The 139,075-nt window shown below is 36.1% G+C and overlaps 17 protein-coding genes and 1 pseudogene across 22 annotated transcripts; 7 read left to right on the forward strand and 11 right to left on the reverse strand.

Annotated features, from left to right (window-relative positions):
• Window positions 1-1,536: 1,536 nt before the first annotated feature.
• LOC125223842 (histone H3-lysine(4) N-trimethyltransferase ATX1-like) lies at window positions 1,537-10,421 on the forward strand. The gene is made up of 25 exons (XM_048127137.2): window positions 1,537-2,368; window positions 2,461-2,512; window positions 2,666-2,740; window positions 2,842-3,064; window positions 3,579-3,702; window positions 3,806-3,910; window positions 4,388-4,593; window positions 4,830-4,922; window positions 5,022-5,119; window positions 5,448-5,603; window positions 5,824-5,955; window positions 6,186-6,233; window positions 6,501-6,615; window positions 6,731-6,796; window positions 6,883-6,944; window positions 7,172-7,228; window positions 7,409-7,477; window positions 7,573-7,777; window positions 8,116-8,391; window positions 8,550-8,611; window positions 8,688-8,765; window positions 9,081-9,176; window positions 9,252-9,355; window positions 9,425-9,571; window positions 10,141-10,421. The coding sequence occupies exons 1-24, from the start codon at window positions 1,782-1,784 to the stop codon at window positions 9,564-9,566; spliced, it is 3,231 nt and encodes a 1,076-aa protein (XP_047983094.2). The 5' UTR covers window positions 1,537-1,781; the 3' UTR covers window positions 9,567-9,571; window positions 10,141-10,421.
• Window positions 10,422-14,106: 3,685 nt separating this feature from the next.
• On the forward strand, window positions 14,107-16,792 carry LOC125219414 (structural maintenance of chromosomes-like protein, putative (DUF3531)). Its single transcript, XM_048121388.2, has 9 exons — window positions 14,107-14,276; window positions 14,479-14,820; window positions 14,907-14,994; window positions 15,246-15,331; window positions 15,718-15,796; window positions 15,888-15,947; window positions 16,180-16,301; window positions 16,398-16,469; window positions 16,573-16,792. Exons 2-9 carry the CDS (start codon window positions 14,498-14,500, stop codon window positions 16,673-16,675), a joined length of 933 nt encoding a protein of 310 aa, XP_047977345.1. The 5' UTR covers window positions 14,107-14,276; window positions 14,479-14,497; the 3' UTR covers window positions 16,676-16,792.
• A 584-nt stretch (window positions 16,793-17,376) lies between these two features.
• On the forward strand, window positions 17,377-20,065 carry Z-ISO (15-cis-zeta-carotene isomerase). Its single transcript, XM_048126798.2, has 4 exons — window positions 17,377-17,942; window positions 18,404-18,550; window positions 18,642-18,851; window positions 19,555-20,065. The coding sequence occupies exons 1-4, from the start codon at window positions 17,535-17,537 to the stop codon at window positions 19,888-19,890; spliced, it is 1,101 nt and encodes a 366-aa protein (XP_047982755.2). The 5' UTR covers window positions 17,377-17,534; the 3' UTR covers window positions 19,891-20,065.
• On the reverse strand, window positions 20,002-23,200 carry LOC125223591 (Transmembrane amino acid transporter family protein). Its single transcript, XM_048126797.2, has 3 exons — window positions 23,004-23,200; window positions 20,803-21,404; window positions 20,002-20,718 (listed from the first exon to the last, which is right to left on the reverse strand). Exons 1-3 carry the CDS (start codon window positions 23,131-23,133, stop codon window positions 20,179-20,181), a joined length of 1,272 nt encoding a protein of 423 aa, XP_047982754.1. The 5' UTR covers window positions 23,134-23,200; the 3' UTR covers window positions 20,002-20,178.
• Window positions 23,201-24,690: 1,490 nt separating this feature from the next.
• LOC125222535 (uncharacterized) lies at window positions 24,691-32,700 on the forward strand. The gene is made up of 10 exons (XM_048125203.2): window positions 24,691-25,152; window positions 26,415-26,568; window positions 27,165-27,487; window positions 28,078-28,159; window positions 28,239-28,521; window positions 28,728-28,786; window positions 29,415-29,504; window positions 30,430-30,527; window positions 30,672-32,111; window positions 32,386-32,700. Exons 1-9 carry the CDS (start codon window positions 24,749-24,751, stop codon window positions 31,912-31,914), a joined length of 2,736 nt encoding a protein of 911 aa, XP_047981160.2. The 5' UTR covers window positions 24,691-24,748; the 3' UTR covers window positions 31,915-32,111; window positions 32,386-32,700.
• A 795-nt stretch (window positions 32,701-33,495) lies between these two features.
• Window positions 33,496-39,136, forward strand: LOC125222917 (aspartic proteinase 36-like). The gene is made up of 10 exons (XM_048125806.2): window positions 33,496-33,795; window positions 34,972-35,101; window positions 35,225-35,469; window positions 36,034-36,258; window positions 36,645-36,804; window positions 36,897-36,970; window positions 37,201-37,288; window positions 37,957-38,032; window positions 38,561-38,632; window positions 38,709-39,136. Exons 1-10 carry the CDS (start codon window positions 33,554-33,556, stop codon window positions 38,852-38,854), a joined length of 1,458 nt encoding a protein of 485 aa, XP_047981763.2. The 5' UTR covers window positions 33,496-33,553; the 3' UTR covers window positions 38,855-39,136.
• Window positions 39,137-39,322: 186 nt separating this feature from the next.
• TIF3H1 (translation initiation factor 3 subunit H1) lies at window positions 39,323-42,619 on the reverse strand. The gene is made up of 12 exons (XM_048125808.2): window positions 42,483-42,619; window positions 42,325-42,404; window positions 42,010-42,126; window positions 41,809-41,912; window positions 41,259-41,325; window positions 40,945-41,078; window positions 40,790-40,838; window positions 40,226-40,297; window positions 40,047-40,148; window positions 39,909-39,976; window positions 39,648-39,800; window positions 39,323-39,526 (listed from the first exon to the last, which is right to left on the reverse strand). Exons 1-12 carry the CDS (start codon window positions 42,490-42,492, stop codon window positions 39,469-39,471), a joined length of 1,014 nt encoding a protein of 337 aa, XP_047981765.1. The 5' UTR covers window positions 42,493-42,619; the 3' UTR covers window positions 39,323-39,468.
• A 541-nt stretch (window positions 42,620-43,160) lies between these two features.
• Window positions 43,161-55,527, reverse strand: LOC125222916 (histone-lysine N-methyltransferase ATX2-like). 2 transcript variants are annotated; one of them, XM_048125804.2, is made up of 26 exons: window positions 54,702-55,527; window positions 54,559-54,610; window positions 54,337-54,411; window positions 54,013-54,235; window positions 53,323-53,446; window positions 53,111-53,215; window positions 52,177-52,289; window positions 52,084-52,110; window positions 51,706-51,798; window positions 51,527-51,624; window positions 50,533-50,688; window positions 48,695-48,832; window positions 48,440-48,487; window positions 47,515-47,629; window positions 47,303-47,368; window positions 47,160-47,221; window positions 46,966-47,022; window positions 46,157-46,225; window positions 45,857-46,055; window positions 45,289-45,564; window positions 45,070-45,131; window positions 44,915-44,992; window positions 44,566-44,661; window positions 44,389-44,492; window positions 44,172-44,318; window positions 43,161-43,446 (listed from the first exon to the last, which is right to left on the reverse strand). In XM_048125804.2, the coding sequence occupies exons 1-25, from the start codon at window positions 55,268-55,270 to the stop codon at window positions 44,177-44,179; spliced, it is 3,147 nt and encodes a 1,048-aa protein (XP_047981761.2). In that variant the 5' UTR covers window positions 55,271-55,527; the 3' UTR covers window positions 43,161-43,446; window positions 44,172-44,176. The 2 variants fall into 2 exon arrangements, with proteins under 2 accessions (XP_047981761.2, XP_047981759.2); XM_048125802.2 differs by having other exon boundaries at window positions 52,084-52,289; window positions 54,702-55,526.
• Window positions 55,528-58,097: 2,570 nt separating this feature from the next.
• Window positions 58,098-60,683, reverse strand: LOC125185271 (uncharacterized). Its single transcript, XM_048081781.2, has 5 exons — window positions 60,542-60,683; window positions 59,657-60,221; window positions 59,345-59,561; window positions 58,792-59,237; window positions 58,098-58,669 (listed from the first exon to the last, which is right to left on the reverse strand). Exons 2-5 carry the CDS (start codon window positions 60,182-60,184, stop codon window positions 58,646-58,648), a joined length of 1,215 nt encoding a protein of 404 aa, XP_047937738.2. The 5' UTR covers window positions 60,185-60,221; window positions 60,542-60,683; the 3' UTR covers window positions 58,098-58,645.
• Window positions 60,684-65,322: 4,639 nt separating this feature from the next.
• On the reverse strand, window positions 65,323-66,285 carry LOC125220672 (uncharacterized). The gene has a single exon (XM_048122824.2). The coding sequence runs from the start codon at window positions 66,283-66,285 to the stop codon at window positions 65,323-65,325; it is 963 nt and encodes a 320-aa protein (XP_047978781.2).
• Window positions 66,286-72,598: 6,313 nt separating this feature from the next.
• On the forward strand, window positions 72,599-77,931 carry LOC125222709 (protein NLP9-like). Of its 2 annotated transcripts, none has more exons than XM_048125471.2 (7): window positions 72,599-72,707; window positions 73,397-73,446; window positions 73,543-74,692; window positions 75,037-75,081; window positions 75,182-75,940; window positions 76,237-76,360; window positions 76,580-77,931. In XM_048125471.2, exons 3-7 carry the CDS (start codon window positions 73,757-73,759, stop codon window positions 77,662-77,664), a joined length of 2,949 nt encoding a protein of 982 aa, XP_047981428.1. In that variant the 5' UTR covers window positions 72,599-72,707; window positions 73,397-73,446; window positions 73,543-73,756; the 3' UTR covers window positions 77,665-77,931. The 2 variants fall into 2 exon arrangements, with proteins under 2 accessions (XP_047981428.1, XP_047981429.1); XM_048125472.2 differs by having other exon boundaries at window positions 76,261-76,360.
• A 20,623-nt stretch (window positions 77,932-98,554) lies between these two features.
• Window positions 98,555-102,345, reverse strand: CPK24 (calcium-dependent protein kinase 24). Its single transcript, XM_048126396.2, has 8 exons — window positions 101,722-102,345; window positions 100,909-101,032; window positions 100,664-100,807; window positions 100,205-100,357; window positions 99,786-99,901; window positions 99,537-99,704; window positions 99,191-99,424; window positions 98,555-98,931 (listed from the first exon to the last, which is right to left on the reverse strand). The coding sequence occupies exons 1-8, from the start codon at window positions 102,226-102,228 to the stop codon at window positions 98,788-98,790; spliced, it is 1,590 nt and encodes a 529-aa protein (XP_047982353.2). The 5' UTR covers window positions 102,229-102,345; the 3' UTR covers window positions 98,555-98,787.
• Window positions 102,346-102,676: 331 nt separating this feature from the next.
• On the reverse strand, window positions 102,677-109,927 carry LOC125222593 (putative E3 ubiquitin-protein ligase ARI7). The gene is made up of 15 exons (XM_048125297.2): window positions 109,580-109,927; window positions 108,892-109,016; window positions 108,574-108,679; window positions 108,380-108,470; window positions 107,770-107,942; window positions 107,391-107,495; window positions 107,212-107,300; window positions 106,544-106,651; window positions 106,283-106,373; window positions 106,081-106,170; window positions 104,977-105,024; window positions 104,340-104,411; window positions 104,071-104,170; window positions 103,837-103,963; window positions 102,677-103,275 (listed from the first exon to the last, which is right to left on the reverse strand). Exons 1-15 carry the CDS (start codon window positions 109,787-109,789, stop codon window positions 103,011-103,013), a joined length of 1,800 nt encoding a protein of 599 aa, XP_047981254.2. The 5' UTR covers window positions 109,790-109,927; the 3' UTR covers window positions 102,677-103,010.
• Window positions 109,928-109,996: 69 nt separating this feature from the next.
• Window positions 109,997-114,457, forward strand: LOC125223959 (phosphoribosylformylglycinamidine synthase). 2 transcript variants are annotated; one of them, XM_048127282.2, is made up of 8 exons: window positions 109,997-110,728; window positions 111,594-111,649; window positions 112,126-112,235; window positions 112,368-112,527; window positions 113,213-113,305; window positions 113,463-113,594; window positions 113,800-113,874; window positions 114,207-114,457. In XM_048127282.2, exons 1-7 carry the CDS (start codon window positions 110,023-110,025, stop codon window positions 113,839-113,841), a joined length of 1,299 nt encoding a protein of 432 aa, XP_047983239.2. In that variant the 5' UTR covers window positions 109,997-110,022; the 3' UTR covers window positions 113,842-113,874; window positions 114,207-114,457. The 2 variants fall into 2 exon arrangements, with proteins under 2 accessions (XP_047983239.2, XP_047983240.2); XM_048127283.2 differs by having other exon boundaries at window positions 114,239-114,457.
• Window positions 114,458-115,168: 711 nt separating this feature from the next.
• Window positions 115,169-116,282, reverse strand: LOC125220671 (protein CYTOSOLIC ABA RECEPTOR KINASE 5-like; annotated as a pseudogene).
• A 3,183-nt stretch (window positions 116,283-119,465) lies between these two features.
• LOC125223595 (protein CYTOSOLIC ABA RECEPTOR KINASE 5-like) lies at window positions 119,466-123,295 on the reverse strand. 2 transcript variants are annotated; one of them, XM_048126804.2, is made up of 8 exons: window positions 123,112-123,295; window positions 122,112-122,283; window positions 121,240-121,493; window positions 121,007-121,133; window positions 120,668-120,941; window positions 120,177-120,309; window positions 119,977-120,060; window positions 119,466-119,884 (listed from the first exon to the last, which is right to left on the reverse strand). In XM_048126804.2, the coding sequence occupies exons 2-8, from the start codon at window positions 122,221-122,223 to the stop codon at window positions 119,762-119,764; spliced, it is 1,107 nt and encodes a 368-aa protein (XP_047982761.2). In that variant the 5' UTR covers window positions 122,224-122,283; window positions 123,112-123,295; the 3' UTR covers window positions 119,466-119,761. The 2 variants fall into 2 exon arrangements, with proteins under 2 accessions (XP_047982761.2, XP_047982760.2); XM_048126803.2 differs by lacking the exon at window positions 123,112-123,295 and adding an exon at window positions 122,882-122,999.
• A 1,392-nt stretch (window positions 123,296-124,687) lies between these two features.
• On the reverse strand, window positions 124,688-130,286 carry LOC125223449 (Ubiquitin-like superfamily protein). Of its 2 annotated transcripts, none has more exons than XM_048126605.2 (10): window positions 130,138-130,286; window positions 129,251-129,350; window positions 128,137-128,189; window positions 127,945-128,026; window positions 127,294-127,359; window positions 127,121-127,188; window positions 126,195-126,356; window positions 125,661-126,105; window positions 125,201-125,467; window positions 124,688-125,128 (listed from the first exon to the last, which is right to left on the reverse strand). In XM_048126605.2, exons 1-10 carry the CDS (start codon window positions 130,237-130,239, stop codon window positions 124,893-124,895), a joined length of 1,581 nt encoding a protein of 526 aa, XP_047982562.2. In that variant the 5' UTR covers window positions 130,240-130,286; the 3' UTR covers window positions 124,688-124,892. The 2 variants fall into 2 exon arrangements, with proteins under 2 accessions (XP_047982562.2, XP_047982561.2); XM_048126604.2 differs by having other exon boundaries at window positions 126,195-126,398.
• A 5,938-nt stretch (window positions 130,287-136,224) lies between these two features.
• Window positions 136,225-138,626, reverse strand: LOC125223607 (uncharacterized). The gene is made up of 11 exons (XM_048126820.2): window positions 138,435-138,626; window positions 138,191-138,285; window positions 137,988-138,045; window positions 137,414-137,608; window positions 137,264-137,340; window positions 137,096-137,178; window positions 136,956-137,007; window positions 136,813-136,881; window positions 136,650-136,736; window positions 136,520-136,581; window positions 136,225-136,405 (listed from the first exon to the last, which is right to left on the reverse strand). The coding sequence occupies exons 1-11, from the start codon at window positions 138,565-138,567 to the stop codon at window positions 136,336-136,338; spliced, it is 981 nt and encodes a 326-aa protein (XP_047982777.2). The 5' UTR covers window positions 138,568-138,626; the 3' UTR covers window positions 136,225-136,335.
• Window positions 138,627-139,075: the final 449 nt, after the last annotated feature.

The raw sequence follows: 139,075 nt of genomic DNA on the forward strand, positions 1-139,075 counted from the left end.
TAATACATACTGGTGGAATACATCTATAAAAGTTGTATATTTGTTGAGAATAAGTATTAATGCTACGAAATTGTGGTTATTTATAATTTTACAGGCTTGAGAGTGGGTATATCACCTTTGCAAATTTTTTATTGATAAATGAGGATCAATTGAAAGGTTGCGGTTGCATTCAAATACGAGTTATTTAGTTCCGGATATTAATCACTCTGTCAATGATAACATATGAAGATAAGATTTTGACGTTGGGGACCCAGGTCACTTGTGGAATAATTTTTTCGGAATCGACATCATCGTAAATAGTAATAGGCCTGTGGCATAAAATGTAGTAAGAGATAATGATGAATAACAAGAAAAGAATAATAAAAATTTGATTGGCACTATAAGTATATAGAGTTATCGTTAAATTCATATTTTAAATTTTTTTATTTATAATGAGTAAACAAAAATAAAAACTCGATCTTAGTGAAAAATAAAAATCACGTGAATAAGTAAATCAGAAAATAAACGTAAAAATACTTAAAAAATGAAACTTAAAGGTGAAAATTGTGCATATAAGTAAAATTTAAATATAAAAATAGGCGAAAATAATTGTGCTAAATACATTAGAAAATAAGATGAAATAACACTAAAATTCGGATATATATAAATAAAATAGCGATAGGGTCAATGTTTAGATATAAAAGTGTTAAGAAACTAAAATAAGAAATGGACATAATAGTGCAAATAAAATAGGTAAAAGGAATGGATTTGTAGCCGCCGAGATTCGAACTTAGGGACAAAAAGGAGCAAGATTCTAAATATGCATGGGTTCACATAAAACTCGCGCGAACATTTATCACGTCTTGTTTTGCATGAATTCACGTTACCGTTACTAGTAACTAACCTTCATCCCATAATTGACAACCGATACAAATTTCTACAAATATATAACTCGCATATTCAATCATCACGTCTTGTGTTGCATGGGTCCACGTTAAACATTACTAGTAACTAACAGTATTCCCATGCTTGATAGTCAATACGGATTGAAAACACATATAACTCGCGCGAACAATTATTACGTATTGTGCTGCATGGATTATTGTTACCGTTACTAGTAACTGAATTTCGTCCCATATTAGACATCCGATACAATTATTTATTAAAAAAGGCAAAACCCACACAACCAATTATTATTGTCCTGCGTTGCATGGATTCACGTTAATGTTGCTACGTAACTGACCGTTGTCCCATATCCAGTAGTCGATATATATTTAAAAAAACGCACACAATCAATTATCACAGTCTTACGTTGCATGTATTCACGCTAGCAAAATACACTCGTCTCATACTCGATGATGAACACAAGACTGAAAAAACTTTTGAATTGGGCATGTTCGTTACTTAATCATAGTAAGTAGTAGTAGTATTTTTCAACAAAAAACCTGAAATCTGTAAAGTCTACATAATTCATGTGATGATAAGTCAAAGATAGTTGAATCTATAATTGAAGATAATCATATATGGAAAAGAGCGGGAGATATTTTTGCACAAATCCAGAAAAATGTAATTCCGAAAAAGAAAAGCGAAAAATGAAAAGAGAGAGAATCGAAGAGAGATTTGTGTGTGTAATTCACACCTGTCAAAGGAGGAAGCACTATATATAGAGCGGCAGAAGCAGAAGCCCCTCTCACTCTTCAGCTGCCAACGGCGGGAAATCAATTTTTCGTTTCCGCCATTGAAAAACCCTAACAAAAAATCACCTCATTATCCCCCACAGCCACAGGGGGAGAAGAAGAGCCATGGCTGCCGACGCATTACCTGAAAACGGCGGTGCGAAGCTCAGCGACAACGATGAATTTCACACGAGCGGCGCGCCGCTCAAGTACATCCCGCTCTGCGAGGTGTACTCCGCTACATCTCCCCGCGTCACCGCATCCGGATCGAAGAAGGTCAAGGCTGCAGCCAGGAAGCCGCCGCAAACCAACGGCCATGGTCAACTGACGGAGCACCCGATCACGCCGGAGTCTCAGTTCGCTGTCGTCTACTCGAGGCGCCGGAGGAGGGCGGAGAGCACCAATTTCATGAAGGGGCTGCTTCCGGAGAGTGTGAATGCGGAATCGGAGGCTGACGGTAGGTCGGAGGGGGCTGTCATGAAGCGGAGGAGGTTTCGGGATGTGGAAGTGGGGAGTGATTGTAAGTTGTCGGGGGAATCCGATGCTCCGGCGCCGTTGAGTGATGATCTTGACAAAACTAACTGTAAAATTGTTCGGGAAAACAGGAATGTGTGTAAAATTGATAGTAGTAGCAAGACGAAAAAACAAAAAAATGATTCTTCGGAGACTGCTGTAAAGAATTCAGGAGCTGGACGGATGAGGAGATGGGTCCGGTATGTGTTGGTCCATTTTCTAGCCTTTTTGTGCTCAAGTTCACAGGTTGATGATGTTTTCATGGTGTATGTACTTTGTTTTTTTGGTGCAGGCTGAGTTTTGATGGAGTTGATCCTGAGAAGTTCATTGAGTTACAATGCAAGGTCAGAACTTTGATAGCCAATAACAGTAATAATTACATTTCACATATGGACTTCAGTTTATTGATCTGCTGGAAACAATAGGACAATCTGTATAACTTTCACATGTAATTGATCTCTTGTATTTCATGTTCAAATTATTGCTGAATGGAACAGGTCTACTGGCCACTGGATGCAAGCTGGTATTGTGCCCATATAACAGGGTACAATTCTGAGACTGGTCAGCACCATGTAATGCTCTTTTACTTAACACTAATTTAATTAACGTATATCTATATTATGCGCCTTAGTTAATGCTGGCACATTGGTAATATGTGGGGGGAACTATGCAGTTGAAGTATGAGGATGGAGAGCAAGAAGAGCTGGTTTTATCTGATGAACGTATAAAGTTTTATATCTCTTCCAAGGAGATGCAAATTATGGAGTTGAAGTTATGTGAGAAGAGCTTTGAAGCTGATGAACTTGATGCTAACGAGATGATGGTTTTGGCCGCCACTTTAGATGATGATTGCGAAGAGATTGAGACTGGTGATCTAATTTGGGCTAAACTTACTGGTTTGTCACTATCTCCTTCTGGTTTTGCATTAAGTTTAAAAGCTGGTCTATCTGGTGGACTGCACTACCTGATCATTGCAGTTTAGTTCATTTTCATTTAAGAGTTCTGATATCTGATGGGTTCAGATAAGTAAAGATAGAAAGGTTTCAAGAACTTTGATATCAGTAAGACAGTAAGACAATACAGAAATGGTTTCCTTTGCCTTTTCTCACATCACCAGGAGCATATTAAAAGCACGCACTATTGTTTCATTCTGTGTGCATAAGTATTTCGCTCATCCTTTCCAGCCCCTGCACCTAATCTTTTTTTTTTTTTCTAATATGATTGCCCTTTGCAGCATATTTTCTGTTTTTGTGGTATCAGGGAATTTGTGTTCTCCCATGTTCTGTTTCTTTCTGTTGCAATATATGCTGGCTGCCTGAGGCTCCTCTTTTGTTATTTTGTACACATTACTTTCTCATTTTTACAAGTTTTCTAAACATATGCTGTTACCTGTATTTTGCTCTGATGTAGGACATGCTGCATGGCCAGCAATTGTTTTAGACGAATCTCATGTGGGTAAACACAAGGGATTGAACAAAATTTCTGGAGAGAAGTCCGTGATTGTACAATTCTTTGGCACCTATGATTTTGCTAGGTATTATTAATGACTTAAAGTTGAAGATTCTTTGGAGAGTGATTGTTTTGCTAAAAATTGGTCACCATTCAGTCTTCTCCATTTATATTTGCTTTTTTATCAGGGTTCCGCGCAAACAAGTTATCCAATTCCTCAAGGGCCTTCTTTCGTCCTGTCATTCAAAGTGCAAGAAACCTAGTTTTGTTCGAGGATTGGAGGAGGCAAAAGTGTGAGTCATTAATTAATCTGCATTGTTAGATTATCATGCTATATTTTTTGTTCAGTACTAATGCTGTCAGACAAGAGACACAAAGTATTCTTAGGATGGTTGCGAATTTGTAATTCATGTCTGCTTCTTTTTAGTCATCTTTTCTTCAGTTTTCTGTTTCCATAGGCAAAGTGATTTGACCTTAAACCTTAGCACACTAGCTTTCTTTGTCTGGACTTTGGATTTTGGGGTAAATGAGATGGCTATGGTACTAGCTGAGCCTCAAAATGAAGAAGTGCCTCATTAAACTGGGTGTTCAATTGTGTTGGATGAGTTGGAGACACAACCTGGCAAACTCTAAATATGACGTTTCATGTTTGCATGTTTAGAATTTCTTTTGGATTTTCTCTTCCATAGGCATCTTACTCACAATGTTACTCTCTTGAAACCTTATTTGACTGATTGTTGCCATACACCTAATTCTTAAGATGTATTCAGATATCTTAGTGAACAGCGGCTACCTGAAAGTATGCAGCAGCTGCGAGATGGTGTTGAAGGTGATGTTGAGGATAATAGAAGCAGGGAGAATGAAGATGGTGCTGACTCGGATGGTGAGTCTATAAGCCATGATGAGATACTTAAGAAACTTGATGATCTCAAAAGCTCTAAATTGGAAGATGGAGAGCTGCAAATAGTAAGCCTCGGTAAGTCATGTTAATTTATCATATTCATAATATATGGCTGCATTTGTTGCTTTCTCTAGTTTATAAATTAGTCCTTGTTTGTTTTCTCTGGGCACTACATTGTGTTATTGAATATGTAGTAAGGACCTTCAATGCTGCAACTTTCTGTTGGTGGTCCTTGGTGCTTAGTACCTTTTACGAGGCAGGAGCTCCACGGTAATTGACAAATCAGTTTGTGCATGTGAATCATTATGCAGGAAAGATTGTCAGAGACTCCAGCAATTTCCAAAATGAGAAATACATATGGCCCGAGGGTTATAGTGCTGTAAGGAAGTTCACATCTTTTTCAGGTGAATTATTAATTGCTAAGGTGTTTCTGTTATTTCACTTTGCTCATTATGATTTATACTCATCACTTATATCACTTTACATTGCACTTTCTGCTTCAGATCCAACTGTGCATACTATGTATAAGATGGAAGTACTGCGAGATGTTGACTCGAGGACAAGACCTCTATTTAAAGTTACAGGAGATAATGGAGAAGAGGTATCAGATAAAGCTATCTTATCAAATTTGTTTGACAGCTTTTACCTTTCTCAGTATGTTTTCCTTTTTATTTGCCGTTCTATTTTCCTTCCGTGTAGTTATGCCTTCCCTGCCTGAGGTTTGTATTTAGTGTTTCATATTTAAAATAAATTGGTAAACTTGTAAATTTCTCTGGAAGAGTGATCATGCCAATGCCAGACGGCTTAGTAAAAGTAGCAAAAAGCACACCTTTTGTGATGCTTGCTTTGGTTCCGCACACTTAGTTACTGCCTACTCATGAGGCGGCATACTTAAGATTTGTCATGTTGTCTTTGTCTTTCTTTTGCAGTTCAATGGACCAACTCCATCAGCTTGCTGGAATAAAATTTACAAAAAGATCAGGAACGTGCAAATCAGAAATAAAGACAATAAAGCTGATCAGAAATTTTCCTCTGGTTCTTATATGTTTGGTTTTTCCCACCCAAAAGTTTTCAGAATCATAAAGGTACTTATTCACTAAACCTGATTATTTATTCTAAAATCATAGTAATCTTTTTTATAGTCATCTATGTACCTTAATTTATTTACCAGTCTACCTAGTTTGGTTGTCAAAATATCTTGTGAATTGTGACACATTAGGCTCATTTGATTTGTTTTGGTGGAACTGTACTTGGCTCACTTATGCCTTTATAGCCTTTATATTAATGTAGTATTATATTTTACAGGAGATGTCGCGATCAGCGGCGAAGTCTTCCCTGTTGGCCTCTAGGAAAATGAAAAACTCATCTGTTGGTTACAGACCTGTTACAGTTACATGGATGGACCTTGACAAGTGCAATGTTTGCCATATGGATGAGGTTTGTTTTTTATTTTTGTGGAAAAGGATTGACTCCTAACTCAGGTTTCAATTTGCTTCTGTCATTGACTCATTTCATGTTTTCTTCTGGTTTGATTAAGTCTAGATTGCCTGAGTTACCAGGAAGTGTGGTTTGCTGCATTTTTTCTAATATATTTAAACATCATTTCATTACCAGCAAAACTATATTGCATATTTGTTGAATAATAATGATTTCGATATATAATTCAGGAGTACGAGAACAATTTATTTCTTCAGTGTGACAAATGCAGAATGATGGTAAGTCTATATCTTGCGACATTTATTATCTGCTTTGTCTTCAAATGAAGCATTGATCCATTATTTACATTAATTCAGCGCTGGCCCTCCTTGCTGTCAAGGAGTCATTATTATAAATAGCTTTCCTTTTTTGTTTTCTAAAATTATTCTGTGTTATGTTAGAGAGGCTTGCTCACTCAATTAATTTTTTTACTGATTTCAATTGTTAGTTTTAGCAACCCCAGAATGATTTATGCAACTCAAGTGTTGTCCTGTATACCTATTCAGGTTCATGCTAGATGCTACGGAGAACTAGAGCCCAGTGATGGAGTGCTTTGGTTATGCAACTTATGCCGTCCTGGAGCACCCGAATCTCCTCTATGCTGCCTCTGTCCTGTAGTAGGTACTTAAAAGATTAATACTACTTTGATATTTCAACTTCTTCATAGGGTCCATTTGGTGTATTCAATAATCAATAAATAAAACCAGCTTGATGGTCTGAATAAATTTAATTTCAGGAGGTGCTATGAAACCCACCACCAATGACAGTTGGGCTCATCTGGCTTGCGCCATTTGGATTCCAGGTTTATATTTTCCCCCTACATTATACAAGTTCATGCCTTATTCTTTTGAATTAAAATTCTTAGCTTACTCATCTATTTTCATGCAGAAACATGTTTATTAGATGTTAAAAAAATGGAACCTATTGATGGGATTGATCGAATCAACAAGGTATCTCGGTCTCCTATCTCTTTCTAACTCTGCCTAATTTAACTTTTTGTGTGTGTCCCAGTTGATCACCAATCATGGAGAAGCATATTTGCCCTACAATCTTTCCTGATCTACTTTGCAGATATTTCCTTGTGGGGGAATGTGTTATTCTGCACTATCTTTACATGGCATTGGTTATGTACTCTACATGATTGAACATTAGCTGATAGTTCTTTTTTTCTGTGAAGGATCGGTGGAAGCTACTTTGCAGCATCTGTCACGTTTCTCATGGAGCGTGCATACAGGTAGATATTGTTTTTTGCCCTTATGAAATTAAAATATGGATTGAATTTTAGCTGATAGTTCATATTTTCCTGACAAATGCCTTCTCTAGAAACTTTGGCGTGTTCATCTTATTTTCTTCTTTTGAAAATCTAAAATTATCTGTGTATTCCATTATATTTATATATATCATGTCTCTTCAGTGCTCCAACATTAATTGTCGTGTGTCATACCATCCCCTGTGTGCACGTGCTGCCGGCTTTTGCCTCGAGGTATGATGTTTGGGTATTTAAACCATGTGCTTAAGCATACTCCATTAGTTGTGGAAACTTCTCTTCTTACCTGGGATCGTCTATTGCATATGTAGACTGAGGACATGGATAGAGTCCACACAGCTCCTCTCGATGAGGATGACGAGTATCGGTCCATTCAGCTTCTTTCTTTCTGTGAGAGACACAGGCCCAAGTCTAATGAAAATGTGGCTTCTGACAAACAAATTGTTCAAAAGGCTACTGAAGATGAACATGCTGAATATATTCCACCTATAAACCCTAGCGGTTGCGCTCGCACTGGTATAGTCATATCTACTGTGCTCCCAACTTTTGATAAGATTTTCAGTTTCATGATTTTGTTTTTGTCTGATGGAATATATCATTTTCTCTAATCATGTTATATAGCTATTAATTTTCTATTTTGGAATTCAATAAGGGAGAGGCTTAAACTCTGTTTAGCTTGACAAAATAGGTGATTAGCTAAATCACTCTGCTTGGGTCTATGTTCTGCTCTAAGCTAGTCTACTATAATAACTAAAGTTGTAAGTAGGATTGCTCTATGTTTAAGAGGATCTCTTTGGATATAAAGGAGCATTATATTCATGGACATCTAATTTTCCTTTTTCCATGTCTGTTAGAAATTTATGATTACCGGAAGAAGCGGGAAAAAAATGGACAAGATGGTCCGTCATCAAAGCGCTTGTATGTGGAGAATGTGCCACATATACCAGGTGGGTTCAGCCATCATATGCCCTTGTGGAACAAAACGTCCTCAAATGAACCTGGTAGTTCCAAGCACTCTGTAGACCTTCTGGAGTTAAGAAGCTTGCAACTAAAGTCATCTCGTGAGTTTCTTTCAGTTGCTGATAAGTACAACCACATGAGGGAGACCTATAGGAGGAGACTGGCATATGGTAATCTTTCTTATACTAGTGGTTTAGTTTTAAATTCTTATTGTTGTTAAGGTTTCTCTTTCATGGACGTGGGTTCCATAATCTTGCCTTTTGATTCAATAGATTAGCTGTGAGTACTCTATTTAATTGTTTACCTTTTGAAAATGATTTGGCCACAGGGAAGTCTCGTATACATGGTTTTGGTGTCTTCACTAAACTTCCATATAAAGCTGGAGACATGGTAAATTGCTATGACAGAAATCTCTTTCTAATTTTTGGGGTTCTATATATTAAGTTACCATTCTGTTGCATTTAAGGTGATTGAGTATACTGGGGACATTATTCGGGGTTCAGTAGCCGACAGAAGAGAACACTTGTCTTACAACAAACTTGTGGTAAGTGCCTACTTATAATCTAATTTTCCTATTAAAATGTATTTTCTCCTGTAGCTTCCTATGATATATATATCTGCCGAGTGTCGTTATTTGCTTCGTATTATCTCTAGCCTCTTTAGCTTATCAAAATGCCATTTGTTTGTGTTATTCTTTTTATCCCTTTGTTTGTAATATATTCATCGATTCCATATTGAATGACTTTCAGCTGTAAGTCTGCATCAGTATTGAGTGTTGGTAGCTCATCTCACTTAAAACTGCTTATAAAGTGCCAGTAGATATCCGTTTTTGGATCATCCTAACATTTCTTCCGTGCAGGGTGCTGGAACTTATATGTTCCGGATTGATGATAACCGTGTTTTAGATGCCACCAAGTCAGGAAGCATAGCACATTTGATTAACCACTCATGTGAAGTATGTATCGATATTAGCAGCTTTACTGTTTAGTTTTAAGTTGACCTCCAGAAGACTAACTGTTTCCTCTTACAGTCAAACTGTTATTCAAGAGTCATTACTGTCAATGACCAGAACCACATAATTATATTCGCGAAGCGAGACATCAATTATGGTGAAGAACTAACATATGATTACAGGTTTTCTACCTTGTCCAGCTATTGTACTTTTTTTTTCAGTAAGTGTACTCATGTTTTCTTGTGTGGCAGATTTTCTTCAATTGGTGAACGACTAGCTTGTTATTGTGGATCATCTAAATGCCGGGGTGTAGTGAATGACGTTGAGTCTGAAGAAAGAGTTAAAAAACTACATGTACCCAGCAGTGAATTGACAGATTGGAAAGGAGAATAAAAGAGGTCAGTTATTCCATATAGTCCTCAATAATTTCCATAATATAATAAATGAATACTTAAGAGCCTTTAGCTTGACAATGGCGGAGTCTGTAATGAAATGAAGAGTTTTATTTGCAATCTCTTTCTTATTTTTTTGTTTATGCTGTTGAAGATTCTATGTCTACATGAATTGCTGTTGTCTTACCGAATTCTTTCCTTGTCTAAAACTGAATATGCCACTCTGTTTCTCATTAACCATGAAGAGTGTACTAGCTTGCATTCTTAAGGTTTATTTCAACATCGTGTTACTCTAATACACGATGCATTCATCCGATTCAGAAAGCTCCACATTCGAGAGTCATCTAAAACCTTGCTGAATCTCCATGTGTTCCATCCATCTTTCTCAATATTTCTAACATTACATGTCTGATCGATTTGGTTAGTGTTGCATCATATTGTGCTTCTTAATTTCTCAATCTCTTCGTATGGGTTGTGCATCCACCCATTTTCTTTTTACTGTGATACTTGCAAGATGAGAGTTACACTCATATTTCTAGCACTGATGGATGTTTGCATATATATACATTGTGCAGAAGCTTGTTTTGGCGCACCATGGAATCGGGGAAGAGCATGGAAGATGTTGCCGTGGATGGCCATTGCTGAGCTAGAGATGTCTGTACCTCCTTATTTTATTTTGCCCAGAAACTACAGTATATTGCTACATAGGATAAGACCAATAAGGATTCTCAATTCTTAATTTATTTCTCATGTCTGTAAAAAGAAAAGGTTTTGCCTCTGATTGAGAGGTGATTCCTTTATCAGTTGGGAGCTATTTTTTCTTCTTTTATTGAAAGAAAAACCACAGTTTCGGTAACACCTGTTTGTCCCTTTCATTATTTTATTTTGTTCTTTTTTTCAAATTGGCAAATAAGCAGAAATTTAAAGGCCGCGTAATGGTAGACCCAAACCCAAGACTTTTAGACTTAGGGCATTTAACCACTCTATCACTAGGCTAATTTACACAATCTATTTTGTTCCTTGTTTTATTGAAAAAAATAGTAGCTGTGTATACATAAATAAGGATATCAATTGAGTCAATTTGTATCTCTTCTGAAAGAAACAGTTTGTGTATGTTTAAATAGAAATGTAAACTGGGGCAACTCACTCATGTTCGGGCATATCTTCTTATTAGGTTGTTAAGATATATGGGTCATACTATAATTTTTCAGATTATAAATTATCACTCTAATGTTTAAATTAAAGGTAGACTTGGATCAATTGAACTAAAGTTTTTTACTGTATCATTTTTTGGTTATTTGATTATTAGAAATTAAATTAACTTAGTAGTGCTCAATATTTAAATGATTCAATATTAATTTTAATACCTAAAAAAAGCCAAAATTCAGAGCATCCACAATAAGAATAGGCCAGTCACCCTCTCTCCCTGCCACGTCAGCATTTCCTCAAATACGTCAGTCATAGGCCAGCAGCAATAAAAATAATTCAAAATAACTACATTTACGGAATTAAATTTACGATTAAATTACGGAATTAAATTTAGGAGACATATACGGGAAAATCCATTCATTTCATTAAAAAAAAGATACATAGATAAAAAAAAAGATACATAGATAAAAAAAAAATACATGATTTTTTTGAAAAAAAAATGGGCTTCCACACACGAGCCCCGCCACTCTCTACTCCTCGTCGTCGCAGCCGCCGCCGTCCTCGCCGCCACCACCCGGGGTATCTGAGCCCGCGTCCGAACCCCCCACCAATGCCCTCGAGGCATCCAAATCCACCCGCATGTTCTCGAGCATCGAGTGGAGAAACCTCTTCTCCGTGGGGTCAGTTGCGGCCTTTCACTCTTGGAAGACCTTGTACATCCGTTTCCTCCGTCTTTGCACGCGAGAATAAGGTGTACGCGCGTGGGGGGGGGGGGTGCCGAGATGACCTCCTGGGGCGATAGGGGAGATCCTCCCCTCGCTACCCGTTGCGCCCACTTTTGGCCAACCGGGCGAGGGCGACGAGTAGAGGATGGAGTGGACGGAAACTCCTCAGCATCCGGGGGGAGGTCGTGGGATGAGCTGCTGCCGCTGTAGCCGCCGGAATAGTTCAGCCTCTGCTTCTTCGGCCACCCAGCGTCGCACCCCGCCTGGAACTTCTCGGAGTCCTTCAGCAACACATAGCATTCCCAGAAGGTGAACTCCTTATACTTCCCCGGCAAGCGGAACTGACTCTCCGCTATCTTCCGGGCATCCTCCTTATTCTGTCCACTAGTCAGCTGGCAGAGGGCGTTGGCGTACAACCCCGAAAATCGGCCGACCGCGGCCCTGATGCGTTCCCACCCCTTCCAGCACTCCTCCCCGCTGTAGTCCTTCCCGTGCGAGCAGTTCCGCATGTAGGCTGCTCTAATCTTCGCCCACATGTTGATGACCCGCTGGTTGTTCGCAACCAGCGGATCGTCGCAGACCGACAACCACGCCTTGGCCACGCCGGCGTACTCATCCTCCGTCCACTTCCTCCGCGTGGGAGTGTCGTGATCAGCGGGCTGCGACGACTCGCCGACCACCTTGCCCTTCCTCTTGCCCTTCTTCTTCTTCGGCGCGGCCCGACCCGCTGGAACGGGAGTGTCCGGCTCCCCGAGATCGATCCCCATCTCATGCAATGACAAAAGGTCATCCCCAGTGAACTGCGTCTCCACTTGGGTCGATGTGTGAGACGAAGCCGTCAAAAAATCAAGAGAGGGACGATAGACCGTGTCCCCCCCGGTGACCCCTGCATCCCGGGATGCATACCGGACTGCATCCCTCCCTGCCATACCAGCATCATCCCCATCATCTGCTGCTGCATCTGGGGCATACCTCCCCACCCCGGCGTCGCCTGCCCGCCGCTGGCCTGCACCCCGCCCGGCATCCCCCCCTGCGCTCCAGCCATCATCCCCATCAACTGTTGCCAAAGGACGTTAAATCCTGGGCCCATCTGCCCACCCATCTGGCCCCATCCAGATCCCACGGGTACCGTGAGAGTCTGAGATCCACTCATCGCCGGACTGGACTAGTTGTTGTTGTCCATCGCTTGATATTGCTCTTGTATAGAAATTTAGAGAGAGGGAAAACTCGTTAAAACAAGTGGTGCAAATGAAAATGAAACTAAAATCGCGTATATATAGGTTTTCCAAAAAAAAATTTAAAAAAAAAACCAATGGCGCTGGCAGATCGCTGGCCGATCGGCACGCCACAATGGCGGCCAGCGCCCTCAAATCGGCTAGCCCACGCTGATTGCAATAGTTCGGCTAGCGACGCGAATCGGTTAGTCGGTCGGCTAGCCGCTATTGTGGATGCTCTCATAAGCCAAGAATATTAGGGTCAGAAGATTATGTATTACTATGCCGTATTCACTTAATCAAATAAAATTAAATATGAAATATTAAAGAAGATTCTGATATTGAAGAAAATGATTTAATAGCTGTTTAAGAGCATCCACAATGGTGTCCTTGCGGATGGATGCCGTCCGTGCCGACGGCGCGACACGCAGCTGCCCGTCCGTGCCGACGACACGACACTACTCGATAATAAGAGCACGTCCGTGCCGCTGAGCAGGCTGACGTGGAGCAGTTGGCAATTTAGTTTTTTTTTTAAATTCGAATTTAATTTAAAAATCTTTTTAAAATTAAAAAAATATTTTCCCACTTCCCAATAAATTATTTCCGTTTTCTACACACTTTAATTTATTTTTCAATTTTTTTTTCCAAAATTCACATTTTCATCTATAAATACCCCCACCACAACATAAAAAATTTCCCACAACACTACACAATTCTCATCAATCCTCTATCTTTTACTCTTACAAAAAATATGTCCGACTCCGGCGATCACCCCTCCGACTCCCGTGGTTGGAACCACGAATGGTTCGGCTCACTACCATTCCCTAGTCTTTCACGGGGGTATTTTTTGGCCTTTAATTATGTAATTTTTAATTTGTAGGATTTTAATTATGTATTTTTTTATTTTCGAGGATTTTAATTATGTAATTTTTATTTTTTAGGGTTTAATTACGTAATTTTTATATTTTAATGTATTTTTATATTGTAGAAATGGTTTTAGTAATTGAAGTATTTAAATTGAATAATAGAATAGTGGGACCCTTGAACTTGTCCTTGCGGAAGAGTATGAATGTGAGTGTTGTACTCTTGCCTAAGAGCAGAGAGTAAAAAATGAATAAAAGTGGGTTCGAGCCTACATCCATGCTCTTATGGATGAGGATGCTCTAATTAGTATAGTATAATGAATTTAAAAAGGGTAAATCGTCATAACAGTCATAAATTGATTAAAATTGTGAGACGATCATAATTTGATAAAAATTCACAATATCTTATGGCAATTTTCCTTTTAAATAAAAGAATATTGGGCTTAAAATTATAAATATTAGTTGAATTTTAATATTTTCTTTAAACTTTAAAAATATCTTAAAAATTATTGGGTGCCAATTTCCAGGATTAAGTATCGAATTTTGTTGCATTATTATATCAGTAGTATATCTCCAAAACAGCCAACTGCCGTTTGATGAATTACTTTTTGCGAATTGCCCACAGCAACTTCAGTCTCCAATATTCATTTTTGTCAATTTTGCCCTTTATCACCTGTTCACTTCCTTAAACCCCAGAAAACCACCACCTGCAACCTCCGCCATCGCCGCCGTATAATTCGCGGCAATTTCAAAATTGAAGGTATGATTTCATTACCTTAGTCGCGGCAAGTTCACAAGGATGAATTGTAATCAATTGCTAGGGCATTTTTTATTTGAATTTGTTATAGGTCGGATGTGAATTGAATTTGCTCAACTAATTTTTAAATATGAAATGCAAGAATAATTTTGTAGTTGAAGAACTTTTTTTTGCTGGATTAATGAGAAGAGGTGTGTGTTTGCAGATATTACAGAGGAAATAAAATGGAGACGTCCTGTGCATATGCACGATGTTCATGCTCACTGTCAGCGGCTCAGTTTTCTGTGGTACCTCAATATAATGTATTCCTTCCTCTTCCTACTAGTAGGAAGCTGCGGCAGCATATGCTGCTTCCTGTAGTAGCAGTGGCGAAGAAGGATCTTAGAGGGAGTGTCAATGACACAGAGCCGAGTACGAGCGATGATGGTGGTGGAAAGTCTGCCAAAGGGTCAGGGACGACGGCAAGAGGGCGCCGTTTGTTGAAAGTTCGGGAGGAAAAGCGGAAGCGTGATCAGGAGCGGCTCCACAATTATCCTGCTTGGGCAAAGTAATTTTTGCTGTTGCTTTTCTTACTTTTCTGCTTGCATATATAGGTGTAATTGTGAATATCACATTCCTCTGGTTGTTGTGCAGGGTACTGGAAGATGCGTGTAGAAATGATTCCGAGCTTAGAGCTGTTCTGGGAGATAGTATTGGTAATCCTGACCTCATGAGAAAACGAGTGAGTTGAGTTAGTGCTTGTTTAGTTTACTTCGAGATGTGGAGGGTTTCGCTGAATCGAGCTATCGAGTTGGCCGTGTGTTTATGTGTCCGACCTTTGGAATCGCCTACATGCATTATTTTTCCATTGAGCATAATTGAAGTACATATTCTCATGGGATGCACAATATTCGTTCTTTAGGTGTTTTCACGATTTGTTATATACGTATTAAAGTAGTTGTGACTTGGCCTTTTGTTTTCTATATCTGATAGGTTGAAGAAAGGGTTCGGACGAGGGGCAGAAATATCACAAAATCTAAATCCGGATCTGTCCTTGCATTCAAAGTTAGCTTTAGAGAGTAATGCACTTTTGCTTTTGGATGCTCCTGTGTGTGTGTGTGTGTGTATTTATGGGAATTCTTTGAGCATTTCACCATTTTGTATGCCTTCTTTTCTCTCACTGTGTGCGTGGTCTCACAACTCAATATGTTATTTATGTTATTACTTCAGTTAATTTTCCTTTTTCTCGAATATGCTTTTCTAGATGTATAACGAGTAGAATTTCTGTCATAGCCGATAAGTGGTTTTTCTAATTATTAGGCACAACATTTTTTTGCCTTATTGTAAATATAATTCTGACATGTGCTTGTTTGTAAAAAAGATTATTATCAAGCTTCCATATTCTCCTTGTTTGAATTGGTAATGCATATGATGCTTCTAATAGATTTTGTTGTTGCGATTTCAGTTTTAATCCTCTTGATTCATACATATGGTTTGAGTTATACGGATCCCCTTCTGATCGAGATGTTGACCTTCTTGGCAGTGTACGCAGATTCTCTTATCTTTGCTTCCTCTTATAACAACTTTTTGCTGAACTATTTGGAAACTCGAGCCTCTTATATGTATATGACACAGGTGATTCAATCATGGTATGTGATGGGCCGTTTAGGTGCGTTTAATACAGCCAACTTACAGGTTCATCCCTTCTGTCGACTCACATTTCCAATAGCAAAATTTGTTCAATATGTACCCTAAAATGACATTGTTTTACCATGAAACAACATAGTTTTATTGTTGAAAAAATCGGGGATGTTTTGATTGTTAATATTAAAATGGGGTGTCGTAAATTACCAATTTTTGCAGAGGTCTGTTATATCCAGCAATTAAATCCCTTTGAAATCTCAAAATGTGATCCTCAACAATGCAGTTAGCTAACTCATCGATGGAGCACGACCCCCTCTATGACGCGGACAAGGGATTCAAGGTGATGCCTTCATCGTTCCATGATATAAGCGATGTTGAATTCCAAGATAACTGGGGCAGAGTCTGGTACGTGATTCTTGATTGCCATTTTATCCGTTGTGTTGCATAATTGTTTCAGTTCCCCGTGCTCCTCCTCATAAGAACTCTGTGTGCCTCGAGCAGGGTGGACCTTGGCACGGCTGATATCTTTTCAATCGACGTGCTTCTTAACTGCTTGACTGTATTGAGCTCAGAGTAAGTATTGGTTGTTGTCATACAACGTCGTGTGAGTATTTTTTAGTCAGTTCTGCTGCGGTTTGATATGGTTGAAACTGATGGGGGCTGTGTGTCTCTGTAGATATTTGGGCATACAACAGGTGGTTTTCGGGGGTAGGAAACTCGGAGACTGGGAAGAAGGGATGACAAGCACTGAATTTGGGTATAAATCCTTCAAAATATGAACATTTTCGTTTGCTACAAAGTAAGACTGATGTTTTATAGCTAAGGTTTATCATCTTCTTGTGTAAAAACCGTTGTAGTTGTTGATTTGAATGTGATGATCTCTCTCTCTCTCTCTCTCTCTCTCTCTCTTACTTAGTTGAAATTCATAATGTTAGGAATATATTTGCTGACTACCTAACTTAGTGAAACTACGAGAGGGAAATATATTTACTAATTACAATACAAAGATTTCAATCCTCAGGTTAGACTCTAGAGGTGGTCTTGATTCCACCACATCATATCGTGTGAACCATATGAGACAACGTATTAATCACTATAATTAATATACAAATGAAATCAATAATATGTTAATGTTAAAGTTAAATAATTTTACATAAAATTTTATACAATTGATTATTGAATTCAATGAATCTAAACTAATTCTAATGTTAGAGATAATTATTTAAGTAACTCTACGACCGAAAATGTAATAAATGAATATTTAATGCTAATCCAACTACATTTTAGCTCACCGGGAATCTAAATACTACAGATTAGCATCTACGCCATTTTTTGTTTTGTTGGTATACAATTTTATTATTATTTAGATTTATTAAAGGAGTAAATATACCGAATTCTATCATTTTCACTCATTTTTATAATTTTTAAAAATCGTTTTTATAAATACAAAGGCATCGAATTTCCCGGCAACGCTGCATCAGCACTGCACAAACCTCCAAAACCACCAATCCTCTCGCTTTGATTCTCTCTCTCTCTCTCTCTCTCTCTCTCTCTCTCCTCCACTCTTCATAAGCAATTCCCAATTAACATTCACCAACAATTTTGAGAGCAGAGGGCTCGAATTCGATCACAGCCAAGATGTCGAGCTCCATCCTGCTCTCCCACCCTCTCTCCCCACACCTTCATCTCCCAAAACCCAAATTCTGTCCCTCAATAGCCTCAAAGCCCTCCAATTTCGAGCTCAAAAATGTTTCCCTGCGCCGCCCCTTGAATTCCGGCTCCACCGATGCCCCTCGCAAGCTCAGGAATCTCGTGCTAGCGCGAGTGGCGGAAACTGAGGCCGAGAGAAGTGAAGCCTCTTCCTCCCTGATTGGCGAGGATTCTGCGGAATTCGTGTTGTCTGAGCAGAAGATTTCTTCCTGGGTTTATTTCACGCTAGTTTTGGGCGTCGTGCTGTACATTCTCGACGTGGTTTGGATCGACAACTCCACCGGCTTCGGTAAAGCATTCGTCGACGCTGTTTCGAGCGTTTCCGGCAGCCCCGAGGTTCGATAATGAGTCAATTTTGGGTTTTTGGATGTAGATTGATTGTACGAATTGGTTCTGAAATTTTAATGTTGATTATCTTGCTTGGAGTGTTGGTTTTCGTGATTTTTATGCTGGTGGGGCTTCAATATTGGATACTCTGTTTGAATTAGGGATTTTTCCTTATAGGAAAATTGGCCCCTTTGTGTGGCTTACATGTTTGCACTATTTAGTTATATTTTTTAAATATATATGATAAATCCTGAGCCATATAGAGGCAGCATTCTAACTATTACAATCGAAGGAAAAAGAATAGTAAGACTGAAAACAACATAATAAACCGAACTGCCGGCTAGTGTTCTCGTATTTGCGTGTTTTGTTGTGTGTTATATCCTCAAACCATAGATGAAAGACCAAATGTCTTGCCTTTACTCCAATGCGTTGACATGTATCCAACAATATTGATTGCTGTTTCTGTGTAGGTTGTGATGTTGGCTCTTGTTTCGATATTTGCATTGGTCCACAGTGGCTTAGCTAGCCTGAGGGACGTGGGTGAGAAACTCATTGGAGAACGAGCTTTCCGTGTTTTATTCGCAGGCGTGTCTCTTCCGTTAGCTGTTACTACTGTTGTGAGTTCCTACCTACACACATTCTACTTATAGATTCTGCATTTCGGGAACTCATAGAAATGTTTTTTTGACAATCTTGATCTTGTTACAGGTTTATTTCATCAACCACAGATATGATGGTGTGCAGTTGTGGCAACTTCAGGGTACTCCTGGGCTACACGAGCTTGTTTGGTTCGCCAACTTCGTTTCCTTCTTATTCCTTTATCCTTCGACCTTCAACCTGTTAGAGGTTGCAGCAGTTGACAAGCCCAAGATGCATCTCTGGGAAACTGGAATAATGAGAATAACTAGGCACCCACAGGTAGTTTATTCATCACAGATGTTTTCGTAATATGACTTGAGAGCTAACCGAACTTGCAAATTTCACTTGACTAACAAACATTATACTAATGAACAGCATCACCATTTAACCTATTTGCAATAACAATATCTCCAGTTTTGTAGGGAAGTTTGTCCCACATGTACTACTAAACCACTGAAAATTTTGGGGAACCTTCTCATTACAAAAATTAGAATATGGTATGGTAAATGGGATGTTTTGAAAGTCATGTGGAATTTGCAAATTTGGGTAAAGGTTGTGTTGTTTTTTTTTCAAATAATTCACAATTGCTGCTGATCCACATTTTTCTTCTCCAAAATGAACATACAATGAGTATCTTGACACAAAGTTTTAAGCTTACAAGTTTTTCTAGTATTCAAAATTTGAAAAATATTTTAGTCGTTGGAGTCAAAATCATTAACCATGATAGGGATTGAAGTTTGACAACCAATTTGTAAGATTGAATCTACTGTTGTTTTCTGGTTTATACCTTACCTTGTATTTACAGATTCTTGATGATAAAAACATCTGACTTGATTCTTATGTAAATTTGAACACAGATATATTCATGTCATCTATCACTTATTATACATCCAGTAGACATTTAAAGACCGGTGCATCATTCATGAGTTCACATAGAGCTGATAGCCCTTTACTGTTTTCTAATCCTGATTGCTTCCTTCAGATGGTAGGGCAAGTAATCTGGTGCCTTGCTCACACAATTTGGATAGGGAATTCAGTTACAGCCGCAGCTTCTGTGGGTTTGATTGCGCACCATCTCTTTGGTGTTTGGAACGGAGACCGGAGATTGGCCATACGATACGGTGAAGCTTTTGAAGCTGTTAAGAGTAGGACTAGTGTGATTCCTTTTGCAGCTATTCTCGATGGGCGTCAGAAGCTACCAGAGGACTACTACAAGGAATTCCTCCGGTTGCCGTATATCTCAATAACAGCCTTGACATTAGGGGCGTACTTTGCTCACCCACTGATGCAGGCTGCCAGCTTTGGTCTACATTGGTAGAATCGCCTGCTGTATAGGAGCAAGTCTCGGTTTTATGGTGCTGTTCACTTGAAGAATGAAAGCAGCGCGTTTGTTTTCAGTTGGGGCATTTCACAACAAATGAAACATAGATTATTCAAATGTGTAGTAAGAAACTAAAATGCTTTAGCCTAATACAAAATTACATTGCTTGCAACTGTTCATTTGTGTTTGTTTGTGTAATACATGCATATTTCCTCATTACATTCAACCTTTATGCAACAGTTGAGCATAAGAGAAGCTTTAAAATTCAAGAAAAATACACATATTCTAGGAAGTATGCCCTCTCTGCAAACTTATGATGAGAGATCTTGAAGATGAAAAGGTTCCGAATGCTCCCAAAGTTGCACCAAATGTTATGAGCACGAGATTAAGCAGCAGCAGACGTGTCGAAATCTGTCTCCAGAATATCCTGGTATAGAAAGCACATGGAAAAATTATACAAATTCCGACACTGACTAGGGAGCCCGTGAGGCTGAGGACGTGCTCGAAGTATGGCACGGTGAGTGCGAGCACAAGTATGATGAGCAGTAGAATCGAGCCCACTGTCCCCCGTATGATCATCCTTGTTCTGGATTTGAACGAGGGAGGGAGGCTTTGCTCCAGCTGCATGGCAAATGGCGCAAATTCAAGTGCATATTTTGTCATGGGCGTTAGCACGGTCGCCCACAGAGCAATCTTCGTGACAACGAGATTGCGAGGCATGCTCAGGGTGATCTGTGAACTCACTTGAGGGCCAAACATCTTGGCTCCCATGAACCCTAATGCTGTGTACAGCACTGTCACCATTGAGAAGCTCACAATGGATACCTATACATTATTGCAGAAATATAGTACTCATATATTTACACATTTTGATAATTATATGGAAGGTGCAAAGCTGCACGAATCTACCTTAGTGAATTTGGAAGGATCATTCATGGAATTGTACAGATTGGGGAAAACTATGTGACCAGCAAAGCTGAACATATAGAGCCCTGAAATTGCAGGAATTTTGCTTATGTGCAGAACTGGAATGTAGCGGTGAGCTCGGATGGCTCCAGAAACCGCGGTGTAGGCCACGCTCGTGAAGATCAGAAGAGAGAGGAGGATGCCTGCACTCGAGAGGAAAGAGATATAGGAAAGATCCCTTAGCCACAAGCTCGGAAGTGCGACCAGGACAGCGATCAGTGCCAACAGCTGAGATGAGGAGAGATGGCTCGAGCTCAGAGTGAAGGTAGTGAAGACGTTGGCGAGGTTGTCGTGGAGTGAGATGGTGTAGGAGACAAGGGCCATGAAAATCTCTAGGTAGATGAAAGTAGTTGCTATGATTCTTCCTTTTGATCCAAATGCATCATACCCTATGTCTTTGTAGTCTCTTGATTTAGGGTTTTTGTGCATGCATTTCCCAAGTAGGCAGGAAGTGTAGGCACACACCGATCCAAGTCCTACTAGTAGGAATGTTGATGCCCACCCTCCATTTTCCAATGCATAGGGAGTTGATAGTTGTCCCAAACCTGCCACAAATAAACGAAAATATCGGGCGGTTTTCGAGCGTGTAAAGTGTAGTTTGTATCATCGGAAAAAGCTGTGATTAGTGAGTAGTTTCCGAGCATAGTCAAAGTACTAGGCGCAAATAAAGACAACTCGGTGTAGCGTTGACTATTCACCGGGCACCGCCATGTGATCGCAATCCCATTGGGTTGGGCTCGAAAAGTAATTGGAAACTTACCGACGAGGCTAAAATGAAGCACTTTAGTGCTTGGAAAGGGCTCGGTATTTCGTTTTTACCGAGCACTTTTGCCAGACACACACTAATAGGGTGGAGGGGAGCCTCAAGGGTTACTAGGAGTAGTTCATTATTCATTTTTTCTGTTGTTATTATTGTCGAAACTAGGCTGGGTAAAAATACTGAAATACCGCCCTTATCGTATCGAAAAAATACTGAAAATATCGGATTTTTGGTATACCGCAATTTTTGGTAAGGTATCATACCTTACCGATTAATTTCGGTATGATAACGTATGAATTTTCATATACCGAGGTATACCTGGATATACCGAAAATATGGTATATACCGTAATTTTCAGTATATACCGATATCAATGTATGCCAAATTATATCAAGCAATTTCATACTTTTACCAAACAAATAAATATTTGTAGAAATCAAATCTTGCCTCACTATAGTTGTCGGCTAATCATGTAAATATAAATAAATAAACTCAATTAGGAAAACTTGATATCGTTGAATCAATTAGTTTCAAACAAATTAAAGATTTTAGTTAAATTAGTTTCAAACAAATATCATTGAACGATTGTGTGATTGCGTGAAGTTTAATTGTTGCAGTTTTTTAAACATTATTTAAATATGTTTGAGTTTGATTAAATTTCAAGTTTTCTAAGTATTTTGGAACATTATTTTCATTGTTTTTGTATTTAGAATTATTTACAAAATAATGAGATTTTGGTATGTATTACCATAGTCCGATATACAGTAAAACTCTGGTATACCGCAAAAGTACGGTATATCGAATTTAGGTATGACATACTGAAAATAAGGTATGGTATCGGTATTGAAATTTGTCATACCGAAAATAAGGTATACCGAAAATTTTGGTAAGGTAAAGGTATGATTTTTTCTCATACCGACTTTTAGGCAAGGTATACGGCATGATGGTTTCGGTATGGTATACCGTACCTACCCACCCCTAATCGAAACTGTTTGGAATCATTTGAAGGACATAAATTTGATTAAAAAAAAAACCAAAGAAAAGTTGCTGCAAAAAGATTAGTTTGAGAGAGAAAAAAAAGAGAGAGGGAGAAAATGTTAAAATACCGAAGAGAAACTAAATTTAAAAAATAGTCTATGTTGGACTAATATATTGTACTAGTACTAATTTGAAAATATAAGTAAATATATGAATGGTATAAATTTTTGCATAAAAATTAATTTTAATATGTGCTCCTACAAGAAATTAATTAGGTCCAATAAAGTTCCTACAAACATTTTTTCTTCGTCCATCCCTGCTTATACCGAATATTATTTGTGATCGGTAAATACTGTTTTTATTTAGTGGTGGGCTAAATCGCTAATCTGAGATCCAGTGAACTTACCAATGAGCATTCCAACCATGTTGATGACCGCATGAAGAAAAGAGCTGGTGGTTCGATCATCGGCTTGGGCCTTCTCGTCTTCTGCGAAACAACTTTCCTTATCGCCGACTTCACGCTGCCGCTCCGTCATAGTTTTTGTTCAAGCAGAGAGAAAAAATGCAGTGGTTATTGTATGGGTTGAAAGTTAAGTAAATTTGTGCATGTGCGTATATGGATTGGGAAATAATGCATGCAGTGTATTTTATATACTAACTCCCAGTTCAATTATTCTCCATGCATGACGTACAATATTTATTTAGGAATATCGTATCTTCCAAAGTCCAATCTTCTTGGAGTGCAAATTCTATCTCATGACGTGAGAAAATTCAAGTGTTGGATGTTCGCGTATTATAATCTTTATTATGATTAATCAAAAGTAGGAATAATTTTACATAAGTTATGATTATGATATTGGAGATTTACATAGACAAGAATCAGCACCAAATAAATGGGCATCAAATAGAGATTCGATTGCACCTGATTCGTGCCTGCCACTAAGCTTAAGGTGGCCAATATATATTGGTTTTTGGAGTATATTTGTTCCTTTCATTTTTTCGTTCATAAACACTTGTTTTGTTTATCTATATAATGTCCTTAATACTCTACTACACTTTTTAAAACATGAATTATAAATCACCAAGTTTATAATTTTGCAATTATCTGTCTCCTTTCCAATAAAATATGTGATGACGTGGCCACCGATTTTAAACATGTGAAAATGTTATGCCTATGTTAGGAATGTTAACTCCCCTTTTAAGGATGATACACATGTTTATATAGTGAGTGACGTATTTTGCAAGAAAGTGATGGATGAAATCATTGCAAAAGTTGTAAACTTCAAGATTTATAATTCGATTTTTGAAAGAAATGTGAGATAGACTAAAAGTTGACTAAATATTGTGATTTATCTAGCAATTCGCTCATGAAACTTTAAGATAGAAGTGATTCATTCCCATTTGATACTACATGTATAATGCATGTGTTGGAAATTCGCATCATTAATAATCCGATGCCAAAATATCGAACATCTCTCCCACCGAATAGAAGAAATATTCAATCAAGTTGGAATTTTGATTAACATGTCTTCCTCCTATAAAATACTAGCATATCATTAAGTCCTTTCACTTTTGTTGTCAAGATTCAATCCATATTCATAAAATTATAAATTAAATGTACCTACACAGCTACACTTAAGTGAATGATGAACAACTTCTTGAAACTAGCATAAACATAATAAAAAATGAAGCAATTTATTGATATGCGTCTACTTTATTACTAAAAAATTAAAAAAATTCCATAATATAAATAAATTATTTGTCAAATTGGATATAGTTTCAATTAAAATAGAGCAGAAAGGAATCAATGAAAAAACTAAGTCAAGAATCAATATGATATCTTCCACTTGATTGTATTTGATTTGTATTTCAGACACTATTCCTATAAATAACTGGCGTAATAGAACATGACATTGATGCATTAGAACTAAGTATTTTATTTTAAACTATTAGTAATTTTTCATGAATAAAAATTTAGTTTAAAAAACTAAATAACAAACATCAATATAAATAGACAAATGCCAGAGTGAAAAATTATAACATAAAAAATTTGGAGAGTAAAAAATAAATAAAAAAGTTAAGATTCGTTAATAAACCCTTCCATTTTGCCGCCAGCAAAAACCCTCTTTCTCTGCGTTAACTCGAGCAAGCATGGCAGCAAACGACGCCGTTCTCCTCCGCTCTCTGGAGCTCCGCCTCCTCCGCTGCTCTATACCCTCCGACGCCGTGGATTTGCTGCAATCGCCAATCGAACCCTCGCCTGAATTTCCTCACCTACACTCTCTCCTAAACGACGTCGTGCTTCTAATAGAATCAGGCGAGTATCGTCAAGCCCTCGCCTCCTCATCCGCTTCTGAATCCTTATTTTCCAGTCTCCATCTCGACTCGCTCGATTCCGCTCAACGCTTCTACTCCGAGCTGCTCCCCGAGTGCGTCAGCTCGTTTTTGAATGTCAGCGGCAGCGAGGATTCAGTGGAATTGGGTTATAAAGCGTTGATTGTGATGGCTATCGCGGTTGCTTCTTTGCTTGCCTTCAATCAGTGTAACTTTACAGGGTCAGTCACTCGTGATTTCTCGTGCAGTCGCAGCTTTGTTCGTTTAAATTGATTTTGTGGTCTTGATTCTATTGTCTTGCTGTTTTAATTTTGGAGTTTTATTGATATGCCTGCTTGTAGAGAAAGATTGAGGCTTGTTAAGCTTATAATAGTAGTCTGGTAGATGGTACAATACTTAGATATTGTTAATTTCTAAACATAATTCTGAATCTCATATATTTAGTTCTTGGTATTAAACGGTAGTTGGGAACTTAGAAGTGTAAAATGCCTGCTGTGGGATATAATGTGTAAATGGTCATTGAAAACAGAGATCTGTGTAATATTTGTGATTGATGTCAGATGAGGATCACAAGGTTAATTGATCCTGCTGATAAATACACGAGAACCTGTTTGCTTATTTGATGCATGCGATACTCTTTCTACTGTTGTCTGCTGAGCTTGAAATAGCATGATTGAGATCCTCATATTTTGACTCATGAGCTATCAAAGCATAACAGGTGACAGACTTCAGAAGTCTGGAAAGTGAAAACCATGATAATGAATGGAGATGATTAGGGAGATTGAGACCCGTCAATCAATTTATGTTATAAACAAATTTATACTCCCTCTGCCCACAAAAAATAGTCCCATTTGTGGACGGCACTAGTTTTAATGAGAAATTGGTAAAATAAGAGAGATGAGAGAAAAAGTAGATAAAGTAGGAGAGGAAAAAGAGAAAAAGTAAGAAAGAGAAGAGAAAAAAGTGAATAAAGTAGGTGAGAAAGTTTCTATTTTTGAAATGAGACTATTTTTCGTGGACATCCCAAATTGGCAAAATGAGACTATTTTTCGTGGACATCCCAAAATGGCAAAATGAGACTATTTTTCGTAGGCAGAGGGAGTATAATTTTGTTCGGTAGACCCCCTGATGCATAAAAATAAATCTTGGAAGTCATAATTCTGTAATTTAGCTGGTGGGTGATTTAGACAGAAATATCGTAAACTTCAATCACGTGTCTTCTTGGCTAAAACCCAAATTTGATTTTGTACCAAAGCATTTATGCAACATTTGGACTCTGCTGCAGCCCATGAGAACCTTATAAGCATAGGGCGTGACAAATAGTACTTTATGGATATTGCGTGTGGGTTTGTTTCCTGTTCTTTTAACAAGAAAAAACCATATACAAATATAACAATTAGTTTGATTTTTTAATTTTAAGGCATAAGTTTTGAAATGATGACCAGAGTGGGTTTCATTTGCTTTTTGTGCGATTTTGTAACAGGCCATCGGTTAGTGTTCCTTTGATGCCACTTGCAAAATTGTCGATCACTGAGTATAAAAAAGTTGGTGATGAATGGATGGAGTGGGAAGCATGGGCACACAAGGAACTCATGTCTGTTGGTTCTGACCTTTGTGCCAAATTCTCTAACTTGCAGGTATATGTACTCAAATTGATTTACTCTTTTGAATTAAGTAATCACATCTGTATTGTTCACTGATCCTATATACTTTTCTTCAATGTTGAGGTGCATTGTGTTTTCTTTTTGAGTCTTGAGTAAATGTCATTCCTACTTGGGCAAATAGTTCCAACTTCCATTGTGAAGCGTATGGTGAATCTGCAATGGTCATGCTCATTTAATGAGTGAATTAGTCAATTTGCTTCTGTTAGAAAAATTTCCCCATATCCTGTATTATTTTCATTTTAGTCCATACAAGTAAGAGAATCAATAAGTTGTTACAAAAATGTATACTTTTTAAAGTTTAAATTGTCTTCAAGGTTCAAACAAATTTTCTACAAAATATGGCAGCCAAAAGTTGAACATAGTAGAACATGCTTATTACATACCTCCACTCTATATTCTCTAGTGGTTTATTTATTCACAATTATTTATGAGCATAATATGTCTAAAACTGAATATTATCTGCATCACTATACAATGTCGTGTAAAAGTTCTATCTCTCGCTTTTTTTTTGTCATCTTAGTTTTTTAATCTCTTTGTTAAATGTTTAGCTTTATATATTTTGCTTGCAGTACTTAATTTTCGGAAAGACTCTTCTGCTCAAGATGAAAGATGCCCTATTTGAAGAAAGTCTTTCTTCCATAGATGGAATAAGAAGCACATCCTGGTGGCTGGCCAGAGCTTTGTTCTTGCATCAAAAGTTGTTGGATGAACGTTCATCTTCTCTTTTTGATCTGTTACAAGTCTGTAAAAATGAAAGTTTCTCGTATTTGGGCACCTTAGAGAAGATTGAAGAGTATTGGTGTCCGAATGAAGACTGTTCTACTATCCTGTCTCTCCTCCAGCTAGAAGCAGGGATGGTGGAACTTTATTATGGGCGTGTAGATACTTCCAAGTGAGTCAGCATACTTGTTTTATATGTATTTTAATCAACATTTATTCATACTTGTTTGGTAAATGTTAGTATTATTGATAACAAAGTAACAATATTACAATGCAGTAGGCCAGGAGGTTATAAGTGAAGGATGTAGGCCAAAACATATTTGCATATCTTATTCTGGTTGTAAAACATGGTCATCTGTAGAAACTAGAAAGTGGATGATTTGAAATGCTGGCAGATTTTCAAAATGCATATAAACGAATTCCAAAGCATAGTTATATGTTCCAATAGATTGAAGCAACTTCATGGACTAGTATATTGGTTATTTGCTATTTGATAGTTGATACTCATAAGCATGAGCTTGTTGATGACATCAGCATCATATATTTGTACCCCTTACCGCTTGGGCTGTCGGCCTTTTCTTACTTGCAATAAGAAATCTATAATCTTTTTTAATGAGAAACCTCTAGTAATGTCTATGGCTAGTTTTATTTTTTCTCCATGTATTTTAGAGCTATATATTACTCCAGTTTTATAATCTCGGGTTGTCGGCCTTTCCTTATCTGCTTAGTGACATTTTTCCATGATTAAAAATGGTATTTCAGGCGGCACTTTGAATTGGCTGCAGAGGTGTCCAACTTTAACTTTTATCTGACTGGTGCTCTGGGATTTCGGACTGTGCATCAGGTTATCTTTCACACATCACATAAAGTTAGATGGAGATTCTTTTTTTTTTCTTATTCACTGATGGTTACTGGGTATACAGGTGGAGCCAAAAGCACAGCTTCTTCTTGTTACTGGAACGAATAATGGAAGTGCCAAGTCCAGCAGTAATACCAATTCCCCACCTGCACAATCTTCTGAAAATGAAGCTTCTGATATATTAATGACCCCCAGATTCGCAGTAGATGAGAAAAACTCTGAAAGTGTTGAGCAGGATGCTAAACAGCATTCTGTTGCAGCCACTTCATTGACTGCAACACAGCAGGCGTTAATTCTGGCACAATGTCTTTTGGTTGAAAAAAAAGCGCGCAATGATGAAATGCAAAGTATGCTGTTCTTTCTCTAAAGCTGTTTGAGATCTTTGTTTTTGATAACTCTATTCTGATTTTGTCTTCACAATTGTCATAACTGGTAACCTCCACTATCCTATGATGAGCTAAATCAGATGATGGTGGAGAGGTCTGTGATTGCGCGTTTTCAACTAATGTCAATTGTCAAGATATGGGATCCTAATCTTGATCTTGTGTTTCAGAGTGGGAAATGGCTCCATATATAGAGGCTATTGATTCTCAGAGTCCATCTCCATTCATGGTAAGGAAATTTTTATTGATTCTTGAAATTCATCTCTATTCTTGGTTAGGATAAGTATCTTCTTCTGGATTTGGTCCCTACACAAAAATGCATGCTGTTAAACACATAGATGCACATTGTTACACTGAAAATGCTAGTACTATTTTTTAACAGAAATAATCATACGCAAATTTTAAAATTTTTTGGAATCATCTCTTTCTATTTTAATGGGATTACATCATGCAGTAAGAGTATATCCATAGTTTTATGCTTAATGTTAAAACAAAAAATTGCATGCTACTATTAAACAGAAGTATACATAATGTTGAAAACAAATATGCATAAAGTGAATTCACTGAGCATGTGCTTTTATTATGACAAAAAAACTTGATCTATGTAAAATGCAATTGGTTTGTCTAAATTTTCACCATCAATGGTTAAGATTGGGTGCAATAAAGTACTACCTAAGGCTTGGGTACTAACCCCCCGCCCCCTATATAAGTGTGTGTATGTGACTATTTTTGCTTTTTATTTTTTTTTTCGTGACTTTGAGGACCACATGTCTTTGTCATAACTGTCAACAATGAGATTTCTATATTGATTGGTTCTCGACTTGCTAATCACGATCCGACTATTTTTCATTTCCCAGCTTCGGTGTTTTTGCAACTTATTGCGTGTCCGATGGGAATCAAGTCGTAGTAGAACAAAACAGCGATCATTGATGATGATGGAACAACTGGTATAATCTCCCTCTCTCTTTCTTTTCTAGCCAATATCTCAAGTATCCTTCATGTTATCATCAATAACAAATAAATTTTGAGAACAATGTGTGTTTACCGAATTTTTATTTAATTTAATTTTTGGAGTTTTCTTGAACATTTGAAAGGATTTTTGCTATGCCTATCAGTCCTATTAATCATTTAGTGGAAAGTCAAACTTTCCTGCTTTAATTTTCTATTGGTTGGTGTCTGGTGGTATAGTATTGTGCTGTACGATTTGGACTTCAAAGCAGAAAGCATGTGCCATGAATTCTAACTGAAAGATGAGATGTGTATTGAGTAGCCGGCCAATATAAACACAAACCTGAGTTTTTTTATTAGGAAAGAACTGGAATGTAGCCATCAAGAAAATATTATGAGAACTAAACTATTAGTGAAGGGAATTCTCTATTGTTCAGTTTCTTGCACTATACTTCCACCCGTGTGTTTGAAGTAAAAAAATGCACTTTCAATTAAAAAAAGTCTCTCTACTTTGAGCCAAATTTTGTTGAAACTGAAGTTTGTAAATAATAAATATGCTAAATTGCTAACATCATTTCATTATTCAAGTTTGATCTTGAACTCCAGGCTGGGTTATACGAGTAATGTCCTATTTAGGAAGATGGAGCCTGTCATTTATGGGCTTAGAAACTTATGAGGAACCTGACTAAAACAGTGTTTTCATTTTAATTCTTAATGGATGAAAATTTTAATGTAAGTTTATCAACATGAATTTATGTGTAAGGCTCTGCCCATTTTTTTTGCATAGTAAGGGTTATTTGTTGCAAGATCATTGTTGTGGATACCCCCTGCTTGCGATCAGCGCATGCTTTTTACCTGTGGAAAATATTTCAGTCCTGGACTAAGATTGCTTAATATCATCAATTTACTATTGTCCTATGACAGGTGGAAGGTGTATACAATCATTCTCCTGGTCCTGGAGTTGCTGAAAGATTATATTACTGCTTTGGAATGAATATGCCTCCGATTCCTGCACTACGCAAGTATGCTGCTTTCTCACATTGTTATGGTCAATCCTTTCCTCTTTTAGCTAAATGGAAAGGATTATGTGAATTCTTCCTACCACATTGTAGTGTCCATTTTTAAATATTTATTGCTATATGACTGGTGTTAAATGCTCTTCTCAGGGAATATGGTGATCTTTTGGTAAGTTGTGGCTTGATTGGGGAAGCTCTTAAGATTTATGAGGATCTTGAGCTATGGGATAATCTGATTTACTGTTACCAGCTAATGGATAAGAAAGCAGCAGCTGTTGAACTCATCAAGAAACGCCTATGTGAAAAGCCATCTGACCCAAGGTTATGGTGCTCTCTTGGTGATGTTACAAATGACGATGCTTCCTATGAGAAGGCCCTTGAAGTCTCGGGACGACGTTCTGCGCGAGCATATCGTTCTCTTGCTCGCTCTGCCTACAACCGAGGAGAGTATGAGAAGTCAAAAATCTTATGGGAGTCTGCTATGGGTTTGAATTCTTTGTATCCAGATGGCTGGTTTGCGCTTGGTGCTGCTGCCTTAAAGTCTAAGGATGTTGATAAAGCACTGGATGCTTTTACACGTGCAGTTCAACTTGATCCTGAAAACGGAGAGGCTTGGAATAATATTGCTTGTTTACATATGGTGAAGAAGAGAAGTAAGGAGGCTTTCATTGCATTTAAAGAAGCACTAAAGCTGAAGCGAGAGAGCTGGCAAATGTGGGAGAACTATAGCCAAGTTGCTGTTGATATTGGAAACTTAAGCCAGGCGATGGAAGCTGTACAAAAGGTGCTGGACTTGACTAATAAGAAACGATGCGACTCTGGGTTGTTAGAAAGAATCATGCTCGAAATTGAAGAACGCACATTGAATAGTCAGTCAGAGTCTAATGTGGCAAATAGTGATAGTAGTCATACTGACCCTGCCAATGTTAGCTCAAATGTTGCTAATGCCAATGGAGGAGCACATGGTTTGCAAATTGACTCTGCCAGAAGCAGGGAAGCTGAGCACCTAATTGAATTGATTGGCAAAATCTTAAGACAGATTGTTCAAAGTGGTGGAAATGCTGACATATGGGGATTATATGCTAGGTGGCACAAACTGAAAGGAGATCTCGCAATGTGCTCCGAGGCTCTACTTAAGCAAGTTAGATCATATCAAGGATCAGATTTGTGGAAGGACAAGGATCGATTTGTGAAATTTGCAAATGCTTCCTTGGAACTGTGCAAGGTGTATCAGGAACTTGCTTTGCGTGGCAACAGCCGTAGAGAACTGTTTGCTGCTGAGATGCATTTGAAGAGTACCATAAAACAAGCTATAGATCTTTCTAACACTAAAGAATATGGAGATCTTGTAGCTTGCCTTGAAGACGTACAACGGGTGCTGAAAGCTACATGATTGCCTGGTGCATGAAGCTTCTACTCGGCCTTTTCTGGTTGATTCTCTCTGACTATATATGGTCAAGTGTGATTGGAGGAGTAAGATGGTGTAGCTAAGTCCATTTAAGTTAAGGTTTTGCAATGCTCATGGAATCTTATGAGTAGGATGTCATGATTGAAAGGGGTGCTCATTGGGTCGAGCTTGGGATCAACCAGGTACACATAGAACTTGGCACTTAATCGGACGTGAAATTAATATGTTGTACTCGGATTGTTCAAAAGCACCAATTATAGGAGGAGATTGTAGAATTATCTCTTGTAGATTCATAATTGAGATTTTAGACATGGTTTTGGCATCTCATGATTCATGAATATCTTATGATTTTGATGTCTTCCTGATCAAGTTAGTTCACTAGAAAAAACAAAATTATATACATTGAAATATCCTGTACTGCTATGCCATTCTAATCTGTCACTCTGGTTAACGCAGTTTGAAGCCCTCTGGGCAAGAGACTTTCTTTCTGAAGCTGCTTCAGACACCCGTGTGCGAGCCTGTTAACAACGAATTCCCTCCAACATCTGGCATGTATACACGATACCCTGTCGTTATCATCAGAAAGAAGTCAACTTTGAGCTCCAAAATTGTTGTATACTATCCTATATTTTGTTGCCTTTCATGTCAATTGTGTCTGCACATCTTTCTTTTGTATCCTTTATATTTACATGTAGGGGCTTCTCTCTCATGTGTTTATACCTTGACCATGCTTATGAATTATGCGTATGACAATTCATAATTATTGCTTCAGGCTGGCTCGACCCTGGCTCATCTTTTATGAAAAGCCCTACCAAGCCTCGCACGATCTTTTCCGGTGTCTAAATGTGTGTACTTGCTAGGTTCGTTCACCAAAATATTACATGTTTATGTACAAAAGGTTGGAGGAAGGAGAAAAATGCAGATGCTCCACTGATTGTTGAAGATCAGAGATTGACCAAAAATTTAAGATATATAGGAATCAAATACTCTAAACGATCTTCTAAAAATTGACACCAAATCTTTGGACAAAGGAATCTGTCCCTACACATTTGATTTTGTGGCATAGTTTCAACTTGAGCCAAACTTTTAAGGAATATGGAATCCTTCCTTTCATTTTAGATTTCATCGTCACTCCGTAAATATACACGCGATGGCATGTATTGACATGGAAAAAGATAATCGATGAGTCGAATCACATAAATTGATAAGTTGAATCACATAATTGATATCTTCAAATGTGTGCAAGTTATTACCTTAGTAAAATGACTTTTGAAACGACACGGACCAGAAAAGATAGACAAAAATCATAAAATTAGTTATTATTGTTTCCTTTGCCCATGATTTTTTTTTCCTTTTTCATTTTGGATCGTTCATAATTTGAACTTATAAACGACCCGGTTCGAGTATTAGGCCTAGAAGTTATCTGGGGTAACAAATTCGAGTATCCATTTCAGATTCTAATAAAGGTTTCAATATATGACAAGCCTGCTTTAAATTAATCACGAGACAAATTAAAATTAAATAATTTAAATTATAAATGTAATGAAATAAAATAAAATAAATAAATTGGAATACGAAAATCATTCTCAGACGAAGAACGACTTGTGCAGCAGAAACCAGTGAGATGGAGCGGCGCTTCCGCTCTCTCCTTCTCCTCCTTCTCCCGCCGCTGCTCAATTTTCTCTCTCTGAATCCAGTCGCCGGAATCGGCGGCGGCGCTGCCGGTGTTATCAAAGTGAATTACAAATTCGCCGGCTCCGACGCCAGTCTCAGCGCCCTCAGAGCTCACGATGATATCCGCCATCTCTCCATTCTCGCCGGCGTAGACCTCCCCCTCGGAGGCACCGGTCGTCCTGACGCCGCCGGGTGCGCTGTTTACTCTACTTTACTCCTTTTGATTTTTTTGATTTCCTTGTTCGTTTTCGCTGTTGAATAGAGGATGCGGTGCTGTTATTTGAATTTGGTGATGATTGGTGGTTTTTTGCTTCCAGTTCTATAGAGAGAATTGTTTGGAGATTTTGCATTTTAGTATTGCGCGGTTTGCTAAGTCTGATTTATAATTAGAATGGGGAATTCTGGTCATCTGTTGGTTTCTCATCGTGAATTGATGCTTATTTCCAAGCTACGCTGGACGAAATTCTGGTTTTAATTTATTTTCTGAAGTTTTTAGTTTTCTATGGTTTACTTTTCCTCTTTAGAAATTGAGAAGTGTGTTCTTCACTTTTGTAGTGTCAAATATTTGTATAGCAATTTACTCAATTCAGTGTTGGATATTGTTATATACATGAGGTGAATTTGTGACTTTGCGATTGATGTGAGTTTTTGAAACTGTGTTTGTTTTCCTGGCTGAATCTGAGGAATAATTGGGTTGTAAAGGGGATCCTGGATGGAATGTCATACTGTTTTCTTAGTACGCATTATCATGCTTCCATGTTTAAGTTACTAATCATACCATAGAATGATGCATAACATTTGATGGATTCTACCAAGGTTTACTACACTGCTTAATAAGTTATTATGGCACGATAGGCTTCTGCTACCTTAAGATCAATTCTATGACTGATTTCTGTTTTTGCTTTATAAGTTATTCATATCTTATTCATAGTGCCCTAATTCCCTAAACATGATGGGTCGTTCAAGAGTTTTCTATATCATGGGACTGGTTATTGATTTTTGGTCCTAAAATACCCCTCAGTTGCTCATGTATCACTTTATCTGTTAATAATGTTTGGTCTTGTACAGGCATGCATGTTCAAGTAGTCAGCTTTGCAATAATAACGTGCTAACTAAATAATTAATGTTTGTTATTAACCAGGTTGCAAAAGCATTATCTAGTTCTGCAAGTTACTTGAATCGTTGTTATTTAATATTTATTCATGGAATATGACTTTTGAACTGCTACTTGAAACATCAAACAATGGATATGTGGTTATTTTTGAACTTTATCCTTCAGAAAGAGAAAAATGACAAGCAATTGGTTATAAATTTTAAGTTCAGCACATGAGTGTCAAATCTCACAGCACTCTCTTGCTTATGGCACAGGCTCTACTATGCTAAAATAGGCATTGGAACACCGTCGGAAGATTATTATGTGCAGGTTGACACTGGAACTGATATAACTTGGGTTAACTGCATTCAGTGCCATCAATGCCCCCGACGAGGCTACCATGGTGTATGATCCGATCCTCATCTGTTTCCTATGTACTTTTGGTTCATGATAAAAGTTCTAGTGGTCTTACTGCAGTAGAATTCCTTCTTCTCTGGTTATATTGTGATTGATTTTATGTTTTGGCAGATAGAACTTCCTCTTTACAATCCAAAAGATTCTCTTACTGGAAAACTAGTGTCATGTGAGGAAAAATTTTGTAAAGAGATCGGTGGAGGCTTATCAGGCTGCAATGCTAATTCGTCATGCTTGTATACTGAGGTGTATGGAGATGGGAGCTATACCATAGGATACTTTGTTGAGGATGTTGTCCAGTATGATCGAATCTCTGGAGATTTGGAAACAAAATCAGCCAATGGAAGTGTTATTTTTGGGTATGTTATTGTTCTAATACTGTATGTTTCTGATTTTTGAAGTGACTATAGAAACTCAAGCATTTGGTGTGCATTGCAATAGCAAGATTTGTTTTGACGCTTAGCAATTATACTAGCTTTGGGATGTAGCCTATGTTGTTTAGTAGAGGTTTGTCACCATAACAGAAATTAGAGAGGTGATGCCACATAAAAGGTTAGGTGCTTTCGGAATACAGAAGGTTTAAAACTATTCTTTTACCTGGTAAACTTGCTGCTTGATGGTATAAGATTTTATAAATGCTTATTCCATCTATTATAGCTCTACTTTGAATGCTAATCCCTTCATCTCTTGATTCTCTCTGCGTATTTGTGGTTCTTGCTCGAACTGATATGCATATGATAGCTTCATCTGTCACAGTTATGTCTGAAAATAAGTCGAGGATTTTGTAATAATCCCATCTGATTTCATTACATGCAAATGCTATACAATAAACTGTTTCCTGTGTTAATTTTTGAAGTTTTCTTGTATTTAGGAATTATTGTGTTCTCACTTTATGCAATAATAAGTGAAACCTTTTTGAGCAGATGTGGTGCCCAACAATCTGGAGATCTGGGGTCATCGGACGAGGCACTTAATGGCATATTGGGTTTTGGAAAATCTAACTCGTCAATGCTTTCACAGCTGGCTTCGTCTGGAAGAGTGAAAAAGATGTTTGCTCATTGCTTAGATGGTGTAAATGGTGGAGGTATCTTTGCTATTGGGCATGTGGTTCAACCTCTAGTAAATACAACACCCTTGGTGCCAAACCAGTATGTCAGATCCCTTGGCATACATATTATTTTACAACTTCATGCATCCTCAACATAGTATTAAACTAGGTCTAGGGACAATATAGAGCAGCGCATTCTGCAAGATTACACACAATATAGGGAAGTGGTTCGTTCTGAAAGATTGTTTGTAATGATCTTGTTGCAATACTTTGAACTTTCCTTTTGAAACAACTCTAACAGTGATTCACTCTGCACTGGTCTGCACTTTTCAAGTTAAAAGATCTCGGCGTTGGTACTTGATTGTCTTCTGTTGTTTCCTGATTTACAAAAATCTGCTGTTATTGTTATCTTTATAATGTTAATGTCTGCCAATTGTGTAGTTCTTTACTCCATTATCTTAAAGCAATTATTTTATGAAATTGTAGGCCACATTACAATGTCAATATGACTGGAATCCAAGTCGGTCATGTTTTCCTGAATCTGACTACAGATATCTATATGGCAGACAAGAGGGGAGCAATAATTGACAGTGGTACCACGTTGGCATATCTGCCACAAATGATTTATGAACCACTAGTGAAAAAGGTATCTCACTTGCAACAGTTTGCATGATACGCATTTTGATTGCCAAATTGAATGGATATGAACTTACCTTTTATGTCTTATATAATTGCTAGATACTCTCCTGGCAGATGGATCTAAAACTGCAATTGCTTCACGACCTATATACTTGCTTTGATTTTTCTGGCAGGTAGTATCCATTGTTAACACTCTCTTGAATAAGCCAAATCTTGTTTGATGCTAGCAGTCATTATTTGGTAGTGAAGTCACCTGTCTTATACCTCTCAAATTCATAATTTCCTTTCTGATTTGATCTTACATTTCTACTTGTTCACAAGTCACTGGCATATTGTATGATCTTATCATATTCTGTACACTTGTAGTTAATACCTCCTTATAACTTAAATTCACTTGTTGTAGTGTCGATGATGGATTTCCAACAGTGACCCTCCATTTTCAAAATTCACTTTCTCTGATGGTTTATCCTCACGAGTATCTATTCCCATTTGTAAGTACATTATGTTATATGTTATATAAGAACAACATGCCTATTATCTTTTATTTACTTCAACAAAATATTTGTTAGTGTATCTGTAGCGATATTTTGTGTCATAAATTGTTTGATAGGCTGCGAAGCTCTATGGTTATTATTTCTTATTTTTGTTTTTTAAGGTTGCAGTTTATAACTGATATTTCACGTAAATGTTACTGCTGTCATTTTATATCATAGCAAACGAGAACTTGCAGAAATTTACTAGGGGTAGATTGCATCTTACGTTTGCATTAATTTCTTTACTGCATGTAAATATCTTTGCCCTTCATTTAAATTTACAGCCGAAAAAGTATATGAAAATTGTTTCTGGTAAATGTCGGATTAACAATTACTCTAGAGAGGTTGGTCCTAGAAGGCAAGCGAATTCTTAAATGCACCAGCGCTTGAATTTCCGTAGACAAACGTTTTAATGGATAGGGTAACTAGGTTATAGTTTCTTACTACTTTATAAGTGATTGGATTAGATATAGAGTAATTTCTTCAAACTTTTGTGTTTCCACTAAAATGATCTGTATACATTTACCACAGCAACAATATATCATCATTTCTCTGAAATTTGCAACTAGTTCTTGCCCACTGTAATATGTTTTTTGCCCTCCCCTTGTCTTGTTATTTCTGGGCAGGAAGACTTGATGTGCATTGGGTGGCAAAACAGTGGCTTGGAATCCCCGGATAAACAGAATATTACACTTTTAGGAGGTAAGACCTTGCAATCTCTTATCATCAATCTATTTAGATTAATAAAAGATTTATTTAATTCATCTCCCTTGAAGGAGCAGTTCAATCTTTCATCTATAGATAAATCTGTCTCCCCGTGTTGTCATTAGTAGGCTCATGTAGCTCATGAACATGTTGCTAACATTTTTTAAACAAGAGCTGCTCAATGTACCTTAGAATTTCTGAGCCACAATTTTTCTAACTCCAGATCCCATTCGATTTTCATTTGTTGTTACATCTGTTACTTTGACGCCATGATCTGAAACCTTTTGCATCCCGTGTGAAATATGAAGTTTACTGGATTGAATGCACCAATGCTCTTATTTTTCCAGTAGTTTCTATTCTTTTACCCTGATTGTCATTATTTTTAATTTCTGAGGTAGCAAGCAGCATGTTATAAGAAATTTAAGCTTATTTGCAAAATTATTCACATTTTTAAGTGTGTTAAGTACTATATTATTCTCTGGTAATGTTCTCAGTTTTGTATTTAGCTCGGTCTAATTTTGGCAGATCTGGTTCTTGCCAACAAGCTGGTCCTTTATGACCTCGAAAAGCAAGCAATTGGATGGACTGAATATAACTGTAAGTGTTATAAGCATTCGTTATTATCACTTTTAGCCTTCGGTTTGACCTCATTATCGGTATCAATGTTTGTCAGGCTCCTCGAGTATCCAAATAAAGGATGAAATCACTGGTTCAGTACATCTCGTGGGAGCTCACACTCTGTCCCATGGTTCGAGATTCAGCCTCCGTGTCGTATTCCTCTTACTGATGATGGCTGTGTTGCATGGTTTGATACAATGACTACTACTACCATTCTCACCAAAAACAACTCAGTATAGGAAACACTGAAAAATGACCATAAAATCTCAGAAGTTGGCTGTGACTTTTGTGTTTTGTAGCATTACATTAGATGGTGTAAATAGCTGTTTGTATAGATATAAGTACACAGATTGATTGTTTCCACAACTTGTGGTGGTTATAATATGTGCATCCTATAATATTGTGATGTAAAACTCCCAAGTGAAACCTTTCATATTAGATCCACTTTGGTTTCAATTGAAAATTTGTTGCTATTTGTACTAATTTTCATGGAATTGCCAAAACGTATAGTGATTTTAAGATGAAATATTTAGCTACAAGTCCATCTTTAGAGTGAAACCTTTTAGATTAGATTACTCTGTTATGCCCAAGTATTTGTATTGATTTTCATGAAATTGCCTATTATTGGATGTATACCTGTTTGTATGAATATAGGAAACTACAATAGACTAGAGTGAGAATATTCAATTTAACTAAAAATCAAGTGTGTTATGATTGTCCACGTTCACAGAAATGATAATCTCTCTCCGTCCCTTAAAAATAGGTAAACTCGTCTGCTAAGTTACAAAACCACGAGTGGCGATAGAAGACCGCGTTTACTTCTCATGAAGAGCCTTCATCAGATACAGTCTGCTAAAGCTTTGTCCAGCCACTCTGCAAACCATGCATTAAGAGGAAATATCACAGAAAAATATCAAGTACAAGAGCTATAAACAGCGAATAAGCAATCCATAAAGCAAACTGAAAACAAACTTGCAGAAGGTTTACACTATACCCATTGATTTGGTTGCAATAGTTTGCAATTTGATTTGTTACGAGGAAACTATCCAATCTTGATGGCTCGGGAATAGGCTTGAAGATAGGGTTTGTGGGATCCTCCTCAGGTAATGGCTCTTCCCCTGCATTCTTCCGCGCAACATTTTCAGCCCTACAAGGAAAAAAGTTAATGCATTTTTGACAGAACCCACAACACCTGTAATCTTAGTAGGGAAGAGCATGCTCAGATAATTAACTTGGGTGTACAGCATAACATTACCTTCTCTTCTGAAGCCAGGCCTGCTTCTGTGCTTCTTGACGAGACAGATTCCTGTAGTAGAATTGGAACTGGAGAAAGAAGGGTCATATCATGTCATTGGCCAAGCATACACACCCATTTGCAAAGATAGATACTGACCTTTTGTTGTTCCATTGACAAGTCATCCATGCATTCAATTAGAAACTCCACATTTCTCTCTAAAATGGGACTGGTTGAGAGATGCAGTCTATCATAATCACACTGACCAAATAGACTAAGAATTAATTATTGCACACTAAGGAAAAGTAAAAGGATCAACTACGTCGAAACTAGATTACCTGTGTGACTGGAGTATCTGCCTCGAGCTCAGTCATAAATGCGCTGATTAGAGCAGAGTTTGAAACCTTGATCTGGAAAATGAAAGGACCAGTTAATAGTTTAACATATTGCTTAGAGTGTCAGTTTGAAATCAAAAGTTGTTTACAACCAGCAATCAAAATGCAATTTTTTGTTCCATGAAAAGAATAGAAACACAAATCTACCCAACTTAACCTTCAACACAAGATACATATGTCAACCCCAACGACGAATCAATTCCAAGTTTTTGATTGGCTATCAACAAAATCATAGATAGAAGCTTCTAAATATTCATATTGCAAAATCATATTTTATGAAGGAGTCTGGAATATCTAAATTAGGTATTCATCACTTATGCCATGGATTAAGCTTTCTCTCTATTGGACCCTCAACTAGATCATCGAAAACTTATTCTATACTAAATTAAGATCCATTTAGATTCTTAATAAACTCTTGCTTCTTATCCCGAAATAGAACAAAAAATTTTTTAGAAGAATAATTTGGCAATTTTAGTCAAACTCAGAAATAAAAAATAGATCACTTACAGGAATCTCTTCAAAAATATCCACAAAGGAAAGATTTTTCTCCCTCAACCTGTGAGGAAAGCAAATGTAAGATACAGACTGTGCATTACTGCATTTGAATTCATGAAAAGGATGAGTTTCACATTTTTTAAGGGCAATAGAAAATAAGCACATACTTCTCTCCTTTGAAGTTATTTGTGCGATAAAGCTCCATGAATGTATCAGAAAGCTTCAGTGCCTTCAACGCTAGGACACCTTGATTAGCTCTTGAAGGGTCATAAATGATGCAGACACATCTTCTTATATTTTCCTGTCATCAATTTAGTAACATGTTAGACAAGCAAGACTAAACACTATTAGCGAATACGCCAAAAATGCATATCAAGCAGAAATATTAGGATGTGATCACATCAACTATAGCCAATGCGAGTGGCAGTCTGGAGACGAACAACCAAAGCACAACATGATCTAGTAATAGGTGAGAGACTACCTGGTAATTCATAAAAGTCTCTATCAATTCCACTGTCTGGAAAGAGCCAAACATAGTTGATTGATACCTGGAAGGATTATCACATGAGAATGTAAAGAAAATAACAGTATGTTAACATTGTATGATTACCAGTTTTCTTTCATTGAAAATGCCATGAGACTATATCCCACTGAATGCTTGTAGACATTGTTCACGGATAAAGCCTAGAAAATCCTAACAGCCAACTATTAATGCACATCAGACATTCTAATCCTGGAACTTAGCCACTAAAACCTAGACTAGACATCTTAGTAGACCCCGAAATATTGCAGCTTAGCTGATAGTGAGAGATTTCCAAATTCGGGATCAAATTGGACAGCCTTTCAGTTTTTGGGATTAACTTCGCAATTCTTTCAGAATATAGGGTCAGGGCACGTGAACTGCGACCTTTTCAGTTTAGAGGTTTTTTGCATTTTTCTCCTATCTTCTCTTCTTTTCTTATTCTTTTCCTTTTCTTCACAAAATACAAGAATTGGATGTTTTGGAGGACTTAAGCAAGGAGAATACTTACCAACCAACAGTATTGTTGTCTACATTAACCTCCCTTAGGCATCTCATCATCTCCAGCTGATAATTAGCACCTTCAGCTTCAACCTCCTCATCTTCCTCACGGATCTGCAACATTATACACAAATATGTAGTATGAAAACAATATAATTATCAAAATACGCAGTCGTCCAATAAATATGATAAGCTGAAGCAATTTACACACCGGAAACGGGAAGCAATTAGTGACTTCGAGAACACTACCAACGTCCAAACCAAGCAGCTGCCCAGTAACCAGAGCCGGCGAGAACTCCTTGCAGTGCTTAATTATCTTCAGAATAACCTGAACCATATTTACAAGCATAACGTATTAGAAACGCAATTCGATAACTGTAGCAATCGTCGGGTAGCAATCAAGCTCAAATGCAATTGATAGGTCCAAAACATAAGACTATATCTTATAAATAACAAAAAAATCAAAATCAAACAATGTAAAATTTTTTACTTCACACCGATAACTGTTTCCTAACAATAAACATACCAGTCCTTCGATCTGGACGACTCTGAGCGGCGGCGTGGCCTCCTCCGTGACCGCCACTTGCAGGAAAGACCTCGTTGCAGCTGCATAGCAATAAATCCATCAAAATCCCAAACAAAAATTGATGAACAGAAAGAGAAGAAGAAGAAGAGCATACGCACTGTTAGCCATGATTCCAAGAGATGTGAGAGATGATTTGGAAAAATGAAATCAACACAAATCAACACAACCCTAATTTCAGAATCTCCGAGGTTTTTTGTGTAGCCTTTGGATAGTGGGCTTTTTTGTTATTGAATAGGCCCATATTATCGATAATGGATAGTGGGCTTCCTTTGTTTTTGAATAGGCACATAGAATCAATAATGGTTCGTTATCTACCTTAGGTATTAATTGGAGCCGAACCGTCTTCTTATCAATTAGGTTGTGATTTTTCGGACATTTCAACGTATGCAAATTTGTATTAGACCATCTCCAATCATATACCAAAAATGAGACCATCGGCTAACGCCATCCCACCGCGGACGACCGCTCGTCCGTCCCGCTTTCGCCGACTCCGATAGCAGACGAACGCGACGTCCGAGCAGCTAGCCGGTCGCTATGGTGTGCGTTCGTCCGCTATTGCACATGCTCTTAGTAGTAATATAAATAGACTAATTCACAGATACAAATCACTGTGATTTTGCCTTTGTTTCACTAGATTCTTCTAAAAAAAATTCATTTAAATACATTTTCACTGTTATCATGATTCGAGGTCTACTGGTCGAATCGAAATAATATAGCATAGAATCAAAATTTACCCAAAAACTCAACCTCAAAATAACGAAAGGGACAAACAGATATTAACTAAACTGTGGTTTTTTTTTTTTAATTAAAGAAGAATGATACAAGCATTGTGGGCTTCTGCCAACTGATAAAAGGCATCACCTCTCAATCAGAGGCAAAACCTTTTCTTTTTTACAGACATGAGAATTATATAAGAATTGGGGATCCTTATTGGTCATATGTATCAATATACTGTAGTTTTTGGGAAAAATACTAAGGTACAACATCTCTAGTTCCGCCATGGCCGCCACGGCAACATCTTTTGTACTCTTCCCCGATTCCATGGTGCGCCAAAAAGAGCTTCTGCACGATATAAATATATGCAAACACCCATCAGTGCCAGAAATACGAGTGTAACTCTCATCTTGCAAGTATTACAGTCCAAGAAAATGGACGGACGCACAACCCATATGAAGAGATATTAAGAAGCACAAGTTGTTGTATCACTAACCAATTTGATCAGACTTATAATTTTAAAAATAGTGAGAGAGAGAAGGAACACGGAGATTGAAAGGTTTTAAGATGAGTAACGAATGTGGAACTTTCTGAATCGGATGATGCATCGTGCATTAGAATAAAAAGATGCGGAAAGTAGACCTTAAGCATTCCAGGCTAGTAAACTCTGATTCCTACTTCCATTCTATTCATTTGTTTGGTGTGATGGAATGAATGAGGGAATGGAATGCAAAGGAAATCCAAAGAAATTAACATTTTATTCCACCCTCATTCCATTCCATCATACCAAACATGGTTTATTGATTTTCAAATTAGTGATTTTATTGATAAGCAGTGGCGGCATAAGAATCTGCGTGAGAAACAGTGTTGCATATACGGGTTTAGACAAGGAAGGAATTCAGTAAGGCAGCAGTGTATCACGTAGACACTGAATTTTCAACAACAGATGCAAACAAAAATTGCAAATAAAACTCTTCATTTTATTACAGACTCCACCATTGTCAAGCAAAAGGCTCTTGAAGTATTCATTATTATATTATAGATATTATAGAAGACTATATGGAATAACTGACCTCTTTTATTCTCCTTTCCAATCTGTCAATTCACTGCTGGGTACATGTAGCTTTTTTAGTCTTTCTTCAGACTCGATGTCATTCACTGTACCCCGGCATCTAGAAGATCCACAATGACAAGCTAGTCGTTCACCAATTGAAGAAAATCTGCCACACAAGAAAACATGAGTACACTTATTGATAAAAAAAAGTATAATAGCTGGATGAGGTAGAAAACCTGTAATCATATGTTAGTTCTTCGCCATAATTGATATCTCGCTTCGCGAATATAATTATGTGGTTGTTGTCATTGACAGTAATTACTCTTGAATAACAGTTTGACTGTAAGAGGAAACAGTTAGTCTTCTGCAGGAACTTAAAAATAAACGATAAAGCTGCTAAATTCAACACATACTTCACATGAGTGGTTAATCAACTGTGCTATGCTTCCCGCTTTGGTGGCATCTAAAACACGATTATCATCAACCCGAAAAATATAGGTTCCAGCTCCCTGCACCGGAGAAACGTTAGGATATAATCCAAAAATAGGTATTTACTGGCACTTTATAAGCAGTCTTATGTGAGATGAAATACCGACACTCAATAATGATGCAGATTTACAGCTGAAGGTCATTCAATATGTGAGAGTTGAATAAATTGCAAACATAAGGAGTAAAAAGAATATCACAAACAAATGGCATTTTAATAAACTAAAGAGAAAATGCAATTCTAATAGGAAAATTGGATTAAAAGTAGAAACTTACCACTAATTTATCGTAAGATAAGTGTTCTCTTCTGTCGGCTACTGAACCCCGAATAATTTCCCCAGTATACTCAATCACCTTAAATGCAACAAAATGCCAACTTAATATGCAGAACTTCAGAAACTAGAAAGAAATGGTTTGTCGTAGCAATTTACCATGTCCCCAGCTTTATACGGAAGTTTAGTGAACACACCAAAACCATGTATACGAGACTTCCCTGTGGCCAAATTATTTTCAAAGGTAAATGATTAAATAGAGCACTTCCAAATGATCTATTGGATCAAAAGACAAGATTATGGAACTCGTGGTCATGAAAGAGAAACCTTAACCACAATTAGGAATCAAAACTAAACCACTAGTATAAGAAATATTACCATATGCCAGTCTCCTCCTATAGGTCTCCTTCATGTGGTTGTACTTATCAGCAACTGAAAGAAACTCGCGAGATGACTTTAGTTGCAAGCTTCTTAACTCCAGAAGGTCTACAGAGTGCTTGGAACCACCAGGTTCACTGGATGACGTTTTGTTCCACAAGGGCATATGATGGCTAAACCCACCTGGTATATGTGGCACATTCTCCACATACAAGCGCTTTGATGAAGGACCATCTTGTCCATTTTTTGCCCGCTTCTTCCGGTAATCATAAATTTCTAACAGACAAGGAAAAAGAGAAATCAGATACCCATGCAGACAGTGCTACTGTATTTCCAAAGAGATCCTCTTAAACATAGAACAATCCTACTTCCAATCTTAGTTATGGAGTATTTAGTGGACTAGCTTACACCTATTTGTCAAGCTAACCAGATTTTATGTCTCTCCCTTACTAAATTCCAAAATAGAAAATTAATAGCTATATAACACGATAAGAGGAGAAGATATTTTCTATCAGACGAAAACTGGAATTCTCATCAAAACTTGGGAGAATGGTAGATAAGAATATACCAGTACGAGCGCAACCGCTAGGGTTTATAGGTGGAATATATTCAGCATGTTCATCTTCCTTTTGAACAACTCGTTTGTCAGAAAGCATATTTTCAGTAGACTTTGGCCTGTGTTTCTGACAGAAAGAAAGAAGCTGAATGGACTGATCCTCTTCATCCTCATCAAGAGGAGCTGCATGGACTCTATCCATATCCTCAGGCTACATATACCATACACGAACCAAGTAAGGAAAGGAGTTTCCACAACTAATGGAGTATGCTTAAGCACATCGTATAAAATATAAATACACAAACATAATACCTCAAGGCAAAAGCCGGCAGCACGTGCACAGAGGGGATGGAATGCCACACAGCAATTAAAGTCGGTGCACTGAAGAGACATGATATATATAAATATAATGGAATAGACGCATAATTTCAAATTTTCAGAAGAAGAAAATAAAGATGAACATGGAAAAGTTTCTATAGAAGCATAGTCAAAAGAATATGAACTAACATAAATGTCAACTAACCAAACCAATCACCAATACATCCCGTCAGTAAAGTTAATAGATTTGTTCCACACTGGGCCTTTACTTTTCATGATTAATTAGATAGGTGATAAGTATTTTTATCCTCATTACTAGGATTCCTCAATCCAACCTTTTCCATGGAATATGAATTAAGCAAAACTAGATCACACAGTAGGAATTATCAAGGGCCTTGTGATATCCTAAAACTCCAATCCATCTAAGTAAACAAGGGACTAACCTATACTATAATCTAAGCTGATCCTCAAAAGTAAACACCACCCTTAAGAGGAGCATAAATTATTTTTCAGGATTACTGATCCCAAAAATACGCTGCAAGATGTGTGACAGCCATCAGTAGAATTTGATGCAGAATCACAGATGGACCCTTTGTGTCAAACGACAATATGTACTTGTATAAAACACATTATTAAACTCAGATAATGAATTCTGTTAAAGTTTGGGATCCAAAGTTGAAGAAGGATAGTGTACAAGAGTAACAAAACTAAGCAACGTCACCAGACCAAAAGCACACATATCAAAGAATGCATATTTAACACAAATTGCCAAACAATCAGCTAAGCACAAAAAAAGGATCTACCTGTATGCACGCTCCATAAGAAACGTGACAGATGCTGCAAATTAGCTTCCACCGATCCTTCACAGAAAATAAGAACTATCAACTAATGTTCAATCATGTAGAGTTCTTAACCAATGCCATCTCTGTGATTGGTAATCAACTGGGACACACAAAATTAATATTAAAAGAGCCAAACCTAGAAAGAGGGGAGATACCTTATTGATCCGATCAATCCCATCAATAGGTTCCATTTTTTTAATATCTGATAAACACGTTTCTGCATGAAAATAGACAATTAAGCTAAGAATTTTAGTTCCAAAAGGAATTAGCTATGAAGTTGTAGGGGAAAAATAGAAACCTGGAATCCATATGGCACAAGCCAGATGAGCCCAATGGCCATCTGCAGTGGGTTTCATAGCACCTCCTGAAGTTAAATTCATTCAGAACATTAAGCTGGTTTAATTTATTGATTATCGAATACAAACAAATGGTCGAATGAAGAAGTTGAAAAATTAAAGGTGGTATAATCTTAAAGTAGTAAAATTAAACGTGGTATCAATCTTAAAGTACCTACTACAGGACAAAGGTAGCATTGAGGAGATACAGGTGCTCCAGGACGACATAAGTTGCATAACCAAAGCACTCCACCACTGGGCTCTAGTTCACCATAGCATCTAGCATGCACCTGAGCAGGTAAACAGGACAAAAAAATGAGAGAAGCCAATAAAAATCCAAAACAGTGAAGTTGCCATATTCTTGAAACAGAAAATTAAAAGCAAGCAAAATTTCTGGAGTACAAATAATTAGTAGCATAACATACAGATGGCAGGATATCAGTCTAAAAGTGTTTTCGACAACAAAGTTAGCTGATGCAAAGTCAGGCTACCTTCCTCTGTAAAATCAATTTACAACAGAGAACACTCACGGTAGAGCAGTTTAAGGAACATCAATTGCATAACTTCACTGTTCAGTATAAGAAAAGATTTTAAGAAATTGTGAAGCTGCGCGATATCAGAAATCAGGCCATAAAGATTTTTTGCAAGCTTCTATAACTTGTGTGGGTGGGTTATCAGGAAAGGGAAGGGGAATAAGAAAATCAATGCAACCAGCAAAAAGTTCAAGCAATTGACAATAGATTTAGAACTAATAGACATAAGAACAGCACGCAGCATGGTCATGGTAAAACCATTGAATCTCAATACAAGAGTCTTGCCAACAAGTCAAGCAACACGATTTTTGCAAAAAACATTTTGGAGTTCCATAAAATAAAAAATTGAAATCAGTTAAAAAGGTATTAATTAAGTAGCAAGTTTCTGTAACATAAGTGCATAACACTGAGAATAAAGAAAATAAAATAGGAAAGCTATTTATAACAATGGTTCCTTGACAGAAAGGAGGACCAACTCGCTGTATTAATGTATATAACGGATCAATGCAGTTCATTTAATGACAAATCAGATAATAAATGTCCCAAGAATCCAAGATACGGACTTACCATCATCCTGCATTTGTCACACTGAAGAAATAAGTTGTTCTCGTACTCCTGAATTATATATTCAAAATCATTATTATTCAACACATGAAATATAGTTTGACTGGTAATGAAATTATGTTTAAATATATTAGAAAAAGATGAAGAGAACCACACTTTCTGTTAACTCATGCAATCTAGAGCAGAAGAAATCATGAAATGACAGAATCCAACTGAAACCTGAGTTAGGAGTCAATCCTTTTCCACAAAAAAAACTACCTCATCCATATGGCAAACATTGCACTTGTCAAGGTCCATCCATGTAACTGTAACAGGTCGGTAACCAGCAGACGAGTTTTTCATTTTCTTACAGGCCAACTGGGAACCCTTCGCAGCTGATCGGGAATTGGACATCTCCTGTAAAATATAATACATTAATATGAAAGCATATGTGATGCCATGTACAGTTTCGATCCGCCACAACAAATCAAATGAGTCATGCTCCAGAGTAAGTTAAAAGGTAACAGCAATTCATCCATCCCTAATATAATAAAAAATAATACTATGAGCATTCACTCAGACACTCTACAAGCCTCAATAAGGTAGTACCCGGTGTGTATAAATCAGTCAACTGAGATAAAAGATTTCACACATTACAAATTATTAAATGATAAGAAGCTATACTGCATACTTAAGTAATAGAGCCTGCTTGATTAAATTACTGAAACCCAAAACAAAAAATTGACGTCGCATGAAAATCTGGGGGATGGTAAATTGCACTACTGATCATCATTTGAAACACTACTTATGTGATCTTCCCAATATTCTACAGTGAGATGTTGCGATTTCAAGATCTTCAAATTTGGTTATCTAAAGAAATAAAATTTGCTAAGTTCTTTTTATCTTTTTCTTCACATTTCACCATCCATTCTCGTCAAAATATTCCCTTCTTCTCCTCCTCACCTCTTCAGCCCCCCTCACATCCGGCCCATGGCCATGGCGATGTCGGGGCCGGAGGCCACTCCTGCGTTGGAATGAGACCGGGTCATTTCCCTCCCTTTGCTTGTTCATTTTCCGCTTTGCTCTGGTAACTTGCTCTTCGTTTCCCTTTCTCAGCTTATTGGTCTTCTGCTTCATCATGGTAAGCTTGATGGTTGATGGGTGCGTAGATCTGAAGGAAAAGAGATGTTTTTGCAATGTTGACAGATTCGATGAGAAAAGGTGGTGAAGCTTTTAATAAGAGTGTAAATGGAATAGCAAAAGTTGTGCAGACAAAGAAGGTAAAACTGAAATGGCAAGCAGGGAGGGACGGAGGAAAGTGCAATGAAGAAGACAAAGCCAGTAAGAGAAACGAGGTGACAACAAAAGCTCAAGACGTCAAGAGGAAAGAAAGAAGCAGAACAAGAGCCAGAGGTTATAAAGAAAATGGAGATAAAGCAGGAAATCAACTTGCAGAATAAAATGGCTGATTACAAAAGATTAAAGCAAATGGTTGAGATGAGTTTCTCCATAGACCGCCGCCGTTTAGCTAAATGAGGTATTTTTAAGATTTAGGGTTTTGAAATCAATGCTCACCAACCTTTTTGGTACAAGAGGTCTTAATGCAATGACTTGTCACATTAATATTCGCCGAAGTTAAGAAATGGGAAAACAACTCTGCATACCAAATGGGCTATAATTACCCGAAATATTTCAAAATATTAATTTCTCTTATAGTTAGAGAAACAGTGAGTTGCATATTTGAGCGAGAAAAACTAAGAAGAAAATAGAATCTAGTTGTATCCAGGTACACAAAAAATTCAAGGCAATTCCTTTTTTATATATAAGAAAGTAGAATGAAATTGGATGTACCGGTACATGAGAGTCCAACTCATTTCTGTTCATTGAAGCACTTGAAAAATAATACTCATTTTAAGCATCACATAATTACCCATGTAAAGTTCTAAAAGATACTCAATATGGAAAGTTGTAGACCACTAGACCAAAATAATGAACACTCTATAGGATACGAATTTATTTATACAAGATATATGACAACCAAAGTAGATAGTAACATAGTATAGACTAGTAAATAACCTACTTTGACAAGGTTAAAATGGTGTTTGGTAAATAAGTACCTTTATGAGTCTGGAAACCTTTGGGTGGGAAAAACCAAACATATAAGAACCAGAGGAAAACTTCTGATCAGCTTTACAGTCTTTATTTCTGATTTGCATGATCCTGATCTTTTTGTAAATTTTATTCCAGCAAGCTGATGGTGTTGGTCCATTGAACTGCAAAATAAAGACAATAAAAACAAGACAAAGCTTGAGTGAGCAGGCTCATGAGTAGGCAGTAACTAACTGTAACAAGTCCAGACTTATAATGAAACAACTATGTCTCAATAATCTACAAGGGCTGCCTAGGCGCCGCTTTGCCTTGGGTAAAAGTTAAATACAGCCAGTTGACCGATATAAGCTCCCAAACCATACCTAATTGGAAGATTATAGTATTCCAACACATGAGACAAGGTGGAGCGGTTTTGGGAGTGGAATGCAAATGTTGTAATTGGGTGAACAGTAGAATGCGACAGAGGACAGTTCGGGAGTGGGAACTAGAGTTTGGGATTTTATTTTCTCAATAAAAGTCTCTGTGCTGAATGAGGTGGGCAAGTGCTCAATTCCATGTATTTCTGCGACGAGACACGTCAATGTTCTTATACTGGAAATGTGTTGCCGGAAATGCTTGGACATTTGTTTAAAAACGGCAAGATGTTGGATCAAATTATGTTATTCACCCTATTATTTATTTGATGACCAAGATTACAAAGTAAGGCTCCTGCCACCATATCCATTATTAAGGTTCCTTCATACAAGATTATATTTTATATGCCATTCTCTCTCAGAAAAACAAGAGGACAGCCAGCTTTAAAATCAGGCATTGGCAGGATTACTCTTCGACAGAAATTCACAAATTTACCAGTTTATTTTAAATATGAAACACCAGATACAAACCTCAGGCAGGGAAGGCATGACTTCACGGAATGAAAATAGAATGGCAAATAAAAAGGAGGACATATAGGGAAAGGTAAAAGGTGCCATGCAAATTTGATAAGATAGCTTTATCTGATACCTCTTCTCCATTATCTCCTTTAACTTTAAATAGAGGTTTGGTCCTCGAGTCGACATCTCTTAGTACTTCCATCTCATACATAGTATGCAACGTTGGATCTGAAGTAGAAAGTGAAATGTAAAATGGTAGCAGTGATGAGGGAGTAAGAAGTAACACATAATTTTAAATTATTAATTTACCTGTTAAAGATATAAACTTCCTTACAGCAGTGTATCCCTCAGGCCATATGTATTTCTCATTTTGGAAATTACTGGAGTCTCTGACAATCTTTCCTGCATAATGATTCACATGCACACACTGAATTGTCAATTATGATGTGAGCTCCTGCCTCGTTAAATATGCTGGATTAATTGATACCACGACATGGTCAAGAAATTAACTAATAAAGGTCCTGAGAACTAATGACCATTAACAGTAAGTTGCAGCCTTGAAGGTCCTTACAAACTATTCGAAAATACAATGTTGTGCCCAGACCAAAACTAACAGGGCCTAATATGTAAAGAGAAAGCAACAAATGCAGCCACATATTATCAATATGAGAAATTAACATGACTTACCAAGGCTTACTATTTGTAACTCTCCACCTTCCAATTTACAGCTTGTGAGATCATCAAGTTTCTTAAGTATCTCATCATAACTCAAAGACTCACCATCCGAGTGAGCACCATCTTCAGTCACCCCACTTCTATTATCCTTTACATCACGGTCAACACCATCTCGCAGCTGTTGCATTTTTACCGGTAGCCTCTGTTCACTAAGATATCTGATCACAACAGCTAATTCAGAGAATTCCAAGGAATTGTACTAGTGAAATAAATGAAAAGAATTTTAATTGCAAGTGATAAACAGACATCTCATTTTTATTCCTAACCTAGAATTTTAACATAAACACCTATAATATTTTCACCAGAAAATTGAAATGTATAAACATTGAATGTCTTCCACATGGTGATTTTGATCCAAGAAGTACAACAACTACAATGCCAGGATTGCCAGAAATACATTGGTGCAGTATTATTCAGCCATTATCCGTGTCCCAATTATTTTCACTGGGGATTGAATAACCACAAATGTTTCAACTTTCAACAAGCACAAATCTTAAGAATTAGGTGTCTAAGCTCTAATCAGCAAAATAATGTTTCAAGTATTGTGAGTACGCATGCCTATGGAAAACATGAAAAGCCAAGCAAAATTCAAAACATGCAAACGTCATACTTAGAGTTTGCCAGGTTCCGTCTCCAAATCATCCAACACAACTGAACACCCAGTTTGCTGATGCACTTCTTCATATTGAGGCTCAACTGGTACCAAAGGCATCTCATTTACCCCGAAATCCAAACACAGAAGGTAGGCAGTGCTAAGGTTTAAGGTCAAATCACTTTGGCTATGAGGAGTAATATTTTTTTTACAGAATAGACACAAGAAACAGAAAAATTAAGAAAATACGACTAAAAGAAGCAGACATGAATTACGAATTCACGACCATCCTAAGCACATCCATGTCGCTTGAGAATATCTGACAGCATTTGTACTGAACATAAAATATAGCATGAAAATCTAAGAATTCCGATTAAAAAAACTCACACTTTTGCCTCCTCCAATCCTCGAGCAAAAGTTGGTTTCTTGCACTTTGAATGACATGAGGAAAGAAGGCCCTTGAGGAATTGGATAACTTGTTTGCGTGGAACCCTGATAAAAAAAAAAGCAGATATAAATGAAGTAGACTGAATGGTGACAAATTTTTAGCAAAACAATCACTCTCCAAAGAATCTTCAACTTTAAGTCATAAATAATACCTAGCAAAATCATAGGTGCCAAAGAATTGTACAATCACAGACTTTTCTCCAGAAAGTTTGTTCAATCCCTTGTGTTTACCCACATGAGATTCGTCTAAAACAATTGCCGGCCACACAGCATGTCCTACATCAGAGAAAATAGAGGTAACAGCATATACTTAGAAAACTTGCATAAATTAGAAAGTAATGTGACAGACCGACAATTACAAACTAACAAAAGAGGAAGCTCAGGCAGCCAGCATATATAACAACAGAAAGAAACAGTACATGGGAGAACACAAATTCCCTGATCCCACAAAATCAGAAAATATGCTACAGGGAGTAATCATATTATAAATAATCAGATTATGTGCAGGGGCTGAAAAAGATGAGCTTGCAATGTATGTACACGGAGTGAAACAATGACATGCGCTTTTAATTTGTTCATAATATTTAATTGAGACTAAATTTAAAATTCTAAGCTCCTGGTGATGTGAGAAAAGGCAAAAAACCCTTTCTGTATCGTCTTACTATCTTAATGATATCAAAGTTTATGAAACCTTTCTATCTTTACTTATTGGAACCCATCAGATATAAAACTCTTAGATGAAATGAACTAAACTACTGAACTATAATGATCAGGTAGTGCAGTCCACTGGATAGACCGGCATTTTAACTTAATGTAAAGCCAGAAGCAGATAAGAGACAAACCAGTAAGTTTGGCCCAAATCAGATCACCAGTTTCTATCTCTTGGCAATCATCATCTAAAGTGGCGGCCAAAACCATCATCTCATTAGCATCAAGTTCATCAGCTTCCGGGCACTTCTCACATAACTTCAACCCCATACTTTGCATCTCCTTTAAAGAGATATGAAACTTTATACGTTCTTTAGATAAAACCAGATCTTCTTGCTCTCCATCCTCATACTTCAACTGCATAGTTCCCCCCACATATTACCAATGTGCCAGGATTAACTTAGTCGCATGATATAGATACACGTTAATAAATTAGTGTGAGGTAAAAGAGAATTTACATGGTGCCGACGAGTCTCATAATTGTACCCTGTTATATGGCCAGAATACCAGCTTGCATCCAGTGGCCAGTACACCTGTTCCATTCAGCAACAATTTGAACATGAAATGGGAGGAGAGATTAATTACATGTAAAAGTTATACAGATTGTCCGATTATTTCCACAGCAGATCAGTAACTGAAGAAATGTAATTATCACTGTTATTGGTTACTGAAGTTCTGACCTTGCATTGTAACTCAATGAACTTGTCTGGATCAACTCCCTCGAAACTCAGCCTGCACCCAAACAACAAAGTACAGACACCATGAAAACATCATCAACCTGTGAACTTGAGCACAAAAGGCTAGAAAAGGGACCGACACATACCGGACCCATTTCTTCATCCGTCGAGCTCCTGAATTCTTTACAACCGTCTCCGAAGAATCAATTTTTCGTTTTTTCGTCTTGCTATTATTAACAATCCTACCCGCATTCCTAGTTTCCCGAACATTTTCACAATCAGTTTTGTCAAGATCATCACTCAACGACGTTGGATCATCTGATTCTCCCGACGACTTACAATCACTCCCCAATTCCACATTCCGAACCCTCCTCCGCTTCATGACAGCCCCCTCCCCCCTTCCGTCAGCCTCCAATTCCGCATCCAAAAGCAGCCCCTTCATAAAATTGGTGCTCTCCTCCCTCTTCCGGCGCCTCGAGTAAACTATACCGAACTGAGACTCCAGCGTGATAGGGGGCTTCGTCAATTGACCATTGCCGTTGGTTTGCGGAGGCTTCCGCGCTGCAGCCTTGACCTTCTTCGATCCGGAGGCGGTGACGCAGGGAGATGTAGCGGAGTACAAGTCGCAGAGCGGGATGTACTTGAGGGGCGCTCCGCCCCTGGGAAATTCATCATCGTCGCTGAGCTTCGCACCGCCGTTTTCGGGTAATGCCATGGCTCTTCTTCAATCCCTCTGGCTGTGGGGAATAATTGGGTAATTTTTTATTAGGGTTTTTCAATGGTGGAGCGAAAAATTGATTTCCCGCCGTTGGCAGCTGGAGAGTGAGAGGGGCTTCTGTTTCTGCGGCTATATATATAGTGCTTCTCCTTTGACATGTGTGAATTGCAGAGACAAATAAACACTTCTTCTTCTTCTCTCCAACAAATCCTTCTTCAATTCCCATTCTTTTCGTTATTTCGATTTCTTTACACACTTATATTTTCTGTATTTCCATCTGTGATTATCTTTAGTTAAACAATATTAGTAACAAATTCGATAATCGTCCCTGTTTTTCTCGAGAATTGGGCAAATCTACAGAATTCAGTTAATGTGTGCGAGTTTCAAATAAAATAACCAACTTGTGATGATTTTTTCAAAAGATTTTCATCAATTAGAATAATACTACTAGTATTAATTTTCAAATATGGCCAGATATTGTAGTACTAACATTTACACGTGCAGTTTTGTGCGAGTTACCGATGAGCTATGTTTTAGATATTGTCGGGTCGGATTCATGGAACAAGATCTTAACACAAGTCGAATCAACTATTTGTGCGAGTTATAAAATGGAGATAGTTTAGCAACGGACTGTGTTTTAGACCTTGTCGGGTCACAATTAGTAGTACTATCATCAGCGTAGATCCATGCAAAAGGATGATGATACGGAGTAGTTGTTTGTGCGTCAAAACGGAAATAGGTTTGTAATTTAGATGTCGTCGACGAGTTTTTTAACGTGCACGTTACTTTCAAACACTAAGGAGTCGTTTGGTTCTAGTCATGGGTTTATAATATGTTCGGGCTTCAAATTGGTTTTTAATCGGGATGTGCAATTATGCATATGATAACATTTGTTTGGTTACATCATGGAATTATTCAATGAATACTTATTCAGGTGTTTGGTTTCATTTGTTTAGGAGACACATATGTTGAAATGACTTTTATGTCCCTAGGGTTGTATTCTTCACTCAAATTTGGAGCAATATAAACGCAGCTCCCTCCTTATTTTTCAGCAGCAGCAGCGGGAAAGTTATTTGGCCGTAAAGATTTTCTCCAAAAGCGGCGACTTAGCAAGTCTCTCCGAGGTTAGAAATTACCTGGTTGTCAATATTTTTGTGTTTCTTTCGTTTTTTTGCACGTTGAAGGATACGATTCATCTGTTAAATTTCAATTTTGTGTTTCTTTCGACTTGAAATTTCAATTTTGATTTTCTGTAATGGTGACTTTATTCATCTGTTAAATTTGTGAAGACCAAAACATCTTTGGTTTGTAATGGTTTAAGAGATGCAAATGTCATTCATTGTGTGGTTTAATAGAAATTCAACGTCAATTTGTAGTTTGATTGTTTGGTGGTGGTGGCTTAATTTGTTGGTACTGCAACTATTTAATCACTTGTTTAGCAAGTTCTCTACTTGTTTTTGCTGGATTTTGAGTTTTACAAACTGTGACTATGCCAAATCTTGACTGTGAATCCTACTATTTCTTCCATGCTTTGAAGCTATGGCCGATTCTCGAAGAGTAGGCCCCAATGCTAACTGCAACCAAGGCACTCGAGGAACTCAAGGTTAGGGTAGTAGTGACCATACTCATGTCTGTATACGAGAACGTTTTGTGGCACAACAAGGGTTGTAACTTTGATTTACTGTTTGTCTAATGTGTCCCAGGGAGTAGCCAAATCCGCAGGCACAGTTATCAGAGGAATGACAAAGGGCGTCGTTCTTGGACTGACCGCGAAGAAGCGGTCCTCATCTCTGCATTGAAGGATCTGGTGGCGCAGGGGTGGAAATCAGACAATGGGTTCCGAGGTGGCTACTTGAGCAAGATTGAAGAATGGATGCAGACCGAATTTCCGAGAACTGATATAAAGGCCAATCCACATATTCAATCTAAGTTAACTGCGTTGAAAAAGCACTACAACCTGCTGTCAAACATCCTGGATCGGAGTGGAGTTGGTTTCAATGTGCACGGAGATTTCAAGATTGACTGCTCTGATGATCAATGGGATCAAATCGTGAAGGTTTGTGGTCCATCTCAGGCTCTTCAAAATTGATTCTATTGCCTTTGTGCATTGTCAATTCATCTAACTATGTGCATATTTTGAATCTGATTAATAGCAAGACAAAGAATACCGTGGAATGCACACAAGGATAGGGCAAATGGACGTAATGCTGAAGGAGTAGTCGAGGCTGCGAATAATAGCTCTCCAAATGAGCCTGTGACTGAGATCGGAGAAAGTACTGATTACCTCCCAAGTTTTGATGATTTCATAGGTGAAGAGCAAGTTCAAGAAATGTTTGGGAACAATGTTGTGGATGATAGTAGTGCTCACAGTGGACAGAACACAAGCGGTCCCTCACAGGCTCCTCCAAAACCGAAGCGCAAACGCAAAGTTAGCGATGATGATTCTGGCTTCATCGACATGCTAGGAAAGATGCACACTGAGACGAACGCGCGTTTGGACACTCTGGCAGCGCGGATTGGCTACGAAATGGATCTCGGGAAAGCAAGAAAAGAAATCTTTCGTTACTTGTGCCTAGGAAAGGTAATGAACTCTTCGTAGACATTATGATGCCACTACTTCTGTGAAAGAGGATGTCATTACTTGATTAGATGATTCATCACCAACAACACTGTGTATGATAGCTGAAAAGAAAATACAGAGTTAGTTCATTTACTGTTGGCAAACAATAAGAGAAGAGATAATATTAATTCAAATTAAATTTCCATAGCTTGAAAATGAGGTGACAAAATAGATAATACAAGCGAATATAACCTGCTGCCACCATTCAAGTTCATCCACATAAGTGTCTACCATTGACAAAATACAGTTTCTAACAACAACCATACATAGGCGACAAAAATGCCGAGACATAGTCGAAAATGAAAATAACAAGTCAGTTACCCTAGAACAATTTTCCTAACACAATTCCTAGCAATAACAACATTAGACCAATGAAACACAACACATAGTTCATCCGGAGTTCAGCTTCACATCGGGCACAACCACTACAAACAGCTGCAGTTACAGACGCGCTTCTTTTGGTATCAGAAGCACTACTGACTTCTGTAGTTACAGGCGTGCTTATTTTGGCCTCAGAAACACTGATGTCTTCTGCTTTAGCTGGACGATAAACTTGATTCAATACGTAATTTGGCATCTTCCCATCTCCATGTCTACTGTGATAGTCGTCACACCATAAGAAATAGCCCGAATGTTTTGAATTGATGGGGCATTTGTAGTACCATCTGCCGCTGTGCTTTGCATCTGGTCCAGCACAAAACAACGACATCTTGCCCCCGCCACAAAGACACTCGGGTATCATATCTCCTCCGTCAGCGGAGGTCGCCATGTGGCTGCTGTAAATCATGGCAAAAGAAAAATAGTGTGAAAGGTCAGTAAGTAGGATAGGTTCAAACATTAAATCAAAATGCATATACAAATAAATCAAGATCAATCTGATATATATGAAAATACACACATTAGTCCACATAGAATTAGCCAGATCATCCCTCATTTGAGTCCACACTAGACTTGTTTCGACTTGATCAACGTATTCAACATCACCATCAACCTCCTCATTGACTAGATTATGGGGTGCACCATCAAGTTCTTGTTCGATTGGGTCGTTCAGCATCTCACCACGTATGAAATTATGGATTAAGAAGCATGCCATAATCATCCGAATTTGGATCTTAATCGGATAAAAACTCGCGCTGTGAAGAATGCCCCATCTCATCTTAAGAACGGCAAAGGCTCGCTCGATAATATTACGAGCTTTACTATGACGCAGATTGAACAATTCCCGCGCATTTTGCGGTCTTTGATTGCCATCACCCCATTCTTTCAAATGATAACGAACATTCTTGTATGGGGTCAAGAAACCTTCAGAGTTTGCATACCCATTATCGCACAAAAAGTAATTTCCTAAAAAAAACCAAATGCAGTTTTTAGTGATGTTATGAGGTATTAAACAAACAGAATCATTTTTTTTTAAAATTCAGCAAGTAGCAAGGATTAAGGTTTTATTAAGCCTTTGGGAACCCTCAATCCCCCTTCTCTACTAACAGCATCTCTAAGCACCCGGGAATCACCGGCTGAACCCTCCCAGCCGGGAAGAAAATATATGAATCTCATTCTGCGGTCACAGGCTGCAAGAGTGTTGGTCGAGATTTGGCCCTTCCACGTTCGATAACGCGGCTTATCCGCATTACTAACGAGGCAGGTCCCGTCCAAGGCGCCAATACACCCCTAATGTGAATCACAAAAATTTTGTAAAAAAATACACACCATCACAGTGAAAATTAGTTCAAGGTCAAACAATGGAATACACACTAATAGATTACCTTAAAATGTTTCCAACGAGAATCAACACAATTGTCAGTCACTGGCTCTAGTTGAGGCAGTAGAATGCCATGAAGCCGGAGGATCGCTCTCAAAACAAGATGAACATAATGGGAAATTGTTTCTCCGGATCGCCTAAATTCAAAGCCAGATATACGAATTTTCTTGTGGTGGGCTAGAATGCCTAGGAAAATAGCAACTTGTTCCTCTAGTAACACATACCTACCATCTCGCAACCCACCAACGTCTCTTAAAAGAATATACAAACGACCGAATGCGTTCCTATCCATACGTAGGTTATCAAAACAGTCTACATCACTGACTTTCAAGAGCCTATTCATATGATTCACTTGCGGCGGTATCCTATCTTTCAATGAATACCTAATTAGACGTTGTCTCGGACGACGTCTAAATCTCGTTCTATTTTTCAATTGTAAGTAAGTAATGACAGTCGCTTGTAATTTTAACAGATTCACTAATTCTTCAATCATATGGTACACGGCGTGGGATAAGCGAAATTGAGGGGCCATCGCCGCAAAGGGGATTAGAATAAGTGTGATCAGTTGACTGCACAAACAAAATGTTTAACAAATGTCTCAAGGGGGTGAAGAAATGAAATTTGTACACAGTTTAAAATTCAAGCAGACAACAAGCAAACGTGAATGCAGTGACCCACGACGACAAATAAAATAAATAAACCCAAGATTAATTTGGCACAAAATGAAGCCAAGTCCTCTAGTTTGAAATCGTATTAATTTGTGAAATTGCAAAAGAAAAACCCACATAAGAATTTCATATTCAGAAACTAGATCTAGAAAATGAATCCACCAAGATCCATTAAATACGGTCAAAAATTTGAAGAATTTAGTTTAAATTCAAGAACTCACCTTGTGAAACACAACGTGTGCTCAAACGGCAAATTGGAGTTCAAGGCTTTGGGCAGTTTTCCTTATCTCAGCGATTTGGGGCTTTCCTTATCTCATTCTGAAATTCAAAATGATGAAGTGAGGAAGGGTATTTGGGAGAAACAATGGCCTTATCTGGAGCGCAAGTCGATGCAAGATAATAAACAGCCCAAGATGTCCTGATAATAAAATGCCGAAAACTTAATGAATAGTGCGGGCCTCGTGCGGGCCGCTATTATAAAAACGGGCCACCAAAAGTAACCAAATGACATGATTTGTTCAGATAAATATTATAAACCTGAGATAAGTTATTAACCAAACGACTCCTAAATATTCATTTATATCATTATCAGTGTGTCTGTTGGATATTTTGATATTTTGATAGATACACAATTCCACGACAATAAAAAGTAAAGACTCTACTGCGCACGCACTACATTCATCGTCGCTCCCCCTCTACACTTGTCGCCTCCTTCCCTTCTTCCATTGTCATCTTCTTCTCCTTCCACCATATCATCACCAACCTCTGCAACGAATTTCTCGCCGTAGGAGACTCCCCGCCAATTCGATGTCTCTTCCCCCACCTTCTCAAAACTCACCTTGCACGTACACCAAACACGCACCGGAGAGTTGCTCTAAAAAATACTCCATTCATTTATATTATAGCTTGTGCCTTTTAACCGCGTGCTAATTCCAAACATATTCAAATATATGTGTTTATGTCGGTATATATTTTTAACTGATTTTATTTACAACATATTGATTCCATCATTAAAAATTCGATGAATACGTAAAGGTGGTGTTCGGTTGCCAAGATAAAATAATAGTACCAAGATATAATCTATGATTGAGTTGTGATATTATTTTAGTCATAGAGGATTAGCTAAGACTAATTATCTATGATTATTCATCTAGGGATTGAGTTGTGAAATTGAATCTAATGAAGCAAACACACTATAAATTTAATCCTGGATAAATCTTGCAAACCGAACACCCCAAAATATAGTGTAAGTGTTAACATTGCTCCTTAAAAAAAAGGTACTTCATGGGCCATATTTATTTACAAGGGATAAACTTCAATGACTCATTAACTCATATATCTTGCAATTTTAATTTTATTGTCGAAAATTAACTTAGAATATTAAAACTGACAATTTTAAATACTTTTTACAAAAAAAAAAAAAATCGATTACAAAAAACCTACACAACCTTCAATAGTCCCATATTTATTTACAAGGGATAAACTTCGATGACTCATTAACTCATATATCTTGCAATTTTAATTTTATTGTCGAAAATTAACTTAGAATATTAAAACTGACAATTTTAAATACTTTTACAAAAAAAAATCGATTATAAAAAACCTACACAACCTTCAATAGTCCCATATTTATTTACAAGGGATAAACTTCGATGACTCATTAACTCATATATCTTGCAATTTTAATTTTATTGTCGAAAATTAACTTAGAATATTAAAACTGACAATTTTAAATACTTTTTACAAAAAAAAAATCGATTACAAAATACCTACCCAACCTTCAATAGTCCAATTAAGGTTTGCGTATTTGCAGTTTTACTTTTGCCATCATAATTTTTTTGTCTATATATATTTTTCCTCTTATCATAACATTTTATAATGGAAAATTTATAAACGATGCATCTTAAATGAAAGATTAGGAAAATATAATAAGAGTAATTTTTTTTATAAATTCTGTACTTTTTTTTTTAATAACAAGAAGAGGGCGTCGCCCTAAAGTTAAAACACCACCCCTACATTGGGCACATATGACCGTGGGTAGTCCCCATCCGGTCATTCAACAACAAATTCATCACCTCACTCGGTGCCTCGTCAAACACCACTAGCCCAGACTGCATGTTCACACCCAAATTTGCCATAAAGTCTGCAACTTGATTACTTTCCCTAAACACATGAGCAATCTTCACATTCCACGCTTTTTGCATGATACCTTTTATACTTCTAGCAAGTGATAAAGCACTTAAATCCGATTTCGTGTCATTAAGCACGTGAACAGCTGTCATATTATCACTTTCTACAAGTACATTTCTAAGCCCCCTTTGCCACGCCAACTTAAGCCCATCATATATTGCCCACAATTCAGTTTGCACTACCGAGCATCTTCCCAAGTGCCTTGTGTAGCCTAACACCCACTCTCCAGTTGAATCACGCAATACCCCTCCTGACGCTGCACGTTCAGAATCGTATTCCACAACCCCATCATAGTTTAATTTGCACCACCCATCCGGGGGAGCATGCCATTGTACCTGCTTCAACACCTTATTTATCGATTTGGTTAGCTTAAGTTCATTACTATGGACCGATCTCGCCCAAGCTCTACATTGTGCCATTGTAGCGTACGATGACACAAGATCTCCTTGGAACACTAGCTGATTTCTATTTTTCCATAACCTCCGACAAATCATACCAAAAATAGTGCTCCAGCATATCTCACCATCAATCTCATAACATTTCAAATTATCCATCAACCAATTATCCAAATTCATTGTAAGAAATTGATTTAATTTACCTCGAGGGACGATAGATTCCCACACTTTAATCGCATTTGGGCACCCTCTAAGAATGTGATTTAGGTTCTCTTGGGCATCTCCACAAGCGATGCAACCAGCATCAGTTGCGCAATGTTGTCGACACCTCTCCACATTAGTCATTAGCCGTTTTTGTAAAACCAACCATAAGAAGTGTCTTATGCGTTGCGGCCCTTTATAATTCCACGCCAATGCCCATTTCTTATCCATATTGTCCCAGGAGTGCTTGCATACAGATTCGTATGCACTGGCCACTGATAGCTTGCCATTCTTCTCCCATCTCCAAATACATAAATCAGCCCCAGCTTCCTCATATGGAGATCTAATACCAGCAATTACGACATCTGCTTCCGACGAGATGAAATGTCTGAACGCGCCCCATTTCCACTCACCATGACCATCCACCATTTCACAGGCTAAGCATTCAAATCTACTGCCGAGTTGTCAATTTTATGTTGAATAAGCGGTCCTAACTGTGGACACCAAATATCCAGCCAAAACTTTGTTTTCTTGCCGTCCCCTAACGACCAACAAGCACTATCGTATATTTTATCCCATACCTTCATAAGCGACCTCCAAATAAAAGAGCTGCCGGACCGCGAGATTGAAGATGGGCGACCCACTCCTACTTTATACTTTTCGCGCAAGATTCGTGCCCAGAACTCATTCTCTTTAGCAACTAGATTAAAACCAAGCTTTATCATGAAGGCTTCATTGTTCCACTTTAATCTTCTCAAGCCAAGCCCGGCCCCCCGATGTGATCGGTTGACACACTGATTTCCATCCCACCAGTGGGTTATTTCTCCGCTCATCTGACCCTCCCCAAATAAATCTTCTCACTAAATGTTCGATCTCCTTGCAAATCGAAACTGGGACCATCACAATTTGCATGAAATAATTTGGTATAGCAACCAAAACAGCTTTTGCAAGTGTGACACGAGCTGCCATAGTCAATAACTTTGCATTCCACCCACTCAATTTTTGTCTCACTTTGTCGATTATAAACTGAAAATCATTTGTTGACACTCGGCCGTGAAGCATAGGAAATCCCAAATACTTTCCCAGATTCTCCACCGTGCGAAAGCCAAGTCTCACTCCTATATCGTGTATGATTGGAGATTTAGTGTTTGGAGAGAAGAAAACTTGTGTTTTGCTACCATTTACTCGATGGCCTGAGTACAAGCTATAATCATCCAAGACTGATTTGACTGCCGTAGAGCTTTTCACATCCGCCTTACAAAACAACACTAAATCATCTGCGAAAAAAAGATGTGAGATCGGTATACCATTTCTTACTAACCTGATCGCTTTCCATGCCTCCTCATTGACAGCTTTAATAATACTATGCCCAAGTCTTTCCATGCATAGCACAAATAGATATGGGGACAGCGGATCTCCTTGCCTAATTCCACGGCTCGGTTTGAACTCCTCTGTCGGCTTACCATTCCATAATATCTGCATCGTGGCCGTAGTCACACAGCTCATAATAACTCGTGTTAGCTGACTCGGGACCCCCAAATCATTTAAAGTATCCTCCACAAAATCCCATCTTAGCCTATCATATGCTTTTTCCAAATCCACCTTAATTGCCATCCAACCATCTTTCCTTTTGCAATTCTGCATCGTATGAATACACTCTTGTGCAATAATAATATTATCTGTGATGCACCGCCCATGAACAAAACCGACTTGATTAGGTGCGATGACATACTTGAGCACACACTTCAATCTATTTACCACCACCCGAGTCACCAGCCGATATAAGACAGGGCATAGGCTAATAGGCCGAAACTCTGTTATAAATTCTGGATTTGGAACCTTAGGGATCAAAACAATAGATGTGCGATTCAGCTTTGGTTCAATTGGTGCACCATTGAATATTCTCTGAATCATTGAGCATACAGAATCCCCCACTACCTCCCATTGAGATTGAAAGAAAGCTGCATGCAGACCATCTACTCCAGGTGCCTTGTTTGGGGCCATTTCAAAAAGTGCAACCTTGATTTCTTCCTTCGTCACTTGTGTACCCAATATAACCATATCTTCATTTCTTATTGCCGGAAAACGACCACGAATCCGGAAGGTTCCCCTTAACGAATAGTCAACTGTGTACAGATTTTTATAAAAATATAAGATTGTTACTTTTAACACATCACCGTCGAAGCACCATTCATCTCCTTCAAGTTTTAAAGCCTCTATCTATCTATCTGATTCTTCTTTCGTCGCATCATAGTTTTCTTATGAAAATAGCTCGTGTTTCTATCGCCAAGAGCTAACCATTCCGTACGGGACTTTAACTTCCACACCAATTCCTCTTGGTCTAGAATTGCCTCTAATTCTTGTCTGAGCTCACCATCAAGCCTTACCAAGTTCCTGGTAGTATGTGTTTCTAATGCCTTCTGGATTCCATTTAACCGAGCCATTATTTGTTTCTTGCGCCTCCCAATGCTTCCAAAAGTGTTTTGGTTCCAAAGCTTTACTGCCTCTGCTAACCCAGTCATGGTTGCAGCCATCGATCCCTGATCCACCCAATTATCTCTCACCAACTGCCCAAACTCCTCATGCTCTAACCATCCCTTGAAGAAGCGAAAGGGCCTTGCAGTTTGTTGCTCATCCACTCTTCCAATCACCACCAGCAACGGCCTATGATCTGACTTCATTTTTGCCAAGTGAAAAACCGTGGCTTCTGAAATATTGGGGTCAAAATGCATATTACAGAGCACCCTATCAAGCCGCTCCAACAATCTTCCCCGAGCCCAAGTGAACCGAGGCCCTCTAAACCCCATGTCACGTAGACTATAATCAAAAATAAAATTTTGAAATAAAGCACACACACTCGATCTAGGAGATGAACCTCCTTGTTTCTCATCACTATTCAACATTGCGTTAAAGTCCCCAGCCAAAATCCATGGCTCACTAACCGTGTCTGCAATCAGCCCAAGATACTTCCAAAGCACACGACGACAAGCTCGTTGTGGGCTGCCATACACAAACGTGACAAACATCGAGCTCGGGCTGTTTCCTCTTTTCACTCTACAATGAATAAATTGCCGATGATTGTACACTAGCTCTACGGAGAGAAAGTCTTTCCAGCAAATCCAAATTCCTCCGGAAAAACCAGCAACTTCCACTCGATGAGAGCAAGGGAATCCAAGCATGGCGATTAAACCCCCCACCCGTGTCTCGAGCAAGCCTATAATATCTGGCTTATACTCTCTACAATACTCTCAGATGACTGCATCGAAGCGAGGTTTCCCACATCCCTGACAATTCCACACCATAATTCGTAAATCCATAAAACAATATATAAAAGTAACAACGAGTACCCAAGAAAATGAGCCACCCATCCTTCAAGTGAGAGACTCCAATCAATCAAAACTCAGCTTCATGATGCCTTCCATTTCCTCATTTTCTTCATTCTGCTCAGGCAAAATGGTTTCTGCAATTTTTTCCATTGCATCACCCAAATTCACAATTGCTCTCCCACTCTTTTTTTAGACGATGGTCTTTTCACTAAAGCCCATTTCCAGCATATTCAGATTCTGTCTAAAACCCATTTCTAAAAATGGCCTTTCAAATTCTACTATGCGTGCGCATACCCAAACTCATAATCTATTTAAAAAAGTAATTACATAAATAATGTAGTAATGAACAAAAAGTAACTGTTATAGTATAAGATCATCTCAAACCTAAAATTTTCAGCTGCTCCATAAACATTTCAATTTTCAACTACAATACCAATAACCAGGCCAAAAAATTTCGTCCATAATTTTGGCTACAATTCTATTTTTCTTAATTTATCATTTATAATTATTATTCCAATTTGATATATATATTTAAATTGTGATTTTTGTAAAATGAAAATAAATTAATAAAATTTCAAAATTTACTTTAGTGAATACAAAAGTTGATTAATGTTTATTTTGATTTAATCCTAAAGATTTGTTTTTAGATTTAATTTGTAGTAATACTACAAATTGGGTACAGTTATAGACATATTTTGCAAATTAAGGATGCACCTAAAATTTACATAATTTTAAGCCCAGGCCCAGCATATTACCAATTAAAAGAAAAACTCTAGACATATTTATTTTTTCTTTATTTGTTGGACATTATTTTATCATCATATATTCAAGATTACATAATTGAATATAAATAAAGCAAGATCTTCGAACAACATGTATTTCACGTAAACCATAAACATAATAGGATCGAGACATACCTTGACGATCCATAGCGGAAGCGATTGAGGGAGGAGGAGACGAACTTCCTCGGACTTTCTTTGGCGTAGTAGCGCAGCTCCAACTCCAAGGATTTGTTTCTCTCTCTTTCCTTCGTTTATGTGTGTGATTTGATGGGATCACCACACTTGTATTTATAGGCAGAGAGAGGACAAACCCTAATTATCAAACCCTAAAAGCCCTTTCCATCAAAGAGGCCCAAAATAATTAGTAAATATGTTTCTTATTGACCAAGAATATAATCTTCCGTCTATTAATATTACTAATTGATCACAATCAATTCTAATCAAATCTTAACAATATATACACATGTTTCTTTACTTGATGGCCAGGGGAATGAATATTCATTCCATAAAAAGATTATGTAATCAATCTTTTTCAATCATTGGCAATCAATCGTACCATATATATATATGAACATATATTCTCTTTAGAGAAATATAACATGATTATTTAATTAATTGATATGTGACAATAATTAATTGATAGTCAATTAATTAGGGTAAAATGTGTCTTATACCAAATAGTGTATTATACTAAAATCTAATTCTATTTAGGATTCTATCATATGTCACATATATAAGACACAAAACTTACATTCTTCTTGCCCCTTCCATCTTCCTTCTCTCCATCTGATCTCAATTCAGCATAAAAAAATCAAAAGAAGTGGAAATGGTGCGCCCCTTCCCCGCAACGTAGACACGTTGCTCCGTCCTTCATTGCGAATGACCTAATTGAACTATATATACGAATAAACTGACTTTGTTAAATGTGATGGTTCTTGTACATGAAAATAATTATCCACGTCAGAACTCATGAAAATTCGGCTTATCATCGAGCACATCTCTAATTGTGAAAATATCACATAAATTATCTTCCATATCTCCAAGTACAATGCTTTTTTTAGTTGAAATATCAATTAGCCTTTTGTAATTTTATAAGGGATTTTACACGTTATGAGTCTTTTTGAATATACCCAAATATTCTTATAAAGATACACTAGTATCTAGCAATCTTGTTAGTTGTTACTATCTAAATACACACACATACACCTAAACCATTCAATATATATTGCCAGAGGTTGCAACCTTGACTATGTGCTATTGTACATTAAAAAATTGGACACAACCAAATCATAGAATATTACTATGAAAGATTCACCATGTGATGTGAATCTTTGATTCTTTCTCCTTGTTATTGGAGAAGCACAAAGTGATTAGGTATTTCCAATGATATTTCACACAATTTTAACTTAAATTAGGATTCTTTTTTAGATATTTGCTTTTTTGAAATGGAAGCAGACCTTTGCGGTGAAGTGTTCAAACTTCATATATTCCAAATAAATCGGTTTAATTACAATTGGTATCATTAACTATACAAAAATGACTTATACAACATATGCAAATTATTTTGTATCGAGTCTGAAAGAAAGTTAATCACTTTATGATCAGAAGTCCATATCATCTTTAGACTCATTCCATTTTCCATTGTAAATAGGATTAATGTTCGTTTTTCTATTTATATATCCCCCAATCTAATTGTAAATTATAAGTGAAAATTATATTTATCATTCCCCATACAACCAAAATTAGAATCTGAGTAACCTGTTGTATTAAGAGGTAACAATTGTTAGTTTTTACTTTGAATAGTGCAACTAAGAACAATCAATTTTGATGGGTTGGAAAAATTCTTCAATAAAAAAATTTAACAATAATATACACATAAACGAGAATCGACTATATCAAATAACATAAAATTCAGAGACAACAGTTATAGCCTACGTGTTATGTCACTTTAACTCTTAGAATATTAAAAAATAAATCCCAAGGCGAAAATCATCAATGCCCTAAATTTAGAAAACAATAAAATAAACACTACAACTATTTAAAAAATCATCACTACTAATAAAATTGGTCGCAAATGACAAAGGCGACTAAATTCATCGCTTCCTACGAACGTCCGCAACGCCGGTCTTGGGGTCCGTTGCACGAGATGTGATGGGCGCGGTGATGGAACTAGCAGCGGAAGCGGTGTTGCATGGATTAACATAATATAACAATTATTAATCACACCAATAAATCACATAATAATCAGATATATTTAGCAGATTATTTAGACAAAATCTATTCGCGTAATTCTTACAAAATCTATTCGCGTAATTCTTACATGTATCATGCTCATAACTTGAATTGATCATGCTTTAAGAATATTGAAACCTAAAACATGTTTTTCTACGGAGCAGAAAAATACCTTATTAATTCTCCAAATAATTGAAGATGGCTAGCTGCTTCTCCACTTGACGCTTTGAATACTAGACCAAAAATCTTCTCTCTGGTTCTCGAACCGTACTCCGATATCAGTGTGGGCTGATCTCACCAGAATACTAGGACTTAAATAAAGAAGACAGAAGAAATCCTTTTGGGAATAGGAGTAGAATTCGAAATCCTCTTCAGCTAGGGGAGCTCGAAATTTTCGAAAAATTTAAGTAAAAATTGTGATCTTTCTGTCTCCTTTATTCTCCTATTTATATTAAGTTCCTTTTGGGCCCAGACAGAGATCTATGGAAGGTTTTGGATATGAGCTCATCCAATTTACTTTTTACTAATTAAATTGAACCCACAATTTAATATAAGTTATAATTGGAATATTACGAGCAGCCACTACAGAAGTAATATTGAACTCTCCCCATCCAAATCCGAAATTATAAGTAATCTGGGTTTCCGTTTAACTTTCATTTCCCGCGCTTAAGATAAAAATGTCCATTAATTAATTAATATCTGCTATGGACTTAATTAATTAACTTCTTATTAATTCCAAGAGTGAACTTAGCATGAAACGCTCATTTATTATTCATAGAGTAATCAAACTCCAACTAGCTAGGTTCCGAATAATAAAACCTTGTTTCGTGCTCCTCTTGAGGACATTATCAAACGAGACTCAGCTCGCGCACGATTCAATATAATAGCAATCCTAGCACCGCTAGATATTGATCACCACTACCCAATATATCAGGATCATTGGGTTACGAAAAACCCGCACCATTTGATAAGTCAAAGTAATGCATAATCAATACCGTATGCTCAATGCTAACCTACATTGATTAAGAAACAAATATTTATCAAGACCTCGCCTTTCAGTAGATAGCCTAAGGGCAAGTCTTGCTGTTAGATCCGTTCAGTGCTATACCACACCAATGTCATCTTATTTCAGTAAGGCGTATAAATATACGGGCTGACATTGCAACCTTTCTCGATGGATAGTCAAATTCCAACTAAGTTGTGAAATTCATCTTTTTCTTTGTTTAGAACTGATCGTGTTACCTTAAAGTGGACGCCGCCTACAACCGGTCTACTAAAACAAAGACTTAGACTTTGTTAAGTTAATTTATACATTTAAACATGCATTAACATCCATTAAATGTAAAACATAACAACATTATGACAAAAATAATCTGTTTTATTCATTGGAAAATAAAATAAGAGTTTTACAATATTCAATCACTCGAAACGTGATTTCTAGTATACAAACTCTAACACGCGGAATGCGCCGCGGGATCCGAGCGATACTCCCATGAGGGAAAGTGTACGCACCATCACTCTCTCCATGTGTCTCGTCTTTTCCTCCAATGGCGTGTGTCGGTGATGACATGACTCGCGAGTGACCGAGTATTTGCCTCATTTTATTTTCTAAAAATGTTTTTTAATCATAAAAAATAAATTTTATTAAAAAAAAATTAATAACAAAATTTCATAAAAATCTATTTTTAAATTGATGCTTTTGTTTTTTCAGTTTTGGGACATACCGAATTTAACCCTATTATTATTATTGGATTTTCGGACCAATTAACGACATTGTTTTGACACCACAAAATTTGCCAAATGGGATTAATTATGCCACATAAGATTATGTGGCATGTTGATTTTAAATTTGACATGTTATGTAAATTTGATGACTTTTAAGTCATTTCTAATGTTCTACAGAAAAATACTAAATTTGAGTTTAAATTTATTTCTAACCAATATCCCTCTATATATTTTTCAACTAGCCATTAAACTGGATCAATTCCTTTGGTACGAAGGAGTATACCACAAATATACATGATTTCAGATTTCCTATATATAGTATGTAATTTACCTATAAAAGTATTACATGAATAAATGCATTATTAGATGACGTGATATACGGTGCAAATACACTATAATTATATATCTTCCGTTGCAAAACATGACATCAACCACCAACAACTAGGAAAGGGAATTAATATAAAATAAGGGGAGAAATCTTGTAAATTAAATATTTTATTCCCTATGTTATGTGTAGGTGACAGGTGTGAAGTAGGTTGGCATGTGTAAATTCCAACTTTACAAAAATAGTAAAATACTTCTTATTATACTAAAAATTAAATTGGAATCTAATGCAACACTTGTTCCATTGTTTATGCCACCTGGATTCCAGGTATCAGGTCATATTGAGTTTCATCAAGTTTCAAAATTTTGACTGACAAATAACCAAGCTCTAACATGCCAAATTGCCAATTACTACCTTTAGGGTTTCGACTGTCACAAGTTTTGCAATTGCATGTGTTAGATGTCTGAGATCTAATATTTTTAACAACCAACACATTCAAATTGACTTGAAATTCAATTGAAGGTAAAATAGGAGTAGTATCTTACAATTCCATGAAATGTGTTTGTGTCAACACTTATATTTTTAAAGTTAAAACCCTTACATATTTTGAAAATTTAATTTAATGAAGAAAATGATTTTCTTTTAGTCTTTGAGGTTATTCTAATAATAGTCCTATGCAGGGGAGTTTTGTTTAAAGTTTGATTAATGCAATAAGGAAATGAATATTATTAAGAGCAATAAAAATTTAAGTCACTTTGATATAAATTAAACTACTTGGGCTAGTATAGTACTCACAAGTCACAACACACGGAGCGGTATCGAAATTTTACTTACGTTATTTATTTATGAGTTCCACGTTACTTTATAATCAACGCTCATAATTTACGGGAATGATCAAATAATTCACCGAGATCATTCATTATTCATATCTTAAATTTTTAGTTTATTTATATTTATGTTTATATGTATATTTAAATAGAATTAATTTGCGAATTAAATGGAAAATTACTAAGTTAAGACATTAGTAATTAAATTGAAATAACGGGTAAAAGTGATGATGATTAAATGAAATGTACGCGGCTGTGGAGGGGGTTGGGGGTGGGAGTGGGGTGCGATTTGTTATAAACAAAAAGATTAGTTGCAAAGTCAAGAATGAGCAAAGCCGCAAGCAGCCGTTGTTCTTCACTTCTCCACCGCAGCTGCCACCGCCGGTAAATTCTTCCTTCTTCCTATTCTTCTTCACCTCCTTACTTTTGCAACCAATATTGAATTCAATCAAATGGAGTTCATGCGTTTATCCGGCGCAGTGTGATGCTAAGCTCACTATACTTTCCTAATCCGGATTTCCCCATTTTTATTGTGTTTAAGTTCTCGACAGAGGTGGAAGTGATTGAATTCGATGTGTGTTACAGTGTTTTAGCTTTATGATTTGAGGAAATTGATCTAATTTTGTTTGATAAGTGGGGGGACGGGGATACTGATTTTACTGAATTATAATGGATTTGAATCTTTGAAGTGAAATTTGGTAAGCTGTAGATTAATTAATGCATGTTTTGCATAGTTATGAATTATGATGTTGCTTCTCTATCTTCAGGAATCAGATTTTCGTTGTTTTTGACTCAAGTATTGTTTGTTACTCTATTTATGTTTTTAACATATTTACTCGTTACTTTTTCCTTGAATGTTTAATTTGAACTGCTTGAAGTTTTAAAGATTTAATTTTGTATTTTCATATCGTATGTGTGTTCCAGACATTAGCCAATGCTCAGAACTCAGTAATAGAAGTATACGTGATATGCATCGTATTGTATAGCCTGTGTACGCATAATCTATAGTTAGATCTCAACTTGTGATTTTATTGACAATCCTATTCACTTTCACTTTTTTGTTGATATTGCAGTATGTTCAACCTCACTGTTTTTTATGCCTCAACATCTCTAAATTTTAAAGGTTTGTCTGGGAGCCTTTCCAACAATATTTTTTCATCTTGTTCGTGGACATACTTAAGAGGGAAGAAAGATGTAAATCCAAATATGTGTACTGCAGGTTTCCAGTCTTTTGGACAACTGCGAAGCTCATTAAGGAGTGTTACAAATTTTTGAGCCAAAAGTGTAACCCGGTTTAATATGATAGCAAGTGGACGCTTTATAATGCGTATGTCACCATTGGGAAACTCTACAGAGCCGTATTTTTCTTCAAGTCCTTCAGAAATTCTCTGACAGTTGCTTTTCTTGTTAAGTTTTTGGCCACTCTAGTTAAAATGGAGTACCCCTTTTCCAGTAACGAAAAGGGTAATGAATTTCCGTATTTACCTAGGAATCGGGTAGTGGATATGGCTGCAAGGTCAACAGACGAGAGTGCACAGAGCTCAAATGTGGAGGACTCGTTTGGTAATGTAGTGGATCTGATGAATTTTGACACGTATGCTGGATGGTGCAACAGCCCCAACAATTTGGTTGACCAGATGTTTCCCTCCTTTGCAAATTTCTCGCCTCTTGACGGATTGAACTTCACGCAGCATAATTCAGGAATGTCACTATTGGATAGTGATGTTAATGGAAGTTCATCTATGAATGAAGACAAGGTGATGCTTCATAATGTCGACTACCAACTTCCTTTCACAACAAGCCCTGTTGATGATGGGTTCAATTTGACTGAGATGAGAGATAGAAGCCCGAAGCATAAGCTAATTGGTGATGCAGGGAACAGTATGATCCCAAGGCCTCCTATCCAATCTCTGTCTGAGAGAATGCTAAGAGCATTGGATCTATTCAAAGAATGGTCTGGAAGGGGTATTTTAGCTCAAGTGTGGGTTCCGATGAAGAATGGGGATCAATACATCTTAAGCACTTCTGAACAACCTTTTTTACTTGACCAAACACTTGTCGGATATCGTGAAGTGTCTAGGTCATTTACATTTGCAGCAGAATCAAAGGCAGGATCTTTCTCAGGGCTTCCTGGTCGTGTATTTGCTTCAAGGATTCCAGAATGGACCTCAAACGTAATGTACTACAGTAAGGGTGAGTACCATCGGGTACAATATGCTATTGATCATGAAGTTCGAGGATCCATTGCTATACCTGTTTTTGATGACGAGTTGCTTGAAAGTCCGTGCTGTGCTGTGCTAGAACTTGTTACCACGATGGAGAAGTCCAATTTTGATTTGGAGATGGAAAATGTTTGTCGCGCACTCCAGGTCAGTTTACCAAATATTCTTTTATAATGTTCATTAAATTTATTTTATTTTCTTTACAAAAACTTGTGCCCTAGCCGTTTTTTGAATAAGTGAATATTGAACTCTAAATCATTATGTTGGGGCAGGTGAATCTGCTTCTGTTTTTTAGGCCTGTATCTGCTTATAATGGGGCATGACATTTAATTCTTAGTAAATCGGGTTATAAATTGTATGTTTCCTATTACGTTACCATTGTTTTTACATACAAGCTGTGAACCATTATAGTTCATAGTAAATTGGGTTAAAAATTGTATGTTGTGCATTGCTTTATCGTTGTTTTACATACTCTCTTTGACCATTTTCAGGCTGTGAAATTAAGGAGTCCTGCACCTCCGAGATATTTTTCCCAGGTATTCATCAACAGATCTGATCTGATTGTTCATTTTTAGGATTGTCTTCATTACATGGTCTTATAGTCCACCTATTTTAAAACCAATTATTGTTTTGCAGACTCTATCCAATAATCAAAGAGCAGCTTTATCTGAGATTACAGATGTTTTACGTGCAGTATGCTATGCACATCGACTGCCTCTTGCATTAACATGGATACCTTGTAGTTACTCAGCGGGGCAGGGTGAAGGAACTATGCAGATACATGCTAGAGAACACAATAGGAATGTAAATGAGAAAAATGTACTATGCATTGAGGATAGTGCCTGCTACGTGAATGACAAAGATATGAAGGGTTTCGTGCATGCATGCCAGGAACATTATCTTGAGGAAGGACAAGGAATTGCTGGAAAGGCTCTCCAATCAACCCACCCATTCTTTTACCATGATGTCAAGGAATATCATATAAGCGAGTATCCACTTGTTCATCATGCCCGTAAATTTGGCCTAAGTGCTGCAGTTGCAATCAGGCTAAGAAGTACTTATACGGGTGATAGTGACTATATCTTAGAGTTCTTTCTTCCTGTCAATATGAAGGGAAGTACAGAACAACAACTACTGCTTAATAACCTCTCCGGTACCATGCAGAGGATCTGTAAGAGTTTAAGGACTGTATCTGAAACTGAATTACATGGGATGGGCGACTCCGAATTGAAATCACAGGATTTGGAAATGAGAAACATATCATCAACAACAGTATCTGAGAGGAGTTCTGAACAGTCGTTTATTGGTGGAAATTTGAAAAATACGGATGCCATTACTCAGAACGTAGTTGGATCTACAACCACTAGGAAAGAAGCTGATAGTCCTCAAGACCAGGTTACTGTTATTTTGCCATTTACAATTTGGTATTCCCTATCATTGCATGTTATTTTCAGATACATTTTTTGATAATAGTTTTTTATGTGATATGAAATAATGCCTAAACTCAATACTCTCAGCAAGTACATTTATCACTGTTGCATTTACTGATTAATGAAGCTAATATACTCATGGAGGATCAGTCTTTTACTAGTTTTGTTAAATTCGTTTGATCTCAATATCTGTGAGTAATTGTACTCCTTTTTATTAAATAGATTTGCAACTAATGCGCTTAGAATTACTAATGGCTGTAGAATGTGGCTGGCTCGAGGAAACAGGTGGAGAAGAAGCGAAGTACAGCTGAGAAACATGTTAGCTTAAGTGTTCTTCAACAATACTTCTCCGGGAGCCTCAAAGACGCTGCGAAAAGTATTGGTGGTTAGTCTTGCTCACAAATTCCAAAATTTTGGTTGCACGCCACCGATCACTTCACAGTTTCCACACTCAGAGAAAATGTGTTTAATGTGTACATATGTGGAAAAAAAACACTTTTTATGATGCATTTGATAATTTCAAGCATCACATGTTGCAGAAACATCACAACACATACACAAACATTAGAATCTCAACTTCTTATTTTTTTATTTTTTTTTGTAGTGTGCCCAACTACTCTGAAAAGGATATGCAGACAATATGGCATCTCAAGATGGCCTTCCCGCAAAATCAATAAGGTGAATCGTTCTTTGAGAAAGATACAAAGCGTGCTTGATTCTGTCCAAGGGGTGGAAGGAGGATTGAAGTTTGATCCAGCAACAGGTGGTCTTGTTCCTGCTGGTCCTATCGTTGAAGAATTCGAGACTAGAAAAAGAACTGGCCTGCCCAACAAAGATGGTATGATTGGAGACTTTGATTTAATCCAAAGTATAAAATCTGCACCAGCATCATCTTTCATGGACGTTCAAACCTCCATTGTAAAAATGGAAGAAGAGTGTCTCTTAGATGGAAACCAAGTGGTGGGAAAATGCGAGCCGCGTCCTCCTCATCTGCCGAGTTTAGAGCAGTCTAGGTTAGCTGCACTAGATGTTGGAGTATCCCGACCTATCAGCCTAAACAGTGTGCATTGGACAACTTCTCCAAATGTCTTACCGAGTTCTTTCCTTCCCTCAAAAACTCCCGATAGGTGGGCATTCAAGAATAAATCACATTTCATTCCTCAAAACTCAAGCTCGGTGGCAGTTGGTAATAAGGTGGATACTATATCAAAAGATGAAATTGTCACTTCCCGGGAACACAACCAACCTAGTACCTCGGGCATGACATGCTCATCTGACGGGTCTGGCTCTGGATCACTGATGAACAACAGTTCATCAAGCTCCAGAAGTTCCGGCAAGAGACAGAATCATAAAAGTGAGACCTGTCATGTAGATAGTGGGTCAAAAATAGTAGTGAAGGCTACTTACAAAGACGACACAGTCCGGTTCAAATTCGACACAGCTTCCGGGTGCATTCTATTGTATGAGGAAATAGCAAGGAGATTCAAACTCCAGGTAGGTCAGTTCCAGCTCAAGTATTTGGACGATGAAGAGGAATGGGTGATGTTGGTAAGTGATTCGGATTTGCAAGAATGTCTCGAAATATTGGATTTCATGGGCACTCGCAGTGTGAAGTTTCTCGTTCGTGATGAGGTAAGTGCCATAGGAAGCTCTGGTGGTAGCAACTGCTTCCTGGGAGAAGGCTCTTGATCATCTGTAGCTGGTGCCGGCGTACAACTGATTTCAAACTATTCCAGATGATGATCCATGCTCATGGATCCATCAACGAAAGGTATGAAGCTCATATGAAGGAATAACTCTCAAATTCATACCATTTTGCACTACTGTGAAGATTATAGATAGATAAGTATATGGTAATTAATAGGACAGTGTTAGATTGTGTATATAATCTTTGTTACAATTGACTTTGGTAATTTCTTTACTTTGTCGTGTATAATGCATTTCTTTATAGTCTTCTCTTCGGGTGACATATTTAAATTGCAATTTTATTTATCAAATGAGTGCATATTATTTGTATATGATGTGAAATGGCCTTATCATTCTTACATCGAAGGGATCAAAATATCCCTGTCTTAGTTATCAAACAAGAAATGTTTATCTAAGGGTAACATTCGTCTTGGAATCAAGTATGGTTCTGTACGTTGATGTCTGTTCTTGTTGTATCAACGTACAGAGCCATACTTGAAAGTGTATTTAAATGTTACATATTTATATCCTTGTCGAATACTCGCATGAATGACGAGTAACAAGACGACTAATGGCTCTCGATGCTCCTTCAAACGCCTTCCCACTCTTGACTGAATCTCACCAAAATTTAGAGGAAATATAATACTGTTAAAAATAGTTTTTAAAATATGCAATTAATACCCGAATTATGAATTTATGATTATAATAACAATAATAAACTACTTTAGTTATTAGGGGAGTGTTATATTGCTAACTCAATACTTAATTGCTAACTACAACTAAATAATAACCATTAGATATTCAAATTAAGGGCCTAGATCATCAACCAAGAAATATCAATACGATAAAAAAAAAACGCCAATAAAGCTATAAGATTAATTCCATAAAATATCAATAGGGGTATTAATGTCAATTAACTACATGTTTAGTTATAACTAACTTTTAAAAGAAATCCCAAAACTTTAAATTCATATAACATATATCAAATTAAAGATAATTTTATAAGGATTCCAACGATATCATATATGCATACGTTCCGACGTCAAAATTTGAAAAAAAATTCGATTTTTTTTCAATTTTTTCGTAAAGCAGAAATGTCAACGTACTATATAAAATATGTCAATATAATACATGTAGAATGTCAATATAAGCAATGGGTTAACATTCTTAAAGCATCGTGTTGACATTCTCAAAGCATTGTGTTGATATTTCCGAAACACTATATTGACATTTTCATCTAAAATCCTAATTTGGCGTTTTTTTTTTATCTTTTTTTATTTTATTAATAAAAATGAAAATTACACTTGGCAAATTGTAGACCACACGTTTTCTAAAATCATATAGCCTTAAATTAGTTGTAGTTAGCAATTCAATGATGAGTTCGCAATTGATCACTCTCCTTAGTTATTAAGTATAGTAGTAATCATATTTATTATTACATGATCTATTATTTTTATTATTATGTCATTAATCAATAAATTTTAAGAAAATGTTAACGTAATTAGTAAAATTATGTATCATTATATTTTTAATTAATAACATATTAAGTCAATCCCATGCACTATAACAAATTATTGGTCATATTTTAATAATAATAATCGTTATTATTTTATCAATCAAGAAATCTTACTTCAGTTATCAAAATAAAATCATTACTACTAATAAAGGGATTTTTGGTATAAAAATAGCCTCATTTCAGCTAAAAGTCATTTTTAAATTGCATCCGCAGTTTTACAACTATGCAGCCTATGTTCAATATCTGTCGCAGGCTCGTAGCTTTAGAGTTAGTTCGAAGATTCATAAAATCATTTGATGCAACGCATGTGTTGACAGACATATTATTTTTATTTGATCTCAATAGAATATTATTTTTCAAAGCAAAAGAATGGTTTATAATTATATCATTATATGTTTTTTGGATAATAACAATATGTTCATGGCACCTACTGTCGCACCACTGCGACTCCACGAATTTTGTTTCCTAAATCTGCCGGATATACATATTCCTAATTATGTGGAGAGCACATTGTTTTTTAATCACTTCTTTTTATCTATCTGGTTTTATTTGGTATCAGATTTTCAGATTTTAGAGCATTGATGCAAATTGTAATTTTTTGGGATAACTGCATATATTAATGAATCAAAATTTATGCTGAAAACTTTAGCGTGGGAAATCCACTCAATTTAAAAGGTTGATGATTTTTAAAACCACTTTTAAAGGTTGTGGGAAATATCAAATTTTTGTAAAAGTTCACGATTTTTTTTACCAATTTCCCAAAACTAAAATACTACTGTATTATTTTAGGGGTTCGGAGTGAGCCGAAATTTTAATACAGTATATTCTATTTTAATCATAGTTTCTGAATAACTTGTAAATGTTTCAGTTACTTTTGTATTGAATTAAAAAAAAATGCAACTACATATAGAAAGCAAATCGGAATTCAAATTGGTAAAATGCGTCTACGATAATGATGTTTCCCATATGAAGACTTAATAATCAATTACTGTGCTATTAGTTGGATATATTCCCTAATGGAAAAAACATAATTGGGTTATTTAATACTCCCTCCGTCCCATTAAAAATGCAACGTTTTCCTTTTTTGATTGTCCCATTAAAAATGAAACGTTTCCTAAAATGGAAACAACTCTATCTCTACTTTTTCATCTCTCTTACTTTACTCTCTCTTCATTTACTCACAAAACAACACTACATAAAATCCCGTGCCGATTCCCAAATGTTGCATTTTAAGTGGGACGGAGGGAGTATATGTTTAGCATATGAAGACTTAAAAATCATACACTTTTCAAATTGTGCCGATTTCCCACGCTAAAGTTTTCAGCACAAATTTTGCCTATGTTGAATGCCAAAATAACTACGTATAATAGTCGGAATGCTTTAAAATAGCTACATTCCATCTTGTGGGAAAGATGAAACTGATGATGATATGAATGCTCCATAATTAGTATCGGTATTTTACGTAGTTAAAATCATGCCGAAATGATGAGAATCTCCAAAATTAGCCCACGACTTGTTCTTGTAAAAGTAACACAACTAAAAACTACAAACTAAAAACACTACAACAATAATATAACAACACATTACATTGAAACTTAAATAAACATTACACTAAAAAGGATAGGTGTTCCATCCCACAAAAAGATAGAACAAAATAGAATGGACGGGGGGATCGAAATGGAAGAAAATGGGGAGTGAGCAAATGGCTACAAAGAACCATTATTATTGACTCCACCGGCTAGCCACACCGCTCACTAGGGTATACTTTCGTTCGAGCTCCGCCACTAGAGGTATACTCTTTCGAGCTCCGCCCCTAGGGTATACTCTCACTCAAGCTCCGCCACTAGATACATGGGACTAGTTGTGAAGATTGCCAAGTGGCTAGTCCCGGACCAACCACAAGGCAAACATACCAAGTAGCTAACCCCGGGCTAACTACCAAGTAACCATAGCCCGGCTATGGATTTGGTTTCCAAACATTCATCTCACCCAACATGGGGAGGGACTCTCACAAAGGAGACACTCTTTTTCTAAACTCAATCTAATCTCTAATCTATTACAAAAGATACAAAAGACCCTATTTATAGATGTGGGAGATTGGGAGATGAAAAGTCACTCAAACTAGGGTTGGAATATGAAAAGACACTCAAAATAATTCAAAATCCCGCCTTTTGAATTCTTCTTGGACACAAATCACCCGGTCGGGTGTTTTCATGCAACAAAACACCCGCCCGCGTGAACTTTCTGGAGCCTCCTTTGCTTGACTGCGCGACTTTCGTAAAATGACCATAACTCCCTCATCGGAGCTCCGATTGAGTCGTTCAAGATACGCACGCGAAGCTCTTTCGACGATGAAGGCAATGGTAGTCTTTGAATAGCATTTTGACATCATATGGATAGGCGAATCGTTGCTCAAATCTGACCCCAGTTGCGGCTTGGCTCATTATCACCCCTTCACCTCACTTTCATTGGTTTAGCTTTACCCGGATTCGCATCACGAAAATTTTAATGTGGGAAATCCGCACAATTTGAAAAATTGGTTATTTTAAGACCACTTTTAAAGGTCGGGGAAAATACCAAATTTTTGTGAAATTTCATGACTTTTTTGACCAATTTCCCTATTTTCAACAATTTTTTCCGATAGATTTTCAATTGATGTATTCGGTTGCAAATTCTTGTCTCATATTCTTCTCCACAACCCATTTCCTAAATTGCCCAATCAGAATTAGGTTGTATAAGATTTTTGTTATTTTACGTAGTTAAAATTATGCCAAAAATTATAGTGCGGAAAATCCGCACAATTTGAAAAGTTGGTGATTTTTAAGATCACTTAAGGTCGTGAAAAATACCAAATTTTTATGAAAGTTCATTACTTTTATTATGACCAATTTCCCTATTTTCAATAATTTTTTCCGATACATTTTCAATTGATGTATTGTTGCAAATTCTTGTCTCATATTCTTCTCCACAGCCCATTTCCCAAATTGCCCAATCAGAATCAGGTTGTATAAGATTTTTGTTGTTTAGATATTTTTATTATTATTTGTTTTAAACTCGATTTGTCTAATATTAATGAGTGATCTCTTTTGGATGCTATATCTGATTTGTTGTATTGGGACCATGTTTTTATTAACTTTTGTTTTAAACTCTACCCAACTTTTTTGCCCTTTAACACAGATGTTCGTCGCTAGCTTTTTTTTGTGATGCTATATATGATTTGGTGCAATCAGACCATGATTATGGAAGATTAGATTATTGTTTTTTTAGCTTGTACTGAATAGACGTATAACAATTCAGTATTACAATGCAATTGTGTTTGATCATGCATGTCATTGTCTACATATTAGAGAAGTAAATGCAAACTATATTTTTAAATCTTTCAAGCAATTTTTTTTAAAGATATCATTATTTTCTTACTATTATAAATATATAATACCAACATATTAGTAAAATAAATGTAAGGCATATATTATAAGGCTAATAGCCAAAAAAAAAATACTCCACATCAACTATAGTTCAGTTCAGGTTTTTACCATCAAATTTGAATCCGGTGAAAAAATATTAATAGTACAAAATTCTAGTATGTATTCAATTCTCACAAAACCAACTTTCGCTCAAATTAAATCCAAGGTGGTATGCCGAAATCTCTAAAACGATGTTATCAGATAGAGATGAGAAAAATTAAAAGAAAGAGAGAGATGTAGTGGAAGTAGTGTGTGAATTCCACATTATTAGGGTGTAGTACAATTTTACTATTTTATTATTTCGTTAATAAAAGAAAGTTTCAATATACTACTACCACATAGCTGCATTGAGATGCTTTTTCCAAACGAAGTTTGGAAGGTTTAAACGGTCGAGAGCAAAAGAAGCATCAATTATTCCTCTTTAATAGTTGTAGTATTTTAAAAGTTAATCAAGTTGGTCATCATTTTCTTATTAATTTTTTAATTCAGACTCATTAAGAAAAAACGATTTGCCTACCTATCTCCTTAAGAATTAGGAGTACTTCTAAAGTGATGCAAATCAAACCCAATTATATTACTTTTAAATTGTTACGAATCAAGCCCAAAAAAAGCCCAAAGATTTTAAGTGTAGAAGATTTGGTCGCCTCACAAATGAGGTAAACCCCAAAAACTAAAAAATAGCACACCCTATATAATGTACTTACACACGCGATAACAAAAAAAAAAAAAAAAAATTCGAATTCGGGTATTTTATTATTTTATAAATTATTGGTTTGAATATTTTATTGGCTTGAAGAATTATTGGCTGCAAGTCGGCAAATTTGCGAATAATAAGTCCTTGTTTGATACGCGCGTTGTGAGTGCCATTGAATCCTCCAAATCTGGCACATCTAGATCGGTGGAGGCCATGAACACGATAATGAATGCATCAGATGGTACGTTCTTCACATATCGTGTCAGGATTGTCAGCGTCGTCAGTATTATTAGTTTGATATTGTCCGCTTTGAGTCAAGCCGTACGAATTTATTTTTGGGTCACTCTCCAAAAGGCATCAAACTAATTTGGGTTGGACATGGACTATATATATCTTCCAACCGATGTGGGATAGGATTGTACTCAACAAACTGTACTCAACATATCAAGAAAAGAGTAACCGATCAATGATTTTTCTAAGGTTTTAAGAGGAAATACTAGGTAGAGTTTTTAGAGGAGTAATAAATAACTAATTTATTGTATTTCTTCTATCTAAAAAGACAAAATCTCTCATATAAATCTAGACTACATGCTCCAAGAATATAAATATGCTTCGACGTGTGAGTTGGTCAAGCGATATAGAGATTAATGCCATACCTGAGGCGAAAGGTATCGGGTTTAAGTGTGATCTTTAAATTTAAAGTTATTTAACCATCTAAAAAGGGGAAAAAAAATGCTCCAACTCTTTAATTAAAATAAAAAAAACTAGAAGTTATAAATATGCTTGACTCTTTGCATTAATAAAAACAATAATTAAATAAAATAAACTAATATGCATGCTAGACTCTTTACATTAATTAAAAACAATAAGTAAATGAGATAAACCAAAGACTCTCTTTCCTTTCCCTTAGATTCGGGGCGGCAGGAAGGGGTGCGATCTTGGTCGATGTCGTGGTCGGGTTTGCAGAAGTACTTGCCGAAACAGATTTAAGAAAAGGGAGATGGAGGAGAGGATTAATGAGATGATGGCGAACAATTCGTGGAGGGTGAGGGCGTTGAGCGGGACGGAGGTGCGGATCTTCTCGCGCCAATGGAAGAGGATGTAGGCGACAGAGCATGAGATGACAATCAAATTGAAATTGATTTGAAAGGAGAGGAGGTCGTCGTCGAAGGGGCGATTTGAGTCCATCGCGAAAAGGGACGAATGAATGAATGGTGGCAGAATCTTGCTTTATAGTGTCAAGTAGGGGTGACAAAATGGGCAGTGGGTAATGGTAATTTCCATTTCGACCCGTCATCCACCGGGTATCGGGTACTTGCTACCCAACGATAATGGGAAACGGGACGAGATCGGATAGTGTGTTTTAATGTTTTGCGGGTAGCGGGTATACCCGCTATCCGCGAGGGTATACCCGTTAATCCCGATAATACCCGTTATTATTAGTATTAGCCATATACCATTTTTAATGCTCCCTCCGTTCCACATTAATTGAGGCGTTTCAAATAGTTAAAGTGGAGAATAAAAGTAAGTAGTTAAATATTAATAGCCATATACACACTCATTTTGAAATATTAAAAATAAATAGTTATAATGGAGAAAAAGTAATAGAGATAATAATATAGAGGATAGTATTTATATTATTATTTTTAAAAAATGAGTGAAGAAAATGAAACACTTCTATTAAGTTGGATATACTGAAAGTACTTTATATACTTCCTCCGTCCGCGAATAGGAGTCCCATTTTTCCATTTTAGTCCGTCGGCGAATAAAAGTCACGGTTTACTTTTACCATAAATGGTACTAGAGTCCCACATCAACCTAACTCATTCCACTCACATTTCATTTAAAATTACAAGTGGGACCCCTATTCCACTAATTTTTTTCTACCCACTTTTTCTTAACATTTCTTAAAACCCGTGCTGCCATCGAATGAGACTCCTAATGGTGGACGGAGGGAGTATAATATAAGAGTTCTTTTGAAATATTTTTATATTCTACCGAACATACAATTGAAAACTCAACGGAACTAGCTATAGAGTGTCTCCTCACTTTTATTCTAAATCTATTAAAAGCTTACCATCGATAATAATAAAGTAAATTAGGGAACATTGACGGCTATTAGGATTTGAAATTTATATTAGGATTTCAAATTAGGGAACATCAATATGGTTTTCAAATTTTGTATTAGGATTTCGGGTCGGGTACGGGTACCCATAATGTCGGGTACGGGATACCCGACATGGGTATCGGATAATCCCGGTATGTCGCGGAGCGGTATTGAAACAACAAATTTGGCTAAAATCAGGTACGGGTACCCGCGGATAACCCGTTTCGCCACCCCTAGTGTGAAGGGTGACATTTTTTTAACTCCATATTAATAAAAATATTTTACTAGGTACTACAGCTATTTGGATATCTATGGATTTTTATCAAATCTTGTTCTGATTTTATAATCGATTAATATTTAATACGATCAACACTAATATAGTAGGAGTAATGTTCATCTTTATCGATTGTAAAATTAAATTAGTAATTCTATAATAAAGGTCCAAACAGTGGAGTAGTATTCGAAATTAAAAAGTTTACACACAATGACATTGACCTGGGTTATGATTTTGGGCTGGGATTATTTAGTTGGGCCTTATAAAGTTGTAAGTCCAAGAGCTCAATTTAAATGGCTTAAACTTTTTTTTTATGGTTAAATGAACATAAATTTAAACACCCGAGACCTTTGACTTTAGTCATTATTATTTATTAACCTCTCTATCACTTGATCAACTCACACACACTATTGGGCCTTCTCTTTTTTATTTTTGTGTTGGAAGTTGGATTTTATTTTTAACTAGTGTCACACTCTCGCGAGGAGGCATGATCGAACTATTTCTTATTATTTGCACTAAATCGAAATTGTAAATTCACATTTATGAAGTTAGTGCATTCACATCAAAATAAAAATATGAATAATATACAAAAACATCACTTTCCAATTATCAATATCTCCAATTAATATAGTAATAACCTCCGATTTAGCATAAAAATATGTATCAAATAGTCTCATTTAGGAAATGATTACTCAGTCTCTATTACACACAAAAACAGAGAACTCAAGTAATCAACTAATAACACCAATTACAGAAAGTAATTCAAAAAATTTGATAGATTCAGATGATCAAATAAGAACCCTATGTAAAGAATTGAACGATGATGAAATACGAAACTATGCTAAGATAGAAATGCTACGGATCCTAACCCAAGTGCTCACCGCACACACACTACCCTCAATAGATTTTTATCAAATCTTGTTCTGATTTTATAATCAATTAAGATTTAATACGACCAGTTATATCAACACTAATATGGTAGGAGTAATATTCATCTTCATTGATTGGAAAATTAAATTAATAATTCTATAATAAAGGTCCAAACATTGAAGATGGTATTCGAAATAAAAAAAATTAAAAAATTTACACACAAATGACATTGACGTGGCATGTTTTTACTGGGCGGAGAGGTATTGCGGCGGGGGCATGAAGCTAGCTAGTGTTTGTTTAGAAGGACTAATGTGGAAGGATTTGTGTATTTATAACTCGGTCCGGTTCTCCTAAACCGGAGGGGTTCGGTTTCTACGTGCGAGTTACTTTTTGGGCTGGAATTTTATTTAATGGGCCTTATAAAATTCTAAGTCCAAGACCTAATTTTAAATGGCTGGGCCTTCTTTTTTATTTTTGGATCGAAAGTTGAATTTTACTTTTAACTAGTATCACGCATGATGCAAGATCAAACTGATTCTCGTTATTCGCAAATGTGCAAATAATAAGTCCTTGTTTGATAGAGTGAGTGCTTTCCCCAAACTATTAATCGTGGCTATAATCTGCTCGAATTGACTTGATGGAAAATCGCCCGTTAAATCCTCCAAAACTGGCACATCCGATGGAGGCCACGAGCATGATAATGAAAGTACTAGATGATAAGTTCTTTCTACATATCAGGAAAAGAGTAACTAGGACGTGATTTTTCTAAGATTTCAAGAGGAAACCCTAGGTAATAAATAACTAATGTATTGTATTTCTCTCTAAGAAAGACACAAGCTCTCATATATATCTAGCTACATGCTCCAAGAATATAAATATGCTCCTGACTCTTTACATTAATCAAATCAAATAAAATAAACTAGAACTTATAAATATGCTCTGACTCTTTACATTAATTTAAAAACAATAATTAAATAAAATAAACTAAACTAGAGCTAAAAACAATAATTAAATAAACTTAACAAACTAGGGCTTATAAATGTACTCTTTACATTAATAAATAAACAATTAATAAGTAAATAGCTAAATAAACTAAACCAATAAAAAAGAAATGGGATAGGAGTGCTTCGGCCTCCATGTCCTTAGAGTCGGGGGCGGAGACGACGCGATTGATGACGTCGTCTTCAGGAAGGGGTGAGATGTCGTCTTCAGGAAGGGGATTGAGTAGACGTGAGAGATGGAAGAGGAGGTCGTCGGAGGGGCGATTTGAGGTGGCAGAGTGAGGCTGTCTCCGGCGATTATCCATAGCCAAATGAATGATCGAATGAATGAATGAAATCGTTGCTTTATATTGTGAAGGGTGACGTTTTCTTATATTAATTAAAATAGTTACTACTCTATCTGTTTAGATATCTACGGATTTTTATCGAATCATTTTACAATCGATTAAAATTTAATACGAACGGTCATATCAACACTACTATATATTAATATTCATCTTTATCGATTGGAAAATTAAATTAATAATTCTATAATAAAGGTACAAACATTGAAGAATGAAGATGGTATTCTAAATAAATAAAATTAAAAAATTTACACAACACTGACATTGACGTGGCATGTTTTTACTGGGCGGAGAGGTATTGCGGCGGGGGTTATGATTTTGGGCGGTTTTTATCTAGTTGGGCCTCATAAAATTCTCAGTCCAAGAGCTAAATTTAAATGGTTGGGCCTTCTTTTTTTTATTTTTGTGTTGGAAGTTGGATTTTATTTTGAACTACTGTCTTCGAACTATTTTTGCTGTTCGTACTAAATCAAAATTTTAAATTCACATTTATGAAGTCCGTGGATTCACATCAAAATAAAAATACAAGTAATATACAAAAACATCACTTTCCAATTATCAATATCTCCAATTAATATAGTGATAATAACCTCCGATTTAGCACCAAATATATGTATCAAATAATCTAATTTAGGACATTACTCACTCTCTATTCATCCCAAAAAAGAGAGAAAAATAAAAATAAAATAGAGATAGAAGAAACGCATCCAACATTAAGTATTGGATTAAACCAACTAACTGGCATATTGGATGCGGAAAAATGGGGAAAGAAAAAAAGAAGAAATTAATTGCAAATAGAGGTTTCCTTGTTAAATAGTTTGATGCTAAGGAGGTGTTCGGTTGGCAAGACTAAATCTTATGATTAAATATGTATCATGTTTGGTTCATAAGATTGACCCTCTCAACTTAATCCTAGATGAATAGTCTCATAATAATTAGTCATAGCCTCCCCCTCCAACTAAAATAATCTTACAACTTAATCCTAGATGGATAGTCTCATGATTATTAGTCATGACAACCGAACGCCACCTAAGAGCATTAAGCATAGCTCGAGAATATTGTCGTGTCCATTTTCCAATCCATTCCGGTCGTCATCATCTCCTTGAACTTCGAGTAGCTGATCAGCCCATCCTGTCGTATTTTATTTCATCAGTACATGTGCAATGAAACATCGTGCTTTGAGCAATACCAAAAGACGCCATTTTGTATAGAAACGAGGAAAATTGAAACTTCATTATTTAATATTATGCTTTCGAACCTTATAAAATGGACCATAATCTACCTAAATTTCATTTTTTAAGTGACTAATACTCGTTTGGGTTATTTCTCGTATATGTGAATATGTCTCGTAAATTAGGACCAGAATCATCATACCTGGTAGAGATGTTTCAAAGTACAATCAAGTACCAACACAAGTGAATAACTGGTAGAGATGTTTCAAAGTATTGCAACAAGATCCTCACAGACAATCTTTCAGAGCGAACCACTTCCCTATATTTTGTGTAATCTTGCAGGATGTTGTTTCCCGACCTAGTTTAGTACTATGTTGAGGACGCATGAAGTTGTAAGAAAATATGTATGCCAACCACATTTTTTTATGACTAAACAGATACACTTGATCAATTACCAAACATTATTAACAGATAGAGCGATTCATGAGCAACGGAGGGGTATTTCGGGACCAAAAATCTATAACCAGTCCCATGATATAGAAAATTTCTTCAAGGAACCACCCAATCCCAAGGTTTGGACTATATATATCATATATGGTATGATTAGTAACTTAAACATGGAAGTATGACAGAGCAGTATGACATTCCGTCCAGGATTCCTTTACAATCTATTATTCACTCTATAGAACCAATCACTGGCGGAGCCACGCTGGGTCCAGGGGGGCCCTTGGGCCCCTCAGCCATTTGAACTTCATGTATATATAATAGAGTAAATTGCATATTTAGGCTCTATACTTGCAGTGACGAACATTTGTGGTCCCTATACTTGCAAAATATCATATGCGGTCCCCATACTACACCAATTGTTCGTTTCAGGTGCTTTTTCACTTTTTGACCACATCTTCGGACAAAAACGCCCCTAAAAGTCTAAAGGGCATTTTTGTACACTCACTCTTCAAAAGTAGGTACTTATTTTGATATTTATGTTAATTTAGGTGATTTAACTGTGATTTATATTTTATTCGAATAATTTTTGTTTGGATTCGTTATAGTATAAAAATTATGCATAGTTTTAATCTTGGGTTTTAACTTAATAAAAATCAATTTACTAAAAAGTACATATTCTATTTCCTGAAACTAAGATGAATCAAATAAAATGGTGATTTATAAAAAAAGGAGGGGTTTTACATTTTAAAAGTCTTTAAAACTTTTTAAAATGTCGTGGCTTTTAAGCACAATTACTTTAATATTTTAATATTTAAAAAGTATAGTGACAGCGATTAAAAATAATATTATATTGTTATTATTCTATTTTATTGCCAAGTAAGCTGTTTCTTCTTGAAGCTTTCGAAAATTATTTTTAATCTTTGTAAGTTTATACACTCACAGATTCAAACTTTCTTATTCATTCAACTGTAACCATTTACTTTTTTGCAGTAGAATTTTTTGTAAGGGATAAACATAATATGTAAAAGTTAAAGAAGAAGAAGTAGAAAAAAAATTGTGTAGGGGTTTAAGCCACATCCTTCTTTTTACTAGTTTCCGCCTTGTGCACACTATAACTAATTCAAACAAAAATTATTCGAAGAAAACAAAAATTATAGTTAAAGTACCCAAACTAACATAAATATCAAAATACATACCTACTTTTGGAGAGTAAGTGCAAAAATGTCCTTTAGGCTTTTGGGGGCATTTTTGTCCGAAAATATGGTCAAAAAGTGAAAAAGCACCTGAAACGAGCAAGTGGTATAGTATAGGGACTGCAAATGATATTTTGCAAGTTTAGGGACCGCAAATGTTCGTCGCGGAAAGTATAGAGCCTAAAAATGTAATTCACTCTAATATATATGTAAACAGTACATTTCAAGTGTATTTCTAGCTCAGCTGGTTTCAAGCCTAGCCTACCATCCGAAAGATACTTAGTTCGCACCTCTTAGGGGGGCAGATTTTGTTTCTTTATTTTACATAGCTTCTTTTTATATTCCTATATGTATCATTATTTTCTTTCAATTTGTAATTTTAATCTATGAATAAAAAATATTTTATTATCCCATAAATACATATAATACTTGCATCTTTAATTTTCATTTATAGGTTTGGTTGATTTTCTCAGTACTAGTAATTTTATGTAATGAATTTCACACACTAATATATTCATAATTTAAGAAAATACTTAGTAAATTAAATCACATTAACTTTGTCTTTGAATATGTTTATACTAGTTTTTGTTGTCCATATTTTAATTATTTTCATTATGTATCTGATCCTCTCAATGATCCCCTATTGCTTATGCGGCTATTCTTCATCGGGTCTCGACAATTTTCAATTAGAAATTTGGGCCCCTCATTGGTAAATTTCTGACTCCGCCACTGCCACCAATCATCACCATATTCAAATAAAACAAAGTAGAGAGGCTTTTTTGAATTCAAAGTATAGTTTCTTACGGTAATTTGGAGGGCTATGTCTACATCTCCAACAGAAGGTCCCCATACTCGTAGTTTACTTCTCATAATTTTTTCTCAATGGTTACATTCTATTTTTTCATAAACAAAGAACTCGGGTTTGTGTTTAAATTGGCCTGCTACTCAATACTCAATACCCATCTCATATTCACTTAAAATTCATTTCACATGCCTTTACTGAAATCCAAATTGTACAGCACAAAACTATACCACCAACCGATAGAAAATTAAAGCAGGAAAGTTAGGACTGATAGGCATAGAAAAATTCCGAGTTTTCTAAAAATCAAATTAAATTTTTTTTTTGGAAAACATACATTGTTCTCAAAATTGATTTGTTTAGCACTATCCACATATATATATAGAAAATGGTGTACATGCACACTCGTACGTCCTATGAACATATCCAGGATTGATTGACATGTGTTCCATCATCATCGATGATTGCTGTTTTGTTCTACTGCTATTTGATTCCCATCGGACACGCAATAAGTTGCAGAACACCGAAGCTTGGGAAATGAAAATTAGCAAGTCGACAACCAACCATATAGAAAACTCATTGTTGACGGCTGTGACAAAGGGATGTGGTCCAAAAATAGTCACACACAAAAAATAAATAACTCTAATAGCGCATCTCTCATCTTTTAGCAGAAGAGTGTTTCCAAAAATTAACTACTGCAAGCAAAATACATAAAGCTAAACATCTAACAAAGTGATTAAAAAAACTAAGACGACAAAAAAGCGAGAAATAAAACTTTTACACAAGATGCACATAATATTTAGTTCTAGACATATTATGCTCATAATTGTGAATAAATAAACCACTAGAGAATATAAAGTGGATGTATGTATTAAGCATGTTCAACTTTTGGCTGCCATATTTCATAGAGAATTTGTTCGAACCTTGAAGACAATTTACTTGCATGGACTAAAGCGAAATTAATACAGGATGTGGGGAAAATTTTCTAATGGCAACAAATCGACTAATTCAGTAATTAAATGAACATGACAATTGCTGATTCAACTTATGCTTTGCAATGGAAGTTGGAACTATTTACTCAAGACTTGAAAAGAAAACACAATGCACCTCAACATTGAAGAAAAGTACATAGAATCATTACTTAATTCAAAAGAGTAAAACAATTTGAGTGCAAGTTAGAGAATTTGGCACAAAGGTGAGAACCAACAGACATGAGTTCCTTGTGTGCCCATGCTTCCCACTCCATTCATCACCAACTTTTTTAGGAACACTAACTGATAGCCTGTTACAAGATCACAGAAAAAGCAAATGAAACCATCATTTCAAAACTTTTGCGTTAAAATTAGAAAAGCTAATTGTTATATTAGTATATGGTTTTTTGTTGTGAAAACAAACCCACACGCAATATCCATTTTGTCATGCCCTGTGCTTATAAGGTTCTCAAGTGTTTACCAAGATGACATGATTGAAGTTTATGTCCAAATCAGCCACCAGCTAAATTACAAAAGTGTGACTTCCAAGATTTATTTTTATGCATCAGGGCGGTCTACTAAACATAAATTGATTGACGGAATCATCTCCATTCACATGACTTATCAAGTCTGTCACCTGTTATGTTTTGATAGCTCAATAGTCAAAATATGTGGATCTCAATCATGCTATTTTTAGTAGAAAGAGCATCAGATAAGCAAACAGGATCAATTAACCTCATGATCCTCACCTAACATCAATCACAAATATTACACAGACCTTTGTTTCGAATGACCATTTTACACTTCTAAGTCCACAACTACCTTTTACTCCCAAGAACTCAGAGATATGAGACTCGTAGAAATTAACAATATCAACTAAGTGTTGCATCATCTACCAGACTACTATTATAAGCTTCAAAACTCCCAATCTTTCTCTACAAGCACGCATAATCAACAGAAATCCTAAACTGAAACAGCCACACAATAGAATCAACACCACAAGTGTCCATTTTTTTAAAAATTGTAGTAAATGAAAGTGAATGGAAAAAATATTAGTTTGATTTTTATATACTACTAGTTTTATATTAAAATATGGATGAAATGTGACCATGTGTGGTCTATTTAACATTTATAATAAAAAAAATAAAAGTGGGCACTTAGCACGGGATAACCAAAACGGTACTAAAAATGTGTGACAGAGAGAGTATTATTATTGTTTTATCATTTTTTTTAGTTGGGGGAGAGAAACAGTGAAGATTGGACTCGGAACCATTTTCTACGACCATTTTATTTAAATTATGAACAGTGAGAAAGTATTGGTTGTAGCAGGCATACTTTTTTGTCGACGGAGGAACTATCATTTTGTTAATTAAAAATGGGTCATTTTTTAGTCTTGGGGAAGTTTGATTTGTGTTTCACTTGACATGTTACGTCCATATGGAACGATGAGCCAGCTCGTCATATTCTTATGTGGAATATAGTTTAAAGAATGCAGGTTTTCTTAGATTGATCCACCTAAGAATATAGCTAGCTTACTCATCCTTGTAATATGGGTTATATATATAAAACAGGACATAAAACAAAATTTTCATATAATTGAGGACTTTAAAAAAAACACACACAAATTGGGGATATTTTTTGAAAAACACCACAAGGGTGATACACTTATATAAGTTTAACCCATAAAAATGACAACAAAAGCTCTTTTTTTCTTTAATTTTCTAGTGCGCAAATTAACTATTTTCTCATCTCTTAAGAATAAAGAACAATTTTAGGTTGTCTCTTAAACTAAACCAATTCTAAATAAGGATTCTTTTAAAAAATGACAACAAAAGCTCTTTTTTTCTTTAATTTTCTAGTGCGCAAATTAACTATTTTCTCATCTCTTAAGAATAAAGAACAATTTTAGGTTGTCTCTTAAACTAAACCAATTCTAAATAAGGATTATTTTCCCTCTAATGAGATGAATTTCATCCTCCATTCAATAATCCAATTACCTCTTTTTCTATCCCTCATACTATTACCAGCTACCTATTTCAATTCATGTCGTTTCAAAATTGGTCTTTTTTAAAGGGACGAAGAAAGTGTTTTATTCCAATTCACCATTATATGATGGGTCTAACATTTTGGTGGGCTTTATTTGCAGGCTCAGACTATAGCTTGGCTTTTCTACTTTCAACTAAATTTCATACACCGCGACCCATTATAATTTATGAAGTAATTTTTTATTTCTCAACTCAGTCATAATCATAAAATTGGGAAGTAATGTAGAAACTCGTTTTTGTTTTTAGTACTACAAGAATATTAAAAATAGTCCACGGTATATATTAAGTTATGCCCAAAAATTAAAAAAGCACAAGTAAAAAGGGAACCCACCCACTCACAATAAAATTCGAATTTGTGTATTTATTAATATTTTGTAAATATTGTTGTTCTTACTTTTTAATTGGTTTAAATTGTTGGACATATTAGTATATCCCATGTTATGATTCCCATTGTTCACAAATTCAGTCTTAAAGATCGAACTAGAGACTAAATTAGAGTCCTTCATTTTCTTAATCACGTGGTTAGGATTAATTTACAATTAATTTAATATTTTATTCAATAAAAACTTTTTTGTAAATATTTTTTTTAAATTTTATTTTCAATAAAAACTTGTTGGAATAAATAATGAACTATATTCACTAAATAATGAACTAAATGAACGTATGTTATGAAGTAATTTTTCGCATTCATTACATACCAAATTTATTTCAACTGAAAGATAATTATGTCATAACACATTATGAAGTAATAAACTAATGGAATGAAGTAATAGCATGACTGAATAAAGTAATAAGTTCATTACTAGTGCTTGACGTTTAACACAGTTAACATTGTATTCCAATAAAATGTCATAATTATGTCATAACACATTATGAAGTAATAAACTAATGGAATGAAGTAATAGCATGACTGAATGAAGTAATAAATTCATTACTACCGCTTAACGTTTAACACTAAAACTTATTGTATCATTAATGTATTTCAATAACATGTCAAAATTACTTTATAACATACGTTCATTATATATATATATATATATATATATATATATATATATATATATATATATATGGATGTATTCAGGTCAGAACGCTAAGTATAAGTAAAACTCAAAACACTTGCAGTCCATTGGATCATATGATCTAATGGTTAGATTAATGCCACGTGTCATCTAATAATGTAGAATTTTAGACTAATAATGTAGCTCGGATAATAATGTAATATTTTAGTTTAATAATGTAGCATTTTAGTTTAGAAATGTACAGTTTTAGTCTTACAATGTACATTTCTAGTCTAATAATGTACCTCGCCTAATAATGTAGATTTTTAGTATCATAATGTAACAAATCACAGCCATCCAATCTAATGATCCAAGGGCTGTGATTTGTGCTGTGTTTTACGCTAAGATGCTGTAAGGACCCTAACACACCCCTATATATATATATATATATATATATATATATATATATATATATATATATATATATATATATATATACTACTCCAGGGTCCTCTTCTAATGCTTATAACAGCATAATCCAAAACTAATACTAAATCTATACTCTTGGATTTTAAAATGAGTGGTTGAGATTAAAGCTCACAAATTTCAATAAATAGTAGACAAAATATCAACAAAAGCGTAATATCGTCATTATGTTATCATATGATAATTTTCGTGGATGTTTTTTATATTAACATAGTGTATTACAAATATCAATAACAATAGAGTGAACTACAAAAATAGTCCCTGGACTATGCGTTTATCTCGCCAATGAACCCTAGACTTTAAAAATATCCCCAGATAACCCTGGACTAAGCGTTTATCTCAAAATTGGTCATTTTTCACTGTTTCGTACCGAAACTACCCGTTTAGCGGAGATGATCACATACGACAAATCCTAATCCATTTCCTAATACATACACACATACATAATAAATGATGGTGGGGTCCATCGTTCATGTATGTGTGTATGTATTAGGAGATGAATTAGGAATTGCCGTAGGTGATCCTTACCGCCCTTTTAGGGGTTTGGGCAATTTGGTCAGTTCAAAAATTTGACTTTTTCACGTGTCAGCCCATTAATTGATTGTGCAGGCTTATTTAATAACTCTCTCATTCTCTCTCTCACCTTCTCTCCTCCATCTCTCTCCCCTTCTTCTTCTTCCTCCACTTTCTTCCTTCTGCAAAAGAGGACGCAACATCTCAACTCAAGAAAGGAATCAAATGGAATGTTGTATCCCTTTTTCGAGCAAGGTTGGTTGGAGGCTGGTGAAAATTGGGGAATGGAAGTACCTTAGTGGTAGGTAAGGTTTCAGAGAAGAATTGAGGAAGTCCGCCGCATGACTGGGTGGAATAGGCTGAGGATGATGAGGAGAAGGAGAATGGGCGCAGATTGAAATGCTGCGTTGAGCGGTTGATTAGGCTGAAGAGCCGCAGATTACAGCTTGTGACTTGCATTGGAAGAGCTCCGGCGGCAGTGTTTATCGCCGGCGCGGCCACTCCTAATTCTTGGCACAGGGTTTTGAAACAACGCTCAGCGACTTTTGAATTCGATGGAATATTTAAAATTGCATTTGATTGAATATTTCTTTCTTTTTTTTAATCGAGAAATGGATGTAGATTTCAACCATAAACTCTCTTTTTAAGAGCTTCAATAAATCTGTTAATAATGAAATAATGATATGATAAATTCCATTTTGTCTCAATTATATAGCTAGACAGAAAATTTTACAAGAAATAAGATAAAAACATAAGAATAAACTTCTTAATATAGTATTTTTGTTTAATGATACATAAATATTAAGAAGTAAATAAGTTAAAGTGAGCACATAAATGATCTAAGCTTTTGTTGTTAGTTAAAAATAAGTTAGATAAAATAAAAATATAACAAGTGATTTTCACAAAATTTAAATTAGGCATACTCTTTTGGAATAGGAAATACTACTATTACTTGTTAGTATCTCACAATTTCAGCACTTCGATTCTACATTATCACATATTTGCATTTGACACAAACCATTGCTCGCACATTGGCATTCGATCAAACCTTTAGTCAAGTAGGTACACTAAACTAGTAAATCCCAATTCAATTTTGCACAAAAATACCCTAATAAGGCAATCAATCAAAAAGCAAATCTTCACTGAGGCATATTATCAAACTCCTTATCCTTATCATCACCATCATCACCATCGTCCTCGTCATCCCCATATCCACCTCCCATCCGGCAACCTCTCTTCCAAACCCCCTTCTCCACCGGCAAAACGGACAGCCTGGGCTGCCCTCATCTTCCCCACGGCCCTGACGTCCACCGCCTCCGCCTCGTCGACTCCAATCTTGCCCTTTTGCTGGCAAACGAAATACAACATTCCATTTGATTCCTTTCTTGGGTTGACAATGATTTTGAGAATCGCTATTTGTCGAGATGTTGTTTCGACTTTTGCCGAAGGAAGGAAGGGGAAGAAGAAAGAAAGATAATGAGAGATTTATTAAATAAGCCTGCACAATCAATTATTGTGATGACATGTGAAAAAGTCAAAATTTTTGAACCGACGAAATTCCCAAACCCCTAAAAGGGTACTTTTGGTACGAAACAGTGAAAAATGACTAATTTTAAGATAAACGTTTAGTTCAGGGTTGTCTGGGGATATTTTTAAAGTCCAGGGTTCATTGGCGAGATAAACGCATAGTCCAAAGACTATTTTTGTAGTTCACTCATAACAATATGACACGAGAATATCAACACAATCACAAGAAAATATTAATACAGTTTTATTGAGATTTTACCTAGTAATTTAAATACCATCATCACACACACATTCTTCGCTATCTTTCTCTCTCCCGGTATCTCCCAGTATCTCCCATTTCTCTCTCTCAATACGAATTAATAGACCACAGAATCTTCTTCTCCTGGGATTTATATTTTATCCGTCCTTGTTTATGAAGTTCGTGGATTCACATCAAAATAAAAATACGAGTAATATATAAAAACATCACTTTCCAATTATCAATATCTCCAATTAATATAGTGATAATAACCTCCGATTTAGCACCAAATATATGTATCAAATAATCTAATTTAGGACATTACTCACTCTCTATTCATCCCAAAAAAGAAAGAAAAATAAAAATAAAATAGAGATTGAAGAAACGCATCCAACATTAAGTTGGATTCAACCAACTAAATGGCATATTGGATGCGAAAAAATGGGGAAAGAAAAAAGAAGAAATTAATTGCAAATAGAGGTTTCCGTGTTAAATAGTCTGACGCTAAGAGCATTAAGCATAGCTCGAGAATATTGTCGTGATTCCATTTTCCAATCCATTCCGGTCGTCATCATCTCCTTGAACTCCGAGTAGCTAATCCGGCCATCCTGTCATATTTTATTTCATCAGTACATGTATTTTATTCCATTCTATACATGTGTAATGAAACATCGTGCACCAAAAGATGCCATTTTATACAAACAAGAAAATCACGGAAAATTGAAACTTCATGATTTAATAAAATGGACTAGAATCTGACTAAATTTCATTTTTTTAAGTGACTATTATCACTATATGAGGTACTCGTTTGGGTTATTTCTCGTATATATAAATATGTCTCGTAAATTACAACCAGAATCCTCGTACCTTGTCGAGATCGGCATCGAATATAATGTCATGAATGACTTGTTCGTTGGCGGGGCCAAAATGATCGTCCAACAAAGATTCTTGCAACTCCTCAAATTCAATGTATCCACTTCTATCTTTGTCGAAATGTAAAAATGCTTCTCTTAGAAGTTCTTCACTGTTTATCCTTTTCAAGTGCACAGCCAACGTCACAAACTCTTCACAACTTAGCATCCCATTTCCATCAAGATCGGCCTATATTTAATTCACAATTAATATTCATTTCAATTTTTTTATCTGAAAAAGAAAGAAAGAAAAAAATAATTTAATCATAAGAAAAATGATGGGTCAATTGACCCATACTTACGGCATCGAGCAGTATTTGCACGTCGTGATCGGGCACGGGCTGCCCGATCATGAACAAGCCGTCTTTCAATTCTTGGAAATTTAGGTGCCCATTTTTGTCCGTGTCCATCATGTGGAACATTTCTTTGATTCCATCTACTTGGTCCTCGGGCAAATTATCGGCCACCACCTACAATTTAACATAACACCGAAAATTCGTTTCAAAAGTTCTTATTTTTAGGAAACAGAGAATATGTTTTAATTGACTTACTCTTAGAACTCTCCTCTTGAATTTGTTCATCAAAGAAAACTGCTTTATTCTTGTTCTCACTTGGTCGCCCAGTGGAACGTTTGAAACGTTGTCAGCATTTTGTATCCACGGGTGTTCTATAATCAACAAATTAAATAACAATTAGTTAAACATTAATTCAAGATAATTAATACATGTTTATAATAATTTTGAACTATTAAAGCGATGTTTGGTTTGATTGATAAAATAATACCACCACTCAATCATATGTTATCAATACTACCTCATTACTATCTTATTAGAGATAGAAAATTAACATCAATAGATAAAAATTAATTTTGGCGAACAAACTAAAATGGAAAAAAGAGACTAATTTTTTTTTTAAATTGTGAGTATAATATATCTAAATGAATGCACGGAAAGGGTAAAAAGGTACTTACGAAGGACTTGGTCAACGGTGAGACGACTAAATGGGGTGGGATCGAGCATGCCTCTGACAAGTTGTTTAGCTTCCTCACTAACTTTAGGCCATGGATCCCTCTTGAAATCGATTTGTCCATACACAATTGCTTGTGCTATTCCTTCTTCCGTTTCTGCACTTACGGACGCCAACGATTTAAAGTCTCATAAACCTTTACCAAATTTTAGTAAATGAATTTCACTTTCCACTAAATCATTACTTTCATATTTCACTATAAAATCAATCTATAGAACTAAGACCAATTTTTCTTCACATTTTTTTAAAACTCACCCCTAGTCAAAGTAAACTTTAAATTGATGATGAGGGAGTATTGGTGATGTAATAAAATATGAATGAAATGAGTTAGTCGGACACGAGATTCACTTGCCATCTAAAAGTGAAATGAGACACTTATTAACATACAGACCCGAATAATTACCTGCCCAAAAAGGAGGAACTCCGCAAAGAAGAATATAGAGAATAACACCGGTACTCCAAATATCGACTTCGTTTCCGTAATTTCGCCTCAGCACCTCCGGTGCCATGTAATATGGGCTCCCAACTATCTCAGTGAATCTTTGACCTAATTAAGTCATATTGTTAAGTATGAAAAAAACATTATTCAAGAAAATATATTCAAAGAGAAAGCATTTTTTTAAGGCATACACAGAGAAAAATACTGACCTGGTTCGAAAAAAATGGAAAGGCCAAAATCAATGGCTTTCAATGGAGAATTTTCGCTAGAGTTTGCGTATAAAAAGTTCTCAGGCTTAAGATCTCTATGGATTACTCCATGAGCATGGCATACCTGCAACATATATAATTGAATAATGAATGTAAAGAGATTTAAAAACAAAGTTTGATCAAAGTCTCACCAGTCCCAAGATTTAAAAACAAAATATTAAATCATGAATTTTAGTTTTTTTTTTTGTCAATTGTGTTATGTGCGTATGAAATGAAATTATTTTATTAAACTAAAAAAGCAAAAGATACTTATTCTAATGAAACTACGTTGTTTTGAGCATTAGCATTTGCGGAAAAATGAATTTTTCAAAATTTAACCTATCACTTTCAAACAAATCAACCAGAATTTGCATATTTCCATAAAATTTTTAAAATGGTAGTATATCAAATTATCAAATTTTAACACTCCATTTCTCTATTGTATCACCCATATACAAAAGGACACTCCCTCCGTCCCACCACAAAGTTTGTCCTAATTGGAATCTTTCTAAAAATAGACATTAAATACACCGTGGAACCCTTATTCCATTACGCACCCCCATTTAATACAAAATCAAACAATTTCTTAAAATCTGCGCCGGGTCAAACTGGGACACACTTTATCGGACGGAGGGAGTCTCATTTTATCGAAAAAACAAGAAAAGAAAGCAAAATAAAAGATAACGATAACGCAACAAAGTCACAGATGAGACAATTGCGATAAATGTATTAAATTTAAATGAGTGATTTGTGTTGCATATTGTACATACATACCTTGACAACCTCAAGAATGGTCTTGGTGACTTGAGCTGCAGCCCTCTCAGTGTAATGCCCCTTTGCAACAATCCTATCAAAGAGCTCACCACCCCCACACACCTCCATCACCAAATATACAGCCTCCTTATCCTCATAAACCTCCTTGTAGCTCACAATGTTGGGGTGTTTGGGGAGGTGCCTCATGATCTCCACCTCCCTCCTCACATCCTCCACGTCCACGTCCGTCCGCAGCTTGCTCTTCGATATCTTCTTGCACGCGAACCTCTCGCCTGTCGCCTCGTCGAAGCACTCGTACGTCACCCCGAACTCCCCCCTCCCGAGCTCCTTCCCGAGCCCGTACCTATTGTAGATGTCGCTCCCCGTGGGGTCAGCCAACACGGTCACCGGCCTCGACACGCGGAGGGGGCGGGGCCCGGACGGCTTCGGAGGCCGGGGCTGGCCGGGCCGTTGGTCCCGCCTCTTGAAGAGGACGGTGCGCCTTGGGATGGACATGCATGGCCCCATGGGATTTTTATTATAAATTTGTGTGTGTGTGTGTGTGTGTTTTTGTTTGTATTTTTTCCTCTTCTTTTTTGGTGAGAGGAAGTTTTGGTATTGCTTAGAATCCCATGGGAACAAAAATGAGAGGGGGTGTGTGAGAGGGAGATAAAGTTGTTGCTAAATTGGTAGATTGTCTTCTTCTTCCTGCTTTTGCTCCATGCCCTTCCCCTACTTCCATTTATAGGCTCTTTATTTCTTTATTTACATCACAAAATTGGGTATTTTTGCATGCCATAGATATAGTAGTATGTAATTGTAATTGGTTTCTTCATACTTTCACAAATATGTGACAAATGGAGATATCCAAATTAAATTCTGGTTCAATACATATATTCGATTTCCAAATTTTAAACTTAAAATTTGGAATACATAAATACTAGTACTGATCTTTCTCAACAAAATTTCGGTAAACTTATGTATAATTCAAAATATAGAATAATTGAAAGGGAAAATTAAGTAGCACATGTATCTGTTATAACAAGCACAATATCATGCAGCTTGGAAGTATATTGCTGATACATTTTCTTTTTTTTTTTCTCTTCTTTTATCTAATAATAATGTACTTGTGTGAACAAGTCACAAGGTAACTTCCATTTTACCATAATACAAGGATTATTTACAGAAAATATAGATAATAAAACAACACCCAACACTCAACTGGTGCTACCGTCGTCGTCCAGTGCATCTCACAACAAAACAACATGCTACTTGGGAGGTTTCCGTTTTGTGCCTCCAGAGTATATAGCTCAACGACGGTGGTTACACACATGGCATGCAACTGCGGATCGAGCATTCATATACGTACACTTGTCACATGCCCAACTTCCTAAATCATCTGCGTTTCTGACTGATGTGCCCGTCTTGGAAGATCCTTTCCCTCTTCCGCCTTTGCTCTTGCTAGTCCCTGCTGCGGTTTTTGAGCTCATCTTGTTGCACACTGCCTGTGAATCTACGTCTGAAAGCCCATTCTCCAGTGCTCTAACCAGGTTTTCAAAGTAGTTCCGAGTCACGCTGCAACAAAACAATATAAAAGTCATGCCCCTCCCTTGTTCGAAATATACATGTGCATGTGAAAACTTCTACTGACAAACAATGCATCAGTATCACACAGAATTTCAATAGGATAGATCTATTAAAGAGATAATCGCACTGAGAAAATAGGAGGGTAGATCATCAAAAATCACTCGTATAAGAGTAGTTTGATCTCAACGAGACCACATAAACTTTAATCTAAATTAGTTCAAACCACACCATCTGAAGTCTTAACTTAAAGTAGACAACTCGGTATCTACAAGATCAATGACTGGAGATGAGAATAAACTATTTTTTTTCTAGAAAATGAAAGAAGAATCAAAGTTTGCAACTTGATAAATGTTTACTAAAACTAGCTAATCAGGACAAAAGCAACTATTATAGAGGTGAACTCATGTATCTTCTGCCCAATAAACTAGAAAGATTAAGTAACATAGGTGTCGACTCGGGCAATAAAAATTCAATATCAGACAACGCCACTGCTGTGTTTTAAAACATAAATAATCTCATACATCTTTCTGTATGCAAACCATAAACTACCTTGTCAGGCCAGCAAGTTTGGTGCGGAAGTTATTAAAATCTTTTGATGGCCCCTCAGAATTCAGGTAATTCATTAGCTCTTTCTCTGCACACTGATGAAGCCTCTCCAGACCAGCTTCCGCCTCACCTAGAATTATAAATATTTGAATGGCCACATTAAAAGCACAGAATGACCGAGGATGATAGGATCTCATTCAGAATGCTCGATCAGATTACAAGAGGACGTAGAAATACCTTGCAAATACTCAAAGAACTGTTTTTTTGTATGTTCTGCCTCAGGTAGATAGAATCCATATGCATAAGTCCATTTAAGAACCTTTCTGCATTCAACTATCTGCACAATCGTCCAAAGCTAAAGCTAAGACATATACTTAATAGACAGCAAAAGCAAATATAATGCTTTCATAGAAAGCAGTCAGATCCAATACTTTCCAGGAAATATAGAGCGAAAGTAATGACTATCTGTTCACAAGAAAAGCAAACTATACTTGTACAGAGCCTACCTGTTGCCAAGCTTCAATTATGAACTTCAATTGTGACTCAGGCTGGCATTGAACTTCACTAAGCTTCTCAAGCTGGAGGGGAAAAAGAATGCACATTATAAACACCAAATTGCAGGGGTAACAAATTTTAAATAAAGAATATGAAAAAAAAATATATTATAAAGTAATACAGGGGCCAGATAAGAACTCTTAAGATGCAATTTTGGATATTTATAGCAATGGTGATGATCCCCAAAGGTCACAGGGACCACAAAACTACAACACTCCTTGCACTAGTTTAATTCTCTCCACATTCTGAAAATGCACAAACATTTATATTATGATAAAAGGTTTGTTCAATTACTGCCATTTGTAAGTGCCCTTTGATTGGGAAACTAGGTAGAGGGAAATCCCAATTCACTAAACACTCTCAAAACTTCCTATATTGGTCACTGGGGAGATTGAGGAGCTAATCTTATAGATACCTAGCAACATGTATAAACAAATATAATGGAGACAGATATCCGATATCACATTAGTCTAGCAGATCGTGAATGACTTTTCTTTCTAAACAAATATAACAGAGACAGATAAAGAAACACAATATTAATCCATTATCATTCAAAGACATAGCCTAATAGAGGTAAGATATCCTTACATGTACACTTTGCATTTGATGCAGATCCGCCATTGCTTTTTGCCTTGACTGCATTGAATTTGCTTAAAGTTGTGTTATGAAGAAAAAGGGAAAAATTGAACTCAAGAATCAAAAACATGTAAGCTTATTGTGATGATGATGAATGACAAAATAGAGAACAGCCTTTTCTGATGATGATGGAATGGCAGGCAAAATAGATTCAAGAACTTATGACAATCTTAAGGTTAAGTACAATGAAAAAATTAGAAACTGTCTACTAGTTAAAAAAAATACCCTCTGTCCCACCCCAAGTGATTCGTATTTTTTTTTGGGACGTCCCAACTAAAATGACACATTTCCTTTTCTGGCCAAAACCAACACTTGTTTATCTCTCTTACTTTTTTCTCTCTACCGCTTTATTCTCTCTTTATTTAACCATTAAACCACACTTCCTAAATTCCCTTGCCGAAAAGGAGCTCACTTGAGGTGGGTCAGAGGGAGTACTGAACTTCCATCACCATTCATATTGAGTCCATTGCAGAAATACGAGTCGGGGAGATACTCCAAGAAAAATCACAAAGAAGATTTCATAGTAGGGGTATGTTACTCAAAGGAGGCTGTATTTCTTTACACAAACTTGACCACATATGGAATTGAACCACTACAATGCTTAACGCCCCACAGTTACAATGGCTCTCTCATATGATCACAATAACCATTTCTGCCAATTTTCTTCATGGTGATAGGATGAATAGCTTTTCTAGAAAATCATAATTTAAGACTAAGTCACTAAGCTAAGTAGTCAGATGTTGAATTTCTGAGCACTTTCATTATTTCATAACAGAAAATAATTAGTGATTAGATTCAAATAGGTTCTCAGCATTTCTGGCCACAATTTCCAATTCTTCCTATATAGCCTCTTATCCACAATTTTAGGGTAGGTTAGCTCAAATAATTTTTTTCAAGTGCTTGATCTATTGAAAAGCTTTTTATCAGCTGGAATCTTCATGCTAACCAAAAAACATACACAGACTAACCATCAAAAGGAGGCTAATGACTAAATGTCAACAATTACATTATAGAAAAACGTCCTTAACGAGATAACTAGGAGTCGAGTAAGCATACCGATTGGTTGGATGCCCATCGCTCATAATAATGAGTGTATCTTTCCAAGGAGTTCTTGGCCATCTCCCTCCTCCTTTCCGATTCATCATACTGAACCAATTCACATTTCAATTACAAGAAAGCAATCAGATTTAATGCAGAAGAACATAACAAATGCTCATGTAAAGAAGATGCTAGCAACATAAATCCATGTATTACATACCACTCCCTCTTGTTTTGCTGCTTCATAACGGTTGCATGCATAGAAACCTCCAGTTCTCTCACCATGGTCCGACCATTGACCAAGACACAACCTGAAAAAGTATAAACGTCGGTGTTTGGTACAATTCTTGGCAATAGCTGTAATTACATTAAGGGATTTAAACGGAACAGATAATAAATTCAGCCATAGCACAGGCACAAAAAGGGAAATATGTGTTTCATGAACAATTTGGTATAGATGCAGAACAGTATAAAAGCATACCAGCAAAACTCAAACTTGCATGGTGGAGTGCAAGTCATGTGCATGCAGCCTTGGTTCTTTTCAATCGGCCGCTTGCACTTGGGACAGGGCTTGGAGTTGGCCAAAATCCTAAAAATTACAAAATCAGCATGAGAAATGCCATGCACTCAACACACTACAAGAACAAGAACAGTACCTTGCTATCTTGCAAGCAAAAATTAATGAGTAAGCAAATTCATACGCCATATAAATTGTAAAAATTACCACATAGCACACCAGGCAGAAGACATAACAAATTGTACTATCTAGTATGTAAGGAAGATATAATCTGATTTTTTAACTGATAGAGATATGTACAATCCCTCAGTATCATAATCTGACTTGACTTTATATCAATTATCATCTAAAATTATTATGTTACTTAGATGGCTAAGAAGACACAATTCGCAAAACTTTATTTGAAATGGCTCAAGAGAACCGATACTGCAAATAGAGGATATTTTGGAATAAAAGTACTAGAGATAAACAGCATATGATGATGCGAAGTACCACTTGTTTACTTTTTCATTTCAAACATACAGCATTTGTGAAATAAACACTCTATAAGTACACTCATAGCGAGAAAATATATATATATGAATAGACACATATGATGTAAATTTTTCCTAATCATTCCAGAAGTAGTATACCAGTTCATGTTCTCGGATTCTGCACTGTTTTTCAAAACCCACTTAGCCACGGTTTCACAGTCTACTGGCCGATGAGCTTCTTCTGCACACTGATCATAGCACCAGTGCATAATACTTAACTTGAGTAATCCCCATGAGGAAAATTAAGATGGTAAAATACAAAGCAAACCCCAACTCACATTCCAACAGAAGCTATATGAACAACTGCAAGTGACATCATAGTTTCCACTACCAACAACATATTCCACGGCTGAATCGCAACCAGGAGCAGGGCACCACTTAATCTGTAAGGGAGGATAAGAGAAAAATTACCTTCAAAATAGAGTTCTCACTGAATGATGAGCACTGGGCAAGGCGTAATAAGCATGTGGTCAAGATGAAGCAGTACTGATTCTGTGATTTATACAGTTTGCAAAATGATGCCTTATATGGATGTTAATTCTCAATAAGCCACACATTCTTTTTGTACTTAGTATCTAAAAGTATAAACCTAGTAACTAAATATTCATACATAATTCAGTCAAGGAATATGAAAAGATCAGGAGGTGATTTGTCTACCTTACGGCTGTCCTCAACATAAGATCTAAGAAGATAGCGGCGGTACTTCTCTTTATCCTCATGGGAACCTAACTTATCAATCATATCTTGGCCAACAGCAGCACCACAGGATGGATCAGGACACCTCAGCACCAAGCATCCAGGACCATCATTGATGGAAGTGCTTATGTAAGCTAAAAGTACAGGCAGGTAATAGATAAGTTATGACATTTTAGCACTTACGAATGCATATCTCAAAGTGAGACATTGCAGAGATAAACTTTTCAAAAAAAATAACAGAGATTGCATCCTTCCCATTTGAGACGATAAATCAAATATGCCCGTTTCAGAGGTCAATGTCAAAATTGGCCATAACATGTTAATCCCTATCATAAGGTTGACAAACTCCAAGAATAAACAGATGACAGTATGACACCAAAGTAAATGTATTTAGATCTACAAAGAAAGTGTCATGGAAAATGCTTTTTTATGAAATGTTTGTTTCAGCTTTAGGAAAATTCTGTAGAACTACTCCAATAAAGGGCATACATGGAAGCAGCGGATATGGATAAAGCTTTCGTTTTTTCAATGTATCAACAAGAATAAGTCAGTTAAAGACTGATAGACAAACCTTTCCAGCACGTGTCACAAAAAAGGTGAGAGCATGCAAGAGTTTGTAGTTTTCCAATAGAGTAGCTCTCGAAACAGATCCCGCAAGACACCTACTAGGATACAAACTTACAGTAAGATAAGCACATGAAGATGATGGAAACAAAATTCTGAAAGGAAAATAAATAGTTAGGAGTCATCTTAAATTGAACTTACTTCTTTGTAACTTGGAGACTTCACGACTGGTTTCTCCAATATGCCAACAGCTCTGCGAACATTTTCTTCATCAGCAAACCATTCTTCATGCACGTTATTCACACTCCTGGAAACAATCATGTTAAAAAGTTTGTAGATGGAAAAACTGAAATTATACAATCAGATCATATATTACTGACCAAAAAAAAAACCCATTCTCCAATGTAAAAGAATTTTTAAGCAATTCAAACAATTACTCCATACCAGATACCTCGATTTTCTTGAAGAACAGGAATGAGTAATTACTTGGTTTTAAAAAGCAAAAGTACAACGAGTTACCAGTTATAGCGCCTCAATAGTATGCATGCTGCTTCCCGTGGAATAGAAAGAACAGTTGATATTTTGGTAATATCTTCGAATTGGCGTCGTTGTATATCTTCTTCTTTTAAGATAGTATAGTTCTTCTGTAACACATACAATAGTGAGTTTCTCAGAATGGAGGCAGGAGCAACATTAATATAAAGCTAGTTTCAAACAAATACTAACTCAATAAGCGCATAACTTCCATTCAAAATTCTTAGTTACAGAATCAGAAAATTCTCTAACCATCACCTTTTGAAATACCCTAATTCAAATAAAGCTGAGTTTTTTTTATAACAAAATCTTAACACTTAGTTGGACTTGGACCTCATTAAATATCAATTCACTCAAAGTTTGGTCTTAACTTATTAATTCTAAACTGTTAAATCTAATTTCTAGAACACAACAGCTAAAAATCAGCATCTGATCTGATCAAAGGAAGCAGTAAACCCCAGTCCTACACTCTGCAGGAAAACAATGATTACTTTACACTTAAAAGTTCCACCTTGCACATCTGTAATGTACATGCACACAATCGCCCCCAGCTTAAATCACACTAAATCAAGCAATTGAGTCAAATTAGCTCCCCGGCAATAAATTGCAGCAGCTGAGTAAACCAATCAGACAACAACGAGGTAAAAAGCGCCGCTTCACGAGCATTAAGTACCTGCGACCGACTGACGAGTGCGTCATCGCCGTCATCCGAGTTGGCGATGAAGTCGTAATCAGCAGCATCGTCGTCGTCCTCTTCATCGGCGTAGTCGTAGCCGTAGTCCTCGTCCATGTCGTGGTCCTCCTCCCCGCCGCTGTAGTAGTTGTCGTCCTCCTCCACCGACGCCACTTCATTGGCATCGTGCATATCGTCCTCGGACTCCATGCGAAAACCCTAGAGAGAGAGGATTTAGGAGCGGTGGGAATTGGAGAAATTGAAATGGAATCAGTGAGCTCCCCACCGAGAAATTAGGGCTAAAGTAATGATGCGATCATCTTTTCCAATTTGGAGATGGATTGGACACGGACACCTAAAATTATTAATTCCCTTAATTTTAAATTAAATAAATAAAACTAAATAGGCGTAGGGCCGCTGAGTTTCTCTCTCTATGAAACGTAATGAGCTGCTTTCACTCTCTCTCTCTTCAGCCACTGATGCACCTCAGTTTCTCCGACTGCCGCCGTTTCCGCCGCGCTGCCGTCACATCCGCCGCGCGGCGCCACCACCGCCGCCGTCTGCTCAAGTATTCGCCCAATCATCTGTCGGCGACGCCTGAGCATCATCAGCCGGCCATATTCAAGCTCTCCGACGACACGCTCCAGATAAACCTAAAATCCCCTTCCACCGCGCTCCAAAAGCTCGATACGAAGCTCCGCGAGGCTCTGGATGACCTCAGGACTACCGTCGCCGTCGACGCCAGCACCGGAGCGGTCGTGATTTCGTGCAGGAGGTCGACCGTTGAGTTTTTCTCGGCGCTGTTTGTTTCCGGTTTGGTGCTTGTGGTTGTTTTTAGGAGTCTGTTCAGAATGCGGGAGAGTGGCGGCGAAGTGCTGATTTACAAGAGGGATAGGAGTCTGGGCGGGAAGGAAGTGGTGGTTGGGAAGAGGGAGGATAGTTGGCCGACGAGGCGGCCATCTGCGACGCCGTTGAGCTCGGAAAATGGGGATTATTATGACCGGAGTAAAAGAAATGGAAGGAATAATGCGTTGAGGAGGAGGAGGAAGGAGGAATTGCCTCAGTGGTGGCCCAAGGTTGTGAGTCAAGGTCCCGTTGATGTCGAAAATAAAGATGAATACCAGAGATTAGCTAACCAATTGATTCAAGGTTGGTTCTTGTATGGTTGGCTTATCTTTGTATGTTTATTGTTAATCTTTAATGTTTAGACTCAGGCCTTTGGTGTCAAAACTAATAGTGTATATATTGAATTAGTAAAGAAGGCACTTTTATATGTTGGGATTGAGACAGTGCTGAAGTGGAAATTCGGTTTGTGTTTGTGAAGACATTAAAGTAGCCTTTTGGAATTGAGAATTCTGAGATTGAGAGTTAATTTTAACAGAAATTAGAAATGTGATGCGCCAACCAAAAGGAAAATGTGCTGTGTTGCAAGAGCACTTCAAGTGCACATGTGAGAGAGAGTCATGCATGAACTTAACTCAATATTTGAACGCTCTTGTACTGACTGCTAGTTGCTATGATAAGTTAGGTAGTTTCATGTGAAAGAGCTGTGTAATTATAAAAATGTCGTCTCGTCACAAGCAAATTATTATATGGGGTGGGATAGGCCTCCCTCCATACTCATTACTTAACCTGTTGCATCATTGTATGTTTTTACCACTAAAAAACGTGTCGTTGGGCTTTTCCTTTAGTTGGGACTTTGGAGTAAGTAGGTGCTTGCTCGATGTCTAGTTGTCTACTAAATGAGCCTTTGCAAATCTTTCTCCTTTGAACCCTTGCTAAGACGTAGAGTAAAAGATGCTGTTTTGGGAATTAAAATGCAGAGTAGGCTTTACTCTTTTAAACTCATTTGTTTCATGCTTTAGCTTCATGAACAATGTATTATGCAAACTAAATAGATTATTTAAGTTAGGCTCTCTACTTATGTTGGAGAGGTTAATTAGAACTTTTTCATATAGTTGCACTTATTTCCTATGTAAAATCTTCTCATTTATTTTCTTCATTCTATATCCAGTAATCATGGATCGAAAAATGAATGGGGAGGACATTTCAACAAATGAGATAGTACAGGTCAGTAATTTCCTACCAATGAGTCTAAATATAGTATTTTATTGTGTTTTACGCTTCTATCCATAAATACTTGGAAGCTTATTTATGTAAGAACAATAGATCTTTTATTTATAGTTTTGCTTAGATTTGCTAGATTTTTCCATTTGTGGCACTACTTGATTGCGGATATTTTTAGGTATATAGTGGCATTAAGAGCAAATTTACTTTATTATGCCTCAAAAAGTTAAAGATAACTGAAACTATGAGTGTGTTCATCTGTTGAACCTGGCCTTTGCTCACTTGGAGAGTAAAAACTGCACACGACTACTTGGAGAGTAGAATAATAGTCTTGGCTTTATACTTAGATCAGTATCTAGAGCTTTCAAAATTAACAAAATAAGAAAAGTACCAGAATTGTGTGAAATATAATATGTAGCAACTGTAGTGCATGTATACTGAAGTGGTTTATTTCACTTTTCACTTGTCATCTGCAACAGCTACGTCACTTATGCAAGACATATGGAGTCAGGGCCTTCATTAGCACTGAAAATGCACGCAATTCACTTTACCGTGTGTCAGTTAATTTTGTTTTGGACTACTGTGCAAGGTACATGAGACACAACTTTCACCACCATCTCATTATAGTTGTTTTTGTGCTTTTATTCCTTCCAAATCAAGATTATCCATCTGAAAAGTTCATTTTATTTCACATATTAGTAACTTGATTTAATTTATGTAGCATACCGGATTTATCCTCCTCAATTGAGATTAACGGTGAGGGTGTGCGCGAGTTCATAGCTGGATTTTCTGATAACCTTGGGCTTGATAGTTATCATGCTGCAAGAATGGTATCTGCAGCTGTTGCTGCACGCACACGGTCAAAAATCCTACAGGCTTGGGTTTGTTAACTTGTTTTGTTTGTTTGTAGATTCACTAATCTTTTTATCTATAGTTCGCTATAACAAAGACTCATACTTTCAGAAAAATCGAAACAGTACTTTCTAATATAATTAATTCCAATTTTTACATAATCCATCCGCTAGTTGTTAAAGAGAACTATAATATGGAGTAATATATTAATGGTTTGTCACTGTGGCATCTGAAATGATTTCAAGTCATTAGTTAGTTCTTCATTGAGAGTATTCATGCTTCTAGGTATCTAAGAAATTTCATCAAGACCTAACACCAGTCCAATAAATTACTTTCAAATCATCTCACTTCAAAATCATGTTCAACCTTTGATAAGAAATCTTTAAAAGCTGTTGTATACAAGCGACATTTTCTCATGTCATTTTCTTGGTATAGTCGATTCTATCTTACTGTATACACATTTGTACACTTATGATGTGTTGGAGTGTACACTTGTGTTGACAGTGCCTGGATGTATTATAATTTATACGATAAGAATTTTGAATAGATTGAGTCAACTATGCACATAGGAAATTATATTGGAAGTTATGAATAGATTGAAAACTGCCTTTGTTTTTCTCCAGCTACACTTGTGTTGGAAACTAGAATCGGCTTTAGTATATTTTTTGTCCAACTATTGAGAGGTTCGATTATGAATTTTGTACTCTATTTCAGGCGCTAGAAGTCCAAAATAAACATTCTGAAGCACTAGTCGAGCTATTCAAAGTATGTCTAATTCACCGGATCTTCCCTCCTGAGGAGAACTCGGTACGTATATCTGTCGCTTGTTTTAACCCTAAGTCGGTGAAGATATAGCAAACAAGTAAAACACTCTTCCCGATAAGATGTCATAAAAACTTCAATTTTGTTGGTTGAGAATCCAAAGAGCTGATAGGTATGATATTCATTCTTTTTGTTGTGACAGCCTGAGATGGAAATGGTAGCTCGAAGCCTTGACAAGTCCTTAAACATAGATCAAAGAGAACATTTGTTGAACTCCTTTATTTCTGTTTGTGGTGACAATATTGATCAAGGTGTCGTGGAAGCACTGGGTCTGGTATGTCATTCTCGAATTTAATTTTCACAACCTTGACTTGTTGCATGATATTAGAACTCTTCAGCTGAAGTGAAGCTTATTGACTATCATGGGGAACTTCTTAACTGCATACAAATTCACTTATATATCTTACTTTCATCGTGGATTTTGTCACCATTCTTACTATTTGACATGTAAGCCCATACTTATTGGTATTCTCGCGCAGGTTAGTGCCAAAGATGAGCAGGGAACCCAGCATGTTTTATAATGCACACACATTTCGGAACAGGACTACCACAATGTAAGATAATTCTCTCTCTCTCAAAGATACTCCACAAATCTTTTGATGAACTCTTTTACTCTTTATTTATTCTCTTTGCTTTTAAATTGATTTCTCCTAGTACGCATCACCTTCACGGCTTCACCTTTTTATTTATATACCGCACTTCCTATTCTCCGTGAAAAGCACACTGCACATGGGCTTGGTTTTCACTCGATTGGTTAGGGAAGGGACGTATTCCATCAATGTTGCAAGGCTATGACATGATAATGATTCCAAATATAGAACTTTTTTTGTGCACTATTAGATATAATTGTGCGAGACTATGTAAATCTGATTAACACCATTCTCAGGTACGATATTCGAATCACATAGGTTTTTTTAGGTCTGCAGCAACTGCTGGAGCCTGGGAATTTTTGCCTTGATAAAGCTCCTTCAAGCAGATTAACTCATTTCGCTTTAGTCTCGAGCAATTTGGAGATTGAATTCGTCGATACTTTTGCTTTTTCAGATAAGAAATGTATGTTAGTAGGCTGATGTAGTGACCATAATCAACATCTGGCGAATATGCTAGCTTCTTCTAATACATGTTCATGGTTATGTATGTGGCTGCCGTTTACTATGTGAATAAAAATGATAATAAATCCTAAAAGCATTTTTACAAGTGAAAAACATGTTCTGTGATTGTTTCATTCCCTTTGTGACTTATTTTACTAGTGTCCTGTATAGTTATCTCATGAATACAAAAGTTGTTTTCATAAGTTTGATATTTGGAAATTTATAAAATTAAGGATGTTCCATGTTTAGCAGCAAAGTAGTCAATTTTCCCATATCACTACCATTAAACGTAAACGAATCACGACGGGAACCCAAATACGTCTCGTGTTCCATGACTGATCCAAACATCACAATTTCAGCTCTTCCTCATAATACGCTCCAGAGCCTTGACAACATCTCTCATCTTCGGGTGGGATGGTGCTTCGTCCAATACACACATTACTGCAACACTAGCCAACTGGATGACAAACAATATTTCAACATATTCAGCTTGTTCTGTTTTCACTTTGCCCACAAACACACACACACACACACAGAGGGACCTTGGCTACCCCTTTAGGAGGATAGTACTTGAGATTTGGATCGATAAATTGTCTTACTTCGTCGTTGTCCCTTTCTTTGGCCTAAAAGACAAATATGGACACTTAACAATTCATCCGAAAAAGCAGACAACAAGAGATCCCCAAAAACAAAAACAGAAAACAGAAAACAGAATTAGCATGAAAAAAGCTTTACCAAATTAAGAAGATTATGCTTGTCAAAAATGAAAAGGCTTCCTTCCGGTCAGAAGTTCAATCAGAACAGTCCCGAAGCCATAAACATCGCTCTTCTCGGTCAATTGCCCTATAAGCCATCACAAATATAAACAACCGCAACCAATCTCAGTAACTCTTGATTGTCTATCATGAGCGAAGGGGGAGCGTTTATTAGAGAGATACGATCATTACTCTGGAGGATCAAAGTATTTCGTAAATTGAGCATGAGATGTGTTAGGAGCTTCATATAAAAGGTTAGAGTCATCGATCTTGGCCTTGCAGTCTTCAAAAAGAAGTACATTGTTGGAACTGATAGCTTTATGAATTATCGATGGCTCAACGTTGTCATGCAAATACTCCAAACCCCTGGCAGCATCAACAGCAATTCTAAGCCATTGCATCCAGTCAAGCGTGGGACCAGGTCGTGCCCCTTCCTTTCCTGCGTTAAAGATGATTTTTGTAAAAAAAAGTTTAATCAAAACTCAAGAGTAAGCTACACTACATACCATACAGAACGTCGTGGAGAGATCCCATGGTGGCAAACTCATAAGCCAAGACGCGAAGACCACCATCAACACAGTAGCCGATCAATTCAACAACATTATCATGCTTCAATCTTGACACCATCGAGGCCTAAGCAGAAATCAGCCATGTCAATACCCATAGAATTGCACATTTTGGATCATTAACACATATATACCTTAGTCAAGAACTGATCAACATTTAAATCAGATGCATGAAGCTTCTTGACGGCAACCTCTTTCCCATCGTCCAATTTTGCCAAGTAAACACCCCCGAATGATCCTTCGCCAATCAGTGTCTTTGATCCAAATTTTGCTGTTTTCTATTTCAATTTCTTTAGGGAGAGTGAGGGCACCTCTATATTGGTAGAAGGTGAGCCTCTTTGATGCCCTAGTTGTGCACACAAATACAAAAAAAGAGAAAGTGTGACCACACTATGTTATTAATCTCAATGAACTGATACATTCATAGCACAACTTTAGCACTAAGTGAAACTAATATGCAAGTAATCATAAATTCTGAAATAAAATACTTACCATCACCATTATAGGACTCCTCTCCTTGACTAGAGGTGAAGCACAGCCACCAATGCATCCTTGTTCTCTTTCTCATATAATTAAAGATGATCTACAAGCATACCAAGGTGTCTGGGCATATAACATACTGATAACCAAGAATATTGATTATTACTATTAATGTAATTGGATTTTATTGATCTTTTTAATTATATTTTCAGCTAATTTTAGGTAATTATATTTTAGGAATTTTAATCGTGATTAATATTGTTGTAATTGATCATAATTTGTATTGTTGTTATGGAATTATATGATATTTTTAATTATATTTAAGTAATATTTTTATACTCCATTTGATACTTTTCATGCTTCAATCTTGACACCAGTGCTTGACAGTAAAATACTCAGAGAAGGGCGTGTGGATGAGCATGTGGGTTCAAGAAAATATTCGAAATGCAAAAGCAGACAAGATTGTAGCTTTGGATTTGAAGGGAGAAGACTGCTTGAAGACATTTGTTGGGGTTGTTGAAGGATGTTTGCATGATGATCCAAAGAAACAACTCACAATGAGTGAAGTTGTGGAACAACTGGAGGTATCTTGTGGAGGTGATAATTTAGCGATCCATTAGACATGTAGTCGTAAACAAGAATCGTATCTCCCCGTTCATCACAGGTACCGATTAGAGAGACTAGATTATCATGTCGGCACTTATGGCCACAGCCCTTGACTCATTATCAATGAAGCCTTTGTAGACTTCACCGAAACTACCTTCTCCCTTCACACGCTCGTCACTGAAATCTCGGGTGGCTAACTTGAGTTCAGCAAATGAAAATCGACGACAGAGATGATCAAATGCCATTTTTTGGTTGATTTTCAAGAAACTAGAAGAAGGACAATGACATTAATAATAGAGATGAGAGGCTTGCAACTCATTATCATCTGAATTTGTGGCATCTTACTAAAACTAGTTGTTGCCGTGATTCATTAAATATTTACCAATAGCAATTCAGCTATGGAAACAAATCTTTATGTATAGTTAGCTGTTCACTCATGAAAATGATGTTCACTGTTATATCATCGCACTTTTACCAACTCATTTACAAGCCATGAACTTTCATAGATGTGCTGATTTCCCATAAAATGAATTTTCCGGCAACCAAATGTCCTAGGCATAACCTCTGAAAATAGGACAAAATGCAGCGTTTTAAAAATAGCAAAACATTATCGTTTGAATCCTAACTACAGTTATAATCATATCACCCAAAATCAATGAACTTGGATAGAAAATTCATTTCACTGGAAATCCTCACATCTATCAAAGTTAATGGTATTTCCCAACACTTTAAAACTTCGGGGAGAATAGCCTTAAAAATCATGAACTTTCCCAAAAAATTGGTATTTTCCACGAATTTTTAAAGTGGTGGAAAATACCATGAACTTTCATAGATGTGCGGATTTCCCATAAGATGATTTTTCCGGCCAATTTAACTAAAGTTCACTGGAAATCCGCACATCTATCAAAGTTTATGGTATTTCCCAACACTTTAAAACTTCGAGGAGAATAGCCTTAAAAATAATGAACTTTTCCAAAAATTTGGTATTTTCCACGAATTTTTAAAGTGGTTGGAAATACCATGAACGTTCATAGATGTGCGAATTTCTCATAAAATGAATTTTTCGGCCAATTTAATTAAAGTTCACTAGAAATCCGCACATCTATCAAAGTTCATGGTATCCTTTCTCTCTCTTTTTTCGTTATCTTCTCTTTCTTATTATTTAATTAATTTCCTATTCACATCCCTCATTTCTCCATTTATTTTCAGTTTAAATTTTTCTTAACAATAAATATTCAATGTACATCAAGTCAAATTTAATTTTAATTTGTCTATGACACATCTTAAGAATAATGTTCGTATTTACACTTGCTATTAAAAGTAATGAAAATATATTTCTATGTGCATAATACTAAATCTTGTCAAAACGTTCATTTACAAAAACATTTGTACTTTTTATTTTAGTTTATTTTTAATGTATATAGATAATTGAAGCTCTTATTATCTTTTGTTTGGTGTGGGTATTAAATACTACTAATTGTTAAATTAAATAAAATTGGGAATGAGATAGATGAATAAGAAATTAAATAAATAATAAAAAAAATAAATGTGAAAAAAGTGAGAATGGATGAGAGAAAAATATAACATAAAGACTAAAAAATTCATTAAAACTAACAAAATAAAAAGGGTAAAAATGTCTAAAAATAGTGCAAAAATGCCTCTATTGAAATTAAGTGTTTGTCCAGATACCTAGTGATATATTTTTTTTATTAAGTACCAGAAATATGCAAATAACATTGTCTAGAGACTTATTTTTGTAGTTCACCCTAATAATACTAATGTAATTCAATTTTATAATTTTTTAATCATTTCCATGATAAATGTCTCATATTTAATATATACAGATTTTAAAAAATTGTTTAATTTTGTGAGAAAAAATGTCTAAAAAAATTGTTTGATCACGTAAAAAAAAGTGTGGAAAAAATTCTTAGTGGTGTACATTTTGAATGCATTATATTAGGAAAATGATCAATACAAAAATTGATAACGACACAAAATTTAGACCAATTCCTAACCATGATGAGATTTGGCAATCTGATGGTCAATAATTAAACAAAAACATGAAAAGTCACTGTAAAACAGTTTTAGGTCATATTATAAAATTCGGGTTTAAGGTCATGTTAAGATCATTTTAGGTCATCCTTTCTATAATGACCTAAAAATAAGCTAACAATGACCTAAAAATAACCTTTGTATGCTTGGTTTTGCGTTTTGCATTAACAATGAATTTTGCGTAGATCAAAACCTCATTATACTATATACATTGTACATGTATTTTATATTTATGTCTTGTGATAAAATAATACTTGTAAAATCCAGTTTCCGGTAATACCTCTGTGTTGATATTATTTTCGCTCTATGTTGACATTGGTGTATTTAAATAGTAAGAATTTATAAAATAAAAAAAATAAAATTGTACTGCAAGAAATCAATGAGACAAAAATCAAAGTATATGAACTGTTTTGCCAGTTTTAAAAGTAATTACAGTGATTTGTCATTCATGCATTGTATGCATTTTTCCTCTATAATTTAGAGCCTGAAATGCTTCTCTTTAAAAGGATGATCAAAATTCAAACAGTGCAACCAAAATCAAACCCCCCCTTAAAATGAAGAATTTAGTTCAAAAATGTCAAGAATACTCACAAAATACTCAAAAAAATTGAAGCTTCTGCATTTCCAACCACTGTCACATTCACGATCAATCCAAACAAATTGAAAAGATTTAAAAAATAAGGGTATTCCATGTTTATGGCGTAAATCTTTTTGCCTAAGCAGCAAAGTAGTCAATCGCATACATCCTCAGTCATGACATACAATACATCACTACCAACAAAAGAAAACGAATCGCGACAGAAACCCAAGTACATGTCAAACCCAGGGAAGCAAAGGCTGAAGAAATAGGCGGCACCTCATGCATGTCATAATTGATCCAAACATCGCAATTCAACTTGTCTCAGGAGCAGGGACAGTCGACCTCAGAAGGGGCTGCAGAGCCTTCACAACAATGCTCATATTCGGCCGGAACTCTGCTTCGTACTGCACACACAATGCTGCAACAGCTGCCAACTGGATGAAAAACAATATCTCAGCATATTCAGATTGCTTCACGTTTTCAGTTTACACAAACAAACACGAGAGGGAGAGAGAGAGAGAGAGACCTTGGCTACCCCTTTAGGCGGATAGTCCTTGAGTTTTGGGTCAACACATTGTTTCACTTTGTCCTCACTCAATCTTGGTGTGGCCTGAAAGACAAATATGGATATTTCATGATTGAACCGCAAGTGCAGACTACAAGGGGATTCCCGAAAACAAAAACAAAAATCAGAATTTATGAGAATACGCATAGTGAAAGCCTCACCCAAGTAACAAGACTCTGCTGTCCACGAGGCATGGTATGATCAACAGGCTTCCTTCCAGTCAAAAGCTCAAGCAGAACAACCCCAAAGCTATAAACATCGCTCTTCTGTGTCAATTGTCCTGTCATTGCGTACCTGCAGTCACAAATACAAACAAAACTAAGCTAATATCATCAGAGTTTTTCAAAATTACTACTACAATACACTACCAAAGAAAACAAAGAAAATAGGAAGAGTTCACCAAACCAATTTTTAGAAGTTTTGCAGAGTCAACTACAAGGATCTACGTTAAAAACCAACATACACTCCAAACAGTCCCATGACCTCTCAGTAACTCTTAATTGTCTCAGCCCCCAGGTCGCATTAAATTATTCACCAAAGTCAGTAACATTGGCAAACACATATGCAAACTTAATCTTAGAAGATAGTTGCATGACCAAAGGTTCAAATTCATGTTTCAGTAATTTGCTTAGAGCCATGATATGATCATTACTCTGGAGCATGATAACCAAAGGTTCCCAGAACTCGAGTAGAATGAAGTCGGGCAGCCATGTCAGGAGCTTGGTTTGAGAGATTAAAGTCGGCAATCTTGGCCTTGTAGTCTTCAAAAAGAAGCACATTGCTGGATCTGATATCTCTATGAATTATTGATGGCTGAAGCTTCTCATGCAAATGCTCCAAACCCCTGGCAGCATCAACAGCAATTCTAACCCGGTGTATCCAGTCGAGTGTTGGACCAGGTTGTGCCCCTTGCACCCCTTTCCTTCCTGTATTAAAGAGGATTTTAGTTCCCAGAGCAAGTAAAAAGATTAATCAAGAGCAAGCTACATACCATGTAGAATGTCGTGAAGAGATCCCATAGTGGCAAATTCATAAGCTAAGACGCGAAGATTTCCATCAACACAGTAGCCGAGCAATTCAACAATATTATCATGCTTCAATCTTGACACCATCGAAACCTATGCAGAAATCAGTCATGTCCTGACTGGTCAATACACATAATGGAAAAATAAAGTTGCATATTTTGGGTAACCACAAAGCTTGCAATCAACCCGTGAAGTATACCTGAGTCAAGAACTCAACATTTGAATCAGGCTCAGAAGATACATCAAGCTTCTTGACAGCAACCTCTTTCCCATCACTCAATTGTGCGAAGTAAACTCTCCCATATGATCCTTCGCCAATTAGTGACTTTGATCCAAAATTGTCGGTTTTCTCTTTTAGTTCCTCAAGGGAGAGTGAAGGTACCTCGATAGAAGGTACTTCCTTCTGAACTTCAGGTTTCACGGGAGCAGATACCTTTGAACCTCTTTGATGCCCTAGTTGTGCACAAAAATACAGAATAGAGACAGAAAATGTCACCAAACTATGATATGAATCTCAATGGAGCCACAGACAATTCTGATAAATACATAGATTTTATAGCATAGCAAAGAATGAATATTACATCAGGAGGAAAAAAAAAAACACAGATGTATCAATCTGAATGTTTCCAACTTAAATTGTTGCATTATTTCAAATATGGAATCGTGACAACTAAAAATCAACAACATGGCTAACATCATAGTAAAAGATTATGATCAACATACTAAACAGGTAAAAATGAATTTTAGAAAAGGATGAGAGATCAACAAAAAAAAATTACGACCAGAGTTACAAACTAGAGAGAAGACTCTTAAAACTAGTTATTAGGTCTTCAATATTATATAGCAGAACTTTAACAAAAGGTGCTCGGCTTGTTTGCATGTACTCTGATCTATTCTCCACAGTAGGAAAAATCAACTGCTGGGAGAATTAATAGTTTTTTAAGGAAATGAGTAAAGCAAAGCACGTGGAGAGAAGTAAAACCACAACTAGTTCTCCCTCCACTAATTCAAGCAAAGCACAAAAGTCAAATTAACATGCAGGTAAACGTAATCCTGATACAAAACACTTACCATCAGCATTATCTCTTGGGCTCTTGAGGTGTTCGTTTTCATCGGGATGATAGGACTCCTCTACTTGACAAGTGCAGCACAGCCACCTACGCATCCTTGTTCTCTTTCTCATATAAAGATTATTTTTAGCCCTCTTGTTCTCCAACCGTACAAAGTGACTAGGAGGAGGTGCCTGAGAAAAACTTCGTCAGTCAAATTCTAGTATATTACATGACGATTAAGTCGCTCATCGCCAGATACATAATGCACACGTTCAAATAGACAGACAATCACAACTACACTATGTACACCATATTATCACACAACACAACTTCATCCATAGTGCTTCAATTGGAAATAAAGACGATCACGAACTTATGAAAACTATGTCACGCAGGACAAAGACTTCGCAAACAACAATCGGATAGAGTTTATAAACTTATAGCCGACATACCTAACCAACCATCAGATCTTCCTATAAATTCATATTGATAACTATGTATTGTACAAGCATACTATCCCATGGTGCAGTAAAGTTTCATTACGTAACATGGAAATGCTTCCTTGTATCCAAACACAATCCACAATCACAAGCCACAGACCCCCACGATAAACGATTCTCCCCAATTCCATGCATTGATACATAAACCAAATCTTTTGTCATGCTAAACACAACATCTAACCGGAAACCAAAATCAAGCTATTTAAGAATCAAAAGTTCCGAAAATCAATCCAAAAATTTATTCAATCAACCGAACCACAAATCACCGACATCAATCACGCGGCCATACCAAAGCACGCCAATGATCCATCAACCACAATCGACAAGCGATGAACAGCGAGGAATAAAAAAAAAAAAAAAAGGATAATCCGAGAAAGAGAACAAGGCGGCGAAAATGAGACCCCCGAAAAAGGATAAGTGCGATTCAAAACGGAATTACAAGATAATGGAAGGCATTAAAGCGAATGAGAGATAAACCAAACCAACCGAAATTCATGGAGCGCTTTTGAATTGTATTACCTTTGTGTCCTTCAATTCTCTGCGACTCCGTCTACACAGAATAAACTAATCCCCAATTTTTATGGTGGTTTATATACACGAAGAGGGATGAATTAGGTTAAAATTACGCGGATCGGAAGAGAAAAAGAGTGAAGCAAAGCAAAGGAATCAACGAATGAAATGTGTTTTGTTCACTTCACTGTCTGTGTGTGAGATAGAGAAAGAGGCTATATTGGGCAAAATAACTGATAATTAAATTGAAATTATAAAATTTTAATTCATATTTGATAAGTTGACTGATATTTTGAATTTCTAAAAATTGCACTAATTGTTTGAATTGGTTCGTCGATTAATACTTTTGAAATTAAATATTGTTTTGCAATTATTCATGACCTTTTATTTGAGTTAAATTAAATATTTTACTATTATTCATGGACTTTTAAAGTTAAATTATTTATAATGTGACCATCGAAATTTAGGTTTATATCTCCATCTTTATAAGATTGACAAAAACAAAATAATAATAAAAACAAAAGTGCTATAAAATTACATGTGATGAGAGTCAAATACTTACAAACAATATCTATCTTATCTTATTATTTGTGTTTATTATCTGTAAAACGGAAATCCATTTTCTTATTGTAGGTAATGTTGAAAGTTAATGATTTGTTTTCTCTAGAATAGTAATTATGTTAATTCATACCTCATACAACCAATTAGTAACTAAATCGAGCAAATGTGAAAAATTATCTTCATGATTTAATAACATTACTTATTAACTCTATTCATCCCTGCGTTTAATGTGTTTGTTTTGAACATGATATTTACTAAATGAATATTTATTGCGTTGAATAAAAAAAATAAAATTGGAAAAGAAATAGAGTAAATATGAGTACTCGGTGATTATATTTTAGGTGCTGATTTTAATAATTTGGGAATGATAATCAGGATTATTGACTATTGTAAATGCATTTTATGATTTTTTTTAATTATATTTTAGAAATTATAGTTCACTTAATTTTGGATGACTATATTCTAGGAATTACTACTATAATCTAATTGAATTACAGTACTTTTTTAGCTAATAGTAATATTTTAGGAATAATATTTTTGGAGTATAATTTATATTATTGGAATTTAATTTTATGATCTTGTTAGGGGTGATATCTCCAGCTATTAAAACCATATTTTAGGAGTGATGCTAAAAATAACTCAATATAAATACAGCTCAATGCCTCAATTAACGCAAGACAAAATGTATACTTATATTTAGAGTTTTGTAAAGGTTGAAAGTTGGCACTTATGGTGTAATTGTGGGGTGAAAATATAACAACCATAACTGAATATCATTAAGGAGTACCAATTATCTTCACCATTAAAAAATCAAAAAAAATATATCGACCAAATATTCGATTGATATGAAATCCTTTTTATTCGATTAATACTAAGTAGTAGTATTAAACTTTCTAACAAAAAATAGCAATTTATATGGACAAAGAACATAATTATTTATCATTTTGCCTATTTATTTCTCATCTCCTATTCTACTATTAGTATGAGTTTCAATTGTATATACTATTAATTTTATGAAAACAAATTAAAATAGAAAAACGAGATTCATGGCCTGAGGTAGCATGTGTTAAACGAACACACAAGTACAAGGAAGTAGGAACCAACAAGGTCTTCTATAACTGATTATAGAAAATAAATTATCTTTATATCATCCCATGTAACAAAATCACTATTACCCACATATAAATATGCGTATACATTTCATCCATTGTACGTACCAGTTCCAAAACTTATTTCCGATCATCATTGCCGCCAAATTGTGTCGAATTCCCGTTCCAAAACGCGTTCTTGTCGTTGAACCTATCATCATCTTCGTCATGTTTTAAGGTGTGGATATTCCCCCCGTAGTTAGAAGTCAAGGGGCGCCTCCTGCTGTTGCTGCCACTAGTGGCTGAAGGCGCACTCTGCTCAGATGACTGCATCCCAGAAACCCTACCCCCGTCCCTCGGGGGATTCTGAAGCGGACCTGCAAAACAGAGACCAGTTCATGATATACGCGAATAATACTACTAACAACCCGGAGAGTTAGTATACTTACTATATTGCCACATGCCACTTTGGGATTCCTGAGCCACACTCGTTGAATCGCTTCTGCCAAGGTAAGAGAAGACGTTTGCGTAAGATAAGATTCTTTTCACAGAACCCCAATATCCTTCACTTGCACTCGAAGAGCCAGCTTCGTTTGAGGAATGATTTTGGTTCTGTGACGATCTTCCCCTATATTGAGAATTGTTCTGTTTCTGCGGAACCACTACCAATGCCTGCCTGTTGGAAAGGCCCAACTCGGATAATGTACTGTCCATTTCTGAGCATGTGATAAAAGCCAGACGGGAAACATATAAGAAGATGGATATATCAGAGAGTTGCGGCGATATAAAAGTAAATCAACGACATTTCATGCAGTAAACATAACATTATATGACGTGACAAAGCTATACCGAGTTCAAAATAAAACGAGCAAATGCTTCAAATGTTTAAGATTAGCAATCACAGCGCACCTTGGTCGTTGAACACCTTGCGAGGGTAAGGAATAGCTATGCTAAAGGAGCCCAAGCTGCTCGTTTGATTTTCATTTATATAATCTCTGACCATTCTCAAGGTATCGGTCATGAGAAGCTTAACTTGCAAGCTTGAACCATCAGGCAATCTGATATTTAAAGAAACATCATTTGATTTAGTGGTAGAGGTTGAAGCTTCAGTTTTCTCAACTGCTATATCCTCGGTATTAGCACGTGCCACTTGACTGGCTTCTTTGATAATCTCTCCACGACAGCTCAAATGACGATCATCAACATCTGAATTCTCTTCTGCGACAGGTAATGCATCTTTATGTTTTTTTTGGGCTATCTCAACAGGGTTCCCTGATGTACTTCCTGAATTTGTTTCAGTTCCGGAAATAGCCGGTTTGGGTAAAGCTATATCATCTCCTTTTGAATATGTGCCCTGTCCATTGAAAGAGATCTATCTTATTTAATTTATATCGGCAGAATACAGTTAACATTATAAGTCAACCGAAGCCAATATAGGCTGACCTCGGAAGCATCTTTATTTGAATTCACAATTTCTTTCGTCTCCGAATGCAAGAGTTGTGCAGCACCCACAGATGGGGTAGCATCATATGTCGTTGACGTTGATACGTGTGTCCCTGCTCTCACTTGTTCAGGAGAAGCCACTTCAGAAGATCCAGATGCAGTCTGTTTAGCAAGTGCAGCAGTCAAGAAAGCAGCAGTTGTTTCCTGAACCACAAGTTTCAGAGCATAATATGCTTAAGTACTAAAATACCTTGGGTAATGCAACTACGAAAAAAACCCACAAGTACAATGGCAAATCAGCAATCAGTTTAACAAAATGATTTACTTTTAAACAGCAATCAGTTAACCTTCTTGAAGGTATAGAATTAAAACAAACTGAACCAATTTTTACTAAAAATTTACAACAGACCTAACATAATACACAAATCCACTAGTTGAAATCCTTTACAACAGATAACAAAATGTACCAACTCATAATGGTAATCCTACTATTAATTATACAGCTATTAATACATAGAAAGTTGGGAACAGGTACAAATTGCCTGCCTAAACTATCATGAAATTCAGACTAACACACAATTTTATTTCCTCCTCTTTTTTAAGTCACAGATCACCAATATGCATGTCACCCCCAAGATGAACTTTTCTACCAAGATTTATTCACTCAGATTATTCCACTGGAATATTCAACTAAGTTGCAATTTCTGATTAGTTAAGTCACTGATTTGAGTGGTCCATATATCCTATATTCTAGAGGGGAACTTGCAAATTTCAATTACTCCAAAGACATATAAAAATTGAAAAGACTACATTAGTGGGTAACAATAGTTGAAAGGGCAATTAAGATATTGAAACTGGCAGGAAGGAAAACAGTGGAGTTTAGCAACTAAGGCTTGCATATTGTAGCAAATACCAGTATGACCCACCTGAACATGAAGACTTAACCAAGCCTTCTCAAGACTGGAAGCAAGCAAGTCAGCAGGGACATAACCCTCTGCAAATTTCCCAGTCAGAAAGCAGAACAAAATGCCAAAAACATTAAAAATATACAAGCATAAAGTGCTTCATGAAACGGGTCGCTATACTATTAAGAAAATACCTTTCTGCCAAAGTAGTACACCATTGTATCCAACAGCAGTTATACAAGGGCAAGATTGCTGTGGGTCTGCAGAGCTTGATGCAAGGACAAACTCTATCTATTATTACAAGTGTTTCAAAGCCTACTTAGTTCAATACAACCCCACCAATTGATAGGCAAGGGAAGATAAAGGCAGAGGGATATGGAAGAAATGCGGACACCCATGCTTCATTACTCCATTAACAAAGAAATATAGGAGCATACTTTAAAAAGATTAGTTTAAAGTATCACTGCTGCCATCTAGTAATATAACATAATCTTTTTTTATCTTTCATGCCACACAGGGGCGGACACATGTATAATAAGGGTGGGGCTAAAGCCCTTAATAAATTTATTTTCTAACCTTTTTTCTTCTGTAAATTTTTTAAATTTATCCAAGTTTAACACAAATTTTTATGTAAAAGCCCCGATAAATATTCTAAAATATCCAAATATATACTTTAAAACAAAATTTAGAAATTTCAGCCCTTATCGTTATTTATTTCTGTGTCCGCCCCTGATGCCACATATCATTTGGCAGCCATATCATATTAAGAGGATTTTGGGAACTTGTCTCATTAAGCCTAGTCAGCTAAGAAAAGGAATTTACATGTTAAGTAATGTAAAGGATACATATTGCCGAAAAATTCAATGCTTCAGAGCTTCCTTCCAAGATGTGCAACAAAATGCAGTACTTTGACACTGTCTCAGAAACCTGGATGCATTGAGTTCATAAGATCAATAAAAGAGTTGTACAATTATTCATTCCACAACTTAATAGTGCATAAAATAGTTTGTCTGTGCATGAAGGGATACCAAACCTACTTTTGGATCAATCCATGTGGATGTTTCTAAGAGTTTCGAGTCTGGATTGTCACCTAGAACCAAAAAAATTATTATTCCATAAGTATGAATTCTTTTTACCGAAGACTAAACATTATGACAAAATAATAGATACCATCTTGAAGACTATGGCAACGAAGAGTAGATCCTAAACCATCTAAGGAAGGCCTACAAGCTAGCAAGAAATAGTATATACAGACATGAAAAGGCTTCTCTATGAAACAAGAAGGCTTCTCTATATTTGAAACAAACTAAATATATTGAGTAACATGATGAATTTCAGATTTCCAATTATAAAGGCTTGTAAAAAAAGCATCACCATAAGAATTCTAGAAGTATGATCTATGATGGAGAAATCACATTTGAGTGAACTATGACCTGGCATTAAAATCTTATATGTAAATGATTTGTTCCTTCCCCACATTTTACCCCAGATTGCAGCATAACTTTCAATCCATAATCCATATAAGTTTTTTGGTGATATATCTAGATTTGCACAAATCTAGAGGCATTTTCATCTCTCAAACTATAACTGATAGTCCTCTGTCTTTACAAAATTCAAAAGCAAGTAAGAAGGAATCAGAAGTTTTATAAAAAGCTAGAGGTTGAATTTCATAACAGGCACTTTTACTTGCCCAAACCATAACTGATAGCCCTCTCTTTACAAAACTAAAAGAAAGTAACATGGCATCAGTAATTTTATGAAAAGCTAGAGTCTGAACACTCAACTTGTTGCAATTCACTGCCTTTGTCTCCAAGTACTACTACATTTACTAATAGGTGTTCTCTGGTCATCCTTCAGTCAATAGTAAATAAATTTCTTAATGATGCCCCCTCAGTATTATTCAAACTCCTATGAGTTCTATATAGATACGGACAAAATTTTCCAAATAAAACAGGAGTGTGTGTGTGTGCATGCATATATACTTAAGCAACCTATGTTTATGTTCTACCATCTTGATCTTGCTATAATTCAAGTCAAGGCTACTAAGTGCAAGCATAAATCACCTAGTCTCCTTGATCATGAAAATTTGGAAGTTCTTTCTTTCCCATGCTCCAATGTATATAATCTAATAGTGGATTGTAAAATGATTACCTGATATATAGACAACAAAAAGTTTCTTCTGTTGTTTTGATTCAACGACTGCCTGTGTTATAGAACCTCTAAAAGCAAGAGAGGTGAGGGAGAACTCCATCTACATACAAAAAACAAAAAATCTTTATTCCCTACACAAACAAATGAAATAACCTTACACTTTCAACTTTTTTCAGTTAAGAGGGGAACAGATAAAGAATCATTAAAATGTACAGGCACTAAGACATAAATGAGAACAAAAATTGAGTTATCTTAACATAATTGGACAAAAAAAATATTCAAAGACACATAAAGAACCATACTTAAGCACGTATGGAAAATGTATACATCATGTTATCACACATATACAACAGCATGTTCTTGACAGCATCTAATGCTCTCGCACACTGCAAAGAAGTAGAAGAACTTGCTAAGGCATCAAACGAGATTCTAATTTCAAATCTCCTTGAAACAATCGGTTGGTAGTTGGACTTATCTAGTTACCATATCATCCAAAACTTGTACCTGATCTTATTTACTTCATAAATCACAAAACGATTTATCATCTGCATATCCTCCATAAACCAGGACATGATTTCAATCTCCCATCACTCTCCATTCTTCCCCTAAACTTACCTTCTTTATAATTGCTTTCATCTTTTTTTATTATCATATTTCCAATTCATATGATTCCATCCATCGTAATTCACAAAAAAACAATCGAAAATTGCGTACAATTGAAATCCAATCACACCCGAAACACAGATTCACAGCAAAATTTGAGCAATTATGTAAAAAACAAACTAAAATTCATCCTTAGCTAGAAAGGTCTGAATTATACTGGTCCAGTACTCGTAAAACATATACATCAATCAGCTACGCAAAAAATTCGACCGCGCTAATCGTACCTTGTCGAAAAACGAGAGATTCAGAAGCGCAATCGGAGTTCGATTAGTGTGATTTCCCGATGATTGTTCTTTCCTTTGGATATACCCTGAAACAAATTGCATTTAGACTCCTTATTTCCTAACAATTTTTAGTTTTACCCCTAATCTTGCCCAAATTACTAACTCATCGTATGACTAAAGTTGAGCCATTTATTTTTAAAGAGTGAACTACATAAATAGTACATCTTTCACTTTCGCATATAAATGATATCTGATCTTTATTTTATATTATTTTTAGTACCTATAAATCACATTTTTGGTACCTGATGCAATTTTCACCCAAAAATACCCTTTAAACAAATTCATTTTTCCATTTATATTCTAAAGGATATTTTAGACGTTGACCAAACTAATACCAAAAGTGATATTATAATATTTCTCTTATTCTCCTCACTCTTAATACTATTTTATTAATCAATATTAATATTATTATTTTAATATTATAAAATAATAATTAATTTATATTTTATTATCATTTAAATATACTTAATCATAATTATAGTTGTAATTATATTTAATTACAATAATAATATTATTGTTAAAAAAATAAAAACTAGTACTCCCTCCGTTCCACAGTAATAGAGGCGTTTCGTTTTGAGCTCTCATTTTGAAAAAATGATAATAAATAGTTAAAGTGGAGAGAGAGTAAAGTAAGAGGGATAATAATGTAGTAGAGAGTCTTATCTACAATATTCTCTCTCTTACCTTGCTCTTTCTCCACTTTAACTATTTATTATTATTTTTTCAAAATGAGTGCTCAAAATGAAACGCCTCTGTTACTATGGAACTGAGGGAGTAGTAATTAATAAATAATTATTATTATTTTATATTAAATTAATAACTAATCAATATAGCCTTAATCAAAATTTAAAATTGTGAATTGTATTCATAATGATAAAGAGTTAAAATATTTTTAGTTAGGTGTTTCTACCCTAAAATGAGTATAAATAATTTAATTAAAAAATATTCAATTAATTTAATTACTTTATATAATTAACTTAATTAGATTTTTGTTATTGATTTATATTATGAATGCAATTAGATGTATGTATAAAACACTAAAAAGAAAGAAGAAAAAGAAGAGAAAAAAAAAGAGGAAACATAAACTATGAAGAAAAAAGAAAGAAGAAAGGAAGATAAAATACTAAAAAGAAAGAAGAAAATGAAGAAAAAATAATCACATATTTGGTTTTATTTAATTGAAATTTCTAAAAATATCATCCATAACAAAAAAATTACATGTTTGGTATCTAGTGTTATTTTTGTTATAGGGTACTAAAAACGATATAAAATAAAGATCAGGTACCATTTATGTATCATTTATGTGCGAAAGTGAAAGATCAGGTACCGGTAACATTTACGTAGTTCACTCATTTTGAAAAAGAAGAAATTACATTATTACAGTTAGAATTATATTATTGCATAAAATATTTATTTATTTTTGACACCAAATATTTTTTTTCAGACAAATCTAAATGAACACTTGCTATTAACCAAAGCAAGCATGTGAGCTACCTGATTATTGATGGCCTTACAAACTTGATAGAGGATTCAGAGACCTCTTTAAAAAGTTGATGATAATTTCCCACCATTGCTTCAAAGATAGCTTATGAGTCACCCTAATTTATATTGAACTAAACCTCGCCATCAATTAGTGGGCCAAACAAATTAAGTGACCGAACCCATTCCAACTTTAAGGCTCTACCCATTTACCCCACGGATTCAACCAAACCGATATGAAGGCGGCCCACTGGTAGGGAAGTCGCTATTGGAAACATGGGTGAGATGGAGACGTGACTTGAGGAAGATTTAAATTAAAATGACGTTATTTAAATTAAACTCTAACGTGTATACGTACACATTACGTTGGAAAATATACACTGACTTGTAAAATTGATGATCAAGTTTAAAATTAACGGAAACTTCAAAATTTTGAGATACTATGACAATATTCTCCTTTATGTTTACTGAGACATAGCAATATCTTGTTTTAAGATAGCAAAAGAAGGAAAAAGTTGAGATATATAAGATATAATAAGAGATTTGGATTTAAACGTACCAGACAATATTGAACTAATATAAAGAAGGTTTATTGTATAAATAAAATTAAAAAAATAAAAAGCCCAAAAACATGAAACAATCTTTACTTTGTAATTGTCATTTAAATCTTAATGCGTATCGTGTTATCTTTTCCCAAATAGGATTAATACTTATTTATAGCCCTTAGTTGTTCATAACGAGACAAGTCGATGACTGACGAGGATCGGTATGATAGGTCTATGGCTGATGAGGGTCGTTGTGACAAGTCGATGGCTGATGAGAATCGACATCGATGTCGATGCTGTGCTTTTATATTTTCTTTTATAATTGCTTGTGCAATCACAGGTGGAGTAATTGCGTTCTACTTATTTTTAATGGCCCGGCCGACACATATCGAAATACAACAACTCTACATTCAAGAACATTCCAGTAACTCCTCCAATCCTAATAATACCTCATTCGTGATCGACCTCAAATTCAAGAATCCTCAATATACCGACGATGTCAACGTTACTTTGTATTGTTCCTCCTGCCAAACCTTCTCCGCCATGGGCTCTCACATCGTCACAGGATTCAACTATTTCTTGGGGACGGCGCATCGGGAGGCGGTGCTGGTGCCTAGTGGGCCGTCGTGGGACGACACACACCAGAAGCTTGCTCAAGGGTCAACGGTGGAGTTGAGGGTTGAGATAACCACCAACTTTATAAGCAGTGTAAATTGCCGTGATTGTAGCAGCGTTGAGGAGAGAGGAAAGTGCTATTGCAGTGGTTGTGGGGAGGCCACGCCGGTGAAGGTGGTGGCTGGTTTTCTTCTCGAAGACTCCGGCCAGGTTTCGAGGATTAGTTAAATTTTGATATTTTTTAAAAATTTTCTTCCGTTTAATTTAATTCTGCTCTTAGTTTTCAGATGATATTTGCTGTTTTAGTTCGATTCATGTTATTAATTACGTTTTTTGGAGTCATATTTAAATAAGTTATTTTACTAATTATTGTAGTATTATCTTTTTAGTAAGTATATAACGGTGAGTTTTTGATAACAAACCGATTAGACTCCAATGGAATTTTATTGGAGTCTTAAGTTTCTAACTAAATGATGCTTTTTCCAATAATATATACATTTTTTAATTTTATGTGACTAATCATACTTTAAATGGTGACTTGTTCGAAAAAAGATGTTGACGGGGCAAAAAAAATTTCAAATTTTATTATATAAAACGAGGTTGATAGAGCCGAATCGGGTAGGAATTCATATAACTTGTAAATTGATGATTTTAAGGACCAAGTTTAAATTTTACAAGAAATACCAAATAATGTCCAAAATTTGTGATATATCTGACCAAAACCCCTTCTTCAATTCAGTGCGCGCCATTGTACCATGCGTGCATGACACAAACATCGACTTTGCCGCCAGCCAAGGGCCCGAACCCATCATCACAACAAGCCCAGGACGCAAGCTGGGTCATCAAGCCAAGCTTAAAGATTGCATATCAAGATCGAGATATGATCATACTATTCTTCGAGTCTCGTGATATGATGTATATGAGGCAATATCATTCTAGTATATAAAAATAGGAGTAATGTATCGAACTGATAGAGTTTTCTTTGTCGATTTTTTCGCGAGCCGAATTACGAGAGTCATAAGGTTTAGTTCCTTCTTCTACTTAAAAAGGACATTTGTTGAGTCATTAATATCATTGAAAAATAACAACGCTACCTTTTCCCTTTTTAATGGTACTACATGTTTTATTCTTTTGTAGAACATATTTTTATTCCATAAAAGTAGGTAATTTTATAAGTCATATTCCGATCTACTATATTCAAGCCAAAAACTAACAATTGGTTTTAGATAAATCAAATATAGTTAAAATATATACCCAATGTATGAAAAGCCTTAATACACCAAAAATTATCTCTAAACATGAAAACAATTTAAGTCCATTTTCACAAAATTGTTGATCTTATATTGAAGGTCCAGAAAATGAAACTACTACCATATAAGAACTACAGTTTATTTGCACCAATACGCAGTGAGCCCATGATTAGTAATTTAATATAACCATATAAATTTTCTTATTATACCAATTGACTTATAATATTACATCATGCCAGACAATACTTAACTAATAAAAGAAAAGTATATCGTATATATAAGATTAGCAAGCCCCAACACGTAAAACAATCTTTAATTTGTTTGTTATTAGTTAATAATCCAAGTATATCTCGATTTCCTTGGATAGATCTTTATGTTATCTTTTCCAATTTGGTTTAAGACTTATTTTGCCTATAAATATATCCCCTTAGTTTTTCATAACTTGGTGCCGAATTTGTCCTCGTTTGTTTTTTGTGGAATAGTGCTATAGTTCTTGTTTAGAGTATATTTTTTGAGATCCCTACAATGACTGACAAGGATAGTTGTGACAAGAAAATGATTGACTTGGAACGTTGTGACAAGTCAATAGCCCACGAGGACAGCGACAAGTTGATGACTAACAACAAGAATCGTTATGCCAAGCCATTAACTAGAGAGGAACATCTACAAGGCTGCCTTGCCCTGTTGTTTTTTGTTGCCATAATTGGATATTCTATGTAAATCGTGGGCAAGGCCATGACGCCGCATCTCTCCATACAACAACTGCACGTTCGCGGAGATTTCAGCAACTCCTCAAACCCTAATACCTCCATCGTCACCGACATCAAATTCAAAAGTCCTCAGTTGTCCGACCAACTCAACATTACTTTGTACTATGCCTCCTCCAACCAGAGCTACTCCCCCATCGGGTACAGCATCGTCCCAGGATTCAGCGACGGCATGAGCACAAAACATCGGGAGGCGGTGGTGGTGCCTAGTGGGCCGTCGTGGGACGAGGCGCAACAGAAGCTTGGTCAAGGATCAACGGTAGAGTTGAGGGTTGAGATGACCACCGCCTATATATACAGAGAGAAATGCCGTCATTGTATCGACGTTGTGGAGCGTGAAAAGTGTCATTGCAATGATTGCGGGGATGTGAAGCCGGTGAAGGTCGTGGCGGGCTTTCTTGTTGGTGGCTCCGTCGAGGTTGAGAGGATTACTTGAATTTTTATTTTTTTTGTTATTTTTTCTCCCTTTAGTTTCATTCAAATTGCTTTAATTTTAATTTCTATTCATATTTATTAGTACGTTTTGGTTATGTTCGGGTAATAGTATAAAATTTATTTTTGTTATTTTAACTCATTGCTGTATTATGTTTTTTTACTTACGGTGGTTTTGCCGTAACTATTGTTGATTCACATGTTTTGGTGTTAAAAACAGCATGGTTTTTTGGTAATAATTATTTTAATTTTAAGGTGTTTTGATGATTGAATTTGGAGTATGTTAGAATAATAAAGAAAAATAATTAACCTACTTTTATAAAATAAAAGATGTTCTATAAAAGAATTAATATATTAAAAACGGAAAAGTAGGCGTTGTTATTTAACAATAATCTATATTTTAGATTTTAATTTTTTATAAGTATCTATCTTTTACTCATACTATAAATTTTTTAATTCAATCATCATAATACCTTAAAATTAAAATAATTACCAAAAAGTTACTTTAAAAATAATGCACATCACTGAAACTCAATTATGATAAAATCAACCTACAAAAATAAGTAAGAATTAGTATGAACATAAACAAAAATATAGATGAATTTTAGATGAATAGCCATTGTCCACATCCAACTTTTTGCATGGGTTAGGTGAAATTTTTTTTATGTTTATTAACTATGAATGTCATTAACAATGGAATAAGTATTAAACATATGGATAACGAGATCAAGCACTAATTATAAGCTTAATTTTGTGTTGCACGCATTAAGAAAAGAAAGAAAAACTTATTTGATTAATCAACGATTTTTCGAGCATCACCAAAAAATTCATCTTGTATACTAATTGAACAATTGAAAAGATTTGAAATTCGTGGTTTAGTTCCATTTTCAAATTTCATTAAACCTACCTATAGAATTTGATTTAATTGATTATCATATCTTTAATTTGAAACTTTCTTGGATATAAAAGACAAATGAGCATAAATGTGGAACAAAAACATTAACTAATAGTAACAATAATCTTCCTAAAATTCTACAAAAATGTGGTTGCTCAAACTTGAATCTGGGGAGCCTCTTCCTCAACGTTTTTCTTCTCATCATCATCCTCATTTTCATCACCTCTAAAAGTTTTCATAAAAAAAGGACTAGTTTTAGTGGACGGGCCAAAATAAAAAAAGTGACTGTTTTTTGGGACGGGGGAGTAAAAAAGAGAGACGAAATGAATTTATCTTTACACTGAATAAACGATGAGTCCGAGCGTGACAGCAGCAAAGGCGACGAAGTACATCCAATCAACCTGCATAAACAAAATTCATATAGAATCAGACACCACAACAATAGTAGTGATTTCACAATTTGGTCTACCTTTTCATGGTATACGAAGATGCGGATTAAAACAGACCACATATCCGAAGTCAGCAACGACAGATTTAGCATCGTTGATCCGCTCATCTGCATCCAGATTCGTATCCAAGCATAAATAAATCCACAAATAGACGAGCAAATTATATTTTGGACGAAGACTTACCTTGAGCAAAACAGGAACCCCCGAGTAAAACACAAACATGGCTAAGGAAAATCCAACGAACGGGAGTGTCTGCAACGAGCATATATTTTATTTAGTGATACATGAGAGAGAGAAGTGAGACAGAGAGCGAACGAGAGAGATACCGCCCCAGATGACCAGTGAATGGATTTGAGTTCATGGCGCTCGAGTAAGCTTCTGCATATAGAGTTAAAACAAGTGAAAAATATTGACGAGTTGATATGAATTTAATGGCAAGGGAAAAGTGAGAGAAAGAAAAGAATACATTTGGATAGCACTGATAATTGCACCAAAGATGCCCAAGAAGGCCATAAGCTCCACCCTATCTGCACTTTTAACAAAAAACTCCTGCATTATACCAACCACGACGAGCATTAACTTCTATGCTAATGCTAATCTGCATCTCCAAGTGTAAAATTGAGCATGCACTTGCCTCGCTGACGTTGCTAACACCGTAAAGGGTTGCCCCAGCGATAACGAGAAGGTCACCTTTAAGAGGTCTGCTACCACCTAAAACAGAACCACAGATTCTCAAAATGATAAATGAAATGCAAGTAGAATGATAAGTAGGAGTAGTACTTACTCGATCTATCTGCTGCATGTACATCAGAGAAAACAACTGTTACAAGACCGGCAACGCAGATAGATACGCCTATAAACTTTCGGAACCTATATTTCGTCTTCAAAAAGAACCGCGTGAGAAACAGGACACATGGTATTGTCCAACAATCCAGCAGCATCACGCTCGTGATGGAGGTGTACTGGTATGCCTTAACCACTGCAACATCCAAAACGAATCGTGTTATTCTACCAAAAACACTCACAGCACAGACTCATTGATTTCTTCATGTCTCAATATGCAAAGAAAACCAGTTAAGTAGACCATAAGTGGTGAGTCTGCCTAATTGTAAAGGAAGCCCTAACATAAGTATGATGAAAAATTAAATTGCAATGCTATCTTTTATTCGGGAATTACTATGCTACGTGCTCAACGGTAGAGTAAGCAAACGGTAATCGCCAGCAAAAACTAATTCCAAGTTAATCGAATTATGTAGTTATTCAACGAGATATAGGATGCAGAAAGCATTCATATGGATTGTGTATTTCAAGCAGTTTAAACTCATCAATTTTAGAAAATGGAGTAAGCAGTAACTCACCAAGAAAATTGGCTTCAACATCAACCAATCCTAGCAAGATGTAGTAATACCATTTGGCCTGCTTAAAGGAACATTCAATCAGATTAAGCAACACATTCAATCAAGGATTTCTTCAAAACTACAAAAACATACTCCAAAAAAAACCCCAAAAAAGGTTAAAAAAAAAAAAGTGATGAGAAAGAGAGAGAAGCGAATGAGCAGACCTTGAGAGGTTTTCTTCTGTAGAGTAGAAGGCTTCCATAGACAATCACCAACAATACATAATTGAAAAACGACTGCGAAGTTGGTGCATTAATTCCTACAGTTTACAACAATTCATCATAGTTATAGGAGCAAAACAGCATCAATTTTGCTGCATTGAAATAAAAAAAACAACAACATCGAGATTAACATCACAATTGAAATTGATAGTTGAGTAAAATCAAAATTGTTGAAGGAAAAAGGGACCTCTGTTGGCGAGCTCAGAGGATGAAAATCCGGTGGAGGTGATGAGAAGCGAGAGAAACTGGCCTAGAGCAAGCCCTAACAATGTAGGTTTTGTGAAGAATTTTTTGCAATTCAGCGTCTTCATCATTCGCATTTGTTTCGGCAGAGAGAGAAGAGCACTCGTATATCAGCTCTCTCTCTCCTCTCTCACTCTCTCTCTCTCTAAATATATATGAGACACGTTGCGGAAAATAAATAATTTGACAAATTCCCACGTGGCTTTTGACTCACACTATTACTTTTTACTTTAAATATTTGCTGCAGTCAACTCGTGTTGATATGGAGTACTCCCCTGTTAGAGAGACATTTCTTTTCGTCACGAAGATTAAAAAAAATTGTATTAGGTGAGTTAAGTAAGAGAGAGTAAAGTGGAAATGAAGAAGGTAGAAAGAATAAAGTAAGAAAGAGTAAAATAGGTGTGGAAAATATATTGACTCTTACTAAAAAGGGAAATGACTCTATTGCTATGTAATGTACCAAAATGGAAAAATGACTCTATTACTGTGGAACGGAAGGAGTATAATCTTTTACTAATTAATTGTGCGGTTTTAAATGTCTTATTTTTTTTTATTTTAGTACTATGTCACTAAATATGAGTGAAA

The sequence above is a fragment of the Salvia hispanica genome, chromosome 1 (assembly GCF_029641045.1).
Source record: "Salvia hispanica isolate PSC_SH4W2 chromosome 1, Shi_PSC_v1, whole genome shotgun sequence".
In the NCBI taxonomy this organism is placed as follows: domain Eukaryota; kingdom Viridiplantae; phylum Streptophyta; class Magnoliopsida; order Lamiales; family Lamiaceae; genus Salvia; species Salvia hispanica.

Bases quoted from the DNA above. Each gene is read 5' to 3' on its own strand.
- LOC125223842 (XM_048127137.2), top strand. From the start codon at position 1,782: ATGGCTGCCGACGCATTACCTGAAAACGGCGGTGCGAAGCTCAGCGAC. The intron at 3,703-3,805 runs GTATTATTAATG...CTTTTTTATCAG, and splicing joins GGCACCTATGATTTTGCTAG to GGTTCCGCGCAAACAAGTTA. The intron at 9,177-9,251 runs GTATGTATCGAT...TTCCTCTTACAG, and splicing joins TGATTAACCACTCATGTGAA to TCAAACTGTTATTCAAGAGT.
- LOC125219414 (XM_048121388.2), top strand. From the start codon at position 14,498: ATGGAGACGTCCTGTGCATATGCACGATGTTCATGCTCACTGTCAGCG. The intron at 14,821-14,906 runs GTAATTTTTGCT...GTTGTTGTGCAG, and splicing joins AATTATCCTGCTTGGGCAAA to GGTACTGGAAGATGCGTGTA. The intron at 16,470-16,572 runs GTAAGTATTGGT...GTGTCTCTGTAG, and splicing joins TTGACTGTATTGAGCTCAGA to ATATTTGGGCATACAACAGG.
- Z-ISO (XM_048126798.2), top strand. From the start codon at position 17,535: ATGTCGAGCTCCATCCTGCTCTCCCACCCTCTCTCCCCACACCTTCAT. The intron at 17,943-18,403 runs GTTCGATAATGA...GTTTCTGTGTAG, and splicing joins GCGTTTCCGGCAGCCCCGAG to GTTGTGATGTTGGCTCTTGT. The intron at 18,551-18,641 runs GTGAGTTCCTAC...ATCTTGTTACAG, and splicing joins CGTTAGCTGTTACTACTGTT to GTTTATTTCATCAACCACAG.
- LOC125223591 (XM_048126797.2), bottom strand. From the start codon at position 23,133: ATGACGGAGCGGCAGCGTGAAGTCGGCGATAAGGAAAGTTGTTTCGCA. The intron at 21,405-23,003 runs GTAAGTTCACTG...TATTTGTGGCAG, and splicing joins CATGGTTGGAATGCTCATTG to GTTTGGGACAACTATCAACT. The intron at 20,719-20,802 runs GTAGATTCGTGC...AATAATGTATAG, and splicing joins ATCCTTCCAAATTCACTAAG to GTATCCATTGTGAGCTTCTC.
- LOC125222535 (XM_048125203.2), top strand. From the start codon at position 24,749: ATGGCAGCAAACGACGCCGTTCTCCTCCGCTCTCTGGAGCTCCGCCTC. The intron at 26,569-27,164 runs GTATATGTACTC...TTTTGCTTGCAG, and splicing joins CCAAATTCTCTAACTTGCAG to TACTTAATTTTCGGAAAGAC. The intron at 28,787-29,414 runs GTAAGGAAATTT...TTCATTTCCCAG, and splicing joins AGAGTCCATCTCCATTCATG to CTTCGGTGTTTTTGCAACTT.
- LOC125222917 (XM_048125806.2), top strand. From the start codon at position 33,554: ATGGAGCGGCGCTTCCGCTCTCTCCTTCTCCTCCTTCTCCCGCCGCTG. The intron at 33,796-34,971 runs GTGCGCTGTTTA...CTTATGGCACAG, and splicing joins GGTCGTCCTGACGCCGCCGG to GCTCTACTATGCTAAAATAG. The intron at 35,102-35,224 runs GTATGATCCGAT...ATGTTTTGGCAG, and splicing joins CCCGACGAGGCTACCATGGT to ATAGAACTTCCTCTTTACAA.
- TIF3H1 (XM_048125808.2), bottom strand. The intron at 41,079-41,258 runs GTAGTCTCTCAC...AATTGATGACAG, and splicing joins AGACTTTTATGAATTACCAG to GAAAATATAAGAAGATGTGT. The intron at 39,977-40,046 runs GTCAGTATCTAT...TTCTTTCTCCAG, and splicing joins TGTCAATGGAACAACAAAAG to TTCCAATTCTACTACAGGAA.
- LOC125222916 (XM_048125802.2), bottom strand. From the start codon at position 55,270: ATGGCATTACCCGAAAACGGCGGTGCGAAGCTCAGCGACGATGATGAA. The intron at 54,412-54,558 runs GTCAGAACTTCA...TGAATGGAACAG, and splicing joins TCATTGAGTTACAATGCAAG to GTGTACTGGCCACTGGATGC. The intron at 52,290-53,110 runs GTGAGTTTTTTT...TGTTGTGATCAG, and splicing joins GGATTGGAGGAGGCAAAAGT to ATATCTTAGTGAACAGAGGC.
- LOC125185271 (XM_048081781.2), bottom strand. From the start codon at position 60,184: ATGGCCCCTCAATTTCGCTTATCCCACGCCGTGTACCATATGATTGAA. The intron at 59,562-59,656 runs GTAATCTATTAG...GATTCACATTAG, and splicing joins CTCGTTGGAAACATTTTAAG to GGGTGTATTGGCGCCTTGGA. The intron at 59,238-59,344 runs GCTTAATAAAAC...GGTTTTTTTTAG, and splicing joins GGGATTGAGGGTTCCCAAAG to GAAATTACTTTTTGTGCGAT.
- LOC125220672 (XM_048122824.2), bottom strand. From the start codon at position 66,285: ATGCTTGGATTCCCTTGCTCTCATCGAGTGGAAGTTGCTGGTTTTTCC.
- LOC125222709 (XM_048125471.2), top strand. From the start codon at position 73,757: ATGGAGTACCCCTTTTCCAGTAACGAAAAGGGTAATGAATTTCCGTAT. The intron at 75,082-75,181 runs GTATTCATCAAC...ATTGTTTTGCAG, and splicing joins CTCCGAGATATTTTTCCCAG to ACTCTATCCAATAATCAAAG. The intron at 75,941-76,236 runs GTTACTGTTATT...TAATGGCTGTAG, and splicing joins CTGATAGTCCTCAAGACCAG to AATGTGGCTGGCTCGAGGAA.
- CPK24 (XM_048126396.2), bottom strand. From the start codon at position 102,228: ATGGGGCCATGCATGTCCATCCCAAGGCGCACCGTCCTCTTCAAGAGG. The intron at 101,033-101,721 runs GTATGTATGTAC...TATATGTTGCAG, and splicing joins CCATTCTTGAGGTTGTCAAG to GTATGCCATGCTCATGGAGT. The intron at 98,932-99,190 runs GTACGAGGATTC...AAAATATGACAG, and splicing joins TCGATGCCGATCTCGACAAG to GATGGCCGGATTAGCTACTC.
- LOC125222593 (XM_048125297.2), bottom strand. From the start codon at position 109,789: ATGGAGTCCGAGGACGATATGCACGATGCCAATGAAGTGGCGTCGGTG. The intron at 108,471-108,573 runs GTAAGTTCAATT...GTATCCTAGTAG, and splicing joins AGTCTCCAAGTTACAAAGAA to GTGTCTTGCGGGATCTGTTT. The intron at 106,374-106,543 runs GTATGCTTTTAT...ATACTTTTTCAG, and splicing joins TGCAAGTTTGAGTTTTGCTG to GTTGTGTCTTGGTCAATGGT.
- LOC125223959 (XM_048127282.2), top strand. From the start codon at position 110,023: ATGAGCTGCTTTCACTCTCTCTCTCTTCAGCCACTGATGCACCTCAGT. The intron at 113,306-113,462 runs GTACGTATATCT...TTGTTGTGACAG, and splicing joins TCCCTCCTGAGGAGAACTCG to CCTGAGATGGAAATGGTAGC. The intron at 113,595-113,799 runs GTATGTCATTCT...ATTCTCGCGCAG, and splicing joins TCGTGGAAGCACTGGGTCTG to GTTAGTGCCAAAGATGAGCA.
- LOC125223595 (XM_048126803.2), bottom strand. From the start codon at position 122,902: ATGGATCATTGGCGTGCTTTG. The intron at 120,310-120,667 runs GTAATGATCATA...TTGTGACTGCAG, and splicing joins TTTGGTTATCATGCTCCAGA to GTACGCAATGACAGGACAAT. The intron at 119,885-119,976 runs GTCTCTCTCTCT...TTTTTCATCCAG, and splicing joins CGCCTAAAGGGGTAGCCAAG to TTGGCAGCTGTTGCAGCATT.
- LOC125223449 (XM_048126604.2), bottom strand. From the start codon at position 130,239: ATGCAATTTGTTTCAGGGTATATCCAAAGGAAAGAACAATCATCGGGA. The intron at 125,468-125,660 runs GTGCGCTGTGAT...TCACATGCTCAG, and splicing joins CAAGGTGTTCAACGACCAAG to AAATGGACAGTACATTATCC. The intron at 125,129-125,200 runs GTAAGTATACTA...TCTGTTTTGCAG, and splicing joins AAGTGGCATGTGGCAATATA to GTCCGCTTCAGAATCCCCCG.
- LOC125223607 (XM_048126820.2), bottom strand. From the start codon at position 138,567: ATGCGAATGATGAAGACGCTGAATTGCAAAAAATTCTTCACAAAACCT. The intron at 137,609-137,987 runs GTGAGTTACTGC...TGGATGTTGCAG, and splicing joins TGTTGAAGCCAATTTTCTTG to TGGTTAAGGCATACCAGTAC. The intron at 136,882-136,955 runs GTATCTCTCTCG...TGCTCGTTGCAG, and splicing joins TTCACTGGTCATCTGGGGCG to ACACTCCCGTTCGTTGGATT.